This window comes from Dermacentor andersoni, chromosome 2 (genome assembly GCF_023375885.2).
Source record: "Dermacentor andersoni chromosome 2, qqDerAnde1_hic_scaffold, whole genome shotgun sequence".
Classification (NCBI taxonomy): domain Eukaryota; kingdom Metazoa; phylum Arthropoda; class Arachnida; order Ixodida; family Ixodidae; genus Dermacentor; species Dermacentor andersoni.
This window is the reverse complement of record NC_092815.1, coordinates 128,240,828-128,385,006: the sequence shown is the minus strand read 5'-3', so window position 1 is coordinate 128,385,006 and position 144,179 is coordinate 128,240,828. Positions and strand designations below refer to the sequence as shown.

Sequence of the window (144,179 nt, the reverse complement as noted above, 5' to 3'; positions counted from 1 at the left end):
GTAAAGCAATGCACCAAAGGGAACTACGCGAGGCATCCGCGGATTACCATACGTGCGCAAGCGACGACAAACACGGTGTTGGCTTTTCTGGCACTTTCCTGACTTGCCACGTTCATTTCCCTGCCGCTTCTTACTTTTATTCCCTACTCCTCCCTTGTGCAAGCGATGACGAACAAAGAAAATCGGTTTATCGCTTTCGAGCCCGGGGGTAATCGTGTGCCCACATTTAGGTTCTTTTTGCGTTCCCAACGCAATGCATTTTGCAACTATGCCAGGTGCCTGCGTGCTGTTTACGTTCGCGTTCCACGTTAAAAGAGCACAAGAAGAAACAGTTTGGGACGCCGAATGGTGAATGCTGAATGCGCCTGCAGTACCAGTATAGCTTCAATTCATTATCGCCTCAGGCCCCGCTCTTCCAACTTTCGCTTCGCAGCGGAGACTACAGTGCAGGGAGCAATGCCGTGTGCAACGTCGTTTTCACACAGAGCAAACAAGCAACATCAGCAGAAGCAGTCGGCAATGCCACGTTCCTCTCACAACGGAGCATTATGGTTGTAGCTCGCTGGTTTCCATAGCGACCGATCTCACTTAGGATGCAGTCCTCAGGCTCGCGTGTTTTGCTAAGCCAGTATTTTCTTTTTCCAACTTCACAACATACCCGCGCCTCCGTGTCCCCGTCGTCCTACCGCAGTAACTGCCCTTTGCTTCACAGAGCTGCGTAAAGCGCGCGTGTTTGCCTGCTGGACGGCAACGGAATTTCGTCAGTCGTCACGCGAGGAACTCTGAAGTCACGTCTGCATTCCGTGCAACATGCACCTGCTACAGCCACCTAGTACGGGTGCGTTGTCTATCCTCTTCTATGCACTCAACGCGTGTTTACAAAGCCTGCAAGAAAAAAAAATCCACATGATGAAATATGCAGGGTATGCACTATTGGTGCACTTGTTGTTCGAACGACGGTTGGACGCTTACAGAGCAGTCGAAATAACCCCCCAGCAACGTTTCAGGTTCAAGGCTTTCTTGAAAGAGGAAAAGAATATTGTACATAGGAGAAAGAGGTGGGTGAAGGAACCCTTATTCCCATTCTATGGTAGTCTTTTGTTTGTACGGATGCAAGATAAAACAATCATCGCAAAAATTAATAACAATAGAAAACACATTCCTAGATAGGCAAACAGGATGTATTAAAAGTCATGGAGGCTAACGAGAGATGTCTCCGATTGGGGAGGACTGAAGGCATAAAACTAATGAGAGCAGGAATGCAAATGACGTTGAGCTCGTTATTCAGACATTACACAGAGCGTTCTCAAAGTCTATCATGCGCGTTGAGGGGCTGATCTTCGCAACTATTGTTTCTATGGAGATTGCGGCTCTTTTTCAGTAGGTAGCTTTAATGAAAGTATAAGTTTATTAAAGGGAAAGCTTCAAGTGACTCGTGGCAATAGCTCATACCCCAAAAAACCAGTGTCTAGTGCAGTGAAGCACGAAATATCATCATCAGGAAGGGTTCATACCCCCGTAAGCAAGCAAAGATGCAATGGCTGAATATGAAGAAAGAAAGAAAGAAAGAAAGAAAGAAAGAAAGAAAGAAAGAAAGAAAGAAATTGGAAGTAATGCAATAGGTGCTCGTAGGTGTCGCAGAGGAGATCGACCTATCGCGCCATACGTTTACTTCGCACTGCGGCACGTTATGCCTTGCAAGAAGTCTCAGCCTTCCGATCGTATAACCTAATGCATTACCACGTGCGCAGCAGGCTTTCGCCTTCATGTGTTACAGGAGTGTAACATGCTGCCGAACTTTTTTTGCCGTGCACATTTGTCCGCACTGTATTGAAACTCGGCCGCTCTGACCAGGTGTCCATGAGTGACATTTCATCCGCGAATGTAGCGCGTGTTGCGGGTGGTATAGGTGAAGAGCGAATGCGTCAGTGCTACCAGTGTAAACCTATCTAATACGTTTTCTACAAATCATCATCTTGAATCACATGTTTGCACAACTGTGACTGTTTGTTCCCTCACCCAAACGTATATCTAAATCTCGAGTATTATTATTACACCTACATACCATATGTTGAACCGTTTGTGGCTCGGCGTCTTAATTTCAGCTAATTACGAATTCCTCGATAAAACAGCGTGCTGCTCCGCCTGAACCTCACACGAGAACTTGAGTGAGCAGACACGGGTCTTCTCAAGCTATGCTGCCACAAGAGTGTGAAAACTGGTTGACCGACAGGACGAGGTGTTCAGTTTCAGAGGAGAAGGTGTCAAGTCGGTTCTCATGTCTATATGACACTCCTTCGTAGCATAAGTAGAGAACATGGACAGGCGGTGTTCTTCATGTGCCCATGGCAAGCATCGACGCTTCGGCTCTTCAATGCTAGCGCAAAGAAAGCCGCGTCCCGCCTCTGAAGGCACTGGTTTCCACGTTTAGATTTTCTGACCACGTTTGTCGCGTTCAGATACTTCGTGATATTTCATGTTTTCTGGTTCTCCCTGCCGCAGAAAGTGTATTGTAAAGCTATAATTGTTCTACACGCTAACTTTTCATACAGTATCCTGACCTCTTTTTATTTTTACCTCCTTTCACATAGGTATTTCCGTTCAGCGTGGCATGTTATAATTAAAACCTTTTGCAATAAAGTTGAACATCATGGTCCTCATTTTTTCATGTCACGTTGGGCACATCATCCGAAATAGTGTAAGATTTGCTGCTATATTCGAGTCTTTCTGTCAGAAAAGAAAGAAGCCGTACGGACGTGGACAGCTCAAACAACTTCCGGACACACCAGGTAAACAAAGATGCAATGACTGTTATAGACAGAGTTAGAAAACACGAATTCTATGCTGCTGTTTTCAGCGAGAACAAAGGAACGGTAAGCGCAATATCTTCTTTCGAAGTCGCTGGAAGAAAAACGCAGGTATCTCTACATTTGTATTGTCAACGTTAGCCTGTTTTTGTAAGCTTAGAGCGCTAACAAAAACAGCGAAATAACACAGCTAATTCGTCATGAAGAAGAAGAGCTGAGCCTTTACGGTTGCTCAAAATTTAATGAATTCGAAAACGGGGATTGTTTTCGCGCCAGTGTGCGCAGGTTTTTTTTTTTTTAAGCAAGACAATGCCTTGTTGCCCGTTTAAGCACAAACGCCTGTCCAGCAGATCTCTGGTACAGATACACAGTTGCTGCAAGTTGTGTAGAAGCGAAAGTATTCTATTCACTGGCGTAATGAAGTTAAGGCTCTTAAAGCTTAGCCGAGGCGCGCGCAGGTTGGCACAGACGCCCAATAAATAATGCAGCCTGACTGCTTTCTCTGCTCCATAAAGCTGAAGGCTCTCAACTTTTCTGTGTTTATGTTTATTGTTGCGCGCATGCAGTCAACGCACGGAAAAAAAAAAAAAGAAAAGAAACTGACTTTTCGTCGGCGAAAGTTCGTGACTCATCGGTTCTGCTTTCTTTGTTTCTTTTTATTTTTGTCTTGCTTGTCTCCACTGTCTTCGCTTCGTTTTTTGATCGCTCACCCTTAAACTTCCAGTGAGAGTACGCTTGAGAGATAAGGCATTCCACGTTTTCTTTTTTTTTTTTGTCCCATCTTTATTCGTTGAAGTGGTAGACTTTTTTTTATTTTGCTCGCTTATGTGAGCTAGAGCAAAGTGCAGCAGTTTTACTCCTTTCTTTCGCAGATTTAGAATTCTTTGGAGTATCCGTCTGGTATGCATGCAATTTCAAGAATACAAACGATCTAAACCAGCAAGGTTTAATTGAGCTAGCAGGCATTTTAAATGTGCGGCTCAGGAGAAGCCAAGAGAAAAAAAAGAATAATGCAATTCTTGACACACTTCACCTTACACTGCGACCGAGTTGTTATTGTGTCATTATATCATCATTATTATTTATTTTTTTGCCGAGGAGAAGGCAGCAGTCGTAATTTGCTGCCACGGTGACCGCGTTCCTACAGAGGCAGAATCCAAAACGTGTGGTATTATTTCTGGATTCACCTTAGGAACTATACCCAGGTGGTCAGAATTGATCAGTGGTGCTCCAAATTAATGTATTCTCGGGGCAGTTACTGCTCTATGAGAAGTTAATTCCCATCTGCTGTACGCATGTTCACGTGCTTTCACTTTTACAACAGTGTAAGGAACCACCTGCTGGTGCGATTGCTACGAGTGTGACAAAATATGGTTAGCGTGTAAATTTCTTCACAAAATGGCTTTCACGTGACACGAACAGGCGTAATTAATAAAAATGCAGCTAATTCATTTTACTCGCTTGAAAGCTACAAGTACACCCATACCATGACCAAACTATGACCCCACTATGACCAAACTGAGGGAATAAAAGATGGATGCGTTTCAACAAATACAAAGATAGCAGTATGAAACACTCACCAACGGTCGAGCGCAGCTTCGCAGTGTAGAGCTCCGCTATTGTACAAACTTCTCCTTGTTAGGATGTAAATATGAAGCAGAAATGGCAGTTGTAACAGGTAATAATTGCGGCACCTCTGTCCCTAGGATTGTATCCAAGCAATTTGCGAACATTACAGCTACGTGACACTTTTGTTTTACTTTTATCCATAACACAGCTCCGATTGCAAGTGTACGAGATTCACATAATTTTATGTCGACATGTATGTGTGGTCAAACGGAGGCTGGAATAGTGATGCATCTTGTGAACGCCGGCATGAAAAAGAAGCATGTACCCTTAACGGTTCAAACGGTTGCAACCAGCTGACACAACCAAATAAGTCTCAAACACGTACTTGAAGGTATCTTTAGTTAGCAGCGCGACGACCTACGTACGCAGAGAGAGAGATATGGGGGGGAGGGACAGGAAAGAGCGCGCTTTCCTGTCCCTTCTCTCACTTCCTCCACCGGTCGTCGCGCTGCTAACCAAAGGGGCCACATGATAAACATGCCCATTCTTACACCCTAGCTTGGAGATGGTACTTCAATGCTCGACTTGAATAAGCCTGTAAGCTACCGCGGCAAAGAAGAAAGAGACAAGCCATAAGGGAAAGGCAGCAAGGCTAACCAGACGGAGCCAGACTGAGCCAGGCTAAGCCAGGTAGGCCACCCTGCACTGACGAAAGAGGTTTGAAAGATCAGTAGTCTCAGCAACCAATGTGATTACCCGGTGAGACAAAACAATTGTGAGCTCCAGTGAGAGATATTTGCAGAATGCTGAAACGATGGTCGACTACTGGTGAATGATACTCCCATGTGCTGCATGTGAATATAAATATGGTGTTGTAAAAAAAAAACTCATCAGATTAAGGCCGCAGAGCCATGACGTATGATATTTACTAAGCAAATGCTGAAATTTAAATTTGTACAGAAATATACCAAAAAGATATTGAACTGACTTTGTGAACGTTCCAGGTGTAGGATTTAGAACGCTGCTATACCAAGTTCTCCGAAGGCTTGCATTCTCTGAGTGCCTTCTCTTACTGTCTTCGTAGAGCTGCCGCACTATTGCTAAAAATTTCTGAATTTTCGTTTCCTTTCGGAGTCATTCAATCCATTAGAAAAAGGTTGCGATAATGTGGATTTTGGTGCTGGTAAGTGATATAGCATGCTTCTCAAGGCTTTAAAATGCGCTTTGCTGGAAGGAATCTGCTGTAGAGGATGTGAATTTAATTGAAAATAAGAAAAACAAAACTATTCAAGCAAATTTAGGACATCGACGGCCCCAAACTTGACCAAGAGCTCGCGGAAAGTCGCATATGTGATAAAGAATGTGAAATATTATTATGTAGGTGAGAGACAAAAGTATGCGAAGTGGGCCTGCTGTGACCTTACTACAACTGTAAATTTTGTTCTCGAAACCAAATGTCTGTGTAGAGATCTGTCTCGCTTCTTTTAGTTAAACGCTAACTATACATTTAAACACGGGAAGAATGTCGCTGTGTAAATGCTTGCTGACATGTCTGGGCAGTGCTTAGTACGATCATTTAGAAGCGTTTCAATCTGCGTGCGCACGGAATCGTGCATTTATTAATTGGTAGTGGTGAAAACATATTGTAGCTAGAAGATTTTAAAAAGAAACGACAAAAAAAAAACAGTTGCAACGATATCAGACAGCTGTCACAGTAGCTTTTGCAATTGTTTGATGCTTGACGAAGGCCAGTACATATGGAGAATCAACAGTAAGAAAAAGACGCAAGGAAAGGTTGAACAGTGTCTCAGCAGCAGTGTTATTCGGACTTGAACAGTGTCTCAGCAGCTGTGTTATTCGGACAAGAATCAGTGTTCCGGCAGCACAGGGTTGAAACGTGCGAGTTCGCGAAGGGACTCACATTCAAGGTATGTAGAGCAGTGCAGAGGCCTTGATATAAGAAATGGTGTTTTGAAGAGCCAGAGCTGCCTCTCAGAGCTCTTAGATTGACAAACGTATGCATTCACGATAAAAGCGACGTACCATCCAACGTATGCATTCACCTGCGAGACAGCGCTGGCACACGAGACAAGTAATGCGCATACGCGACCGTTTCTCCTTCGTCCCAGCTGAAGAAAAAAAATAAAGGGCATAACATAAGAGAAGATAATAAAGCTGCATTAGAGAGTCGAAAGTGTGCGCGTAAGTCTGTTGTCTCTACCGGCCCCCGACTATTTTTCATTGCTGCCAGGGTTCCGGTGTTTTTCCTGTTGTCTCACTCCCATACGTCTACGTGCCGCTTCTTAGTCTGACTTTATCTGTTGTCGGCGAGCACGTGTCACCGTACGCGATGCCGCCAGCTAATGGGCAATAATTGTCGAGCGACCAACAACTGTTTCCCGCGCAAAAGTAAGGCTCCGATCGATGGCCAAGATTCCACCGTCTCATTGATCAATGCAGCTTAGAACGCCCTTACCTGGCTGGGTACGCGCAGTACACACAGAGAAGAAAGTCGCTTTGTGATTGGCCGTTCGCATCCAATAATCTATAATGGCACGCACGGTGAAATCGCATTTCCTTTAACGTGCGTCTGTGGACCTCCCGGCCAGTCGACCGGCTAATCATTAGCGAAGAGACCAGTTTCATGCTTAGCTCGCGTACGTCACGTATAAACTCTTATAAGGAAGAGGCTACACAGTGAACTCATTCGTTTGAACAGTTCCTTTTACATAATGTAATCGCGACAAACCAGTTCTGTAGAAATCGGCAAGGTGCAAGAAGTTGCATCAAAGAAAAAAATAGCCATCCGCCCCGCCGCAGCAATCAGTCTTTCTTCAACTGTGCGCCTTCTTTTTCATGGTACCCGCACGGGTCTTCTTTGTAGCTCCACGCTACTGTCAATAAGTGAATGGTAATATTTTCCTTTCGTGAAGTTTCTACCATTTCACGAATTTTCCGCGGAGCTCATTGCCTATATTCAGTGTCCGTGTGCTTCGTGTTGCTAATATATTTCAACATTGGTCTCGACCTGCTGGCGTTCTGCTAGTGTACCGGTTAGCATGGATGGGAATATTTTCTTCAACAGACAACACTTCATGCGAAACCCGCATTCATTTCGTTTGTTATTTCGTGCTGCATTCGAGTGGTTGATATCTTCGCCCCCACCCTTTCAAGAGTATTCCAATGTTCCCACTCCATTCGAGTTCCACAGTTCAAACTTGAACTCGGCAGCTGCAGCGTTCTACTGCTAGTCACGAGGTGGCGGGCTCGATTCCCAGCCGTAGCGGCTGCATATCGATGCGGGTTAAATGCAGTAAACCTCAGATACTTCAATGAACATGTCTTTTAAAGGAACACAAACAGTCAAAATTAATCAGAAGCCCACGACTACCGAGTCTCTCACAGCCCGAAGATTGCTTTGGGAAGTTAACACCCACGATTCAATCAGTTTCATTGCATCAGATGAATTCAATGACAACGGTATCTTCTAAAGCCTCGGATTATCATTCTATCACAAAAACAATGGGGGCTGGTCTAGTGATATCAGCACTTTTCGTTTTGTTCCTATATTCACAAAATTTAACTGTGCAGACGCAATGACGTTGCAGATGGGTTTCCTTTTCTTTTTGTTTAATTTTGTTGTTTATTTCGCAGTAGCATCATGTTGCTCGAGGCATAACGCAAAGTTCTCCAGCCCGTACTAACTCATCGCCTGTCGGAACTTGTGTCGCATTTTCTCCCTATCTAAGTGAATGCTTTTTTAGCTCAGTGCAGGCAGACTGCGTAGGCAGACTGCGCAATGTGATTGCGCAATATGGCGTGCGCGTTTTCAGTGAGCTACCGCGTAGTGAGCTAACTTTCTTAATGGACAAGGCCGCTCGTTTTTAGCGCTGACCTTTTACACGAGATGTCAGAGCAGTATCATTACCATTTCAGCTGCTCTACGTGGCCCTTGTGTAACGCCATGACATTTAGCAGAAACCCCGAGCTCGTTGGAAAGTGAAATACCATTTCACTCGCCGCGGTCGCGAAGTGACAATGACATTCTGCAGCTAAACATGCAGTTGAAGGTTGCATTTTTGGCCCCAAATGGCCGTGTTCTATTGGACACTGCATACAATAAAGGCCGGTCGTAATATGGTGCACATTAGACAACCGTGTTGCTCATAAATATTGTAGAGCCTTCCACAACGATATATATCCTTGTAGCCCCTACGGTGTCATCAGCAAGCCTGAAAACCAGCTAGCCAGCATGCTCGTCATGAAGCCCGCTCTTGCGAGCTTGATGGCGACTATGCCTTCGATTTCCGCTGCAGAGTTTCTATAGAAATATTCTTCCAGGATTTGAACTTCTACCTCAATCTACATTTGTTGAATATGGTGGAAATCTGCTCACGCAAAGAAAAGAATTGTGCATTGGATCTTTAGTTGAATTTGATGAGCGAAATTTTCTTACATTGAGTCAATAGAGATTTGGTTGCAGGCCTTGATGGTACGGTGAAAAAAGTTTTTCATTATGTTGAGAATATTTTTTATTTTTTGCAAGAGTGTAGCAGAAACAGGGCGAATATCTTAAAAGTGTCTTGAAATTGTGAGATTGGTTTGGAATTCACTACTGAATTGGTTACATGAACGACAAATGCGGTTTTTCAGTCTTACGCTAGAGTTTGGCCGTCACATGCGTACTGGCGATACCATACCCGATAACTGAAGCCATGGTTTAACTATGCATTGAGTTTAACTTTACATAGCTAATTAAACAACGCATTGCGTTTTCACATATTTGCTCGGCGCTTTAGAAATGGTGTAGTGATGGCATGTAGTGCGCCTGTGAAGAGCATTCGCTAAGGTGGCACGAGGCAGGCTTTGAACATATTTCACTGGAAGGCCTGGTAAAAGAATGATAGGGTCTGTGAAATACAAGAACTTAGGCGATGGTGGGCAACAGTCGGCGAAGCCAAAAGAATTCGCTATCATTTCTTATGAGCACAAATTTTTCCGCGCCTAAAAAATGCTGGACGCAGCTATGTTATGCTAGGTTATGTTATCTTCCCTAAATACGCTGACAGGTATGTACACAATGCTCAAAAGAAGACTAAGGAACTTTGCCAGGGTTGCAAAGGCGGAGTGCGGTGTGCTCCACGTAATTTAGTTTCTTGCGGGTAAAACCAGCATTGTTTATGAATGGCCACTACCGTACGGAAGAACGTTCATGCGCCATAGCAAAAGATCTCTATCTGCTTCCAATCTTTCCCATCTCGCCGCGAACTGCCCAATGTGTGGGTGCGCTCCCGTCTTCTGTGACATGACTATTTACCTCATCATGGTTAGCAGATGAACTGCGAGGTCATTGAAGCCTTCCATGCTATAAGGAAATGTGAATAGCAAGTTTGTCAAGCGTCGATTGCTCTCAGTAATATTTCAATATCCCGCTAGCACTTGCTGTTATCTTCACAGCTGAATTTCTTTTGTGCGAAAGCTACACATTATATGAAATTCGATTCCAGATTTTAAAATTTTTTTACTGTTAAAATTTTATAAAGGAATGGTGAATTTATTGTCATAGATACGTGAGTGATTCACCATTGTACAACGTGTACAAATTTTTTGTAAGTATTCGCGCACTCACCCTGTATGCCATGTAAATGGGGTCTCGAAGCTTCTCAAGTCGATAGACCCACTTTCTTTCGAACCCTCGTCGGCCACAAAAGAACACATTGTGGACAGAATAAAGTTTTGATTTGATTTCATTCGTGTAGCATGAGTTTAACAGTTATGTTTACAGCGCCGCCACTATCATGATCCCTTCATAATTTTCCCTTAACCATTTTAATTTGCATAAGTGCTAGCGTTTTTTCTAAAATAAAGGTTAGGATACAGTTCAGCACTTGACCTACTGAAATTTTCTTCAGTCCTTGTTCCACGAGTGAAGCGATAAACATTATTAAGGCGAAAGCTTTAAGTGGCGCGTTGCAATGGCTCATACCTGAAAAACTCCTAGTACAGTTGGGTGGTACAAAAGTACCATCATCAGCAATAGCTCACACCCCCGTAAGCAATGAATCGTACCCCCGTTTCATTGAAATCACCCCAACAACACACAGAACAGCACACTTTTCAATAAGCGCAAGCTCAAGACATGCACCCGAACCATAAAGCATTGCATGCCCCCCTCGGGACTACTCAACGGCCGAGGACGCTCGCCAAGCGAGAAATGAAGTGCCCCGTAAGAAGCGCCGGGAGCAAGGCGTTCGACCGCAAGTGCTGCTTTCCCCTGCTGAGAGTATGCAGCGCAAAGCCGAAGAGAAACCATGCTGGCCTGTGTCTACACCCCGCAATAGGAACGCGCCAAGCCGCAACTAAGCGTCGAAAAGAGCCGAGGAAACCCAACTGTTAAAGCAGCAACGCTATAATGTGAGACGGCAACGTAGAGAGGACGCCGCAGCTCGCAGACAACGGCTTGCCGCTCGTGTACTTCACACTGCGGCTCGTTATGTCTTGCAAGAAGTTCAACCCCTCCGATCGTATAACCTGATGCATTACTGAGTGTGCAGCCGGCTTTCGCCTTCACGTGTTACAGGAGCGTAACATGCGGCCCAACTTTTTATAGTTGACGGGCATGTTATTGTTTATAAAACAATTTGGATACTGTTTATTATTGTTCATTCTCTAACTTGTTCTTAACAACAAACAAATGATAGTCTTCTTGAAACTATTTACATGCGAAAGCAAGAAAACACATCAATACGAACATCGACAAAACGTATTAGCTGCTAGAATAAAAATTTGTTCATCAATGTTACTCAACAACCCTGAACAACCCCCCTGAATTTCAAAAACAGTATTCTCGCCTATGTTTGCGCTTCATTAGACCATTAAAGCACTACTTGAAAAAATTTGGCAAATGGCTGCCACCATAGAGAAGGATATAGACTAGCAAAAAAAGATTCTTGATATTTATAACTATTTCATTTCTGAACCAAGGTATGTTACCGTGAAAGTTGCATCCACTGTTTGCCGTAAGGACAGTGAAATTTGAGACAAATAGGATTGCAATTACACGCTTAAAGAAATTTGCACACTTTGGGGGCTTATCTTGTCGCTCAACGACCGTCGTCATCTATCTTGCACGCGTTTCCTTTCTTTAACGCTGCACCGCCGGTACTTCCAGGTCACGAACGGCATGCGCCTTATTAGCGTGACATAGCATTATCGACAGGAAAGTAGCGAGCGCATTACTTTCAAGAAAGGTAACGCAAGCAAAGCAGATTACGATTATTGTTGTGGGACAAGATAAGCCCTAAAAAGGTCAGACTTTTGACTTTGCCAAGAGTGTATAACGGCACTGAAATGTGTATTACCCATGTCGGAAGAGTGCATTTCGGCCCATCTCGACAAGACACTCGCAAGAGATTTTGGTGACAAACGCAGTCTGCAACCGGCAGCACAGGGGACGGAGAAACGTGACACACCACTGTCACCGACTACAGCCTCTAAATCTTCGGGTGCCTAAAGGTCTCGCAAGACAACAGGTGTGCCTGAAAGTGCTCGTTGGTGTTCGGCGATGAACGCACCTATCAAATCGGTTGCATGAGAGCAAGCACCCTTAGCGGAGAAATAGCGAGCACAAAAACGGGCAACGGCGCCAACGAAAAGTGTTCGGTTTACAAAGGAATAAAGAGCGAGAAAAATTATCAATTCGGTTTATTAACAAACGATGCGCTCGACGGCACATATTTGTTGCAGTGAGATAGCCTTTTATGCTTCGCTGTGTAATTCCATGAACAATAGAGGCGATGTCGGGTGCATCTGTAGCGCTAATGCAGAAGACTATTCGTATAGGCAGACTCGGTATTTGAGTGCTGCTCAGTGTTAAACCAGTGTTGGGCGATGATTGTGGTACTGAAGTCAGCGGGAAACACTGAGAAAAACCGCGTCAGCAGTAAAACTGATTTGAGGCGTCCGAGCGCTGACGCAAGTTTTTAGGGGAGTACACATGCTGGCGTATGCTCCGTGAAGCAACAGCGACCCAAGGCAATGGCAAGTGCGTGTCGTTTTCGGCGACACGGCTCAAATGGTGCCGTTATCTCTGCAATAGAACGGTGGTGCCATCTATATTCAGTGAAATGGTACAGACCCCATCAAGCTTCGTGCGGCTTTTTAGTCTATAGTCCCAGAAATTTGAGCTACAAATGTATCAGAATGCGGAAATAAAAATAAATGTGAATGCGAATCTGTCATCATGCGCGGTGTTTTATCGTAGCGGTTACAGATAGCGCCACCATTCCCTTGCAGTGACATCGTGAACTTCTGCGGCCAAATGCTAGTGTTTAATCCCATAATATCCAGACCCGATCTCAACACCCCCGAGAGAGATCCAGAACATCGCTCCCACGAAAGCCTAGCGAAAGTCTACAACACTATTCCCTTCCAGGGAAGATGGCAAATAGGTTTTGAATGGCAACCCATTCGGTTTGAAGTGGTTTGGCCGAATGTCTGACATGTCAGGTGAGGGTGTAATTTTCTCTTGTATCGTTGAAATATAATTCTATAGGGAACCTCGAACAAAACCGCTTCAAGCATAGAAATGATTCAACTGCGTAAGCATTTCTATACCTACAAAACGAGGAAGCCCCTTCATCAGTCCGTTACGTGCGACGATCGCTTTCAAGATAAGGCCCAGAGCAGCGAGCAAATTGACCTTCGTGCTGCTTCTCGCTTCAACGCGAACTAAGCGGCGAGAACACAGAGTACGCGAAGCGATTAGTACTTATCGCATTGTGTCCCCAGGGCAAATTGCTGTCAAGATAAGGCGCATAGTCTTCCTGTGGAAACGCTGCGTGATAAGTCCTGGTGCTTGTGTGAAAAGATTATTTGATATGTAACCTTGAACCCTGAATGATGTATGACGGAACCACCCAAGAGGTAAGGAGTAGCCGGCGCCTTAAATTGCGCGCCAACATCTCCTTATATCATATCAATAAAAAAAGAAAGGCGCGTGTGTCTCGCTGCAACGCGAACTAAGCGGCGAGAACACAGCGCACATGAAGCTATCAGCACTCGGCGCACTCTGCGTCCTTCGCAGATCGCTTTTAAGATAGGACGTGCGTGGTCGCGCCATAGGGAGCCGCTGTCGAAGTTCGTTTGATCACGATCGGTAATGGCTCGGCGTGGATGGATAAGGCGCTAAAGAACGGTAATGGCTGATAAATATGGGAACGTCATCAGCGCACCTGGCGCCGCTACATACAGTAGTTTGCTTGCTTCATCAGTTCACATTTCGCCGCCATCCGCAGCAGTTTGTGTCACCACAGAGCTGTTGTTTATAGCGGTCGGATCAAGTTTTATAATACTGATAATGACACCGGGCTGCGTTGTGATAAGCAGACAAAATGCTCGGGCATACTTAGACGACTCCTAGAGGAGCTTCTGCATGATTGTCTTTTTTTAAATTTTAGCGAAGGAAATATAAGCTTAATGCCAATTGTACCGAAATGCCGAAACTTGATTCACTGCACCTGCATTCGGAGCGTGGTTACGCTTTCTCGCAGCTCAGTGATTGGTTTCGCTTGTTGTTCATGTTTGAAGCGAAACGTTTCATATATAGGGAGTTCCAGAAAACGCATTTGAATTTTTTCTAAACACAGGGAAAGCCTTATAAGCGATTTTCTCGAGGCTGTGGCACCAGCAGTAATAATTGCCTTACTCGGGCTTCAGTTCAATACATGTGGTGTGCGGTATGCCTTGCTATGTAGATGTATTCTTCAGAAGGTTGACTTGAAATCCTCTGAAACCTCTGTCTTTAGCAATACTATTTTCTAGGTTTCTGATAAGGTGACGACCTTCGCGTTAATTAAGAGACGAATAAATAGTTTAGTTACTTGTATAAGCCACATTTCCTAGGTTGTTATTTGCACGATAGCGCTCAGAAAGCAAATATTAGGCCCATAATTTACCTTCAGATTAGCGTCCATGACGCTTCACCTTAATATCCACGTCGCACTGAATATTTTGCAAAAGTTTGGTCGTTCCCGCAAAACGTTTGAGCATTTTTTTTTTTTAATGCGGCGATAAATGCCTCAGGGCATACTAGGGTATGTGATGGGGGTGAATAAGGATGATTAAATGAATGAAAAAAGATTTGCTGACTTAATGAAGTCCAAGAGGGATCGATAATGCGGTCCCTGCGTCCAAGCAGTGTAATGGCTCAGATTATGCGGCGAGAGTCGCGCTGCTGCGAGGTGCCGCAGCCTCGTCGGTTTCAGTGCAGGGCAAACCCACAGCAGGTGGTGGATGTCGGCTTCAACATTTCGCGACTTGCAGAGTGGACACTCAGGACGAGGATATAGCAGACGAAAGTGCGGCCACTTCCTAGTCACGGCAGGAGTGAGGGCTACCCCGACCCGGATCCTCCGAAGCGCAACCTCCTCTGCACGGGTAAGACCGCGGGGGAGGTTTACCGCACGCGGAGGTATGAGAGCACGTGTGCGGCGCCGGAGGGGCTCCTTTCTTGTTAAAAGGAGGGTGGCATCATCTAGGTGAAAGAGTTGAGGTTTGAGCAGTTCGAAGTAGTAAACAGCCTATTTAGGTGATCCCATTTCTCCCTCTTTATGTGCTTAGCTAAATGTCGGCGATAAGTTTTCTTTCGGTAATTTTTAATACTTTTCTCAGGGAGGAGGAGGAAAAGAAGGAAACAGAGAAGGCTGCGATGTTAACCAGAAATGCCTCTGGTTGGCTAGCTTACTCTGTGGAAGAGGAAACAGGGAATATAAAGATGAGACAGAGAGAGAAGGAAAGACGCGGTGAGCTCGCGCACGTGCGCCTAGGATCTGAGCAAGTCGAAGGCGTTCACATAGGCCAGTCGCTTTCAAGAAAGACAAAAGTACCTTCACAGCTTTGTGGGCCGACGAGCGATCGAGACGGCTTCAAGTAGCACTTGCATGGACAACGGCCGATCGTCCAGTCGTCGCAATGCGATAGATAATGTTTGTCTTTCCGACTGAAATTGATGACATCGGCACAATAAATGTTCGACGTTCTCTTCGCCGAAACGGACATCGCACGCAGCACTGCCGGTCCTTCCAATAAAAGTAGTGTACGCTTACGCGAAAGCCGCTCCCAACCACAGCCAGTATAGAAGCGATGCCTCAGGTCGGTGAAGCCCAGGTGGGGGTCGGAGTTGGAGCGAAGGGTTCATTTCGTACAACCTGGTGCGTTTTGTATTTGGGGTGTTCCATTCTATTAAAGAGAGTTTGCATGCCAGGTGACGAAGCTGTCTTGCTGCGTCTGTCCTGAAAAGAGGAATGGGAATGCTGTGTTGTTCTTGATGTGGTTCTCGGACTCCTTTGTCTGCTTGGTCAATTCAACTGACCCGCAATGGCCAAGTAGCCACTGGAAAATAATTTCGTGGCCTTTCTTTTTGACGTCGGGGTGAAGTGGGGCACTTTTGTACGTTAGCTGTTCGTGAGCTACACGTCGTAGGACTGATTGCATGCTGTGTAAAGCCAGTCTTGACTCGGAAAATACGGCCCATGTACCAGGACTCTGTGTCAATAAATTGAAGCTCACTGCGCAGAGCCGTGAGCTCTGCAGCCATGGACGTCGTGAGATGTGATGTCTTGAATCGCACTGTTATTCCTCTACACGGTACAAACACAGCGCCGCCAGAACTTGTCGATGTAGTCGGTCCGTCAGTATAGATGTGTGCGTGGCTACTGTATCTCTCGTACAACAGGACTAAGCTCAATTGTTTTAGTGCAAACGATGGCAGACCTCACTTTTTCTGAAGTCCTGCAATACTGAGTTGTACTTCAGGATGGCGCAAACACCCTGAAGGAGACACCTGGTACACACCTGGCTGCAAGTGTGCACCCTGATGTAAGCGACGCACCATATTTAGGTGAAACATATCTTGTTGGATGAAACATAACGTTTTGAATATGGGCGGAAATTTACTCAGAATGCGTCATATTCTAAGTACCTTACTGTATACGAGTATGTGCGTTTATTTGGGCCTGTATTTTATCATATAAATGCTTTTTTGCCACATGATATTTTGAGTACACGTGTGCGTCAAGTGTTGAACTTGACACAAGAACAAAGTCAGCACTGTAAACACCTTGACGCACGAGGGCCTAAAAGGCAAGAGGAATACACCACTAACTAGAACGGGGAACTGGCATGCTGACCACGACAAGCAACCATCGTTACCGACCAACGCTGGTACAACATTCAGCACTGACCGATAGTAACATGCGCTAGCATACGCACTACAATGTACTAATATTCTATGTGAAGCCTACTCAAAAAAAAAAAAAAAATTCGTTTTTACCTTGTGCAGAAAACCTAGATTAGGGAGTGAAAGCGCATCAGTCGGCCGTATCACAGGAATGGCGCTGGAAGTAACATAACACTAACCCACAAACTTACGAAGGCAGATGAGCAGAAAGCAATCGTGCGAGGCAAATGTGCCTATATCACTCCATTAATTTTTTTTGCTGCACGGATGCTGCCGTTGCGGTTTCTATGTGATGTGCACCCCTCTAAACAGGCCCTTATATAGGCGGTAGGCAGGCAGGCAGCATTAAAAGGGAATCATCTCTATCCTAGCTGTTCTGCCGTCAGGCTTGACTAATTATGCTCTCATAAAAATCTTTCTTAGTAGCTGACTCTCTAGGAGCAGGCAAGCACGGTCCGTTAATTAGTAACCTTGCTCAACGCTAATGGAAATAACTGAGTGTGAAGGGGGTCGGGTAATGCACTAATACACAACCGAAGCCGGCTGGGGATCCATCCATACAGGCAGTAGAACTCACAAAAGAAGAAACCTGACGCGGTGAACAAGCAAGAAGAAAAACAAGTTAGGTCTAATCTTTATCGTAGGAGCTTGCTTCTACCTCTCTCCCCTCTGTCGCCAAGTACGGTTTACCAGAGCTGGTTTTTCGTTCTGGTTAACCTCCGTGGCCTTTCTCCGTTTTTTCTTCTTGTATTTTTTTTAATCTCTCCTTGAGCTCTTTCTCCAATAACCGCCCATCGCTCAACAAAGAGCTTCCTCGAAAATATTTCAATAACACTGGGTACAATATAAATACAATTTTTGCTACTTGTACTATTTTAAGAAACCAATGATTGAACTTGACAAGTTTCGACAAATGTTGCGTCGCCACGTCAGTCTATAAAAAAAAGTACCTTGAAATTTGTGAGGTCTCACCGATGTACAGGTGCTGCAGTTACTGCGTCAAAATCATTGAAATGAACGTTTACCTTCATTCTCTCCTCAAGTAACCAACGCCTTTCTGCAAATGTAAGATAAGAAGTTTTCGCAGCACACTATATGCGATCAGTGTTTCTTTGAAGCGTTATCTGCGAGCACCAGGGTGCATTTCATATCCGCCTAAGTTGCCCGTGTTCGGTGGACGAAGAACAAGATGAGAAAAGCATAGCGATTACTGCATTACGTTCAATAATAGTTGGAGTGCAAGGGCGTAGATAGCAAAGTGTTAGTTTTCTTGTAAAGGTCGCACTGCTATTGCAGATAATATGCCTGCAGGCCCTATCACAGAGCCTAAAGGCTCGCAATGGAGTGTTCTGCACATTTATTATAACTCACGACAAGGCGCATACACTGTGCAAGTGATTATTAGTCAGTAGTAGTCAAATTCTTAAATAAACTACTTGGAAATTTCATATACAATCCCATAATTTCTCACATTAAGACGAATAGATTACTTCTGAAAAATCAACACGCGTTTCAGAAAATTCAATCCTATAACGCACAGCTGTCTGAGCTAGTTACCAATTTACGCAAGTACATCAATGGGTCATTTTTCTTCGATGAAATATCTTTTGATTTCTCTAAATCATTTGATCGCATCTCTCACGAACTCTGCTAACAAGACTATGTAACCTTCGGTTAGATGACGAAACAGTTGTGGGGATTAAGGGCTTTCTAAGTGATATACTTCAGACTGCTGAAATCGATCACTGCGTATCTCTGCAGCCGCGAGTGAAGTCGGGAGTTCCAAAAAATAAGTTTTCACACCACTGTTTTTTTATACTCATATAAGTCATATATCAACTGACGTACCTAGCGCCAAAAGTAGCCTCAACTTCGGTGAGGAAACGCTCGGCGTCCCTGCAAAAGGAGCGGGCCGAAAAAATCAAAGGCGCGATTGCAAAAAGGTGCAATCGACTCGAGACATCCGGAAAGGATGATGCAGAAGCCAAGTAAGGAGCACAAGAAGTCCGGGCGGATACCACCGTAATTTACCAATGGAACTGCCGCGGGATTCGCAACAGCGAAGCGGAACTAATATTACACATTGATGGGCAAGAAACAAGCCGGATGTAATTGCTCTACAGGAAACAAACTCCCGGGGCACGTCACTTAGACAGACCCCACGGAGAACGGAACGGTGGTGCGCGTCCGGCGCAGGGCGGGTGTGAGCACACGCTGGTCGAAATTTATGCGAGAGAAATTGGCAGCTCGGGGAATTTATTTGTAATGAGTGCGTAGTGCCGGCCGTCACAACGGCAGTACGAATTTGACCCCATCCTGAGCCAAGCGAGAGGGTTGTCGGGGACCAGGCCGCTCCTAATACTCGGCGACTTTAACGCCCCTCACAAAACGTGGGGTTATAAGTTCCAGTCCAAGAGAGGAAAAGCATTGGCCAAGGCAATGGAGGATCACGAGATGGCCCTCTTGAGCGAGCCGGACGTAACCAGCGGAAGAGGCAACAGTGCCGCGTGGGCCACCACGGCAGACCTGTCGTGGTTATCGGACACACTAGGCGTCTCCCGGAGAAGCGATGAAGTGAATCTGGGGTCTGACCACAGCGTGATCGGCATCACGATCCGAGGCTCCCGATATCGGGCTGTGCTGGGGACGGCGCGGATCAGAGATTGGGACAAGATGAGAAAGTTTACCCAAGAACAACAAGAGGTGTCCGAGGAATAATCGAGACAAGCGGAAACACAACAGACCTACACCGAATGGGTGAAGGACCAGAAGAACGCCCTCCAAAAATTTACCCAAGAAATCGCAACAACGTCGCAGACACCGTACGTGAAGTACACATCAAGGCGGCCCTTCCGGAAGGCTGGAAGATGACCATTCAGACCAAACCCCTTCCCCGGAACATGACGCCGGGCAAGGACGACGAGAGGCGCACCACGCGGGTGAAAGCCATAGCCCGGAAGCTGGAAGAGAACCCCAGGGTCCTCTACGCGGACGCCTTGCTCCGAAAACTCAGTGACTGTGCAGCGGTGGTGGTTACGTCAAAAGACAGGCTGATCGTCAGTGCATCCCCGAAGACAAGAGACCCCGCAGTTGCCGACGTGGCCGTGGCCCTCGCATTCGCACAGCCGAGTGTGGTCGCCGTGGTCACCGACTCAAAGACAGCCTACGGAAGCTTCCACAAGGGGGTAATCTCCTCCGCGGCCCGAGCCATTCTATTCAAGCGCAAGCCTCCGGGAAGAGCCATAGAGCTCGTGTGGGTCCCAGCTCACTCGCAGGTTGCAGGCAACACCATCGCCGACTGCCAGGCCCGAGAAATGTCAATCCGGGCCGAGCATGAGCCGGAAGAGCTACCGCACTCGGTTACCAGCTTTCGGGACATTACCCGGATGTATCGAGAGGAAACGTGCAGTCTGTCAGAACCACACCCCAAATTCACCAGGCAACAACAGACGATCCTGCGTCGAGCGCAGGCGGGATCGCTTGCGCATCCCGTACTGATGAACCGCATGCACACTGCGGAACACGATAACCTCTGTCCTTTTTGCAAAAGAGAAAAGGGCACCCTGCCACACGTCTTGGCAGAGTGCACAGAGCTCATGACGCTTCCCGCTCCTCCCCTTCCCAGCAACACTCCCAATCCCCAACCCCTTGAGCGATGGGAGACCTTGTTATCCAGCCCCACCCTACCCATTCAGCTTGCACTGGCGGACAGGGGCCAGGAGTTGCTGGGAACATTAGGGTCCCGTAACTAGAGAACCACCCCGTCTAGTGCCTGCGTGCACCACCGATTTATTTCGGTCCTAATAAATGTTGATTCATCATCATCAGTCTTCCATACGTCTTTTCGTGCAACTCATTGCGTAATACATAAAGAAATAACAAGCAAGGACTACACTTTAACCACCCAATGCGACTTGACGACCCTTTCAGAACGATGCAGCAAATGGCACACGAAAATTTACATCGAGGAAACCAAACACGCTAAAATTTGTCCTGATCTCAAATAATTGCCTAACAAATACACAATTATCAATTCTGCTGTTGGAACAGTTTCGTCGATTAAATACTTAGGAGTTCTGTTCAAATATAATTTAATATTGAATGATAATGTAGGATTAATCACCAGCGAAGCATATAGAAAGCTTGGCGTTCTCGAACGTCACATATGCCTTTTTAATTCAGACACTAAACTTCAGGCATTCAACTCGATAATTAAACTATTAATAAAGTACGCTTCTAACATATGTCAGCCTCATCAAGCATACCCTACTAACATGCTGGAGTCAATTCAAAGTAAAGCTGCTAGATTCAGCTCGTCCTCTTGTTCTCGTTATCACAGTGCGCCATCCATAAAGAGAACACTTGGCTGTGTACCTCCCATAATAAGCAGAAAATATTCACAATTAACCATTTTTGAAAGTCTCATTTTAGTGAGAGACTCTTCTCACAGAAATTCATTCATTCAGCACCCCACACCTGCGCCGGTATCGACCACGAACACGCTCGAACTAAACAAATATTTACACTCACCTTTAGCCTTATAAAATGAGTGGAACACCCTGACTTAATCCATCTCCAACATTAAGTGATAATCTTCTTTTCAATTGGCACTTCCAAACCACCTTAATGTGGATAGCAGCTAATTCTCTCTAACAACCATTTGTCTTGATAGTAGTCTGCTGGGCCAGTTAGTGCAATTTATCCTAAAAGTATGCGCGCTTAACGGCCGAGTGAAAAGACGTGACAGGACAGACTCTCTGTCCTGTCACATCTTCTTCATGTCTGCTGCCAAACCGCTCCTACTTTTATGAAACCATATGTCTGTTTATCCTGTTTGAGCGCCTGACGAAATGACGTTATCGCATTGACGGCGTGGTCGGCATTCACGTCATCGATGCTTTCGGTGTTTTCACCATTTTTCACCAACCTCGTGAATCTAGGTGCATCTTATGTTGTAGATGTGCTGCCATATTTCAGGCGGATCATTATCACCATAATCTACAGCTTCTTATTGCCGGCTACGCTGTTTTCACGGCCATAACAACGAATAATTGCACGCCAACGCACCACGTAATGTTTTTCTCGCCCACTGTAACATTGCTCGTTCTGGCCTCGAATATCGATGACCAGACTCCACTGCTCTCATAGTCCATGCGGAGCGCTAAGCCTTTCAGCGACTGCCTAGCGCTGTTGTTCCGTGACAGCGCAGTAGTGAGCAAACACGACTCCAAAATGCACGTTGCTGCAGTAAAGATGGGTTCGAAGTCGAGTGGGTACGGTTGTGGATTGAGGTCTGCATTCACAAAAACGTTTTGATGCCAAAAATCTCGATAAAATTGGATGCCAGCCAAACCTGAAGGTGTACATATACAATATTGCCACCAACAAAGCCGCGTGACTGGTCGCTTAACACACTTTGCTTGTATTCGCGGGCTTCTTTCACGCTCGGAAAAAACACTTATGTAGCACGTATTCATCAACAGAAAGCTTTATCGGAAGTTTGTCACGTTGTTCTACAGTTTTCACAATGAGGCTTGTTATCTAATTATAGTATTGGAGAAGGTGATTAATTAATTATGACAATTTATGTAATTGGGAGGAATACAAAAATAATCTGAGTCTCTACAAGTGATGGAAAACAACATTACCTTGGTTCAGTCCAGCTACGTGGCATTTGCACATAAAAAAAATAGTGCGTGATAGTTGGGACATCCTGTGTATAGATATCTATAGGTATTCCGTGCAATAGTGCAGACAATTTACGAGCAAAAGCTTCGTGCATTCGACCGCGGTTTTCGACCCCAAGGGCCGATGAAGAAAATTGTTGTCAAGCCACCTCATGATGTCTAAGGTTTTCGGGACAACCATCCACGTCAGAGTAACGGAAATGATGAAGGAACCAGCTGACTAGGCAAACCTAACTTTAAGCCCCTAACTGCTGTCGAAGGAATATAAAGTAGATTTTTACGAAACACGTCACTGATCTTGATCCGTACTCACAAAAAGCTCTTATACCAAGAATTGATTGTAAGAAAATTATATCCAGCAAACTTAATGCTAGATATATTATTAACGAAGGTGACCGTGCAATGGACGTGGAAACTTAAAAACGAACACATTTAGGAATGCGGGCCCTGCTCGTTAGTTGTCATGCTTCGCCTCAATAAGACTGTGTATGCAGCTGTGCACGCTTTACAGGCGTAAGTTTAGTACGATACTTCGAAAGACAGGTTCATGGTAGTCGTCGGCTGACATCACTACTTTAAAAAAAAAACAAAAAAAACACACACATGCGATATGGGACTTGCACGTTACATAAGGTATTATCTAATGTCGACAAGGTGCGCGTGTTCTCGTGTCATTGCCACCACACGTCCACGCGAAATTTGACGTACTATTTCTCCCCCCCCCCCCAACTCGTTCTCGCTTTATTACTACAATGCTTGTTCCCGCCGAGTTTCCAAGCGTTGTCTCCTAGTGCGTCCATTGCACAGCCATTGCACAGCGGTCCGACGCAGGACTCAGAGCCGGACGCCAGGCTGTGCGATAACTTTCTTTTCGAGAACGTGTCTTGCTTCTCTCGTCTAGGGTAGTAGACAGACGACGTCATTCTCATCCTTTCTGCCGGCGACCTCGGGTGATCGCAAAGTTGTTGGACTCAAGCCACTAGCTGTAATTAGGGAAGCACGAGGAGAAATAGGTTGCTCTTATTTTATGAGTAAATTGTTGCTAAGCGAAGCAACACATGAGTGAACCACGTCAATTTGTTGGCATGCATGAGGAAAATACTTGTACGGTTGGTGTTCTGTCGAGTTATGCAAGCGTATTTGGTCTAATGGCCACTTAATTCGGTTACTACACCGGATACCCTGATTTACATGCTGTCATCGGGCATGTAACGCACTTTTGGTTTTGTATATCTGATGATACCTAGCAAGAACTAGAACATACGAACAAAAATTGATGTCATATGACATGATTCACAGTAAAGTGTAGTCCTGGTCTACATTTAATAACACATAAACAAATAAAGATGCCATGCTTATAAAATGCAAAAGAAAAACGAAAATATGCTCTGGCTATTTCATATGTGAAATAAGATGGTCAAAAATAGCATTATGGAAAATAGTGAGGAGTTCAATCTCAGTGGTATAAATTTGCAAAAACAAGCTACTATATGCAGAATATGTAAACATGCCCTTTCTGGCATATAAATGAGAGAACAAAAAAGGCACACCATTCAAGAAGTAGCAGTGAGCGTTCGGCAAGGACGGAATTATTCAAATTGGATTGCAAAATTTGACGAAATGCAAAAGCACTCATGCACTTAGAGTTAGGTGTACCTTAAGAACTACAGTTGGTTAAAATTAAACTTGAGTCCGGCGTGAAATAAGTCCACATTTAGTTACCGAAGCCGGAAACACGCAATTTTGTCAAATTTGTCAAATGGCTCACTGAGCGGAAAATCCGGCGTCTGTAGCAGCGAAAAGGCGCCTAAATTTTAATTGGCTCCGGCGACGCCACGTCACGTGCGCGCCTCGACTGAGCAGAGTGGGCGAACGGGAACTCCTGCTGACGCGCTGACACGCCTGCTAATGCGTGAGGGGAGAGGGCATCGTCGCGATGCCGCTCTAGCTCTCGGAAGCCTGTGTTACCCGCTCGTTCTTTGGCCGCGCAAGCTCTCGCCTGTGTTATATCTTCGCCCTGGCTATTGCTAAAAAGAAACTAACGTATATACACATAAAACGCAAAGTTCGATAGAAAAACTTTGGCGGTAGTAAGTTCCGAACCTAGAACCCCGCACCCAGAATGGGAGTGTTTGCACACCGGGCTAAACCAGCGCTTCCTAACTAGCAGACATGTGCCCTCTGTTTTATGACATTATGCTACTTGAGCGGAAATTCCCATTGCCACGCCTGATGTAACCTAAGCGGTGACGTCAAAATCACCGCGGCTTACTCGGGAGCGTCCATATTAGATCCTGTGGCAGTCGGGCAAAGTAGCATGACCTCACGGATCGATGTGCACCGGCCCGGTGCTATCCAGGGGGCGTTGGCAAATCGTCTCAACGTGCTCGCTTTCCTGCCCGGAGTTCATTACTAGAAGGGCCATTCAATGGCGTTGAGGTGGACATAAATGCTTCCGCACTTACGACTATAAGAAGTACTTAGATGTCCTCGGATTTAAAAAAAAACGGCCGTGGCTTAGCTTGGTTAAGCCTGGTGATTGCGAAGCAATAGTGTGTTATTCTCGGATCAGCTGGTAGTAATTGAGTAAATATACTCAGTAATGCCTGAGAGGAGCGGGAGTTAGGCCGCCGTTGGTGGCTACCACCTCGCCTCGCGACGGCGTGAGATGGGGCCCCGTTTTTACACAGCTGCTCTGACGTCACACCGACCGTAGCGCCCCTGGTGAGAGGAGCGGGAGTTACGCCGCCGTTGGTGGCTACCGCTTCGCCTCGCGACGGCGTGAGATGGGGCCCCGTTTCTACACAGCTGGTGTGACGTCACTCTAGGTGACGTGGTGTGACGTCACGCAGCGAGGTCACGCTAAAGGTCAATGGTGCCTACCACCGCCAAGCCACGGAACGGGCTGAAGTGCAACCTAAAGTAGTATTGCTTCGCAATAAAATAATTATAGCGATTGGTGTAACAATTACGAAGAGCGTCGTTAAAGAATTAAGTGCTTTGTATCTGTGAGTAGTGTGGATCGAAGTGCAAATTATTTCGACCTTGACTTCCTTCGTCCGCTATTTGCCCAGGATGAAACTGCGCACAGGGATAGTTGCGGGCTTCCTAGGTAGTGCCTCAGAATCTTTTTTGTTCACCTTGAAAGCCCCACGCATTTATTTAACACGTCTGTCACTCACCAAGTGAGCGATAACATCCACGCGAAATGCAGCCGATAAATAGCTTTGGCTTGCATTAGGCAATTCTAGCAGACCAACGGCTGCTTCTTGGCGATTGCTACGCACACTATTCTCTCCATTGTTACTATTTTCGACTGTACCCTAATTCTTATTCTATTAGCGAGTGAAGAAATCAAAGTGCACTGTGCGAACGCCGCTGGACACTCTCAATATACAGTATCACTATCGATTAACTTTCCGTACTTCATTATCCAAGCTGCTCTTTCTGCTTCCCACAACCCACTAAGACGCTGCGCATGAGCGACTTACAAAAAGTGCGAGGGTAACATACAAAAAAGTCGCCGCCCAAGACAGATACAAGGCGGAATGTATTGCAAGAGGTAGGAAAATTAAAAATGTAAACTCTGGTTTAGAGTAATCAGAAAATCGGGTCAGGTGGTTTCGGGATATTGAAACGCGGGGAAGTAGCCACGTATCCACTTATCTTAGGATTGAAAGGTCGACGGACTCCAAGTTAGCCGGCGTCACTCAATGTATCGACTGGCCAATGTTGAAATCAACTGTCGAAGGCGAATGTCATGACGACTTGGCCTCAAGCCTAGAAGCCATCATAAAGGGTGCCCTAGAGGCTGCTACGCATTCGCTCTAGAGAACCACTACACGCACTGAATACGACATTGAGCTGGAGAAGCTTCGTGCAATTCGTCACCGCGTAGAGCGAAGACACAGACGTACAAAGTTTGTACATGACTTGATGTTGGCCAGAAGAAATCATAAGAAAATTCAGCGTCAGATCGACAAACTTGCACCGCAAAGATGGATGTCATTCTGCGAGTCTTTGGATCCACAAAAACCTTTGTCTCGCATGTGGAGAACTGTTCGTGGTCTCCGTGTAACCCCTCAGCAGCGCCACCCTTTACAAGTCTTTAGCCCTTCAGCAACAACTCAGAGAAATTGACGTCGCTGAAGATTTCTAGAGAAGGATTGCTGGCGAAACTAGTTCCGCTGGAACATCAACGCTCGACCACGCATGGATTTCATACTACCCCCGTATGGACAGTCCTTTCTCGATGGACGAACTAGAAGCTACACTTCTCTTGTGCAAGCGTTCATGTTCACCAGGTTCCGACGGTATAACCAAACGTCCCGTATGTAATCTTGGTGAAGAGGCTCGGAAATTCTTTCTGCTCTTGTGGAAGAGCTCTTGGCAGAGTGGTACGCTTCCCCAGGAATGAAAGACCAGTCGCCTAATTCCACTGCTCAAGCCTGACTAGTAGCCTGTGGACATCCCATCATACGGACCAATTGCGCTTGCCAGTTGCATTGGAAAACTAATGGAAAGGCCGGTTATAGTACGGCTAGAATGGTACCTCGAACATCACCGGGTATATCCAGACGCAATGGCCGGTTTCAGGCGTGGCTGTTCTTACGTAGACAACATTATCGACTTGGTGACGTACGTCGAGCCCCGGAATCCTGCAAAAGATTATCAGCTGCCCTGTTTCTGGGTGTTAAGGGAACATACGGTAACGTAACGCACGAATCGATTTTCAACGCATTAGAGGCAGTAGGGCTTGGCGGCAAGATCTTTTTCTGGATTAGTAGCTATCTACATAAGAGATCCTTTTTCATACTAACCGAGGATGACCCGACCTCCCGGCATTACAGTAACCATGGGGTGCCTCAGGGCGGAGTAGTGAGCCCAACGCTCTTCAATCTAACACTCACTGGACTCGCCGACACCCCTCCAAACACCGTTAGGCTCTTCAGCTGTGCCGACGACATATGTATTTGGACGTCAGGTATGACGCACTGCAGCTTCGCGTGCGGCTTCAGAAGGCAGCCACTTTAACATCATCCTACCTTCGATAACAAGGGCTTCAAATATCATGTGAAAAGTGTGCAGTGGGGGGTGTACCAGGAAATTGATCTCTCCATGCGTGATATCTGTCGACGGACAGGTGATCTCGTACAGCACAAGTCAGATATGTTTGGGAGTGGTCATTGACAGGCATCTCTCCTGGACCCCTCATGTGAGTTGTGTGAGAAAACGCCTGACATTAATTTGCCATATGTTTAAGCTTCTAGCAGGAAAGACTAGGGAGTGTCAATACACTCTATGTTGGAACTTTACAGGGTCCTCTTTATTGGATTCCTGCGGTACAGCCTACCGATCATCTCCAACATCTGCACAAGTAACCTGAATACAATCCAAAGCCTTCAAGCCCAAGCCCTCAAGATATGCCTTGGTCTACCGCGTAGTGCGTCAACGACTGAAATTATTGCTATTGCTCAAAGTTACACTATTAGAACGCACATTACCATTGAAACAATACGTGTGCACATAAGACACTTCACCTGGACCCCTACCCACCACATCGCAAGTCTCCCAGTAGAAAGGCCCCGCACGACATTAAGTGCAACTGTCTTCGCCCACCATGCCTTTCTCAGGTCAGGTTACGCACCTGCGGCAAGACCTTCCTTTCCTCCATGGTGTGTGCGCCGTACTGAAGTAAACCTTACAATCCCAGGACTTTAGAAAAAGTCGGACCTGCCTTCATCAGCGCTCAAGGAACTTACTTTGCTCCTCTTCTACGAGAAATACAGCGACTCCGTACACATCTATACTGATGGCTCAACTGCATCAACTAGTTCCGGTGGCGCTGTAGGTATACTAACAATATGAATAACCCAACGGTTCCAGACTTCCCACATCACTACACCTACAGCTGCAGAGCTCGCAGCTTTCCCCCATGCGCTCCATCTGATCAACACAGAGAGACCTGAAAAATTCGCAGTCTTCTGCCATTCAAGGCCTGCCATACAATGTGTGCAGTAGTTTTTCCGACATGGAACTTACGATAAGCTTACGCGTTAAATCGCGGAAGTTGTCCACCCCTTGAGACAAAAAGGCCATGATATCTTAATACAATGGATACCAGGTCATTGCGGTATCGTTGGAAATGATGACGCAGATAAGGCAGCTCGGACGTCAAACAAAGACCGCTGCGTCCCCATTCCTCTATCCAGCACCGACGCTGCGAGACAACTTCGCAATATAGCACACACGCTCTCCTTAGCAAAGTGGAATACCGCACATACAAGGCGCACTAACCTGCACAGACTAAACCCTTCACTTTAACGCAGACCTCAGGGGTCGGACTGCACCGACGCGAAGAATCTCTTCTGTGTCGGTTGTGGCTGGGATTTGCCTTCACGAAAGCTTACTCAGCACTAAGCGGAATGGCTGATAGTCGTGCATGTGATGTTTGCGGATGCGAGGACAACACTGACCACTTATTGTGCCACTGTCCTCAATTTGAAGCACAAAGACAATCTTTGTCCAACACATTCAGGAAACTAGATGATCGTCCTCTGAGTGAACAGACAGTAGCAGAGCACAGTATCCACCGATAACCTGCTCAGAAGGCAGGGAAGGCACTTTTGTGGATTCTGAGAACGTCTGGTTTGCAAGAGCGGCTTTGACTCAATGACGGCCTGTGCACGTCCCTACACCCTCTCTCCCTTCTCTCTTCCACTTCTCCCTTGCCTCAGCGTAGGGTAGCCAACAAGACTCTTTACGGGTTAACATCCCTGCCTTCCCTATATGTTTCTGTCTCTCTCTCGCGCGCGCGCAAGCCGGCGTGTTGAAACGCTTGGCGTGTTTCCATTGGGACTTACAGGGGCGCAGTCAGAATGCAGGTGAGCGCTTGCGGGGGCAGAAAGGCGCGCAGAAGCGCGTCAGGCGCTGCGCATTCTCACGCAGCGCCTGTCGCGCTTCTGCGGCATCGGGGGAGGGGAGGGGGGGGGGTATTATGTAAGAGTCCACCAAGTTGACTGTCCACTTCGACCGCTGCTCATTGGATACAGCTGCACGAGCTAGGAGGAGACGAGTGGGGCCAGCCAAGCAGCAGTGGCCCAAATGGACAGCCCACTAAGGGAAATCTTACAGAATACCTCCCCTGGTGTTCTCTTTCGACCGCTATGCTCCGTCGAGGCGCGCTCGTGCCGGCGTTCCGGCTCAATCCGCCTTTTTCACGGCGCAACGGCGCATGCGCCTTGCGCTAGCGGATTAGCCGCGAAACATTTTGGAAGGATCGCGCATGCGTCCGCGCGGCTAGATATCGGGGAAAAAATGCGCATGGGCACTAATTGCAGCGAACACTTGTGCCGTGTGCCGCATCTGTACTCTACTGGCCTATAGCTCTACGTCGTTGCGGGGCCGAAAATGTGCGTAGCGTGAGACTGCAACTCCGCTTTAGAACAGAAAAGTGTGATGGATTTTGCTGGACTTCACCGTGAACTATGTAGTTGCCGCCTTGCATTGACGGCTATCAAATTTATCGATAAAGACCTCCGTTACACTTGGGCAACACTTCAAAAACATAACGTTGATGACGCAGTCTTCTTGCAGTGTCCCCCCACGCTTGCTGGCGGTGGCAGCGCGTGCCTGTCTTCCCGTAGTCGCTTAAGGTGCGGCAACACTGATGGCTACAAGATCGACAAGACACATAATCCAACGATTGGCCGCCTATTCAGCACTGTGTTGCTGAGACCATTTGATCATAATAGACCGACCACGGCGGCCGCATTTCGATGGAGGCGAAGTGCGAAAAGACTCCTGCTCTTAGATTTAGGAGCACGTTAAAGAACCTCAGTTGGTAAAAATTTCCAGAGTCCCCCAATACGGAGGCTTTCATAATCAGGTCGTGGTTTTGTCACGTAAAACCCTATAATTTTTTTTTTCATAATTACCGAGTTCTCGTAGCACGACGGACTTTCCTGTTGATGGCATCGACAAAATCAGTGGGCTGGCCATGATCACTCGACCGAATCCTGCGCGATCAGCCGTCGAACCGACAACATGGTATCCGCATCCTATTCACTAGTTATTCGCGCTAAAAGTGCGTCGACATGCCTTCAAAGTTCAAATGCACAAGCTTCAGTCCTCTCAAGCCATGCACATGAAGTTTGAGCGAATGTTGATCCGGTTAGCGAATGTTGGGTTACGTATGGCCTCGTCGAGTTCATGCAGCCGCTACCGATGGACATGAACCTAAAAAAATAAGCAGTCAGGACGAACGGATCAGCTCTTATATTTCAGTGGTGGCCCTATAGCGGTTTGATATCAACTACTCTTCACTTCGCACTGCACGTACACAATAAGCGGCAAGCGGCGACACAGCGCTGTGCCAACATCTGGTACCTTGGTCTCCGTTCCCGAGCGCTGCAGGTCGCATTCGCTACGTAGGTTGCAGGTCTGTACGTGTTGTTATGCTGACGCAATGCTTAATTCTAGAGAAGCACTGTTTACCTCGGCGTCAAACGGAAAAGAAGAGACAGTGCATTCGATACAGCAGCATAAATTCGCTCAGTTACCAAAGGTGTCGGTGGTGGCATCCGCATTTTCACGAGAGAATTACACGGTCTATAAGTAAGGGCTTATGTCGAGCACAGTTTCCTCCGATAATACTTTATGGCACGCGCAAACTGTAAGTATGATGAAGTTAAACAAAAGTGAGAATCAGTAATAACAGCCCATATTTAAGTGTCTCGATCGCAACTGCAGTTGTTCAAGTGGCTGGGCCGCTCATACTGACTCGTGTCAAGGCGCAACAACGCCGATAAATAAGCGCGCATATGTATGCTTTGCTAGGTTTTGAGATTTCATATCAGCGATGCGCCATTTCCACAATATCCAAAGCTAACAGCGATCTGAAGCTGTAGGTGTAGATGCAAACAAATGCACCGCTTTGGCAAATCCGGCGTGGAGGCTGAGCTCGAAGGCTTTTTGAATATGCGAAATGTTTCGCGAATGTGTAAAAGAAATACAAAGAGTGATGCGCAGGCGCAGACATCAGCGACAACGAACTCCAAGGCAGCCGCGCCGGCAGACGAAATTCAGCATGCTTTTATCGGTCGCACTGTTAGCATAACGGCGCACTCAGGCCTGTTTACCCAGTATAGTCGATGAGTGAACGACATGCTGCCGCGGAGAAACTATTAATACTTAATCGCTATCCACGAAACCCACAACCGGCGCACACTCAACATGGGCGCAGATACAAAAATCAACCGGTGAAATCCTCGGCACCCTTCCAAAATGTTTCCAGCGGCAGGCGTCGAGGGCAGCACAGCAACATGAAAAAGGCCAATCGGTACAATTTCTATGAAAGGGCCGGATGCGGCGAGAAAATTTGAACATTCTCTACTGAAGCCTAAGCAGGCTTTGCCACCGGAAAGGCCATGGGTAGACACGCATCAGCTAGGAAAAGCAAGTCAGCAAAACTGAGCAAAAACGAAGACATGTTTGCGCCAAAGAATGTTTACGCATTAGTAGACAATTCCCAGAATTTCTGTAGCTTTTTCTTCGGACGTCGGCAGGCGTCTTTTAAAGGGATGTGGAATATTTCAGCATGTCGGTGGCAAATGCAGTGCAACAGAAGAGACCACTCTTGATCACATGCTGTTTTGATGATTGCTGTCCAATTGCTCTACAACACACGGTGGGTATTCTCGACAAGCCGCAACAGTGGCCGTTTCGAGCACAAGCTGGATACTTAGATCTCCGATCGATCCTGGGTATCCATACCTCCTTCTCTTCTTACTGGTTAAAGACGACGCCAGAAACCTCTGCGTGGATAGTGTTTCGTAAGAGCGCTTGCTGTAATAGCGAGGCAAACAGTGCCGCGTTCTGTGCTATTTATTACATTCTAAATGATTAGCAGGTTCATTTCGGCCTTATACATTCGATTTTAAATCCCTTAATATACAACTCAGTTAAAGATGACGGTAGGCTTCTTATGTAAACAAGAGGTCCGACAGAAGCCATTTCACGATTACCGTAACGACATTAGCATTGAAACAATGTAGCGACCACACCGTATGGTCAAAGCCTTAACGCGTACTATATGAGACGTGTATGCAACCGGGTTCCTCTCCCCTCCCTTTCTCTAGGCACGCTGCACCATCTAGCACCGCCGCCGCAAAGTCCGCGCGTAGCACGTGTCTGACTATATATTGATCCACGATTGTCTGTGTGTGTGTGAACTGGGTTCGGTTCGCCGAGCACCAGATTCCTTTAATTATTTTTATTTATTTGGAAATACTGTTACTCCCACTTGAGGGTCCTTACAGGGAGGGAGAACATTCTGCATACATAAGTTTACACATACGCACACACTTACATACATATATGTATAAAATAATAATACAACCAAACAACAAGACCATAGCTGACGCTCAAACTAGTCATCAGAATTAATGACATAAATACACATTAAGTAAACGCATGAATTCAGAAACATCATTTGTATTGACCACATCTTTCGGAAGGCCGTTCCATGCCTCAATTGCATCAGGAAAAAAAGAATATCGAAACGCATTCGTTCGAGCGAAATAAGGCTGAAGCATTCGCGTATGATTCGCCCTCTGACGTTCCCCAGGCAACAGTACGAAGTCATTTTTCTTAATACTAAAATCGTCTTTCATCCATCGAAAAAGAAGCTTAGTTCTACTTTTAAACCTGCGTTGGTTTAGCAATTCTAAATCACACAATTTTAACATCGTTGTAACTGAGTCGTGCTTTGTGTACTTTGAACATATAAAACGGGAGGCAAGGCGTTGTATTCTTTCTAGCTTGTTTTACCCTACATAATAATAAAATGTTTAATATTTTGTCATCGAAGAGCGGCCCATATGCAGTGACCCTAGCTGACGTGAAAGAGTTTCGATGAAATGGGGCACGCCCCTGCGGCACACACCCAGTGACCCAAGTTGGCGTGAATGCGGTTCATTGAAGAGTAGCACGTACCTTGTGCTACTCTTCAATTCATTCTACTCTTCACATACTCATTGACCCCCCTTGTTCCAACGATTCGTTTTGAACAAGGTTTCCTCGGCACACCAGCGCCGTGCTTTCCCTGTTAGGCCGTACAGTATACCCAGTGACCCATGCGAGTTGGCGGGAAAACGATTAGAACAAAGAAACAAAGAAACTGCAAAAGTGCGGGAAGTATGCTTAGTATGCTTATTAAGCTAAGCACATTGAAAAACAGGTAAAGCTACTATGTCGTAGCCTCTTGAGAACACCAAAAATAAATCTGACAGTGGGCGGCGATATCATCCGTTACCGCCGCAGCTTTGGAAGTTCGCAGTTATCCTTACACGAATTCATTTTAATGCCGCATTTTGGGGAAAACTAACCCCTCCTCGATGGTCAGGTTACCCTTATGATAACTGTGTAAATTTTTACCGCAAGTATGTCGGTGCCTATTCAACTCGTACGTTGTGGATGCTTGTCCCGCTCCATATTCGACCATCACTCCAAATAGTGTCTCTCGCTACGCTGTCTTCACTGCCACGTCGCTACACGTGACAACCAACTCATGGCGTGCAGCTCATTCTAGCTGGTCGTGTCCACTCTCTTATGTACTAGCTTTGACCTATTTCTCCTTCCCATCCGAGCCTCGTACGCGACGAGCAGCGACCTTGACGTGAACGCGGTAGCGGTGCAGAGGCAACGCCAATCGTGGCGCGAACCGGCCACCATCATCGATCTCGGCGACGCCCAACGCGGCAATGAGCGTAACGCCTGGCCACCTACTCGCTCGTTTTTAAAAGATTCACCCCGTGCCACAGTCTGAAATAAACACAGAGCCCACGCCTCGATCGACTCTCTTGTGTTTCACCTTGTCGTCCAAGATAGGTTCGCATGACTGGTCGGTATCGCGGATGAAATAGATCTGTCTTCTGTGGGGTTTTTTTTTCTTTTCGCGATATGTTTCGTTTCTGCCAGGAAAAAATTAGCCATGGCTCTATTGTACCTGAATAGGGAAGTACAAATCTGCCTTACAAAAATTTTGATTAAGTTTGACTTTATCTGGAGCCAGTGAGTATAGTTGGTTATTTTGCATTCGGGAGTCAAGCGTGTTTTATTGGACATGTCGCAGCTTGCTGTTGCTATGTAGTATATGAAACCTAATAGTTGCATAATTTGCTCGTGCAGAAGTTATCACTCAACATGAGTTTTCTGAGAACGTCTTCGTCTAATGAAACTCTGACTGAAATGTTAGTACAAGAGATTATCAGTAAACAAAATTTAAAGAAATGCTCAAATAAGGTACGCATTTAGATATTGAAGAAGGCGTAAGGAATGAGTATTGGCTTCACACGTCTTGATTCGGCTTGCTATAGTTATACTCATGTCGTCGTGAAGTATACGCTGTAAACATGTTTACACCTCTAAGGGTGTTTTCCTGTCGCACTGGTAGACTCTTAGGCAAAGTTAGACCCTTTGGGGTGTATCTCTGCCACACAACAATAATCATCATCTGGCTTGCTTGCGTTTCCTTTCTTGAAAACGCCGCGCCGGCTACTTTCCTGTCGGGAATGCTATGTCATGCTGATAACGCACGTGCCTTTCGTTACAGGGAAGTACCGGGCTCGCCGCGTTAAAGAAAGGAAATGCGGACAAGACAGATGACGATTATCATTGTGTGACAAAAGGGTGTAATTTTGCTAAAGAGTGTAGCACCTTATCTTTAGGGCATTAGAACAATTTATAGAGGACGACAGCGGAGCTCTAACTGGATGTGCGATGACAAGAGACGCAGTTGAAAACTATGTACATATTCTGACAGCCTTGGGCCCACAGAAATATTCGACAGGCGAGTTCCATACATCTCTTTGTGAAAGCCTCTTTACAGTTATACGCATGTCGTCGTGAAGTATACGCTGTTAAAGTGCTTACACCTTTCATCGTGTTTTCTTGTCGCACTGGTAACACCCGTACCTTTAGGGCCTTACAATAATTTATAGAAGACGACAGCGGAGCTCTAACTGGACGTGAGATGGCAAAAGACGTAGTTGAAAACTATGTAATCATTCTGACAGCCTTCGACCCAAAGAAATATCCGAGACGAGAATTTCACAGAGAGATATATAGAACTCCTCTGTTGGATATTTCTGTGCGTCCAAGGCTGTCAGAATGATTACATATCTTTTAACTACGTCTTTTGTCACCGCACGTCTAATTACAGTCCTATTGTCGCCCTCTATAAATTTTTGTAAAGCCCTTACTGTAAGGATGGTACCAACGCGACAATAAAACACCCTTAAGGCCGTAAATATTTTTACAGCGTATAATGTAACGTTCCGCGGTGAATGGAAAAATTGAAGCGCTCAAGCACACAGAAGTGGCATACAAACGTGGCTTCTGTCCTTTCCTCTTCAATGTCCTTCTTCTTCCGTCCTCCTGCTTCAGATCTTGTTCAGTTCGTCTTCTACGTAACACCGAACTCGTAAGCGCAAGCTTGAAAAAGCAATCCGGAGCGAAGAACTCGCTCCCCAACTCTGGGCCGTCCAGCAGGTCTACGACGCCGCCAGGAAACTCAACCTCCCGGTTCCGTCGTGGGAGACGCCCACTCCATGAGAGCCCAAAGCTCTCGTGGCCTATAGAACCTGAATAAAGTTGATTTCCTTCCTTCCTTCCTGCTTCATATCGCTCCATCCATATAAGCACAGTTGCGGTCCGTCAGAAAGATGACACAAATTCGTTACGCGTTACGAGTCATTGGTTAGCGTAATCGAATACTGTTTACATCGCGACCGCTGATTGCGATTCACGCGGCCCGTGCGTTCGTGAGCGTGTGGTCTGGAAGAATCAATAGAATAAGTAATAAGGGTATCCGACCATAGACTAGTATGATGGCATGACGTACCGGTTCTCCAGCGGATGCGAAACGTCTTCATTTTATTTTTTTGTAGGCGTCCCTTACTATTTATTTCAGAGTGCTTAAATGTAGGTATGACATAAGCGAAGAGACTTATTTTTATATAACTACACCGGAACCATTCACATTTCTTTTCGGGAAAGCACGACATATCCAGTTCAACTTCTTAGAGATACGGTGGATCCGTAAGGAGAGCTTCTGCAAAGCCAGATCCTACCAAGTTTCATACTACCTTTAGAGTACAGCGGTTAGGACGCGTGCATAGGACGCGTGCAATGGACGCATGCCTTGACGTCATTCACATGTGCTAAGTGGGGATTCTCCGTATACAAAAGGGAGAATCTACGCGCAGCAGCTCACTTCGATGACAACTATAGTGCCAGGGTGACTGACGGTTCGCTTTCTCTCATGAAAGGGGCGGTTCGAAGTTGCTCTAGGCGTTAAGCGTGTTATACGTATTAGAGTACAATTTACGTAATGCTCACAAATGTTTGCCTTCGGAAACGCGGTAATGAACAAACATTAAAAGGCTGAAACCTCAGCTGCTTTGGAATCAGTGGTTAATAATGCAAGTACACAAGCCCCTTCACGCAGCTCTCTAGCACTTGTTATAAGCATCGCAATAAATTTAAACGAATGAATGTTGACTACAGGCAATAGAGAAGACGCACTGCTTGATGCCATCTCGCCCTGGTCAGATGTGAGTGACGAAACAAGATTTATTTGTTTTAAACGCTCTGCCAAACTTCTACGCTAAAAACGAGCTACTCGCAGTCACTTCTGTACTCGTAATATTAACAACTGTCTTCAAACTGCTGAATTTCGCTTTGCGTGATTTTGGTAATTTTGGCGTTTCTGAAGGCCCATGTTCAAGAAACTTACTCGCATTTCACCGCAACCTCCTATGTATAACGTACTGAACGCCTACAGCGACTTTTTAAAGCCTGTTTTGTTATAAGCTCCAATCATGATCCGCGTTGGCAATGACTGCGATGGATGGGAGCCACGGCGCGTCGATTCTCAATCATGTTTGCGCTGAATAAATCCTACAATATTTACATATGTCAGATACAAGAAGCATGAAAGCAAATGGTGGTACAGACACTGCCGGCTACGGTTTAAACATATCATACAACGCTGTATACGTACGCTGGCATTTTCAAAGCCTTTATTACTGGTCTACATAGTGGTATAATCTAGATAGGGGTATGGAAGCAGTCTTTCGAAGAAGTGTCAAGAAGCAACTACTTGTGAACGTCAAAGCAAAGGGTGCGACGAGGGTAGCTCTCACTTGTTCGGGAGCGAGAGCTGAAGATGACTTGGAAGAGTGGTCAACGGAGCTAACTATTTAGTGAAGATTTGCGCTTCGTGGCTTGTGGAGTGCAGTTTCAACTGTGGCATGTTCCTTGTATATATTTTTTTAAATTAGGGAGTATTGCATGCCGAAGGCATGTTATGAATATGAGGCGTGATGTTCATATAATGGCAAAACATCGAACAACAGCTTTAACACGGATGCATTTTTTTTACCTATAGCTCAAGAGCCACGGTAGCGGAGCTCAATTGTGTTATAGGTCGTGAACCACACGTTGTCAAAGAATTGCGTGTAGAGGTACCGAAAGGAATGCGTTTTCCTTTCTGTGATCTACACTTTGATCTTAGCCAAAAGGCCAAGAAGCGATTTCTGTGAATACGCCCATTAACGCTAGTCAAACAGACGTGGCAGTGGTTACAGCAGTGATAGGCGCGCCATTATGCACTGACTGCGCTCCCTCAGGCGTGTTCCACCGCAATACATGCAGCAAGAACGTTGACGCGAGGGAAGCGTATATTTAGTTGTTCTGCCTGCTTGCACCCATTGTATTTTAACGAGAAACATGTCAAAATGAACGAGATATGTTGGACGTACGCCCATAGAACAGCAACCAAAACCGGCTCACGCACCTGTAAAAAAGTTGAAGTCATCTGTCTCACGTACCTTTAGCAAGAGCGTACTTATTTCCTGTACTAACCTGTATATTCCGAGCTACTGGGCTTCGAGTTCTCGCCACAACAACAAAAACAAAAAGAGAAAAGATAAAAACAACGCACTATACGCACGTAGAAAGTTAGACAGGTCTTGTACCAGCTCAAACTGAGCCTTCGTGTCCGTCAGTTAAAGGTAAATTAAAGACAAATGTGAGATCACGCAGAAGCGACACAGTAGTGCTTCAAAACGCCTAAGGCGTCAGTGTTATTCAGAACAGGTATTTAGTGAGCGAACAATTGAGGTAAACGTAGGAGACGATTTGAGACTCTGTCAAGGCTTTCAGTGCTAGCCCGATGACGTCGTAAATTCGTCCCTTGTACTCAACCAGTGATAATAAAAAGACAATTGCTTTATATTATAGGATGGAATGAAATGCGACTTGTCCACTTGTACTTGAGTCTTAGAAGCCGTTGTTGTAATACAACAACCCTTGACAACGACGTGCGTAGTTAAAAGGTCCTGTTCTTGCTCGACGTCACGCCACTCGCGCCCTCACGTTTCTTGTAGTTTCGGTATCGTGCCATCGCAAACCTCATACTGACAAGTAGCAGAAAATACCGCCTTCGCGTGATATCTTACGATGTATTTGAGTGATTATCCATTCTGTCAGTTTGGTCTTGGCTCGGTTTTTTGCCGCACTGTCGCATTTCGCGAGAAAAATAAAAAAAATCAGTGCCGGTTCTCGGGTGCCGTTATACTCACCCACGGCCATAAAGAGTGAGTGTTATGATGACGTATGCAGCGTCACATCTCTCTAGTGGTAGGTCATTTCAAAATCGCTACAGCAATTCGGCTCCTTTAAATCGTAATTTTCTGCGGAACTAAGCTTTTTGTTCGGCATGAAACAAGCGCTGCGAGGTTTCTGGAATGTCCCGGAGCGTCTACGTGCCATCACTGGGAGGGTGATACTGCATCAGTCGCGTAGCGTGCACGATATCACTGGACTGGGAAGCAGATGGGGCGTCAGAGGCGATCTCGTAGGTGACGGGAGTCATGGCACGAAGCACTCGGTACGGGCCCGTGTAACGAGATAGCAGTTTTTCTGACAAGCCGACCTGACGCGACGGAGACAATAGAAGCACCAAAGAATAAGGAGGGAAGAGCACATCTCAGTGGCGCCGGTAGTACAAACACCTTTGACTTTCTTGGGATTTCAGAAGGCGGTCACGGGCAATTTCCCTTGCGTGGGCACAGTGGGCGATGGCGTCAAGTGCATATTCACTAACCGGTGCCGCGTGAACAGGGAGGGTTGTGTCCAGTGCTGGTTCTCGGCCGAACAGAAGGAAAAATGGGGAATAAGCGGATGTGTCGTGGTGCGAGGAATTATATGCAAATATGAGAAACGGTAGAGCGAGGTCCCAGTCATCATCATCATCAGCCCTGTTTACGCCCACTGCAGGGCAAAGGCCTCTCCCATACTTCTCCAACAACCCCGGTCAGTACTAATTGTGGCCATATCGTCCCTGCAAACTTCTTAATCTCATCCGCCCACCTAACTTTCTACCGCCCCCTGCTACGCTTCCCTTCCTTTGGAATCCAGTCCGTAACCCTTAATGACCATCAGTTATCTTCCCACCTCATTACATGTCCTGCCCATGCCCATCTCTTTTTCTTGATTTCAACTAAGATGTCATTAACTCGCGTTTGTTCCCTCACCCAATCTGCTCTTTTCTTATCCCTTAACGTTACACCCATCATTCTTCTTTCCATAGCTCGTTTCGTCGTCCTCAATTTAAGTAGAACCCTTTTCGTAAGCCTCCAGGTTTCTGCCCCGTAGGTGAGCACTGTTAAGACACAGCTATTATACACTTTTCTCTTGAGGGATAATGGCAACCTGCTGTTCATGATCTGAGAATGCCTGCCAAACGCACCCCAGCCCATCCTTATTCTTCTGATCATTTCCGTCTCATGATCCGGATCCGCCGTAACTACCTGCCCTAACTAGATGTATTCCCTTACCACTTGTAGTGCCTCGCTACCTATTGTAAATTGCTGTTCTCTTCCGAGACTGTTAAACATTAGTTTAGTTTTCTGCAGATTAATTTTTAGACCCACTCTTCTGCTTTGCCTCTCCCGGTCAGTGAGCATGCATTGCAATTGGTCCCCTGGGTTACTAAGCATGGCAATATCATCAGCGAATCGCAAGTTACTAAGGTATTCTCCATTAACTTTTATCCCCAATTCTTCCCGATTGAGGTCTCTGAATACCTTCTGTAAACACGCTGTGAATAGCATTGGAGAGATCGTATCTCCCTGCCTGACGCCTTTCTTTATTGGTATTTTGTTGCTTTCTTTATGGAGGACTACGGTGGCTGTGGAGCCGCTATAGATATCTTTCAGTATTTTTACATACGGCTCGTCTACACTCTGATTCCATAATGCCTCCATGACTGCTGAGGTTTCGACAGAATCAAACGCTTTCTCGTAATCAATGCAAGCTATATATAAGAGTTGGTTATATTCTGCACATTTCTCTATCACCTGATTGATAGTGTGAATATGGTCTATTGTTGAGTAGCCTTTACGGAATCCTGCCTGGTCCTTTGCTTGACAGAAGTCTAAGGTGTTCCTGATTCTGTTTGCGATTACCTTAGTAAATAGTTTGTAGGCAACTGACAGTAAACTGATCGGTCTATAATTTTTCAAGTCTTTGGCGTCCCCTTTCTTATGGATTAGGATTATGTTAGCGTTCTTCCAACATTCCGCTACGCTCGAGGTCATGAGGCATTGCGTATACAGGGTGGCCAGTTTCTCTAGAACAATCTGGCCACCATCCTTCAACAAATCTGCTGTTACCTGATCGCCACACTGACCTGTTACCTGCTGTTACCACACTGACTGGGACCTGTTACCAGGTCCCAGTCAGTGTGGTCTGAAGAGACATATTTCGCGATCATGTCTGCGACATTGCGATTGAGACACTCCGTGAGGCCATTTGTTTGCGGATGGTATGACGTGGATAGCTTGTGCCTCGTGGCACAGGACTACACGATGTCCGCGATAACTTTTGATAGGAAAGTCCTGCCATGGTCTGTGAGAAGGTGTTGCAGAGCTCCACGTAATAATATCACAACGTGTAGAAGAAAATCGGCGACGTCTGTGGCGCCGATTGGAGGAAGCGCTCAGGTGATGGCGTAGCACGTGGCGTAATCCGTGGCCACAGCGATCCACCTGTTCCCAGAGGTAGAAAGAGGAAAAGGGCCGAGTAAAACCAAACCAACCAGAAAGAATGGTTCCGCGGGAATATCGACTGGCTGAAGGTACCCAGCAGAGAGCGTCGATGGTGTCTTGCGTCGCTGGCATTTCTCACACGCAGCTATGTATCTTCGAACGGAGTGAGCAAGCCCTGGCCAAAAGAAGCGTAGGCGGATCCGGTCGTAGGTACGTGACGCACCCAGGTGACCGGCAGAGGGGAGATCGTAAAGTTCGTGGAGAACAGCCGAGCGAAGGTGTTTAGGGATCACAACGAGTAATGCAGGGCCGTCGGAGTGAACGTTATGGCGGTAGAGTACGCCATTTTGAAGATAGCAATAGGGGCTTGTTGGTACGGCATATCTTATTTTGAAGTGTGAATAAGCGAAGGAAACTGTCCGCAAGTGACGATTCCAGACGGTGAATGATGGTACGCAAGGACGGGTCGCGGCGCTGCTCGTCGGCGACATGGAGCAGTGGAAAAACAGAGCACAGGCGTCGCTGTCAGTATCAGACGTAGAGGTCGCGTCTTCGACTGGGTAGCGAGAGTGGCAATCTGCGTCCTGGTGTTGGCGTCTCGACTTGTAAGTGACTGTTTAGGGATACTCTTATAGTCGGAGGGCCCAACGGCCGAGCCAGCCAGTAGGATCCTTGAGCAACGAAAGCCAACAGAGCGCATGATGGTCTGTGATTACTGAGAAGGGCTTGCCATATAAACATTGGTGGAACATTGAAACAGCCCAGACGAGAGGAAGGCATTGACTGATTGATTGATTGATTGATTGATTGATTGATTTTAATGTCGCAAACAAAGAATGACCTTTTTGTTTTCTTTCGTTCTATTTTATTTTACTGAGAAAATTGTAAAGTCTGTGAAGGATGATCGAAGCCCGACCAAGCAGTGTGCTGGCACGTCATCATTCCTTAGGTGTTATTATACATATACCATGCATATTACGAAAAGTTTAAAGCTGCCTGCTCATTCGTTGCAGAACAGAGATGTATGAAAACACTTACTTCATTGCATTTATGTGATTCAAGTTTTCCGTCTGCATTTTATGAAGACCAGGGCAATAGAACGCTTAGGCACGGCATCTAAATTGCCTTTAAGGGCACCGAGTACGCTTTCAAACTGCTATTTTAGGATAGTGCAACCTGTACGACAAACCTACAAGGAAAAAACAGCAAACAAGCGCAAGTCAGAAAGGTAACATTGCTGTTAGTAATATACTTATCGACTACCTTAAACTGCGAAAGCTAATAATGTTGTTCAGCCTTCCTGAGCTAAGCCATCGCTGTGAAAGACATCATCGCTCAGGTCTCCGGTATCATTTCTATGAATTGGACTTCCTTGACATTTCTTAAAACCTCGGCACAGCAGCAGGCAAACATCTTTAATTTCTTCAGAAATTAGTAAGGCAGCCGCGGCAGAGAATGGAGTACGTGACCTCACCCAGCTTCAAAGCACTGTCGCTACTACAATTAGTACCCTCTAAATTAAAGCTATTGTCTTGTGCATTCAGACTTTGAAATATGGGATTGGTGCAAGGATAGAAAATGTCTTCGGTACAAAAACAACCTACATTTTCCCGTAACGTAATAATATCTGAAACTGTAAATATCCACAGACAAGAGAAAGGTGCATGTTTGAAATAAAATTTGCTGGATTTCCAAGCACACACACATCATCATCATCATCATCAGCAGCAGCAGCAGCAGCAGCAGCAGCAGCAGCAGCCTGTTTTATGTCCACTGCAGGACGAAGGACTCTTCCTGCGATCTCCAATTACCACCGACCTGCGCGAACCGATTCCAAATAGCGCGCGCAAAATTCCTAATTTCATCGTTCCAGGTAGTCTTCTGTCATCGTCGATTGCGTTTCCCTCCTCTTGATACCCATTCTGTTACCCTAATGGTCCAACGGTTATCCAACGTGTGCATTACATGACCTGCCCAGCTCCATTTCTCTTTCTTGATGTGAATTAGAATATCATCTATACCCGTTTGCTCTCTGATCCAAACTGCTTTCTTTCTGTCTCTTAACGCTATGCCTAGCGATCTTCGTTCCATTGCTCATTGCGCGGTACTTGTTCTCAAGCTTCTTTGTCAGTCTCTAAGTCTCTGCCCATATGTCAGCACTGGTAAAATGCACTGATTGTACGCCTTCCTTTTCAATGATAATGGTAAGCTTCCAGTCAGGAGCTGGCAATGTCTGCCGTATGCAATCCACATCATTCTTATTTTTCTGCGAATTTCCTTCTCATAATCAGGGTTCCCTGTTATTGATTTAGGTAAATGTACTCACATATAGGAAAAAAATTACAAGGAATATATTTTTCTCTATCCAAGCAACGTAGTTAATAATCAAGCAGATTTATTATTATTTCATGGCTTCCCTGTCTTGATCGAGACGCCATCGTTCGCGTTGATAAAATCAAGAGCCGAAGCACGCACCGCAGAATCGCTGTTCTGCGCTCTGTTCCACAATGAACAGTGGAACTATTATTGGCTGATACATGTGGTGCAGTTTCTATTTCTCGCTTGTTTACCACCTCTAAATTTTGCATGCTCAGAGCAAGCAGTGCCTGCTAGAAGACACACTTCAATGAACGTGTGCGTTGAGTGAGGGAGAACTTCAGAGCTGTATAGAAAAGCAAATTGAGAAAGCTGTATAATGTCGTGGTCCTTTCACTGTGTTCAATCATGCACTTGTACACTGTGTTCAGTCGTGCACTTGGGTTGCAATCATGAACTTGTAAATACATTTTCACAGGTACAAACATGAATCTCTCAAAGAAGTACCTGTATTCGCGCGCACACCCGCACAAATCGCCCACAGACACACATGTCCAAATGCGCACACAGAGGCACGCACACTTCCACACTTCCACACTTCCACACACACACACACACACACACACACACACACACACACACACACACACACACACACACACACACACACACACACACACACACACACACGTACGCACGCACACAGGTACACAGGTACACATGTATACACCATTTGTCAGATGCTATAACATGTTGGGGAAAAGATGAACAAGGTAAGCCTATTTTTGATTATCCGTGCAACTTCTTTCGGGCGATTGAAAAATCTACTATCAAAACGCACTAAGATCCTTCTTCAGCTGCCGGAGACTGTGATTCCTCAAAGCTGAAATATATTATGTTGCGCATATAACGCGATGGAAGGTATAGAACGATCACGAGGGTTCAGCTATAAAATTGTGTTGCTTCGAATGGAATATCAGATTGTCGATGTTTACGAGACCGGGGCATGACATATTTAGTGCTTGTACTATACGTGGTACAAAACCACGCGTCACAGTTGCGTAACTGAAGCCAACACCACTTCGTTAAGAACACAATTGCTGCTGAAGTTTCCATTCTTATACTTGGATTGTAACACGCCCACTATTTCGACTAAGCGCTTCCTGGCAGTCTAGCAGCAGCCATTCAGTGTTGGGCTTTACCTCGACCTGATGGTTTTTCGATATTCTGTTTTACACCGGAGCTGTCTTTGCTCAGTTTCCAGCATTTCGTGATTTGCGTGGGCAAAAACGATGGCGGCGTATATAGAGCTAAAATAGCTCAGGCATAATGAAAAATCATATCAGCGCATGTGTCCCGGCTGCGTTTAGGACCAGATGTGTCAAAACCGGTGATGGATGATGGATAATAGTTTCATACGTTGCGATCTACGCAAACAACGACAACGCTACCGTTCGCGCCCTGTGCCTTGGCGACGACGGGCGACAGCCTTGCCAAGGACTCTGCCGACGCGTGCGCCGTACAGATTCGGGACGGAATCATTTTGCCACCTTATGTGTTCATCCCGGAACGTCAGAGGGACCTTGAAGACTTTGTGACTAGCACATTTGGGTGGATTTTCGCGGTGGACTCCACTCCCATTGTCATTGTGGGTGACATTAGGGTCGACGTGTCTCGTTGCAACGGGAAATAGCTCTTGGCATTTCTCTTGAAAAGGTTCGGCCTTCAATGCTACACCAAGGCCAAATTCTCGACGACACGTCATCGGTCGTGCATACACGTGCACCCAACGTTCGCTAACATCTCCATTGTCGTTACACAGCACATGGCCGTCTATCAAAGCGACCATAAAGCCATAGTTACTGCGATCACGAGATAAAAATAAATACAAATAAACATAACAGCGTGCATATCTGCGTTATATTGTTTTATTTTCATTATATTTATATGCAGCTTCGCTGGTCATCCACGGTCACAGAGTGGAATGGCAATGAATTTTCTTTTTGTTGCTACTGCTTGCCGCCCAAGTTTTGATACTAGCACTTGTTGCAAGAACAAAAGCAACTGTGTTTAAGGCATGAGGTAGCTGGTTAGTCTCCCCATTGAATTCCTTTCTTTGTGCTACGTTGACAGGGGCGTTTTATTGTTATACCTTACTTTTGCGCGTACGTGTGCCTTACTGTGGCGTATTTTTCCAGTAAGCTGTTCCGTAGGAAGTAATTAGCAGAAAAGGAACAAAGAATAGAAAGGACTGGTGAGGATGTACTATAAAGTCACAGCCGCTCAGAGAAACAACATAAATCTGCGCATACAACCGTTTCAATACTGTGAATGAGTACATGGCAGGCACTTTTTTTTTTGGTTGCCCTCTTTTGATGGCTAATTCCACTAATGATTGAGATCACTTAAAAACAATTGAATTCATTCCTTCGGCTGAGCAAGCATCTATTTGACAGAGCAGTAGACGAGAGGCTCCCAGAAAATGACTTCCAGAAATTAAAAAAATTCGCTCTAGTTTTGATATGCTTTACTTCTAAAATGTTCTTTTCTGGCATATTGAAACCGGCGCTATTGCAGTTGTTGCTAGGTTCCAGACGTAGTGTTTTCACTGAAAAGTGATAATAATAAAAAAAAAGAGAGGAATACGATTGTGGACTAGTGGTTGGAACATAGTGCTGCTGTGCTCGAAAGCGGAGAGTCGATTCCAATGTCGGTCGTGCATTTTTATTACAGAGGTCTAAGAGTCGTTTGAGAAAATAGACTTTCCGACTTTCCTACCTACCTTCCAGCCGCAAATTGTCTGGAACAAGGCAAAAAATGCGTCGCGAATAATATTATCTATTGTCTCATCTTCTGCACAATGGACAGACCAGGGAAGGAGCCAGGCCATCTATGTGCTTATAAAAGCTTAAGAAAAGTACTGGACAATGTAAGTGCGTGAAAGTTACCTGATTTTTTGTGTTTAACCGACATTTCTACGCCAAGAGAATAGTAGGTGTCGGTACTCTATAAAATTAATTATAGCTGGGCTCAAAAAGTCAATCATGATATTGTGTGTCCTGAATCTATCTGCAGTTATGCATGCTTACGGTGGAAGTGCCGAGAGAACTGCGCGCTAAAGCCCACTCTCACCAGGCTATCTGCAATTTCTTTCATAAGTAATTCCTTATATGTAGATCTAGAGCCTAGATGCTAGTGGCACATACCCACTCTGGGGGATTGGCCAAGAACCGGGTAGTTCAATGGGGCCTTGCCACCCGTTCTTCATTTTCTTCGAGTTGATGATGGCTCTTGCCTAAGAGGCCTGAACAAGAAGAAGAAATCTTTAGCAGAGGTAGCGGTAGACTCAGCAACAAACAGTGATCATCTTCCTGTGTCATTCAAAATTATTTTTCCAATAACATCTTTAGAATACCAGGCATGCACTTTAGTGAACCATACAAAATTTAAGACTTCCTTGAGTTCCGCCGTTTCGAGACTCGCCTATGCCAATGATAAAGAAATCGCTTCAACCATTTGCTCAATTCTAGAGGGTTCCCGGAAGCAAGCTGAATTTGGCATCCCTTCGGCTAAAGGCACTGCTTGTCGTTGGTGGAATGATGAGTCTTGGCGGGACTGTAGAAAAAGAAAAGCCGCTTGTAAAAGGTTTCTGCATAATCAGTGCCCGACAAATGGTAAACACTATCAGTTTCACTCTGGTGTATTTAAGCGTACTGTTAATTGAGCCAAAGATGAATATGCTATTAGAAATTACGATTATCTATCAAATTAAAAACATAAGCGTCCTTTATTCGCATTTCTTCGTGCTAGGAAGGTCTCAATCGTTTTGATCCCGCAAGAATTGAGCGTCTCCCTAGAAGAGATTGCCAGAGGCATAGAAAATCGATTTACGGCCCGGCTTCCGGCTATTCATTCTGCATTAGATCCTTCAGATGTCTTTCATTTCTTTATATGAACTAAATGAGACTGCACTATGCTTGCCGAATACAGCCCCTGACCCTGACGGTGTGACAAATGCAATGTTAAAAATATTGTTACAGGATTCGGCTGACATTCTTTTAGACCTGGTAAATTATTCAAATAAATATGCTTGGATTCCGTTGCAATGGAAGCTTACCAAAGTAATATTGATGCTTAAGAAAGAAGAAGGAAGTTATGTATCGTAGAGCATTAGGCCCACTGCGCTTACATCAAACCTAGTAAAATTCATTGAGAGGCTTCTTCACCTTCGTATGATGAACTTTATTTATGATAATTCCATTCTTAGTCCGTGTCAGATTGGTTTCAGGCACGGCTGCTCTCCATCTTGCATGCTCACGTCGAATTAGAAAGCCGAATACAACTCGCTCGACTTCGTAAGCAATACGCTGCCTTAGTGTCGCCCGATATCGCTAAAGCATACGACACTGTGGAGCACACTGTATGTATAGATCGCTTACCATCCTGTGGTGTTCCTGGGTATATAGTAGCGTGGATTCAGTCATTTTAAGGTGAAAGAGAATTCTATTGCTACGAAAGCGGCTTTTCTTCTTCTAAGTACATACAAACGAGAGGCGTACCGCAAGGCTCAATCCTTTCCCCGGTGCTTCCTAATATTCTCTTGAGCACACTACCTTGTCATCAAGAAGTAAATACTTATGTTTATGGAGATGATATTACATTTTTCGCACCTGCAAACGACATCCACACTTATACCAATGACTGCAAACTTATATTTGTGTTCTGGAGAGGTGGTTATATGTTAATCACTTTATGCTCAACGCCAGCAAATGTGCTATTCTCGTTTTTCAATACATGACACAGTGCACATCTCATTGTCATACCACCTTCAAGACATACCACAAGTCAAATCTGCTAAATACTTCGGAATTTTTTAAACGGCTCTCTCAATTGGCGCCCACACATAGATCATGCGAATCGAAAAGGTACGCGGGCCATTGGAATATTGCGTAGGCTGAGCAGTCGTCGAATAGGATTTAGAAGAGATACACTCCTAATGATATAACGTATGTACATTCGCACTGTATTAAAATTTGGTTGCATGCTCTTCTCTGAAGCTAAATCCTACATGTCCCGTCCTCTAATCCTCTTAGAAAGAGAAGCATTACGTTTGTGTTTAGGTCTTCCTAAATATGTAGCAAATTTTATTTTTTATCTAGAATCTCGTGTTCCTCCTCCTTCGTGCAGGTTCCGGCTTTCGACAGTACAGACGTTCTTAAGGATTTATGAATCACTGCTGCGACATCCCCGTACAATTCTTATTTCAGAACCTGCATTGTTTTTTGGTATCAACTGGCCGCGATTACATACTCCGCAAATTACATTCGTGCAAAAATTACTTGACTCTTTGGACGTGCGCATATGTGATGTACTTCATATTCCTGACAGAGCTGTTGCAACAGATATTCAATTCGATGACATTTTTCCTAATGATGCAAAATTACTTCCACGTCGAATTCTAGACGGTATATTACAAGATCATCTGAAGAACCTTCAAACTAAGATTGTAATTGCGAGAGATGCTTCACAATCTAAAGAAAAGTCAGGTGTAGGAATATTTTTCCCGGTTCTTGATTGGACATTTTCTCTACAGTTGCCAGATTTCATACCAATCTTTCTAGCCGAATTCTCGGCAGTGGTACTGGCATTACGCAAATTAGGATGATCAATTACGTCAGCCGTGATAATCACTGGTTCGTTATCACTGTGCTAATCCCTTACTGCTTCTCTGATGCTCGCGGGATGAGGACGTTTCATTTATTGGTACATAGGTAATTGAGAAGTGCGCGTTTGATTTGGGCGCCTGGCCATAAAGGACTAATTATAAATGAAACTTCAGGCTCTCTAGTTAAGGCATCGATAAGCGGCCCGATTCCCCCTTATTGCCCTTTGACTGCTCATGTGACTGCTGCTAGATTTCTTAGGAGTGCCATTATGCAGGCAGTACCAGGCTCCGAAATTAGCAACTCGGTGGATTACCGACATCTCCTATACCCTTCGCACAGAGATTTTACCAAACACGAAAAATTAAAGTGTCCATCACGAGGCTGCGCTGCCGTATACCTGCGTTGAACTTCTGTCTCCACAGGGCTGGTTTGGCGCCCTCACCATTATGCTCATTCTGAGGCGAAGCGGAGACATTAGGCCATTTCTTGCTGTCTTGCAGGCGTTTTTCTATTATAAGAAAACGACTACTCGAAATCCCGCTTCGCAATATTGGCCTAAATTTATCAGTGGCCATGCTCCTATCTTTAGGCGCCTCCATTATTGGGTTCGGTCACAGAAATGTTTGCTTGGCAATCAGAAATTACGTCATTGAAACCAATTGATTACCATGCTAGACTGATCGTTCTCCCTCCCCACCATTGCTTTCTTTTATTTCTTATCTATTATTAGATATTTTTATACATGGTTTCCTTCTGATTATTATTTTTTTTCTCCACACACAAAACGTTTACTTTTTAATGTCCAACGTTCAAATTGTTAACTCGCTTGTTTTTATACACCTAATTTAACCACCCGATTCATGGCCAATCCCCCGCTGTGGGTATATGTGCCACGGCCCCTTAGGACAACAAGAACCACAACCTTCAAATAAACACTTGCTGATCCTCGTCCTACACGAAGCTCAATAGGAAGCCCCAAAAATCAAGCACAACTCATCTGCGATGACTATCTAAGTAAGGGAATAGCCGAAACACGTGATATATGAGGCGTGCAATGCATGCGGGCTCAATGTTTGCGCTTCTTTGTGGGCATGCTGTGCCTCCTAGCATCGCCCCCATGAAACCTGGGCATGCCCAATGGCCCCAGGTGCCCATGCGCAAGTTGGAGTTGAACAAGTTCATTAAACAGTGGCACCTACCCAACGTCATCTACCCCACATAAACGGCCCAGATCTTAGACTGCACTGTCTTTGGAATTTACCAACGTTCCAAACATCGCTCCATGTTCGGGATGAGCTCACATTTTTGGTGGGATAGCTAGACAGCTTCATAGTCGAAAAAGAAAACTGCTCTGACTGTGCCAAGAACCCCATTCGCACTAAAGAAGTGAGTACCTGTTATGGAAAACAAGCATGCTTCCATAAATGCAAATGAACAACCACACGGGTGAACGCTCGAGATGCCCTGATACGCCCGCGACAAGCTTTCGATATTCGCCTGCTATAGCTTACACGGTATACGGTGAATGTGACCCCGTTCACCGTTAAAAGATGCCTTCCCGTACGCCAGAGGGCGTGCAGGCTGCACACACAGCACTAATCTCCTAGATATATTATAGGCAGATATATTATAGGCGCCAGATGCGGATATCAAATAGTAACAACTGACACACACTCATGGACAACGGTGCCGCCACGCGGACAAAGTATAACGAAAGGCACCAGCTGACGATGTTGTTTTTGTTTTTATATTTCAGCTTGCTTGAGCTGCGCCCCTTTATCCGCACTTTCTATTTTGCTGTCTCCCTCTTGTATCGCTGCCGCTATTCCGAGTCGGCTAGCCCTCCTGTCGTCTTACCCTCCCCACGCCGCCACGACAAGCCTTCGAATTGACAGGAGCTCGCAAGTGCATGCAAGCGCGTGGAAAAGAAGGTCCGCGTCGAAAGTATGATGCGTGATGAGGGCTGGCCGGAATTGTGTATGGCCTATATGAGTAAGCTTGCTCGCGTGTTAGTGGTGCCGCGCTATCCTGCACTCCATTGTATGACGCGACATATCCCTTCGTTTTCTTTTGGCGCCTAGAGATCTTTTCGTGCCAGCTTCATGTCTTGTGGGGTTTCGTTTGCTCCGCCATCTTCATGATGCGCTCGAGGCTTCCCGCCACTGTCACATTGTTCGCGTTGCGCGGCAGCTGCACAGGAAGCTCAATTTCTGGCTGCCAAGGGCAGATAAAGGACACGAGAGACGGTTCTTTTTGTTTAGTATTCTTATTACATGTGCAGTCATATGCGATATCAGCTGGAACACGGTGCCAGTGGTTGAACGGGCCCCAAGACTGCACGCCGGCACCGGCATACGCAAAATGGGTGAACTAAACACCATTCCGATTACTGGTATTTATGAGAGCAATCTTTAGTATATGGACGCTGCCGTGTAGCCATGGGGCACCTTCGACATAGGTAACCATGTTGCATCTCATATTGCGCATGACTGCACGTATGTAAGATCATGTCGCCTCGCAGAGCTGCAGGCTACTCCTTTCTACCAAAGGGCGATAGAAAGTGAGACACTTTGTTAAGAATAAAACCACCGCGTTACGGAAACCACTTAATCACAAGTTATTGCTATTGCGGATAGTCCACAATAATGAGGTAGCTACCATGCCAGAACATAAATATAACGCAGCGTTTGTGAAAAAGAAAGAAAAAAGAAAGCGTAGAGAACATCACAATACGGCTATGCCACATACGGCCACATTGCATGCATCATCGGCACTTTCATTTTTCTGACGTTCTCGTTTCTTGAAGAACTTGTACTAATGAACACAAAGACTCTATTTGAGATGTTTCTGTTGCCATGCATCAAAGAATTTCCCAACGAACGCGGTCTTCTATGCAGTGTCTGCAGTTTTCTGTGACATTGACGCAAATATTCAGCTTGCCGCCAAAAACAGGCAAGCAGACTTTAGGTGCGGCTCTTCGTTGTGGCTTGGAAGGCAGTTGTTACATGTGACGCTGAAAGCAAACAGCAATCTGCGGACACCTCATTTAAATATAATAATAGAAGAAAAAAATGGGCCCAGAAACTTAAGACTGCTTACGTGTGGGAATGCGAAAGCAGTATTGTCCGTTTGGCGAACTAGGCCATACCTTCAGTCCCCAAGATGACTTCGACGTGACGTGTGCGATGACGCACGCACTGGGCTCAAATTTAGTCAGCTAGAACCGCGGTGTAGCCGTAGCGTCGCGGAAGCGTTCCCTTAATCAGCCGCATGGCTGCGACGCTACGTACGCAGTGATGTACGCGCTAGCCACACCTGTAAGTCAACGGGAACCTAGGAGCTGCCGTGGGGCCGGGGAGGCGTGCCCGTGTTCGATTCCCACCCAGACCGAAATTTACCAATTTTTTTATTCAAAGGCAACAATTTACTTTGTTTACAGGAACCTCCCTGAGAAACTTGACATCAGTGCGAGCATTTTCGAGGTTTTATTGCTCTTTACACTGTCAGACATCTTTGCCCCCCCCCCCCCCCCTAAATTTAAGTGGCATACCTCCCCCCTGCACACGCCACCACTCCTCACACAGATTCCTAAAGCGCCGCCAAAACAAGCTTGAGACATGACAGCTATTCGGCGGTCAACATTTTGCTGCCTCTTTCACTCCTTTCGGATGGTACTAGTTATCGGCATCTCCTGGGTGTGAAGGCCAGTTTTCTCATCAATTCGGTGCCCGCGTGGTTAACTCGATATGCGTTCAGTTGTCAACATCTATTGGAACGGTCACGCGCACCGCTGTTCCTTCGTTAGCTCAACCTTCTTTGCTTAGACTCATCCAGGTACCAGGAAAAGAATTCGGTTCGCAGTAAGCTGGTCTGTATGCTCTTGGAACGAGTTGCGGCCGGAGAAAGCGCCAGTTGCGTTTAACTTTTCCTTTTGCCTCATTACTTCCTCGAGTGACGGCTCGCCGCAACGCTGGCAGATCCTTGGAACCATATACCCATGATATGGGTTAGATAAGGTGGAAAATACGATCATGCGAAACAGCGTCCTGCACCAAACCTTGCAATAAGCGTTAAACCCATAAGCAATATGAATTTCACAGGTTACCTCGTCTGGTTTTTCCCTAACTGTACAGCACTTTTCGCACAAATTGGCAACTGGAAACAAGAGTCGCATGGAGTTGAGAAATTACGTGATCTTCTAAGGGAGAGAGCCAAGGCAACAGGCAAACAGGAAGGAAAAGCGAAAATTAACAAATTTAACCGCTGTTTGTGAAAGTATTTATGGATCAACATCTTTTCATTTAAAAAGTAACTAGAGGAAACGCCGCCAGAAGCGGATAATGATTCCGTATGTTTTGAATGCTGCTTCTACAGTTACCGGTCAAGCCGCCTCACGTAGCCGCTTCTCTGCTGTGCTTATGTGGGTGTTTTTTTTAACCTTCCGTGGTGGGGGCAGTACGTCTAGAACCGTAGCGTACGGCGCTCTACTCGGTTGTGCGGGACGGACGGCCACTCATCGTTACGTAACTTCCCAAGTAACAATACTAGTCGGTTTTCGCACTTGGTAGAGCAGTGGGCGAGGGATTCGAAAGAACTGTTATTGTTCCGCAAATATATATTTACCTATGATTCTTCCAGACCTTGTTCAAAAAGCGCTATTAGATATCTTCATTTTAGACTTTCGCTTGTTTACTTGTTCGTTGCAGTGTTCTTACTGCTCTTCTTTCCTTCCGTGAGTCCGTGTGATGTGGTTCTTTGTTTGTCAAGCAATTTAGAGGTGCATACCAGAGGCGTACCTGTGTGATACACCTTATTTCATTTCTCTTTTGCGGTTTTACGCACCTTTATGGCGAACCGTAGGCAATATTCACGATTGTACTACTAAATGCACCCCCCCCCCTCCCCACTCATTTTCATAGAGAAGTTACCTTGGGTACAAAAGTACAAAACAAGTTACCGTGGCTACATGCACTGTACAAAAGGAAAAAAAAGAGGCAGATTATCATTTGGGGCTCTTTTCTTTAAAAAAAACGGACAGATTATTCTAATTATTCAGTGCACATTGTACTCGCTGCGCTTACAGCACCCGTCAAGGAGGAGGAAGTTAGCTCCCGGCCGCCTAGCGTGTGCAGCACGATATAAAAATAAAAAGAACAGTTAAAAACCCGACGCTGCCGTATAGTTGTTTCCTCCTCACATTAGCTCCGACAAATTAAAGAAGTCACAGGCCTGCGCTGCAGACGCAGCACAGTCACAGCGTAAGCTGTAGGAGCGGCTCGACAGAAGCTCCATTTTGGGCAGCACGCACTAGGGGGCTTTTGCGACGAAGTCTCTTTGCTTCGTTTTCGCGAAAACGATCTGAACTGTTCGTCCTGCGTCGACGGCGAGCTGCGGCTTGTGCGGCTCTCTGCACGGCGGTCGGCTAGGCCCGCCGGTGCCTGCTTGCAGCCGTTCACGTGGCTCTACGATTCTCTCCTTCAGCAGCGGTTCGTACCTCGCAAGGAGGCGCCATAACGTGTACCGAAGAGTTAACGCGGGTATCAGTACGCAGCGCACATGCCGCATCCCGTGACAAGGTATGATGCTGTCGATTATAATGATCGTTTATTGGCTGTGCCTTTGAACGGGGTGTTGACAAATAGTCTCCTAGCCTGCTTGAGGTAATCAGGTCCAGGCACATGCAGCATGCAACTGCTATATGCAACTGCAACGTGTCCGGAAACCTGGTGGAATACTACGAAACTGCAATGCAAAATTTGCAACTGCTATATGCAACTGGTGGAATATTACGGTGGAATATTACGGAACTGCAATGCAAAATTTGCACGTATCGACGCTAGGCGGCGCGCATGTCACATCGCGTGACGAAGTGGCGCGATTTGGTGCTGATGATGCTGCTGCTGATGAAGATAATTTATTGCCTTCCCCTTTGAGACGAGGCGGGGACAGTCACCTAGCCTGCTTGATTTAATCAGGTAGGCTATACACGTTTTTCATTTCCATCTAGCATTTTTCTATACACCTCCTTAATAATTGTCTTCCTTAATACAAGCTATCCATTTCTTTGCCAATCCCCCTTACTGGGTAGGAGCCGCATACATGGTAGGAAATACAAACTACCTTGTACCGCTCCCTATACAAGTTCAACATGGCGTCCTACCTGGTCTATTAACATGCTATGCTCCAATGCAAGGTGCGCGCGTATCGACGTTACGCGGTGCGCATCTCGCATCGCGTGACGAGTGGCACGATACGAAAATAATAACTATAAAATTTTACCTGCCAAAACTACGATCTTATTATGTGGCACGCCGTAGTGCGGGACTCCGGAATGATTGTGACCCCCTGGGGTTCTTTATTGTGCACCTAAATTGAAGTACGTAGGTGATTTTGCATTTAGCTGCCAAAGAAACGCTGCCACCGAGGCCAGGATTTGATCCCACTACCTCGTGCTTAGCAGCACAATACGAAAGCCACGAAGCAACCACGGCGGTTGGCAAGATACGATTCTCATGATTATGAGGATAATGAATTTAATGATTTGTGGGATCCCCGTGAAACCATACACATTTTTTCATTCCAGCATTTTTTACACATCTTAATCTTTTTTTCTCTCTTACTCAAGATATTCATTTCTTGGTCAATACCCTATGGTGGGTGGGAGCCTGTCGATACCTACGAAGGACACCGGCGGCGGTGGCGGCGGACATCATTAACCGAAACGGCAGTTGAAATGAACCTATTACAGATTACGCTGTAAAACTGACGAAACCGTACAAGCATGTAGTTCCACGCATTTAATAGAGTTTCCACAGATCAGTCGTCCGCAGATAACAAAGAAGTGCTTTCTCTGCTTAGATATGATCTAACACATGACTATGAAATTATAAATGTGGGATACAAGGCTATCCCGGTCTCAGCTAGCTTGAGGGGACGAGAAGGTTTCGCTTTGAGCAGATTAAGTGACTCCGAATGCCTAGGTTCTCTGCTGGTGAACTACAACGAACTCGGTAATGAAAGAACGAATCCATGGTTAAAAAATTAAAATGACCCTGAACACCGCGATTGCAACAGCTTACTGCTCGCGATGAAGACTGCAACGAAGCAATGATGATGCTATAGCAAAGCCTGCGTTTGAAATACACCCCAGCGAGTGATGGTCAGTAAACACGGCACATGTGCCGCAGTCTGTAAAATTTTTGCAGCTATAACCCGTTGGCAGCCCAGACGGAAAGAAGGCCTTGAATAAGATATTCTCAGGCGAGAACTGAAATGACCACTGTATAAAAGAAAGAAGATGATTTCATGCAGCCGCTCAGATGAATCGCAAAGTCCCTACTGCATGCTCATGGTATAACTTAGAAAATGGAAGTTTTTTTGAGAAAGAGGAACATGAATGCCAACAGCTCATTCATCTGGTCAGACACCTCAGTTACAATATACTCGTCTGTTTGCTGTTTCATCATTTTAAGTTCATCTCCCTTTGTATTAACTTTGAATACAAGCACCGATTTCTTGCCAACCTCGCATTGCGGGTACATGGCGTATTTCAAAGGCGCCTGATCGTCATCTACTTCAACTGAAGAAGAGGCGAACTAATACCGAAAGTAATCCGTGCGGGGGGATGCAGCAGGGATCAAAGCAAGCGGAACTAATTCAGAGTCTGATTCTAAGCGCGAGACTCAATCCTGCCTGATGAAAACCTGTTTTGACGTGAGCATTGGCGCAATTAGGTGACTTCGAAAGTAGGTTGGTAAAAAGATTCTTTTGAAGTCTGATAGATGAATTATCTCGTGCGTGGTCATTTCTAACGTTCCGCCAAGTTCTACTACATGGTCGCTATTGTAAACACCTTACTGGCACTTTCAAAGGTAGCGTAAATAATTACTGACGCTTTTTGCTCGTGACGTCGCGGTCTAAGCGGTCTAACCGCCGTTTCCCCTGCTGTGTAATTGTGCTAACTGCGTTTTACGATAACCACGGTTACATTAACCAAGGTTAAGGCAGCTCGGGTAACAAAGGTATAAATTGAACAAACGAAGAACACGGAGTAGCAAAGGCCATATCGTGGAAAAGATGGTTTGAATAATGAGAGAACGGCAGCAGGTCTGAAGCCGGTGCGCAAATAACAAGAGTTAAAATGTCGGTGCGGACCCTAAATTTTTTTTCTTTCTATTTTGGTACGGTAACATGATTACGATTCCTGCAGCAGTTGGTGACTAAAATGCAATAAAGGGTGCTTAATTACTGCGAAATGTCACTCTCAGAGCCTTTTTTATCATGAAGTCACACAAAATAGAAATTGTATATACGTGTTCCGGACATGCTGTGTGCACTGGCCAAAACTAATGAAATTATTGAAGGGACCCTGAAACGAATATGATGACTTTCTCCAAACGTACTGATTCGTTAGCGTAGGTCCTTATGATCAATATGTGACACACTTACGTGCTCCGCGTAAAGCCTGTCTTTTATTATACGGTTTTAAAAATGTGCGTGGCTACCGTTCGCAGTGGCGCCCACTCCCCTGAGTTTTCGTCGCCTCACCCCAATCGACGCGTGTCGCCCATCTGACATCACTTGAGCGAGCTATCCGATTGGCTACCCAGGCCGCGTAATCGATAATTTTTCCAACTTGATGATGAGAAAATGTTGTTCGTAATTGTTGGAATGTTGGTTAGTTCGTTTATCTAAAAAATCAGTAACAGAAATAGAATACGTAGCGACAATTTATCACTACACTCAAGCACTTCCGGCACGCCGCAAACGTCCTCTGCTTGTGTTGCAATGTTCTCTATGTTGACGCGAGCTCCACGGCCAGTGTTGGACTCGAGCTTTCTTTTCACGAGCGCCATGTACCGCGTTCACGTTGTGGGCTGCAAATCTAGCGATCGGCGGCATGTCAAGCTGCGACATGGCAACATGTGAGCAAGGTAACATGCGAGCGGAGGAGCTCCAGCGCATCGGGCTGCCGGTATCCGATCCGCGCCAGCATCTTCGAGTTTGAGGCCGCCACGTGACGCGGAAGGATTACTACCACAACAGAGTTTAACGTGTCCCGTATACTGGTAAACGCAAGCGCAAGCGAAGTGAGCGTTTTACGAGTTGAGGCGCAAGCGCAAACGTGAACTGCCTGCACGGTGCAGCCACCGTCCGACACAGAGCTCAACCAAACACAGCGTTAATATACAAGGAACCACGTGTATGTTACTTAGCTGTAATTGTAAATTTTGGCAGCAGCTGATCATGAACACGTTCTCTTTTTAGATGTTGAACATGTTTTACACTTGTTTAGACCAAAATAATCTCTTGTGTTTGGCTAGTTAAGCTCTGCGCCACCAGGTGGCTAAATCGAACAGGCCAATTAGGCCACTCTCGTACGTGTACGCTAAAGCTCCGTGGAGTGCCGGCTCTATCTGGGAACCCCGGAAACGAGGCTGCCGATAAATTGGCCCGAACTTTGATTTCCCGCGTTCAGGACAGCCTCGATCCGATCTTCTCGAAGGAGCGGGCGCACAGCTTTGCGGAGCTCACGCAAGTACCCCGTTTGGACCGTCGGACTTACCCACCTCCCCACCCATCCCTGACCCACTCCAAACAGATCCTCTGGAGACGCTTCCAGACCCCGCTCTCTCCCATCCCCTCCGCTGCTACCCCACCACTGTGGCACCTCCATATACATGCTCCGTATGCGGCGACCCTCATGCCACACTCTCCCACATCTTTTTAACGCGATAGTGTTAAGGAGCTCGTGTCGAAGAAAAGCCGGTGTCGTCGGCCGCGTTGGCTGTGAGCGATCGCTGCGCCGTAGCGCGTCTGGTGGGAAAGCGTCCCCTGCGATATGTGCCGTGCTGGTGGCGAGGAGCCATGCGTCGGCGTGGTGCTCCCAAGGGAGATAGAGGACGATCCCATCGAGGCGTCAGCCCCATGATCGCGTCCGCCTTCATGGCGCGTCACGGCCCGGCTGTCCGTGCCGATTACGGCGTTTGGCTCGCGTAGATTGTTTCTCCCTCCGAGACACCGAGTTCTTTGGTTCGTACCGCTTGCTAAGGCGCACGTTTCGTCTTTGTGTGACTCAAGAGCATGCCGAGCGATTGAGTGGGCGGTGCGAATGGGCTGCGATAACGCTATCGCGTTCCACTCTTGAAGGCGAAGCTTAAGCGTCCTCCAATTTTTTTGGCTGCCCTGCTGATCCTCCTCCGCAGCCGCCCGCCATCTCAAGCTCGGAGGACTGGGAGGTCCTGCTCTCGTCTACGGACCCGACATCACAGCTTGCTGTGGTGGCTCGGGCTGCCGACATCACGAACAAAAGTAACATGAGCGTCTCGACGTAGTGTGGGACCGTGCGGTGGCTCAAGGACCCAGAGAAGTCCAAACACACTTGCTACGAATAAAATTTTTCTGACGGTCTGTCTGGGGAAGAGGGTAACTCGTAGTCGTCTGTAGCTCTCCTAATATGGAACGCTTCACCTAACTTGTGGCGCAAATTTTTTTTACTGTAAGTGTACCCTACCCGCTATAGAATATTTGTCCGAACCGTTTCAGGTACTCTTTAAGTCGATCTTCCGCAAACAAGCTCAAGCCCTGCTAATCTAGTGTTATGCTTTCGCAAAAAGAAAGAAAGAGAAAAAAAAAGTACGCCACCTGTTTTTCTTGTAAAAGAAAAGGCACTTACAGCGAGGCACAAACAACGAAGAAATAGAACAATCTCGTGGTAGTATCTCAAGAAAATACGAGTATATCTCACCGGTCAGAAAGAAAATTAACAAATGCGCTGTAGCACAAATATTGTTGTGCCATTACCACCAGCCCGGATTCCGAATCTACAAGATGCAGAATTTATCCTGCGAGCGCCCTTTGGACAAACCCGGGGCTGCGCCGAAAGGCACAGCGCCCTAATTCTCCCTTGACAAGTCAAGATGCTGAGCCGTCAGGCAGCGGTGTCCTGCGAAGAAGTGTCGGCGAGCGACATGTCCAAACGTGCAACCAAGTGCCAGACAGCCCGGCGCCGTACCTCCCTTTGCCGGGAGGTCACCGCGCCCGCCAACTTTGAACGGGGTGGCCAGCGCGATCACTGGTTGGGCCTCTCGGACGACCGTCGAGTGCTGGCTTTGTATTGGGCCGTTTTAGTGACAATGGTTTCTCGGGCCATTATAAGCTGCGACGCGGCCGCCTGGAAAACCGGATCCGCCGACCCATCGGCAGCAGAGTGCCGCTCTCGAGTGGGGTGAGATGTGTCACGCGTTTTCGCCGGACGTCGCCGTGCGGGAACAGTCGCGTTTGCTGTGAGCTCTCGGCCCCAGTGCCGATCCGATCTTGTCCTGTATAATGACCTGTATATAATGTATAAAGTCCCTTTCGTTATTTTCGCCGACGCCTGACTCGGAGTCTTCGCTACCAACGCTCTGTCACGAAACGGGTGAAGAGCGCTACGGGACCACCTCAAAGTCGTAATAGGGGTGGCAGCGGTGCAAAGTCGTAACAGTGGTGGCAGCGGTGAGATGTCGTAACAGTGGATGGCAGCTACGGGATTGACCGGCATCGGCTACCTCGGCGCGGTGAGTGCCTGAAGTTTACCTCAAACACCAGACTTTCTCTGACACAGGTTATAGTAGCTTAGGGAAGGATTTGGTGTTGCATTGTGTAAACCTTGTGTGTTTCAAGCCTATTGAGAGTGTTTTGAAAACCAGGGGATGCTGAGGGGGTAAACAGGGCAGTGTGTGAAATACTTGCATATGTCTTACTAGTAGCATTATAGTAGCGTACGGCAGGTATATTCAAAAAGGGTAAACAGCAGGAGGACAGTGTGAACGATGGAGAAGTACAAGGTCAAGGAACTTCTCCAAATTTGTGAGGAGTTGGGCATTGAGTTGGGCTCAACCAAAAGAAAGAATGCGATCCTTCAGGTCATGAGGACTGGGGACGTAACGGCTGAGGAAGCCGAAGAGGCCTGGGCGGATATCAAGGAACGTCGCGAGGAGGAAAAGAGGGAGAGGGAACGTTGCGAGGAGGAAAGGAAAGAAAAGGAACATCGGGAGTGGCAGGCAGAAAAGGAACGTCGCGAGCACGAGCTTAAAATGAAAGAGTTGGAGACCCGAAATAGCTCGCCGGCGCCTAGTCTCACTTCTAACGGTCCAAGAATACGCGATCAACTTCCACCCTTTGTCGTCGGAGAGGATATGGCCAAATACCTCGCGAAATTTGAGCACGTGTGCGAACGGAATAGCATTGAGCGATCCCTCTGGGCACGGAATCTGTTAGCCTTGCTTCCTGGGGAGGCATCAGACGTAATAACTTGCTTATCGAAAGAGGCTTTTGAGAGCTACAGTGATGTGAAGGAAGCGCTACTGCGGAAGTACAAATTGTCGCCCGAAGCTTTCCGGCAGAGGTTCCGGTATGCAAAAAAGGGCAAGTAGTCGAATGTTGACTTCGCGTTTCGTCTAAAAGCCGACCTGGTGGAATGGCTGAAGGGCGAAGAGGTTTACGACGACCGCGACAAAATCGTCGAATGCATCGCGTTGGAGCAGTTCTACCGTTGCATTGATGAGGATGTCAGGCTCTGGCTGCAAGATAGGCTAATGGAGGTTAAGCTAAACAAGGCAGCAGAGTTAGCGGAAGAGTATTACACCCGCCGCAGCTTGCACAGAAAGGCAGTGCGCGTAGAAAAAGCAGATAGGAGAGATGGGTTTTCCGGGAAGGCCGACGAACGGAAGCAAATCACGCGTCGCGAGTTTCGGAAAGACGAGTCCCTTACCAAAGAATCTGTAAGGGAAGGACAGAATGCATCTCAGAATGATAGCGATGGTCCCACACAGCGAAACGATACGACGCGTTCTTTTGAAAAACGGAAGCCGTTAACTTGCTACAATTGCAAAAAGCAAGGGCACATCGCTGCGAGCTGCCCAGAGAAAATTGCTTTTGCAATGATACAGGAAACTCACAACAACATACGACTATTGGAGCCATATGTGCAGGAAATTAAGGTAAACGGTAAGAAGTGCCGTGCACTTCGGGACTCTGCAGCAACTATGGACGTTGTCCACCCGTCTTTAATCTCCTCGAGTGATTTTACGGGAGAGTGCGCTAGGATACGGCAAGTGGTCGAGGAGGAAAGTGTCTGTTTACCGATCGCAACGGTTATCATTGAAGGACAGTTTGGGAAACTTAACACCGAAGCCGCTGTGTCTGCCGCCCTCCCGGAGCACTTTTCCTACCTCTTCGCAAATAGCTCGGAGCAGCTGCTGAAGGATCAGGGCAAATCATTCTTTGCCGACGTGGCGTACATGGCCCTCACGCGATCCAAAGCGCGCCCGCTGTTGAGGGAACTTTACTTTGCGTCGGTGAGCGAACAGCGGTGCGGTACACGGACCGATCAAGGTAACTTAAGTGGAGAGCAGGCACGGGAGAGGCAGAGCTCGGAGGCCGGCCTGGGCGAGCGTGTCCTGGAAGTGAGTGGGAGTGACGCGTGCAGTGCTAGCCGCGATATGGACGCGACGCCGCAGTTAGGTGACGCGGGCTCCACACTCGCTCCGGTTTCCGCCAGCTGGCAGGAGCAGGCTGCAGTTGAAAGGGAAACTCTGATTCGCGAGCAACAGGAAGACTGTTCACTAGCCGATCTGAGGAAGAGCGTGAAACGGGGAGTGAAAAAAAAGAGGGTTTCATTTTACGAGGACTCTGGCTTATTGTACCACCGCTACACGAATAAGCAGGGTCGCAAATATAAGCAGATTCTGATTCCTCGAAAATATCACCGGGAAAAATGAATGACCTCACTTGCTTCCTCAGTAGTATGTTTTCGGTCCAAGTGATTTCAAGGGGACCACTCTATTTGTCATTATTATTGCTGATTATTAATTGTTCCTGATATTTTGGTGTGTTGTTAATTTGAAAACTGGTTGTTTGAGCCTTGTGTACCAGATCATCCACCTGCCTCTTGTTGCAGCGGGAGCAAAAAGGGGGATAGCAATTCAGTTAGGTTGATTTGGATTATGGCCTTGTCTGGTGTTTGACGGGAGACAGAGGGCACTTGTTCGTGTTGGGTGTTGCCTTTTGCCGGTCGGTTTTGCAAGCTGCAGACCGACCAACCGGGACCAGTGGCGAGAAGCAAGGGCTTAGGAACGACCCGAGCGGAGCTGGTTGAGGTGCCTTGGCGACAACGCGGTGAGCAGAGCTCCTGTCCTGGCGAGTGGGACCTGGGCACGTGCAGTTACCTGGCGTCCAGACACTGGACGTGAACTTGGACGAGCCTGACGAACGTGCGCGCCTGGCATCCGAGCCGCGTGGAGGCAGCTCGTCTTCCCGGCGCCTTATCTGAGGGCGGGGATGCTGTGGTGTCATTACCACCAGCCCGGATTCCGAATCTATAAGATGCAGAATTTATCCTGCGAGCGCCCTTTGGACAAACCCGGGGCTGCGCCGAAAGGCACTGCGCCCTAATTCTCCCTTGACAAGTCAAGATGCTGAGCCGTCAGGCAGCGCTGTCCTGCGGAGAAGTGTCGGCGAGCGACATGTCCAAACGTGCAACAAAGTGCCAGACAGCCCGGCGCCGTACCTCCCTTTGCCGGGAGGTCACCGCGCCCGCCAACTTTGAACGGGGTGGCCAGCGCGGTCGCTGGTTGGACCTCTCGGACGACCGTCGAGTGCTGGCTTTGTACTGGGCCGTTTGAGTGACAATGGTTTCTCGGGCCATTGTAAGCTGCGACGCGGCCGCCTGGAAAACCGGATCCGCCGACCCGCCGGCAGCAGAGTGCCGCTCTCGAGTGGGGTGAGATGTCTCACGCGTTTTCGCCGGACGTCGCCGTGCGGGAACAGTCGCGTTTCCTGTGAGCTCTCGGCCCCAGTGCCGATCCGATCTTGTCCTGTATAATGACCTGCATATAATGTATAAAGTCCCTTTCGTTATTCTCGCCGACGCCTGACTCGGAGTCTTCGCTACCAACGCTCTGTCACGAAACGGGTGACGAGCGCTACGGGACCACCTCAAGGTCGTAATAGGGGTGGCAGCGGTGCAAAGTCGTAACAATATCTAACTTGTGCAAGGCGAGCAGACAAAGAAAAAACAATTACGTTTTACCTAATTATGACATCGTGTTACATAAGCCTATAGGGTCCGCAGCTCCAGTAAGTGAATTGCTGCTCAGAAAAGAAATCTGGCATTGTTCATGTATGCAGTTGGATAAGTTTGCAATGTTCGAGCTGACAAAAAATAAATGTTTATCTTTTGTGAGGAGATGAGCTACTGAAATTTGTATGCACACTTGGCAAGTCTTGTGAATTTACGCGCGCTCACGAGTGCAAGTCCAATCCTCTATATATGATTGGTCCAAGGGCTCATCTGCATAACTTTTCGTAGATTATATAATAAGACACTTTACGGAAGATGCTATATCATATTTCTGAAGTGCGCCGTCTTGTCGTTTCTATAAAGGTTCCTGTGATTGTCTGTCAATAGCGGCCATGTATTTTGCTTTCGGATGGGCCTGCATGAATACATGGATTACTCAGTAATTTGGTATTAATGTCCACGTTTGAGTACAGAAAATTACTTTCAATTTTCAAGGTTTGTAAATCACGTCAGCTATATATTCCCTTAACTTCGGTAATTATCTAGGCTAAGGGAATATGTACAGAGTATCGGTCAAGCACGGTGAAGCTAATCATAGGCGACATAGTAGTTTATAATTGTCGACAGAAGACAGAAGGGTTTGCTATGCGTTGTCAGAGCTTCAGTTTCTGATGTTGCAAGACCTGTTATAGGCTGTCTAACAACTGAATCTATTTCGTCGGTGACGTGCGCTACTCGATTACTTCAAAAGATATATACTTAACTCTTGTTTTCTGTGCATTGAGCGAAATTATTACGAAATTTCAAGCCTATCAAGGTGCTTTCCAGAATAAACATAAGTGCATGAACATGAACTAAACAAAATTGAAAATTACTCGCGTAGTGCAAAGTATTCAGGAATGGCGAGAGAGCGAGACAAAGGAAATGAGAAAGTTGTAAACTTATCCAGATGAAACAATTTATGTTTGCTACGCTAAATTGGGTGACGGGGAGAGGGTGGTAAAAAGATAAGAAGGAAATAATGTGATGGAAGCAACGGCACGTAGTAGTAGTTGCTTCAGAGACTTCTGATTCATCTGATCTGAGGCCAGTTCACGTGGTGACATCTACGTAACTTAGCTAGCTGTCGTCAGAGCGATGCACGCGGCAAAGTAGCAAGTCGCTTCATTTCGCCTCCTCCCTTCCTGCCCACCTACCCCTACCTCTTTGTCATCGTCACCACGTGCCTTCTTTGTCACCATCATTCTAACTTCGCCTGGTATCGTCTGGCTCATTCATCCGGGGCCCGCACAGTCCCACTTAGCCGGCTGCTCAGAAGCAATTATGCCGCCACGACGCACACTGACGAGACACGAACCGCTACGTCGACGTTATGCAGCCCTCGCTTAGGCGAGTGCAGACATGGGTCTCCCAAGACCGCGAGAATGTAAGGCAGTAAGCTCGAGCGGCAAAGCGGCGACGCTCAATCCCCACTAATCGCTAAAGGCCAAGGGACTGCGAGTGGCCCTCGGGATAGGTATCGGCTTGCTTCAGCCCTGTCGAGGTGGCTCAGGAAAGACTCGGACTACGCAGTAATGGCTGCCTCTCTGGCGCTTAATGAACCTCAATACGTTAGCTGAATGAAGGCTAAACGAGGCAGCAGTGGGAGAAAGTCGTGTGTGCAAGAGTCGATAAGGGAAGGGGCCGTATAATATATCCGCAAGTTCCTGCCCCCCAGCATCTCTGAAGGGCACAACTCTTTGTGTCGGCGTTGGCGCTTCTTCTGTCTTCTTCCAGACGATTGTTCGCCTAAACTAGATTTATACGCCTCTAACGCAGCACTCTATTGCCTGTTGAACTGAAGTATTTGTCTCCTGGTTTCTTAGTTACGCCCAGTGGAAGTAGGAGCTTCTGGTTATCCGTGCCGTGCTCCTCCAGTTCGTAACTGCCCCTTGAGCACACGGAGACTCGAAAGGGATTACCTTGCGCCGTAACAATTCCAGAAACTCGGTATTACGTTCTGCCTCAGAATGGGCATTCAGGAGCCGCCATTCGGAGTTCGTTGCACCGAGGTGCGCCCATCTGGCCATAAAGTGAGACAGCTACATGCACGCCCATACCTCCCTTCTCCTGCGCACAGAGATTCTCTAAAAACGAGTGGCGCTTAGTTCGTTCAGTGAGCTCTGCTACAGGGAGTCTGCATAATAAAGGCTTTCCTCGTAATGGTTGAAGACACTTTCACGACACACTTATGCGTGGGCGCAGCAAATTGTATTTCGCTCTGGCGCCTTAGCCCTTGCAATGGCAGCCAGAAGTGTTTAGCGGGACTAATTCGCAACTCTTTAATATTGTGTTGCCGGGGAACAATTAGTGTGTTCATTATAGCCAGTTGACGCAACTTCAATTCTAAATATACTACATATTAGTACCTACCATGAACACGTCGAGTGCCAGTACACGGCTGAAGGATAAATCATTAAGAGTAGACTTTTGTAGCAAGCCAAAGAAGAAAGCAAAAAATGCAGATTCACTGAACTCATGGGGTCTCCGCTCTCTCTAATATATGATTTCTTTTTGTGGGCTATCAATTGTTTCTATATTACACCTTACCCATCCGCGAGATGTACACTTGTAGCCTTGTTTGAAAACCGAACTATGTTCACTTTTCGCGGCAAGCGGACTTAAGCGCAGAAATAGCGCATGGCGAATGGCAAGGGATCAGCTTTAAATATATTTTTTGTTTGTTCACGATGACAAAGTTTACTTTGAAATTACTTATCCGTTATTCCTTTTTCTTTTATTTTCTGTAGGCCAAAGCATATAAAACACAAGCACGAAAACTCAAAGTTTGGTGAATGTGCCTGCGACACGCAATACTTAGACTATAGAGGAATGGTCCTTAGTTTATCAAGCTTGCTTCCCATCATTCAGCAAGTATCAAAGCCAAGTTCTTTTTTTTTTCTTAGCCTTAGCTACAATAAAATGGCGCTTCAAAGGGATACGAAATACTAGCAATGAGTCGTGCCGGCGATTAGCGCACTATGCAAAACAAGGGACAAAATACAAAGATGGTAACTACGACACTTGCCCTTTGTCTTACGAATCGCGCTGGCAGCCATCATGACTCAACTGTTCCAAGTCGTCGAAATCACCACTATGATTAACAATGAGTTAGCTGAACCTGAGAAAGTACACTTTTAGGAGTTCTCTCTTCATTCTACCTGAGGCCAAAAAGCTTGGCCATTACTAGAATATGGAACGTCAAGGATCTGAAACATTTCTTTTGGTATTTCGGTAGTTCTTGAATAGAAAACTCCCTAGAGGGTATTTTAAGTTTAGTCAGTCGTTCCTTTTGGGATATGACGAATATTTTTTTGTTTAGCTGGTAAACAATGAACTATTGTTGAGCAAGCGCTTTAAAAATGCGCGACTTGACAACGAACTCATGCGGGCACTGCAGGACAGCCTCGCCACACATCAGTAGTTTTATAACATTGTCTGGTTTTCTGTGCTTCCTCTCACAGAGAAGTGACAGCTTTGCCATTGCAGCAGTACAATTGAATGTCACAACATAACTCATAATATTTAGTCAAATTACATGGGAGATCAACAGTTCAAATTTTGAGGTAAGTGTCACATCAATATCATTGTCTACACTTCTGTTTCTTCGAACGCCAACTATGCACAAAAATAAGCCTTTCTTATTTCGCTTGGTTAAGTCAGACCAAGTTCTAGCCAATTACATTAACGAAAGTTCTGACAAGACCAACCCTTTCAGTCACTAATTTGGAGGAACTGCTTATAAATGCTTCAAAGCATAATGTTCACTTTAACACGTTGCAGACTCCATTATGAAAATTACTTATGTTAGGCTGATGTTAGGTTAGGCTAGCTTTGTGTATTTTCTGGTGATCCTTCAAGATTACACAGTAATGAAATATTTACTTATTGTGCAGTAAGACATATTCCATCCTGTTATTAATATAGAGTGTATCAGTTAAATGACTGGGCCAAGGCACATCCACAATTTAATTACTGGCTCTCGATGTTACGAGTTACTAAATGCTCTTATTTCGCAATTGCAACCTAACATGGCAATTTGAATATTTCTTCATGCAGTACCTTCGTCAAAGTAACTGTGTGTATAGGTATTGTCTGCGCGGCTGAAGTGAACTAGAGCCGCATTGAGTATGCAGTGGACTAGATCAACCCAAAAAGAAATGTCCCTTTCCTTGATAGCGCTTTCGAAAACAATTCGCATGCACAAATGCAAGCCGTAGCGGAAGAGGCTAATTGCAGAAATATTGCACAAGAGATGAACGCTCATCACTGCGGCTATTAGTATGCTTTCCCTATAAGAGCGAATAGCTTACTTGACGCTAATTGTAGGCAAGTCGACGGGAGAAGCTTAAGAAGATAAACGCGAGCCCCCTCACAGAACCCCCCGCCGAAAGGTTAACGCTATAATTCGTGTGTCGCGTGACATTGACGTTTTGCCGTCGTCGATCACAAATTAGGGAGGTGTGTAAGGGAACGTAATATATACACGGGCTAATGACGGTGATATGTTTCTAGGCCATTAGTCCATGGTAACGCCCTTCGGAAACCGGTAATAAGCTAAGTCGCGCCATTAAAGAAGTGCAGCCGTAGCTAGTATTTATGTAAAATTGCATAGCATTTAAACTGTCAGAATTTTCGCGCACTCATATTGTAGTTACCATGAGAAGGGGGAGAGTGGACTTGAATAAAGAGCGAATGCAAGGGAAGTCGTTTTATGCGATCGCTGAATTATACCTATTAGCTCGGGGAAGTTCCTTCTCTTTTCGATGAATAACAACTCGAGAACAACTGTGGCCTATAATGAGCCTTTTAATGCCCGTGATTGCAGTCATTCTGCCCAGTGCTTATGGAATGGTGACCTCCAGAGCGAGCACATGCATGCTTCGAAGGTATTATGGCAATGTTAAGAAATTATAAGGTGAAATGAAGAATACGCTCGTGAGACACCAAGTTACGCCCTTCTTCTGCACGGTTATCAGTGTCCTTACTGTCGGTTTGTTCTTATTAACTGAAACATACTTTATAAGCCCTTGCACTTCTTAACTTAAGGAAGGGGGAACCTGCTTTTTTAAGTTTGGTGTGTAATTTATGAGTTTTCCAACAACAACAACAACAACGTACACGTCTCCACCATCCACTCTGTTTCTTTCCCGATTCATGTGGCAAATGAATTGCGACTATTCCTTATACAGTGGTCTACCTTTGCAAGCGGCCGAGGTTTACGTAGAAGACGGTCAAGGTCCAGGCCATCTAAGCGCGAGTAACCAAGCGAACTGCAATTAAGTACGATGACCGAGCGCCGGCGCTAGCCTACACTTCAGCATTGCATGGTTGTGTTCGTGCATTGCAGATTCATGACTAAAAAGTCAAAAAGAAAATAATTAGAACCTGATCACGTTAGCTGTTAGGTATCGAAGGGATAAGCTTCTTACACTTGAAGCTAAGCTAGTCGGGCAGCCCAGGCACGAGGCTCACTCTCTTAATCTTGCAACCTTTAAGAAAGTTGCACATTAAAAAGAATTGTGCCCTTCAAAAATATAGGCAATAAACATCGCAACTTCTGGTATTGGCCCACGATAATTAGTGGTTGCTATGAGATAATTCCTGAAGAAGGGATGCACGGTGCTTGTTTGGTATGCTTCTAATTGCAAATATAGTTCTTTATTTACAAGAGGAGATCGTGGGATTGTACTATTAACATTACCGGGGTTAGTCGCCTATGAGTTCAAGTGAGTGACTGGCAGTCTATTAGCCATAAATAATTACTGCCAAGCTGGTTCAATGTGCAGGGTATGTATGAAAAACAAAGCGAACTTTCATGTCTACAGAAAAAAAGAATGACGCTGACCAAAATCTTTGCTTAATCGGCGTTGTTTCATTTCTTCTGGGATAAATTTACTACACCGACTAAAAGAATGTCGTCAAGCCAGCGATTAAAAAAAATAAGAGCTTCTCGTGAAAGGAAGGCTTATTTCTGTGAAGAATGGCATAAACAGGCAGTTGAAGCAGTCCAGCTGTTTCAAAGTACTAAAAACTGCGTAAACATCTAGAAAATCGCACCTGATGTCACAAACTGGCTTCACAAGACTTACCATACCATTTACCTCGAACGATTTTTCAGTGAAAATAGTACGTAAGCGCACCAGTGCGTTGACGAGCGATGTTCAGTTTCCACCTTTTTATTCATGTAATCCAGTGCTTGATAATGGTACTGATGTTCTTCAATCACTTAAATAGTATATTTTTATTGTTCTGAACGTATAGTATGCAAGAACATCTTGTTTTATTTGTGCGTTCACTGATCAACTCGTTCGTCTTATTAGGGTTTTTATACGGAAGCTATCGGTGTTCAATGGCTCGTAGATGCTGAACCGATTGAAGCTAACTGCCCGTGAGACATACAGACGTGTTAAGATGCCATGGAGGCTGCACCATTACCTTTTGTTAGTAATAAGTTTAATTTTGTATAACGCCAAGAAACCGATTGGCAGACTGTACAATTGGTTGAAATAGATCCGATGCCACTTTTGAGCAACACTGAGCACTCCTGTATTCTGATTGGTATCATGATGTTATCTGCGCAAGAATACGTTCAAAGACCATGTAACAAACAAAATTGCCAGCGCTACCAGTTCCGCAGAATTTTGATGCATAGTCTCGTCTTTTGGAGTGCGCACTTAAATAAATACTACAAATCGACACTCTTAAAATCAGAGTCAGCAGCCCAAGGTTTGATTACTTCAGCATGATCTACGAGGCTAGTACTACAAAGCACTAGGACATGAGCAACGACCGCAGAGCTGTGTATAAATGAAGGCTTATTTAAAGCATCTAACCTTTCCATACAGAGGCAAGGAGAAACAGGAAGCTAGAGATAAAGACCAAGTTAAGAAAACGCGAAAGCAGATGCCATGTCGTACACGGGCAGTTATGAATAAACCCGGCCAGGCCATCCCATTCCTTGCTAGGGCGATAGATGGCTAGCTTAAGCATGCTCCAACGTGCCTTTGGCATGAGAAGCCCGCTTAAATTCTGTCGAGATTGCTGATTACCGGATTTTGTCCCTGCGCATTTAATATAAAGAAGCACGTACATCAGCACGCCCTGGATGATTGCGGAAGCTTTACGTATTCAAAGGCACGCCAAATCACCAATCTGTCGCCATAACAAGCGCGATTTGGTTTTCCTCAAATATGCATAAGCGCCCAATTCTGATAGCACACCTGGCTCTCTACAAATCAGTGGACTTTCCTCGTTTTCCCCCGTTTTCGTGTTTTCTGCGGCATGACGTCGTCACATGCCTAAAATAAGCCTTAACTTGAAAGGCACTGCTATGCATAACTTTCTTTTTCCTGCCTGAGTCATATTGGTGGTGCTATTATCGCCAGTGTATTACGACTTGCCCATTCCATCATACTCGTTGCCAATAAAGAATTACCGCTGGATGCACGTCTCTACAGCCTTCATAGTGCAATATGTACACTGAGCATTAAAAGGCCTATCGAAGGGCATTTCCCCATAAGCGGCAACTTTACTGCAGTCGAGTAAGCTTCGCGAGGTGCCCTTCCCCAGATGTAACACAAGAACACAAAATATATACATCAGGGTTTCATAGCGCACGTAATTAGGCCATCGAATTTTTCTTTATACTATATTTAGGAGACGCGCAATCTTTAAGTTGCGCCGGTTCCCTCTTTTTTTTTTCGTCTCGGATGAAAAGAATTGATATTAAAAATATTAGAACCAGGGAGCACTGAACAACTCAAAGATGACCATAATAAAGAATTCACAGTTTAATTAATTAGGGTGTGCCGACCTAACGGCTGTTGACAGCACACGCCGCAAGTAACACACTGAAACGTAAAGTCAGCTCAGATGGACGCGCCACGGACAGTACAAACCCAAGCCGGTTTGCTGCTGGCAGGCTGGACTGCACAGTCCTATGTAATGCCCTGCTCTGCACACTATTCGGGCGGTTAACGTGAAGGTATATTGACGAATGCGCATCATATGAAAGGAACATGAAATTTCAGTGACATTACTGTCACTCAAAGACAGCGCGACCGCCTGGGTGTCTTCTCTGTTGCAACTAATAAAATATAAACTTTATGCTTGAACGCCACCAATATTATTAGGAAAACTCTTCTATTTCCTCACTTAAATTTCTGCGGCATTGAACTACTCATTTGCGAAGCTATATTTCACCTGTGCGGTGACCCTCCTTCCTTACAAAAGAAACAAAAGCGGCATTACGTGTCACACAAGCGCGCGCCATTTACCGGCTTTTGTTTTTGCCCCTCTCGCAAAAGCTGCTCTCTTCCGCCTATGCTCCAGAGCCTTGTCGCTTCGCATTTTCGCTAAAACCTATTCGACCGGCCCCACTGAGAGAAGAGCCACAGCTTTGCTATCGCATTAAAAACACAGCTTGGTTTGCCTTTAAGTTCCTGTGGCGATTTAACAGGACTAGTAAAGAACTTCGAGCTAGGCAAAAGGCTTCGATGAATAACGTCTCTGTTCACGAGTAGAGGTGCGCGATTCGTAAATTTTTAATTCTTTAGACCCAAGCAAATAGGGATCCAAAAGTAGCGGTAAATAACAGAATGGAGCATCGAATACTTTCCGAACAATTTCAGAAATCAAGAATATCTGGCGCGTCCAATAAGGAACAATGGTGCTCAAGCTAGATTCACAACGTTAGCAAGTTCTCCCTGTTACACTACATGTTGTAAAGCGGTGCATATTAAAAGTACAAGAAGAAGTCGTTCAAATAAACAGTTTACATGCCGATAACTCTTATGAAATTGCGATTGATCGTAGTACGTAAGGACGTCATGCTTCCTCATTGACGTAGCATGCGTCCTTGCATAACTTAACGTGCTTATTGTATATATATATATATATATATATATATATATATATATATATATATATATATATATATATATATATATATATATATATATATATATATATATTGTGGTCGTGGGAATGAGCTGTAACACATTTTACTCAAATTTTATCTTTCTTCGCTCAGACTTGATAACTGGAATCATGCGAAAGATATTTGAGAATTGTCGCATTTACGAACCGTGACTATTCGATTCGGTTGTCGAAGTGAACAAGGCAATAATATATTCGTTATTCGTAAGTCTCTAATATTCGCGCATCCCCTATTCGTGAGCTTCGTCGCTCGCTTTCAATGGATGACCTTATTGAAAAAGCGGGGCCTGCAAAAAACAATTTTAACTAAATCACTGGTTTCATTCATCCACTTCCGCCTGCACGGGCCATATCAAGCCAGAATTTTCGTAGTTGCTTCAGCGTTTTAGACGAGTACGCGACGCAGCGTGTTGTAGTAGTCTGCCTTTTGGCTTAGCAACGACAACACAACCGCCGCAGCTAAGCCTCGAACGTAAACTATAACGCAGCCTTAGGAATTCCTCCTGACTTCGCGAGCGAAACTGCTCGGCCTGGCGTTCTCGACTCCTCGCCTTCTTTGCCTGCCCTTTCATCTCTTTTTGCCCGGATGAAGCCAGGCAGGAATAAATAAATGAATAAATATATGCAGATGCCACGCGGTTCTGCGTAGCAATGGTAACGGATGGATATTGCAGCGTCCCGTCTAGTTCGTGTTTACTTTCTGGGCCAAGTGGGAAGAAAACGCGGTGGAAGCGGCTGTGAACGACTACGGAGGGAAGGATGCGGCTGGCTAGTGGAGGCCGAGAAAACAAATGGTGGTCAGCATTCTCGGAGCCGTTCTGCGTTTTGAAGTAGCCTGCTTCGGGGGAGAGGCCTGTGGAGGCTCCAGTGAGGCAATATATTGCATACATTTATGTAGGCGTACGAATTCGAGGATAAAAGCGCCAACCCACTTGCTTCGTTTCTCATTTCGCGGGCCATTTGCCGTGGCGCCAGCTTTCTTTCGCGGCCCTGTTGCACTTTGCTTCTCACAGCATTCTTTTCTTGCTTCGTCACCGGCGCGTTGTCACTTGATGGCTTGGTGAAACCGCGCCAGTGCTATCGTTGAATATGTGCAAATGGTCGAGCGTCTACTAGAGTGACTCGTTTCCTCTGTGAGAACGCCCTATGCGTTTTCTGCGTGAATACTTCTCCTAAATTAGCATACAGCCTGTTTTTAGTTTCTATTTGTTTCTGACAAGGGATGCAAAATGTTGTGGCGTGAGAACAATGCGGTTCCAGTTAGAGTATTTCCATTACACAGTTCGTCTTTATAGTATGGAAATCTAATATAAAAGAAACGGCACTGCGTTTCGCCTCACATTTCGGACCCTTATTTCCCGAAGCTTGCGGGAGGCACAAAATTTACTGCGAAAGGCTCCGTTACGAACACTGGCTGATATCAATTCTGCAGTTACAGTTCATCCCTATAGACATTATTTAAAGAGGTAATGAGTAGTATTTTTCTAGCTTTTTCATTTTATTGGTGATTATCGCGCGAATTTTCTTGTTCGAGACTATTTCTCAGTAAATATGGTCATTTGTCCTTCAATGTCATTTACCAGTCACAGTTGGCACAAAAATGATGTCTATACCGAGGACATAAAGTTGGAACTTCCCACGTAAAACAGTAGTAACTGTGGTGACGAAGCTGGTTTTCAATATGCAACACGAAAATTATTAGCGCATAAAGCTGAGTAGTGTCTTAAATTGCCAAAAATAAGCATGCACATGCTTTCATCTCTAAATATATACAAATGTAAATGCAAATGTAGAAACGTTTTTACAGATGACTTAGAGCTGGCGCGGAGTCACTAATTCAGTCAACAATTTTTCGTCGTGGGGTGGCCGACATTGGATTTGTAACCAACGTTTGCACTGTCATAATACATTGGGTGTCACAGCGAACGTTAGTCAAGCTGCTCAAATATGAAAATGGTTTAAGAAACAGGGTGCAACATAATGTTGAGCAAATCGAGAACAAGGTGAAAGCAGGAGCCAACGTTTCGACAAGTGGAATTCTTCAAGGCAACATTTGCTTTCCTCGCCACAGTATATATAGGTGGGGTTTTTCTAAAGGGGAGAGGGCGTGAGGTGGGTGGGTATGGAAACGAGTGAAGGTGTGATAGCGGCGAGGGGAGGAAACGGAAAACTGAGAGCGACACTTTACCGGAAGCCTACCGATAAGCAGCAATATTTCGACTACAACAGTCATCACCCGCGACATTGCAAGGAAGGAATTTTTGTCGGACAAGCAAAACGAATAAGAAAAATCTGAAGCGAACACCAGGATTATATCCACCACCTAAATTACCTTAAAACAAGGCTAGCAGAAAGAGACTATCCACAAGTTGCTCTCGATAGAGTTTCTGATGTTGCGTCAAGATTAGAGAGACAGTCGGAATTAGCGAAGAAACAGCCTACACCAGAATCTGACAGACCGCCGGCCTTTATAACAAAATAGTCTAATGCACTCGAAAACATAAACAGCATCCTCCGAAAATACCACCCAATATTATCAAGCAACGACCGTCTGAGAAAAGCGTTTCCCGATATACCAAGGGTTGCTTATCGCCGCAACAGGAACTTTAAAGACATGTTAGTGCACTCAAAAGTCAGCCAGCAGCATTCCTCCGTAATGAAAGCATGTTGTCGCCCCAGGTGCGAAGCCTGCAGACACCTTCAAAGTGACATTGAAATTAAAATCACCGCAAATAGTTATACACTGGAAGTCAAATCTAGCTTCACTTGTACAAGTTCGGATGTTATTTATATGCTTGAATGTTCCTTCTGTAAGAAACAATATATCGGTGAAACGGGACAATCAATGAACGTCAGATTAAACGGACATCGCGCGGACACAGCTAAATAGCTTCCCAATGCCGTCGCCGAACATTTCAACCAACCAGGTCATAACTTTGATGAACTTAAACTCTATATCTTACAGGAAAATTTCTGTTCTAAACGAAAAAGAAAGTACAGAGAATCATATCTTATCCCTAAGTTCAATACATTGCAACCAATAGGCATAAACGTTTCAAAGGGACATGTTCCTATGGGTGGGCAGTGCAACCTGGACGAAGGACGAGAGGCAGAACACAACACGAGCGCAGACTTACTTAATTTCAGACGTCTTAATTTCAAAGGGAGCTTTACAATCTATTCGCTATGCTAAATTTCAAGCTATAGGCAACAACATTTAGTTTGGTTTCTTAGCATTCCTTTTTTTCTTTCTTTTTTTCTTCTTCTTTCAGTTTTTTTCCCCTCTTATTTATGTATTTATACAATTTCAGTATTTTCTTTTCTTTTCTTTTTTTTCAAGAGCACCTGTTTCTCCCGCTCCTTGTATTATATCTTTCAGAGACACGATAGTCACGACCACCAGCAAAACAGGTAATAGAGGGCTGCTGTGCATGCCGTTGACACGCCGGCTATACATGGGCGTTGACACGTGGTTGACAAACGGCCGTGTCCCTGTCCTTGTGCACAGCACTCCTTTATTCTCAATTCGACACCCTCGCCGCTAACACACCTTCACTCGTTTCAACACCCATCCACATTACGCCCCCTCCCCTTTAGAAGAACCCCACCTATATATACTGTGGCGAGGAAAGTATATGTCGTCTTGAATAACAAGTCCACTTGTCGAAACGTTGGCTCCTGCTTTCACCTTATTCCCGTTTTGCTCATCGTCTAGAATTTCTATCTCCCGCCTTCTCCGTATTTCCGCGGTGCAACATAGCATTTTAAGACCTAAGGTGTTCAATTGTCGGAACGCTGTCGGCCAAACACTGTTGTACTTATAATTGTATCTCCCACTGTATTTTTCAAATGGTAAGATTCTTTGTCGTTGAGCAGCTTGCCTAACGTTAGCTATGACACGAGGTGCAAAGCAATCGCTCGATTAGTCACGTGTAGAGCAAAGAATGAGTGAGGCCGACGAAAGCAACCTGTCTCCAATATCGCTATAACTTGTAAGCGAATGTGAAAAAGAAATGTATACTCAAACTCACAATCGTCCATAACGACACCTCAAAAATAGTTTAAGAAAGACTAGGAGGCTCAACTTCATAATACTTTGGTGGCTATACCGACATTGGGTTCAGAGCTTCAGCAAAGCCGAGAGGTTAACGTGCCGCAACAGTATGATCTGCCCCATTATACAGGACAACACATAAAACTTCTGCACGCCGTTTCACCAACTCGGTGCATTGTAAATATAGCTGGGTCTGGCGTGAGCCCATCGGTAACGAAAGCAGGCAGCATGCTCCACAAAACAGAGCAATCCTCTCCCATTGTGCGCTATTGTAATCTTTCTGTGAAACTTCCATACAGCCAGTGCTCATAGATGGACAATGGAAGGCACTTTCATCTAGCATCGTTTCGTGTTTGCCGGACGCCACCATGGTTTGCTACCACTACACTGCAAGTATTCGGTTAGATGGCGCATATACGACTGCACGCAAGAGTAGAACGGCCACAAAACTGGCGCAAAGATCGAAGAAAGAAACAAATAATAGGTGAAAGAGGTAGGGAGGGAGGTAAGTTAACAGAAAAGTAACAATAGGAAAAGGCACGGCCACAACGCAACAAAGCGAAAGAAAAGAAATGACCATCGAAGAACACGTGAGTTGGCCTGCCTGTGCAGCAATAGAGTTTCTAAGCTGTAGTGTACTTGGTTTCATTCAAACCTTCAGCTAGGAGAGTAATGTTATACTGAAATGAAAGAGGCGATAACCTCGACAATGTGTTTGTTCCCACGCCACCAGTATCCATTACATTTGCGCGCACGTACTGTACCTATGTATAGTTCTCAAATTATATGTACAAAAATCATGAATATCACGCAGAATCATTTCACAGTTTTGGTCGAAGGGTATGCTGATAGAAGAGAATGACCTGTTCATGTTGTGTTGTTGGTGGTGGTGATAGTAAACGGTATTAAGGATTTCCGCGACGCTCGGTAAAGGTCGAGTAACAAACAAAACAGTATTGCCAGCCCAAAATCTGTGTGTTCGCTTCATTAGTACTAATGGCTAGGAAAAGGAACTTTGTCAGCCACTCGACTGTAGCGCGAAGCTACTAAGGGAATCCATATGCGTTTCTCAGAAAGAATGATTCGCGTTTGACAAAAAAGTGTTTGTTCTGGTCCGGGGATCAAACCCCCGGCCAACGCCTTTCCTTGGCGGTCTGGCTTCCACCTGAGTTAGCTAACTGAGGACGAAATAATCAGCAACCCTAGGCACGGGCGCACTGAGTTTGACATATCAGCTATGCGGAAAGCCGCATGGTGGAAGAACGTTCATGAAATAATAATTGTCGTCTACCTGGCTGTGGACAGCCATGCATGAGGCATGAATTCAATGCGAGTACTTTTTACGTGTGACGCAAAAGAACAGAACTGAGAAAGAGAAAAAAAGGAAGAAAGAGAGGGACAGAATGAGCTAACGATAAACTCTTGGGAACAAGGTCTAAAGATGGCGATGACGACCAAGGACAGCAGCCTGAAGAGAGGGTACACTCGAGTGTGGCCATTTGTCCGATTAGCGATCTGGGAACTTCAATGCGGTGAAATTGTAATCAGGCCTCCGTCTGGGGCCTAATGAAGTGCTTTGTATATATATATATATATATATATATATATATATATATATATATATAGGACGATTAAAATTTTATCAGAAAAGGCCGTGTACAGCACCACTGCAAGGAGGACGACAGCAATATCGAACCAATAAAAGCAACACTAAAAAAGGAACAGCGCGATGCGACAAAAGCGTAATAGCAAGCGGCTCGAGACAATAGACTGCGGAGTCCTAAATCCCGGTGGTCTTCCATGTAAAAGAAAGTACTCAACATGGTAGACAACACTCGAAGTACGCAGGGCGGTGCTTTGTTGAATTGTACTGTCTACATAAATAATAGATCTGAGAGAGTGAAAGTTAGTGTGCAGAGAACAGTAAGCATTGTCGTGGAGAGTTCGCTGTTGGATTGGCGAGCACATGATCCTGAGAACAAAAAACAGACCAAGAAAAAGGACAAGGAAGAGCGTTAGGCACGATTCTTGTCCCGTTTCTCGTGCTGTTTTCTTTTTTTTTTTACTTTACCGTGGTCGCGGAGAAGAAAGCAAGTGAACTGAACGACAATGGGGAGCGCCATATCAATTACGTGATATATGCGAGGGTGTGTGTGGGTGTGTGCGAGTGGATTCCCTGTAATGAAGCCGAACATTCTAGATAAATTTTTGTCAGAAGGTAAGGCAAAAAAAAAGAATGGCACGCTTTTAAAAGCCTTCTGGCAAACGTTGCCATTGAAATGAATGGGCACCGAAGAAGTGCGAAGTAGATGAACGCAAAGTCGCTTTTAAGCATATAAGGTTATTCATAGGTAAGTAAACAAGTGGGATATTTCTTCCAGGCTTCTGGAGTTCACACAGTCTAGCTTGTCCACACATACGTTTCCTTGGTTTGAGGAGGAGGAAGAGCAAAGAGGGAAAGCAGGGAGAGATGGGCATGTGGCTGCCGCTAAGCGTAGAAAATTCGCATCCATGGCACGGTTGCGGCATTTTTCTCAGGACCACATAGGCGGGGATACGAAGAATTCTCCTACTGATATAATGGCTGTTAAATGTCTTTGCTTTAAACTAACTCTTTTTTTTTATTTGTATGGCAATAGGAGCTGCAGCTCGAAAATGGCTTTGCTTTGTCCGTCTGCCCGTCTTATTCGCGCATGCTTTCCTTAAACGATCTTCACCGCGCCTTCATCGTCGGACCACCTTCTAATCCTGAGCTTTACCTTCCCAATAAAAAAGAAAAAACACGAATATGCGGAAACCATATACAATGATTACCAACGTAAGCGAATAGTCTAAAGTTTCTGTAAAGCTATTCGCTTTATTCAAGCAGTTAAACACTTGAAGACATATATTTGCCACAGTGAGGATATGAGGTAGAGCATGGCGTAATTACCTGGAGAACAGAGCCGTTAACCAGTGCATCTGCAGCGGTAGAATGAAGTTTAGTGTTTGACGGAAGCCCATCTGGTCGGCATGAAACATGGTTAAAAGGTAAACAAAAACCCGGGGCACTACGCCGTCCAAATAAAGATTTAAAAGAAAAAAAGACGTTTCGGCTCCCACACGGGAACAAGGCTTCCGTGTGGGAGCCGAAACGTCCTCTTTTCTTATAAATCTTTATTTGGTCGGCGTAGTGCCCCGGGTTTTTGTTTACCTTTTAACCACGTAGCGGTAGAATGTAATACGAGGCTGTATATATACATACAAGCCGATTCGTAAATAGGTGTGTTCTGTCCAGCGCTGCGAGCGCCGGCGCGGAAGGATAGCCACTGCTCCCGCAGTCACCACAGAGGGAGAGGGCGGCGCGATAAGGGGAAGGTCGTCCGTCCCGAACTGGCCACCACAGCATGTCAACCCTCGGACGCCCCAAAAGCTCTTGCGTAACAGCAAGTGGTTCACAGAGAGATATAATAGTAGGCTTTCGCGGGCCGAGCGTGCCCCGCAGATCGGTCGCACGAAACCACGCACGCTTTGCATCGGCGGCTTTGTATCGCCGGTGAAAGCCTCATCCCCCCCCCAGTCCCCCGACCAACGACCGCCAACCACCACGAAGACGAGCGAAAGAGCCCGAAAAAGCAATTCTCTTTAAAATAAAAATGTCCCGCTGCGACCAATCAAGCTCATGCCTCGTGCGCAAATGAACAGTGGTTATTCAGGGCTGCTAAGCACTGAGCTATGTGGAAGCATTTGTGATTGCGAATTTTTCCCGGTGTTTGTACAGTATAGTGACTCAGACGACGATCGCGCCTAGGCACGTATATCGGAGGCCGAAGGGGCCAATCCTGTGGCTGACAAAAACGACGTTGTGCCCATCGCGTTGAACTTTTTGAGAACATTGTGGTATGCGCCGTAACTAATAGCCCGTTGCTCTTATTAGAAAAAATATTGCAAGAGCCCGTGAAATTACTAAGGTCGACTCCCCCCCATCACCCCTTTTTCTTTTTTGCGCTATTGTGTGCACAAACTCCTCGGTAACATTTTCTTTCTTTCGTCCAATGGTACTCTATTGGGAACATTCACTCTACAATGTTGTTGCTTTCATGCTTTGATCTTATGAAACAAAATACCAGCCTTGTCACGTGCATGATAAACATACATACATTAAGTTTCAACAGAACTATTTGGTGTTCTAGTTGGTGTTTGCTGAAGGAAATATTTTTCGCCGAAAACTGTCACATACAGAAGAAAGACACATACATGACACCGGTGGCCGCCTCTGCCGTCGTCTATGTTTCCTCCTTGTGTCTTAATTTGTAGAAAATAAAATAAAAAACTTTAAGCAAACTGGAATGCTTCTTTGGGGCACATAATTTTTACGAGCCCGTTACATAGGATAAAACTCGGCAAGGCATCGTCACGGAGTATGGGAATTTACGTGCCTCCAATGAAAGATGGGAGGCTGATCCTGCTCAGCGTTCGGGCAAGAATAAATCTAAATGTTCTCGGTTTAGTAGACAGGCCGTAAGGATTGCAAAGCGAGAGAAAGAGAGCTCATCTGGTCAGCGGCAGCGTAAATGTGCGATGCCGGCTGGGAAATCTCCGCCGTTGTCGTCTGGCGGCGAGCCCGCCCTCCATGCAATCAAAGTTTCGGTGGCTCACCTTGTTAGTGGCATCTGTTCGCACGTCGTGTTTCGCTGTCTCGTGCGCCAGATTTGCATGCCAAGGAGGTTTTCCAGCTGAAGCTCGCGTCTGTTTTGTAAACCACAATATGATATAAGCACCAAATAAAATCAATAAAATACGGCATGCAGGAGCGCTACGATGAATTCACAGTAAGATTGCACAAAAAAGTTGTGGTATAACACTGAAAGCAACGCAGTCAAAGTGTGGCGACATAGTGAGGCTCAAAGCTTCCAAGGGGAGGGCGCAGCTCAGGGTCTAGGCGCAGGGTGCGCGCCTGGCCTACAATCTCGTAGCACCGAGCGGCGCTCCGGAGCAAAACCCATTCTGGCGCGAGTCTTTTGTTCGAGGCTGGACAAAGGGTTATGTGGTTTACATATAGAAACGAATAGGCGTGCCCAACCCGAGACTGGCTGCAATAGGGTGGCAGGTGCGTTATCCTAGTATTTCGCACGGACGCGCACTTCTGTCTTCCGCGAACACTGGCGCGCCAAAACAAAAGGAAATGTATTGTTGAACTGCTTGTGCGAGATGACACAACTTGTACAACTAACCGATGGGCGTGTACCTACGGTATTTCCATGTTCTCTAAAGCTTTATACAAAAAGAAAGTTTCATTTCTCTTTTGACTTCATTTGTTTCTTCCTTAAGGTCCAAGAGGTAATACGAAAAAGGAAGGGGGGAAGGAGGGCGGGCATAGAGGCGTAAACACTAGCTAATTAGAGAATAGAAAATATGACTGAAATATGTGATCAAACAGCTATGAGAAAATGGAATATAAAGCATATTTAAGAAAGTAAATTTAGGTTCCAGTTAAATACAGGAGGTAAAACAGCAGTAAATGGTTAATATTACGGGTAGGAAATGCATGTCATATCACAAAGAAGAAAAAAATAATTATTATAGAAAGATGAATAAACAATATGGTAAAACGATAACAAGGAATATCGTCAGGAATGTATGCATTAGACCTAGTTACAAGTTTTGTGTGACGTATCTGTTCATGAGTGGGGCGTTGGTTTATGCGAAGTGAACAGAGAGCGTATCGCGATTCTTCTTCTTTTTCGATTCATGCGCGAAACTATGCCATCGGAGAGGGAATTACACAGCACTACGGCGGTGAGGAAAACAAGAAAAAGCTCATACATTGCGCGTGAGCGTTTACACGAGCTTTTGTCAGGCTATAGTTAGAGCCAGAGGATACCCGAGATGGTGGTCTCACCAGCACATGGCGCGATTCAAGGTCATAGTGAAAAGAATGAAGCAAGGAGAGGCCGCAGAGGCACGACATGCCACGTCGCGACGCCAACGAACGCAGGCCGAGTGATTGTTTTAGTGTCGCAATGCTGACGTAAGTCGAGTATTGAGAACGGTTGAAGTGAGTGCCTTGGTTTTAGATTGATTCTGTAGGTGCGCGATTAGATGATACCATCATGCGTGCCAAATGAAACGCATAATTTTCGACAGCCCTATCTTTAGTGGTCACCCTTAAATACTTTTACACTGTCTTTCTCGGCGTGTTGCTGAAACTGTTTGATGGAAGTTTGCCATGTCCACAGAGAAGAGGTATAGGTGACCAATCTAAATCCTGGAATGTGTGGAGAAAGCTTGCGTTTGCCTCAGTGGTATTCAAGTTTACGACGGTGCTTTAAAGGTAAACCGCCAGATAATTTGAAATATTTGCTAGTACCAAGTGTATGTAAACATTCTTGCCAACGTTTCTGTTTTCAGAAAATGTTTACGCGATGACGACCACGAAAGACGGTTTAGGAGTTATTCGTAAACCAAGGCTCCTATACGTCAAGTTCTCACAGAAGAGCTGCGAACGTTGGCGCAAGTAAGCCAAGCGGTATGGCAATCACTGTTTGCAAGACTGCATAGCCAGCTGTGTGATGCTCTACCAACTGAGCTACCACGGCGCCGTTCGCCCGTCCGCTTTCTTGGGTGTTTATGTTTTAGTACTAGAACTAAGCCCGGGAGTGTTAGCCAGCGCCAGCACTCACAAACTTTGGCGGCGGGTGTGGAGCATTCTTTCTGCCGCAGGTGTCGCGAGTACGTGATTTTTTTTTTAGCGAACGCAACTGGTCAGTAAACCCACATATGCTACCTGATGGCATTTATGTTGCCGGATTCAAGACCCTCGTTATGTAATGAACGAGAAGAAACCCAAGAAAGCGGATGCGGAAACGGCGCCGCGGTAGCTCAATTTCTAGCGTACTGCGAAGACGTGGGATGGTTCGCCACCTGCGGCAAGTTGTTTTTTTCATCCACTTTTATTGCCATTAACTTCGCATTTCTTTAAGTCAGTAAGTACAAGTAATTTCGCCTGTGTTGGTGTTGGTGTCATTGTTTGTCGGCTGCTTATGATATAAGGCATAATAATTGGGCCCCTCGATTAACCGCCTTTCCTCTCGGTCAGACATATGTATTGCGTTGCGCTTGTAAGGAACCTCTTTATTCCAGCCGAGCTCGTGCTACTGCCACGAGGATCAAACTGTGTGGCTGCCGATGAAATATGGAGATGAAGAAGATGTACAATGAATGATATATATAGATGCAGCTGACAGTCAGGCATGTGTTGCGCTCACACCATACTATATATATATATACACACACATATACTCAGTGTCGGCTCAAAGATGTCTCTAAGTACACCACCCTGTTAATGAAATTACAGATTAAATTTTAGAAGATTCTCTAATTCACGCCATCTTCACTGATTTAACCCTTCGGTATGTGCTACTGTGTGTGTGCCCATTCTTGGACAACAATCAAGAATGAGTCTCTGTCCTACGAGACGTAGGGGATCCTTCAGTGTTGCTTGATGCTTCCCGAGCTTTACCGCGCATGTACCTGCGATCCCCGTTCTCGCCTCGACAAGCACCGTAAATTGTCTTCGTCCTCGTGACGTCACTGCGCACACGTCTCACACTGTGTATGCGCCTGACTTGGAGTTGGTATTTTGGCATCACTTCTGAACGGCGTAAAAAAAAAACCTGCACGAGAATAGAACTCTGATTTTTGTGATGGATGAGCATAACCATTGCAGGGGTGCATAGGACGAAAGAAAACTGTGCGCATGGGGGTTAGCTGCAATGCATTTAAATAACCACTTCACTGCAGCTGTACTTCAGAAATATTCGAAAATGTGTGGTTCATCTGCAAAATTATTATTATTATTGTTATTATTAGTATTATTAATCCTACTTTAAGTGCACTGTTATATATTGGGCAGTTAATAGAGGTAACACGCACAAAGCCGTCCTTGCGCGGACCATTATGTAATAAAGATTTTACACGCGCAGAGCTGGCGCCAAGAGGGTCAACAGGGAAGAAACCAATGCACATGTTAGACAGCAGTAAAGAAGGCAGGGGCAAACAAGTATCAGAATTCTCGAGAACAAGAAAACTGTTTTATAGCTGAGTAAGCATAGCGCGCAAACACTTGTCAACAAAGGCGCGAAATCGAGCGAGCGCGCGTGCGGCCGCAGGCTGGTTCGCGAGGCGGCGCGGATTTGTAGCGTGCGCGTCAAAAGTCTCGCGTGCTCAGGAAAACAAAGCAAAGCAGCAGGGCTTACAGTGGCCAAGCAACAGATGAATAAGAGAGAGAGATAGAGAGAAAGGGAGAGGGTAAGCGAAAGAAATCTCCGTGCAGTGTCGCTCACGAGCGGAATTCAATTCGGCGCCACGATTCAGTTTTCCGGAAAGCTGAAGAGATCGACCGTGGCCGCCGGCCTTCCCGGATGCTACTATATACACGCAAGTCGCCGAGGCACTTCCGTGGCCAAACACTATGCGCACTCCGTCCTGTAGTTATTCATTTATTTTTGTCCAATTTTAGTTTTTCTTGCCGGACAGTTTCGGCGAATACATTTTTTTATCCTTTATTGATTATTTCCCGCACGCTGCTGTTTTGTCTTCTTTGTCTTGTTTTTTACGATTGCCTGGTTTTCCTCGAGTAAAAGCTGGCGCGCGCGCGCTTTTTGTATGCTTGACCGGCATCGACAGCTGCAAGCCCAACAATGGAGATGAGAAAACGGAATTTGACGTCGATTCAAGGAAAAGGACGAGAAGAAAAACACACAGGAAATTAAAGACAAAGCAAAGTAAAGAACCTTGCTAAGAGGGTAAAGAAGAATTCATTATTACGACATCTGGACGCGCTTTTTTGCTGGCTGGTGATGATGAGGAACAAACTTTATTGAAGCGCACCCCCGATTCACGTACATTACACGAAGGGGTATAGGTCAATCGCAGGTTACAAAGTGGTAGCGGTCGTGGGTCCTGCTTGGCAGCAACTGAGGCGAAAAACGCCTGTGAAAATTGAGTACGACGAATAAACAAAATTGGAAAGAAAAAGAAATACTAAGAGTGTTAGAACACGTTTGGCTCAAACGCACTACCGAAACGAATTTTCGAACTGAACCAATCCAAGAAATAAAGAGAATGAAAAGCTATCTGCTTTAAATATAAGACATTATAGAGGATATTTTGGTGTTTCGAAAAAATGAGCATATACGCGGAGAAAAAAACGAAGGTTCAGAAAACTCTATTTTGACTGCTTGTTTCCTTCGGGGCACGCAGCAATATTTAGAAATCTGTTAGACGGAAGATTGTAGAACTGCATGAAACGTGAAAGTTCGCCATGAAGAATGTCTAGTTCCCTTGCAATGAGCTTTTCAAACATGCGTCTTTGTCTAAGGCAGGCATGGAACCCCTTACATTGAGTCATTCGAAAAGATCGCCAACCGCAACCCAAAATAAAATAATGTGCTTGGCCTATTATAAAAAAATTACAATGTTCCCATGTTAGAAGAAAAAATAAAAAAATAAAAGAATAAACCTAGAGTGCGGATCATGCCATGAAGTTGAGGTGTTTGGTTCACCCTGCAGCGGAAGTCGTATATTGTGTCAGAAAAAAAAAAGGAAACAATATGGCAGGAGTTAGTTTCTAAAACGGCGACGAGTGACGCATTGTGTCAACCACCAATTTGTTTATTTATTTTTTTCATTTGTCTCGAATGACTGGGAATATTTTCAAGAAATTCTCATCCTGACTAATTCTCATCTCAGTAGTGCTTTCACCCATATAGAAGTGAAATGCAGTTGCAGAAAGCGGGTGGGGCTTCCAACCTCTTCACGTCATCTCTTAGCTCAGTCCTTCTATTCAAAGAATGAGGCGCTTCGAGAACTACAGACGCTGCACCAGTCAGTGACGCTGCTGTCAAACAGGCGCATCCAAATGAGAAAGCAATTTCCAGAGGCCCTTCGCCACCACCAGCAGAATAAAGTTCCTGCACCATAACAGCCGATATGACAGTGGAGAAGCCGCTGCTTTCTGAGAAGCATCTCCTTATGTTTTGTTATCTGTCATGTCTTCTGTCATTGAGTTTAGGCCTGAAGTTTTTTTTCTTCGGCATAGTTTGTGCTGTTGCCTTAAGTTCGACAAACGCCTTCAAACTTTCGTTCTGAATTCGTGTTGCCGTTTTCATTTTTCGTTTGCAATTCTCATGAAACTTTCGCACGCCTTACTGCTTTGTACTTTTTAAATCAACTAAATGAGACGCTACAGACCTATTGCCAAGTCTCCGCCAGAACAAAGGATCACTCAAATAAAACGGGCTTCCTATGAAATTAAAAGAGAAACGCTGCTTCTTAAGGAACAATTATCGCGCACAATCTCTGCTGCTTCCTTTGCGGCATAAAGAACAAAATGAAGCTCAGAAGAAGGCCCTGGTTCTCTCGTCTTTAGAGAAATGAACCACAGAATGATTATGCGCTTTATTGCTGCTTTCTTATTTTTTTCACATCTCTTATGCCATATTCCTGAATAGTCTCTGTAAGCGCCTCATTCTCAAATAATTTTTTCAGCGCGAGAAGCGAGAAGCACGACAAAGACACTTACACGGGCAGCGTTGTCGGTGAGCGTTTCTTTGTCATGTTTTTCGTTGCTTGCTCTGAAAGAGTTCTTTGAAGATGAATCAATATCCACTAGCCTGACTTTTTCTTTGTGGTAGTACCGTTGCCCATTCTCATGAAATCAAGCGCTCGACCGTAGCAATATGCGCTGGGCATTGTTGATAAGCTATACTTTTTTTTCAATATTCCCTGCTCTTTGTAGAGGTATATAATGAACATCGTCTGTTAGAGTTTAACTAATATCACGTGACGGTGCCTATATTCCGTCAAAGAGCATTCATTCGCATCCCAAGGTGTCCCTCAATTCCACGCAAACGCCAGTTTTCACTAGGTTGGTCGAAAATAAACGCACTGAGTAATAAAGGACACTTATGCAGAGAGAACTTTCGGAAAGGGAGGTTCAAAACCCTTCAGCCCAATAAGTACATTTCTCCTTCTACCCCTTTTTTCCGATGTTAAAGAACTAAGCTAGAAAAAAATAACGTCATCGTCGCGAAGCTGTCTTAAATCTTAGTACGGAGTCTATCTTGCCAAGACCGTAGGAGAAAGCGAAGTGGTCTTCATTTACAATTGTTGTCACGTACCGCAAATAATCCTTTGAGAGGAGCCGTTGAATCATTTTGCAAAGCCCCGAAGCAAGTGATCACTCTAGAAGAGTGATCACTGGCACTGGAAATAGGCTAGTACTCAAGGGAAGAGCGACTTCCCACATCAACGGCATTCAGCGCTAAGTTATCTGGGAGGGCTTTCTTTGGCGAGCACCACGATAGCAAAGTGAACGCGAGTAAAAAAAAGAATATCTTCGAAGAAAAGGGGCTTAACCTGCACCGCCCATGCGGCTTCTTTTCTCCTAGTGCAGTGCAAACACCAGCTAGAATTTAGGGTATAAGTCAATCGACCAGTAGTTTCCGCTGCCACCCTTCCGAGCTTGCTTGTTTGCTTGCTTCCTATACTACGGCGCACAACCACTATGGGGAATTGGCCCCCGACTAAGCCGACTTCCATCCGAAAAAAAAAAAAAAAGTCTTTACTGGTGGTTTTCTTCTTGCCCTCTTTGTAATGCGCACATGCTGCTCCTTTCAATATGCCTACGGCATTCTCGCGTTGCGTCTTCCTTTGATTGCCTTGGAACGTGATGCCTTTTAAAAGGCTGTTTGTCAATTCAGAAATAAGCAGCTGGACGTAGCGCACTGTTATTTCCTCGTTTATATCACCTTTGTTGCGCTGAAACAACACGTATACGTCGTCTCGTCCTCACGAGGATAAAAAAAAAACACACACACATGTGCGAAAACACGCGTAACTGCGTCATATGTGTCACTCAGTGTCACACTTTTTGTTACACGCCACATACAACGGTTGCCAGGGCAACGTAGAGGAGCCCCCCATTGAGGCTTTCCCACAGCTGACTGCAGCGTCAAAACACGAAGCTTGCACACGGCCTATATCTGGCCGGGGGAAACAAAGTGAGAGGGCTGCGACTTTCGTCGCAACTTGCGCTCAGTAATCAGCAGTTTCCGCACGATCTTGGCGCATAAAAAAATTTTCCATTTTTGAACTGCAAGTCAAGATTCTGCGAACAAACGACTTTCCTAAATTAGGTGCTTCTCTTATCCTTCTAATATTAATTCAGTCAGCCGTCGTTGAGCCCATGGGAATGCACACAACCAATGTTTTCATCTTGGCACGAGGTGAAGGAGTTTGCTGATCGTGCATCCTCCTTGGGAATTCTCCACGGTGTTCCGCAACACGCTGGACCCGCCAGAATACAGTTCTTCCCTGTAGAGAATACTTTCCACGGGTGCTTTGGAACGTTTGATGTTTCTACGCACCATTCTCGTCCAATGCCGCAACAAATCTGGTTTTTCATTTCTTGTTCGGTTTGTTGGTAGACCTCCATTTCGACAAAGGTTAATACTAAATTCTACAAAAAGCGCTCGCATAAAATTGCAACTTGTCATGAGGCAGTGCGGCTCGTCAAAAAATTGAACCAGATCCATTCAAGTGGATTGGGCGAGAGAGTGGTGCGGGTAGACCTTTTCCCGCGCATAAATTTGTTACATTGACACCTCGCACGTTCAGACTATAGATACGTGATGTTATATACACGGTGAAAAGTAGGCGAAACTCGCGTGCTTTCGGCAACCGAACTTATTATACATCGCTAGCTCACGTGTGGTCTCATTGCCAGCTGTTTCAGAGTAAATTGGGCTATCATGAAGTAAAGCCTTGGCGATTGAGCTATACAATAACAACGCTGGCAAACAGAGAAGTCAAACACAACGTGTGCTCCCTGCTTACTATTAGACAGCGCTTGCGTTTGTATTGGCAAGCGGTAGCGACACTCACGAACACAGTAGCAGAACTGTTAATGGTGTAACTGGTGTTATTGGGCGAACTTGTGCCCAGAAAAACAGGCCTCACTCAAAGCACAACGATAGCGGCGAGCACAGTAGGCAATCGTCGAAAATCTGAGCTGTGCGGCAAGCGCGTCAGCTTTAATAGATGAGTCATCGAATATTCCAGAATAATCGATAGTGCCCGCGTGTATGTATATATACATATTCTTGGGCCACAGCCCAAAATAAATCAGTTGGAAGTGCCGCCCGTGTTGTCTTGATGTGTCTTCCTTTTGTCAGTGTTCAATTGCGGCAAAAAACATGTCTTTTAGCAAGCACCAACTAGGCCACAAGCAGTTCTGTTCCTCCAGAAACTACTACACTATTCGCGTTGCGCATACGGCCAGATTACGCAAGGTTCGGTGGCAATAGACAAAAGATAGAACTATTGATAACATTCGAGAAACTTCGATAGATGTAGGTGAGTCCTGCGTTCAGCGATAACATTTAACCTTTGTTAGCTTGTGAAATAGGGGTCGCCCGAGAAAGATAAACAAGTTCACAAGTTCACATGTGAGTATGTGCTTGTTTTTTCTTTGATTTTTCATGTTACTTTTAATCTGCAGGAATTATTGAGTGCGAATATAGCGCAATATAAGCCCAGCTTTCCCCGACACAATCACGAATGAAATATATTGATGTATGGTCCTATATTATTGCTTGTCAAGATTCTTAGTGGTAGTAGTCACCGGAAATTATGCCATAATTTCCTATAGGCTCAAGCTAGCTAAATGTGCCGAGTTTATTTATTTTAATTGATCTATTTAAGCACTATAGTTGCAATCAACGAATGAGAGTCGATGAGCGCCCAAGGCAAGTCTACTTAATAGGATTCCCCCAAGTATGAACAGTCTTCAGACATTCGTCCGCAAAATACACAACAAAACATTTGTTTCACGTAGTTTTCCATCACATGGGTTAAAGAAGATTTGTCACCGCATTTGGCTTGTTCTGTTTGTTAGAGATGACAAACGATAGCGGTATAAAAGCGACGTCTGCATCGTTTCAGAGCGATAGCACTGAGCCTTGTTGAGAGAAAAAGCCTGAATTTGTAACTGATAAAAACGAGCATATAATTAAAGGCTCCCAGGATGAAAACGAACGCTACACATCAGTATATAGCATGTGCTGCTGTCATGGGATAGTTTGGCGTTGAGGTTGTTACATATAAACGTACTCTGCACAATGAGGTTCCAACACCCACGACCACCAGGTGTATCCCCTATAAACAAACGCGTTTGATTAGTTAAGGACAGTTTAGCAGTAGCACTACTTTATATATTCGGGTTTTTAGCTTGCCTGTGGAGACATTTGCTAAAAGACAAGTATACGTTATCCTGCTTTTCGTTATGTAAAATTTACCTGGTAACCATTATTTTATTGTTCCAGCAAATATATGAGCGTAGTAGTCGAATAAATGCAAGTCTGTTATTAATATGCTTTCTCATATGAAAAAGCGGGACCGCGAAGCAAGAGCTAACGGTAATGCGTGCTCTTGCAGCACATTCTGTCACGCGCAGGGCGCCAAATGATTTCATTCTTCGCCATTCCCATAATAGCAGGCTATAGGCTCACCGCACCTTAAGAATGCAATAAAGAAGTTACTGCCTCTTTCCCTGTTTTACAGTTGACGGAGTGCCGACAGCAACAACTGATACATATATTTTTTTTCAGCTCAAAACATTGATTGTCCTCAAACTAGTACGTAGTGCTAGTGCACAGTAGCTCTTACCACGTGTCGATAAATTCTTATCATAATCGCATCTTATTACCGCTGTTTTCGCATGTCTTTATGCGTTTCACCACTTTAACACCATGGCTTCTGTTGTGCGCACTCCAACGGAACCAAGTATTGACGTTATGTGAATAAAGTTAACTACACGAAGAAGCTCGGAAAGTATGGCCTCCGGCTCCTCACTACTGAACTGTCTCACGCGTCGGCAATTTCAGTATACTCGAGGCTAGGGAGAAGGCTGTCGGCATAGTCACTGCAAAGTTCATTCCGTGCCCTGAAGAATGAAAAGACCTGCCGCAGAGCTACTTTCCATTAAAGCTCTAGCTCAGCAGGTTCAGGTCGCACTACTTGAAACTGTGCGAAAAGTTTCACCTAGCTTTCCTCGATTTGCGATAAGGTAAAATCAAGTGAGTTTGGTCGGAGAGTGCTCCGGGCTCTCTTTCATGCGATCGGTGCGTTTTGCGATAGAAAACGTTTCTGGAGAACGGAAATTGCGTATTGAGCGCTGAAGAAACGATAGCAGTCGTTGGCCATTAACTGAAAGCGTATCCTTGTTTCGAAATGGCGATCGGAGGAAGTGATCGAAAGTGCACCATTCGCAACTGCGTAGTAGCCAGCTTAGCGTCTTTACGGACGAACCTACTCTGCAGTTTACCGTGTTGTCAACAGTAACCCGGCACTGATTGATGCTTGTCCCAAACAACTTCGTCCTCGCACCTTCTGGCCAAGTTAAATGTTCCAAGCGCGGAATTTATCACGAGAGACACTCGAACTATCAAGGATTGCAGTTCCGAAGCCGTCCTCGTTGATTTTATTATCATAAACGCTAATCTTGCACGTCCATTAAAGCGAAATTGCCACAAAGTACTCCAGCAGTCATCTGTCGAATAAAGTGGCTGACCACTGGCCGTGAAACATTACTGACGTGAGTTGGCCATTGCCACTTCGCCGATGGATTGATCCTGCCCTAATATAAATCGTTTCGGATGCAAGATGGCAGAACTACGCTACAATTTGTCCACTATTTGCCAGACCTTCGCAGGGATATGAAATAAACAATATATATATAGACACAATGAGGAACAAGCTGTCGCTATACAAGGAGACGTACATCCCTCAGAAAGGTAAAGGGAACATGAAGCAGAAAGGTGTCGTATACAAATGCTCACGCACGAACGTTGACGACCACCGTTAACGATAATAACAATAAAAGAAAGTGGCTCCATAACGGGAATCCGCAGTCATAAATGTGTGATAATGATTCTGCGGTACTAGAGCGCGAGAACTGCTGCCATGGGTGTGATATAGCGGTCGTGTTATGTGCCGTTATAAGACCATGTCTGGCGGTTCTTCTTTTTGTATTTGGTGCTATTTTCGGCCAACGCAAATATTATTTCGACCTCGGCACGTGCTTCCTTTCATTATTACTGAACCTGAGTGCTAGAAATGTTGAGAAAGAAGCAGTATACAAAGGGAGGGAATGTTAAATAATAAAACGTTTGCGCAGAGCTACATTACTAGTCTACGGGAATAAGCACTAAAAAAAAAAACTGCCGACAGAAAACATGACTTAAGCTACAAACTCTGATATACGGCCTGACATTTTTATGCGCATTCACTGAGGCAATGACTTAATATAACTTTAATGAGAAAGAGAGAGAGGCAGTTTTGTCATCTCTAGCACCAGTTTAGCTTCTGGCATTACGTTCGCTTCCGTTCAAAGATAAAAATACACATATGTAGTCTTCTAAGGATAGTTTCTCGTCCAAACGACTGAATGCAGTTGGAAGCCCTTTGACTGGGAGAAAACGAAGAGCTAGTATAAATGAAATGCATATGTATTTCACAGCCAGTCCATACGAACGTATATTCACTCTTGGGCACGCGAACTGGGCGAGAAAACTTCCATACAGAGATTACACGAAGGAGAAATTAAACACAAGGCGAAAGCTCGGATAAAAATTCCTCAACGTGTGTGCTTGGTTCCTTCCATTTACGCGCATGGTAGGATATAGCGTTTCGGTGGTACAGCGCACACGGGCAGTACAACGAACCTGCGGCATCAGCGCTCACGCTCAAGGGACACAGTGCAAAGACGCCCGTGGGTTGGTATCCTTCGGGGCACAGGCTGTGTAATGAACGAGGTGCGGCAAAGCTTAGTACTAAGCCTTTCACTCTGCTGACTCCGAATTACCGCAGCGTAGAAAACGCGGGCGTTGAACCCGGCTGAAGCACGCAAAGGCCAGCTTCCCTCTGCGCACGTGTTATTATTAATTTGCGGAACAAGAAGCGCTGACAGTGCAAAGGCTTCGTTGCAGTTTCTAGCGCGGTCAGCTGACTGGATACTGAGAAAGCGCTGGGATACAGGGCACAGTGTCGCTTGCGCTAATGAACAAACGATTTATTCGTTGACGAGCAAGAATGGTCTAAAGAGGAATAGGTGACTGGTAATTCTCTTTTACAACTAGTGTTTCTGAACCAGACTTTAGTGAACTTACCTAAGTGGCAAGTGTACAATGTTTTTTGCTCTTGCTTTGTAGAGGTCTATAACTGGAGTCGTATAAGAAACGCCTTTCGTCTGACTAGCCCGCATTATTTTATTAAGTCCATGCACGTGGAGAAAGAGGCCGAGCTGCAACTTTTTCAGAAAAAGCTCAACAACTAGAAAATTATTCTAATAATAGTGAATTATTGAAGAGTGGATATCAAATATCACAAGAAAAAAAAGGAACCCGAATAACTGCGTTGTGCAACGATGGCGTAGCACTGCAAACACATCACCGGAACTTGGAAGACCAAATGAAGAATTATGCCACGTATTAACGCGAACTACTGCTTTTAGCTGCAGAGAAACGTGCCTTGAGCGAAATTCTTGATGCTCTTAATTTTTACGTAGCAACCTCTTGCTTGAATTCAACATCGCGCGCGCAAGAAATACAAGCAGTCATTTCAGAAGTTGAGCGCAGCCTTCAGCACGGGGCCCGTGCCAAGAGGATACCTTGTACATCAAACATTAAGTGCTGATGATGCGCAAAACGTCTGTGACCACGTAAAGGAAGATGTTCATTTCCTATTAGAATGTATGTGAAACAGTTTTCCGAGGCGACATTTCATACAGAGAGAGGAGGTTAGCCAGACGCACGTCTATAGTCGGGTGCAACTTGAGAAAAAAGGGGGCGTTTACTCCTCCAAGGCGCATGTACACGAGCCTCCACGGGCGGATGCACAGTCGCGGAGGCAATCGGCTGTCGCGCTGCGGTGTAATGGGCGGGGCCTCCCTTTTTAACGCGACAGCGTTAAGGAGCTCGTGTCGCAGAAAAGCCGGTGTCGTCGGCGTCGGCGGCCGTGAGCGATAATTCCCAGGAGGCACTTCATGAATAAAAAACAACTTGCAAGATTGGCAGGTGGGAATCAAACCAGGGTCTCCGGAGTGTGAGACGGAGACGCTACCGCTCAGCCACAAGTTCGATGCTTCAAAGCGGCACAAAAGCGCCCCTAGTGAATGCGGTTTTGCCTTAGAAACGCGCCGTAGAAAGTTATACTGCCGTGTATATCGGTAAATATGAGCATGTAACTTACAGAAGTCGCAGTTACACGAGTAGAGAAGTACGTTTCCGCTACATTTCTTCTGCGCTCTGCGTACACGCAGAGCCATCTTGCGGCAAACACAGAAGACCGCCTCCTCGCAATGTGCGGCGCTGCCCCGACACGTGGCTCGCCACTCTCCCGCTTCACCGCTTCGGGCCGTGCGGGGACCGGTGCGAGGATGCCCCACTACCCTTGAGTTTAATAAGTTTTCTCGATCTCTCTCCTTCCAACTTCACTCGTCACCCGAACCCTCGTGTTTTGGCGACGTGGCTTCTCTTTCCTCATTTCTAGGTGCAGCGTCCGATGCAGGACGCCTCTGACGTGATCGCTGTGCCGTAGCGCGTCTGGTGGGAAAGCGTCCCCTGCGATGTGTGCCGAGCTGCTTCCGAGGAGGCATGCGTCTGTGTGGTGCTCCCAAGCGAGATAGCGGACGGTCCCATCGAGGCGTCAGCCCCATGATCGCGTCGGCCTTCATGGCGCGTCGCGGCCCGGCTGTCCGTGCCGATTACGGCGTTTAGCTCGCGCAGATTGTTTCTCCCTCCGAGACACCGAGTTCTTTGGTTCGTTCCGCTTGCTCAGGCGCACGTTTCATTGCCGGGCCGAACGCTGCGTTGGTCGGCGCTCACCGCGTGATTGGTGGGTGCAAAGTCCGATGCGGAGCGCCTCATAAATGATCGCTGCGCCGTAGCGCAATGTCTTACACCCCTTGGCGGGTCGACGGGAACGCTGTCGCGTTCCACTCTTGAAGGCGAAGCTTAAGCGTCCTCCAATTTTTTTTTTAAAGTTGTACCCGACTATAGATTTCTACCCTTCACTGGTGGAAAGAGATAATGTGTGAAAAATGGGATTAAGGGAAGAGAGAGTTCCAATTTCTCGCACGCTAGAAGGTGCGCGCTAAGTCTGTAAACGGTCGCTGACACCTGTTGACTTCAAGTGCTGTAGCAACGCCCTCGTTGCTTGCTGCTCCATGGCGACGCGCACGGCCAGGGTTCAAGGATCTTTGCATCTGAAAACGATCTTAGGTCTAGCCAGTTTAACGCTATCGGAAGAGGGCGGCGCTAAACGTCACAACGAGAACAAATGTACAGCAGGTGTTCAATAGCTTCTTCGGTCCCGCAAAGGTCGCACATAGGTATGTAAGCCCTGTAAGCCATTCCAATGTTAAGCGAGTAACCTATCGTTGTTGCCACCCCATTGAGAGGCGGAATAACAACGGGGCATTTTAGTGGGAAATTTGCGATGACAGTTACAACTTAAAAAAACGATCCAGGTTATTTAGGCGAAATATTGAAGAACTGACTCCTCGCAGAGGCCGTTACGGATACGGGGAATCGGAACCGCTAATAAGTTACAATATGACATTTTACTAGCGACTGCTGAGTTTGGGAAACATGTAATATTCCCAGCCAACATGCGCAGTGCAAGGTTGAGCTCTAATGGTCGTTAAATAAATTGTTGAATTATTCAACGCTATAGAAGCCATTAGTTATTACAAGCCATGGTGTTGGTATGAATTACATTCTGGATCTATTTTTAATCTGTTTTTCTTAGAAGTTGACTTAATATTTTATTACAACTTGAAATGAAACATCTTTGTTGACTCTGGCTTAATTTGTATTTCCTTTGGTTACTTCGCGTGTCTTTAGTCTACGATTACGACGAAGTGTCTTCTTGGCAGAACACTTGTTTCTGTGCTCTGTGAATTTTTGGTAAAATCTTCGGCTTTCGAGGTGCCTCGCCTCCCCGTCTTGCAGCCATGGACGCGGAGCATGCTAGAGGCCCGCCTGGCCAGACGTCATCACAGCCGTCAACCGCAAGGAAGCGAGTTGGCTCCCCCAGTGACACCGAAGACACCGAGCTGTACTCCATGTCGGACGACTCATCCGACGACGGCTTCATACCCGTCCGGAGTAAGAGGGCGAGAAGAAAAATCGTCAACACAGCGCCGTCAACTCCTGCGAGCACAACGACTATGAAGTCAAGGCCTGCGCGCTGGCCACACGTCATCATCTATATGCCGGAAGAGCCATCAAGCAACCTACGATTGCTGAACAGGCAAGCCCTATCCATTTTTCTGGAACGTGCGGTGCCGGATCAAATTAAAGATATAAGAATAAATCCACGCAAGAATATACTCGCCATAGATGTGTACAACGCGACTGCGCTTGGAAAACTTCAAGCGATCACGGAGCTAGGCGGAATCAAAATGCGCCCCTTTATCCCGATCGACGACACATCCATAGCCGGTGTGATTTACGACATCGACATAGCCATTCCTAATGATGACTTACCTAGCCTCATCAAGCCGGCATACGAAGGCACGATCATTACGCAAGTGCGCCGCCTTGGGAATACGCGCTGCGTAAAAGTAATATTCAAGGGGGATTGTATCCCATCCCACGTTAAAGTCGGACATTTTCGACATCCGGTTCGACCATTCATCCAGAAGCCGCTTCAATGCCATCAGTGTTTCAGGCTAGGACACGTCAAGGGCGTGTGTCCCAACTCGCTACTGTGTCCCCGTTGCGCTGAACCTCATGCAGAACAGACCTGCGGTGCCACGGTCCTGAAGTGTGCCAACTGTAGCGGCCCTCACGCGGCCTCGTCGAAAGACTGTCCCCGCATCAAGAGGGAACGCGCGGTTCTCAAGCAAATGGCCAGGGACAATTCGGCCCACAGGGAGGCAGCCAAAGTAGTCCGGCGTCGGCGTCGACGTCGGCACCATCGTACGTCTTCGAAGAAGACGCATGCGCGAAGTGACAGTACCCACTCCTCTGCGGTGCCAGTTAGCCGCGCCGCGAAAGGGCCCACCACTTCCACGAAGGAAGCAGAAAAGACTCTATCTTTAGAGGAATGGCCTACGCTACCGAGCCGCTCCCTTGCGAAAGAACCTCAGAAGGTCGGGGCCCCACCTGATCCTTCTCCGGCCATGGATGATTCACCCAAAACAGACCGTCAAGTCATCTCGGTGCTACGTTCTCTCATGGAGGCCATTCGAGCGCTTTTAGTGGACATGAGGACACCATCTGCTCGAAGCGCACTTAAAGTGTTGGACGCCTTAAGCCCAGTGCTTGCATCCCTCAACTAGAAAGATGGCTACTCATACCCCATCCTTCCGGAAAGAAGTCAAAGCAGCGTCCGTCATCCAGTGGAACGCCAGAGGGCTAAAATCACGAATTTCAGATTTTCGTCAGTTTGTCTACACCAATGGGTTTCCACTCATCGTCATTTGTGAGCCCAACTTGTCGAAACCAATAAGACTGTCAGGATACGAGTTTATCATGTCATCAACAAACGGTGCATGCAGCAAAATCGTCGTTTTTGTTCGTCGTGAACTCACCTATGTCTTGCAACCAATTGCGCCCCACGACGACAATCAATATATATGCATCACAGTTAAAAAGAACAAACTCTTGTTTACTCTCATAGGCGTGTATATATCGCCTTCCAGCAATTTCGATACCAAAAGACTTGAGGATATCTTGAGTGTTTGTCCCGCCCCATGGGTCATCATAGGAGATTTCAATGCGCACCATCCAGCATGGGGAAGTACAAGGACAAATGCAAGAGGACGAAGATTAGCAAGTATCGCCCACAACTATGGCCTTACTCTCCTGAACGATGGTAGCCCCACCTTTCTTCGAGGCGTGACATACGGCAGCTGCCTCGACCTTGCTTTCGTCTCCAACTCTCTCGCCAGATGTGTGAAGTGGTTTCCAGACATTGAGACACATGGGAGTGACCACATTCCCACCTATCTGAACATCAAAGGCTTGTCGTCTACATCAGGCTCACGGAATACCATTCGGACGATTCAATGGGCCAACTTCAAATCTGAGATGGAAGATGCCTGCCGCGAGGGCCTACCCTCTGGGTTAGAGCAAACGATTAAAATGACGATGCAAAACGCCACTCGCATGATGACGATTTCTTCCACGCGAAATGACTTCGACATAGAATTAGAGCGACTTCGAGCGCTTCGTCGCCGGGCGGAACGTCGATATCGACGTACAAAATCAATCCATGACCTTAGGGCAGCCAGGAGGATGCAAAAGAAGATTCAGCGTCGTATGGATAGATTAGCGTCGGAACGGTGGGCAACGTTTTGCCAGACACTCGACCCTCGCAAGCCACTGTCTCACATTTGGAAAACGGTGCAAGGTCTGCGTTGCCTTCCGGAACGGCGTTTTCCATTCAAGGCGCTAGCGCTTTTCCAAGGGCGGCAAGACATCGATGTCGCAGAAGACTTTTGTGCGCGGATCGCAGACCAAGCGACTCGTCCAGATCCTCCAGCCCGAGCTGACGTCCCCCATTCCCGTGATTGCCGCATGGACCTTCCTTTTACAATGGAGGAGCTCGAAGCGGCACTAGCTCTCTGCAGGCGCTCATCATCTCCGGGTCCAGATGGTATATCATACCGGGCCTTGTGCCATCTCGGAGAGTCCGCACGGATAGAATTGTTGAGCCTTTACAACTCCTCATGGCAGGAGGGAAATGTTCCTGACGAATGGAAAGTAAGCCGCCTGGTGCCACTCTTAAAGCAGGGCAAATCCCCATTAGAACTCACCTCTTACCGCCCAATAGCACTGGCCAGCTGTGTAGGAAAGATAATGGAACGGATGATCCTTGGCCGCCTGGAATGGTACCTTGAATTTTACAAGATTTATCCGCTTTCCATGGCTGGTTTCCGACGTGACCGCTCTTCCATCGACAGTGTAGTTGATCTCGTTTCATATGTCCAGCACGAAAGGTCCCGTAAGCGTTTATCTGCAGCTTTATTCTTAGATGTGAAAGGGGCATATGATAACGTATTACATGAGGCCATTCTCGACGCTCTTGCGACGGTTGGCCTAGGTGGTCGAGTTTTCTTGTGGATTGCAAGTTACCTGTCTGCAAGATCATTCTATGTGTTAACTGACGATGGCCCAACTACGCGACGTTATACCAGCAGGGGCGTTCCTCAAGGCGGTGCTCTCAGCCCGACGCTATTCAACCTCGCTCTTGTTGGACTTGCTGAATGCTTGCCAACTACCATCAAGATTTCAACATACGCTGATGACATCTGTGTCTGGACTTCGGCAGTCACACGTCCTCAGATACGTGCGCGACTTCAAAGAGCGGCCACTTTGACAGCGAACTACTTGTGTAAACAGGGTCTCAGCATTTCACCTGAAAAATGCGCACTAGTCGCATTTACTCGGAAACCGATGACGCCTTATGTCATCTCAATCAATGGGCGGACCATTTCCTATGTCCGAAACCACAGATTCCTTGGCGTCATTATTGACCGAGACCTCTGTTGGAGCCCACACGTGGCCTACATGAAACGGCGCCTGACAGCTACTTCCCAGTTGTTCAAATACTTGACAGGGAAGACGTGGGGGATGTCAGTAGACGCAATGCTTAAACTCTACAGAGCTCTCTTTCTCGGTTTTTTAAGATACAGTCTACCTGTACTGAACAACACCTGCAAGACAAATATTCGTGTTCTGCAGGCAGTACAAGCTCAAGCACTCAGAGTCTGCCTTGGTTTGCCCAGATGTACGTCAACAGAGGCGACTCTTGCGATTGCTCGGGACCATCCAATGCGAACTCACATTACGGTGGAAGCCCTGAGAACGCACATCAGACATTTTGCACGTGCCCCCTATCACCACCTTGCAGCACTACCTTCAGACAGGCACCAATCATCATTCTCTAAAACTATCAACAAGTACAACGACAAACTTCCCTCGGGCTTCACCGCTGCATCTAAACCATCGATACCCCCTTGGTGTCTTATCAGCCCCACAGTACATCTCAGTGTACCAGGAATCGGAAAAAAGTCTGAACTGGGAATCGGAAAAAAGTCTGAACTGTCGTCGCCTGTCCTCAAACAACTGTCTCTGCTTCTTCTGCACGAGAGGTACGCGGACAGTGAACACATTTATACTGATGGTTCCACAAACACCCAGTGTTCGTCCGGTGCTGTGGTTGTCCCAGCAAAAGCTATTACCATCAGCTTCAGGACTGACCACCCGACAACGTCGACATCTGCTGAACTAGCTGCTCTTCGCGCTGCACTCCGTTTCGTCAGTCGGGAGCCACCTCGACAATGGTCCATCTTCAGCGACTCAAAGGCAGCCCTACAATCTGTACTATCAGCTCTGCGTCGCGGGCCATTTGAACAGCTCGTATTCGATATTAGATGCCTACTCCATACATCACAGGAGAAAGGACACCACGTGACGTTTCAGTGGCTGCCAAGTCACTGCGGCGTCACTGGAAACGAAGACGCCGATAATGCCGCTCGGGCAGCTCTTGAAGACGCACAAGAAGAGGCCATACCGCTTTCACGATCCGACGCAGCTAGCAGACTTCGAGTGCTTGCACAGGAGATGACGCTCTCTTCATGGTGCACACCAAACAGCCAGACCAACCAGAGCAACCGTCAATACCACCTGCCCTCTTTGATGCATCTCTATATGCCAACTGGACTCCGCCGAAGCGAGGCGACTCTGCTTTATCGCTTATGGTTAGGGGTGGCTTTCACGAAATCTTACTCATTCCGCATTGGAATGGCCGACAACGCTCTCTGCAATGCCTGTCTTTGCGAGGAGACGCTGCAACACATTCTGTGCGACTGTCCTGAATATAATGTCCAGCGACAGTCCCTGGCATCCGTTCTCGCGCACCTTGACACTAGACCATTGTCCCTCGACACGATTTTCACATGCCGCCGACAGAAGACATCGCAGGTGAAGGCGACGAAGGGACTACTTCAGTTTTTGAAAGAGACGGGATTGGACAAGCGGCTCTGACAGTGTTATCACGTACAATGCCAGATTGATGGACTCTACCGGATGATGTTTGTGTGCTGTGCTATGTGCTCTCTCTCTCTCTTCCCCTTCCCCATCTTTCATCGCCCCCATCCCTCTCCCATGTGTAGGGTAGCAAGCCGGTTACGCTAAACTGGTTAACCTCCCTACCTTTCCTTCTTTACTTTTTCCTTCCTTCCATGTACTATAGTCAACTCACATTGTGAATATGATAGTATACTAGTGACCTCTATTTTAATAATTTAAGCCTCGTGACATATACGTTCAAGGTAATTTTTAATTGACGTAATAGTTCTGCGGGAATTCGCAAGGTGGAGAGGAGAAGTAATTAATAAAGTGAAAATTGCTACGACGTGGTGGGTGTCTGATTTTCCCTTTATTAGTTACTTCTCTCCACTTTGCGGGTTTCCGCAGAACTATTGCGTCAAACTCTTGTCTTTGCTTCGTGTTGTCGACAAATTCGACTTCGCCTTGCCATCTGCTAGTGGCCTGGTTAGCAGAGATGGTAGAGCGGCTGCCCCGGAAAGGCGGTAGTACCGAATTCGAGTCCCGGGTTTGAATCCCGGACCAGGACGAACGTTTCTTCAACTGTGAGGCTTTTCTTTCGAGGAAACCGTATGGGTTTCCTTTGGAGCAATAGCTACGAACTGGTGGATGTCTGATTTTCACTTTATTATGTAATTTTTAATTGTGTGTTTATATTACTTATTATATAGAAGCCAATTTATGTGTGGTAACATCGTCTGAGAATCCTACGTTTCAAAAAAAAAAAATATGATGATACGCGGCATTTTCTAAAGTTAATTGTATCGCCATGTATTGGGCGCATATTTGTGGAGCCTGAATGGGTCATGCTACTCGCGATTATAACGATGCACCGAATGCGACGAGTATATAGATAAAATTGGTTAACTGCCTTGGCAAGCCTTAAAAAATCCATGCCTGCGCTACGAGAAAGCAACCATATTAATGTTGTCTCAAATTATTTCTACTATAGGCCTAGATCATAAATCAACGAGTGTTAATTAACCTAACTTGCTGTGGTTTATTTTCTCGAGCTGTAATGAAAGCGTAAGTGGTTTTAAAAGCACCGTCAAATTAGGCACTTGCTCACAAAGATATTAGTGGCCTCAAACATGCTACCAACGAAGGATTGGGGCTACACACAGATCGAACAGAAGAATGAGAAAGTAAAAAGGAGACGTGATGGCCACCCCTGTCATCAGTGTTGCATCGCCATTGGCCAGTAAAACATTTTCTCCCCTTACGCTATCCAATAGCAAGAACGCGCTGACACAAAATTTAGAATTCTGTGCCACGTATTGTATATCTTTTGTATAAAGTTACTTCATTGTTTCAACAGAAATAAATATGTGGCCAAAAGCAAGAACCAAGTGCCTACTCGTCGATATGTCGCCGTCCATTGCTTAATACCTAATCATGCGTTCAGTATGCCTCCACCATCGATAAGTTGCTGGTAGCATGTCAGAAGGCGCTAATATGGCTGCGCTAAAGCGTCTAATCGTGCAATATTATAAAGCGAATAGCTTTCTTTGCCTGTTCTTTCCATTTTCGTGGTTCGTCGCGGGTCAATCGTCTGTGGTCGAACTCGGTCGTTCGGTGACGTTCGTTCGTTCGTTCGTTCGTTCGTTCGTTCGTTCGTTCGTTCGTTCGTTCGTTCGTTCGTTCGTTCGTTCGTTCGTTCGTTCGTTCGTTCGTTCGTTCGTTCGTTCGTTCGTTCGTTCGTTCGTTCGTTCGTTCGTTCGTTCGTTCGTTCGTTCGTTCGTTCGTTCGTTCGTTCGTTCGTTCGTTCGTTCGTTCGTTCGTTCGTTCGTTCGTTCGTTCGTTCGTTCGTTCGTTCGTTCGTTCGTTCGTTCGTTCGTTCGTTCGTTCGTTCGTTCGTTCGTTCGTTCGTTCGTTCGTTCGTTCGTTCGTTCGTTCGTTCGTTCGTTCGTTCGTTCGTTCGTTCGTTCGTTCGTTCGTTCGTTCGTTCGTTCGTTCGTTCGTTCGTTCGTTCGTTCGTTCGTTCGTTCGTTCGTTCGTTCGTTCGTTCGTTCGTTCGTTCGTTCGTTCGTTCGTTCGTTCGTTCGTTCGTTCGTTCGTTCGTTCGTTCGTTCGTTCGTTCGTTCGTTCGTTCGTTCGTTCGTTCGTTCGTTCGTTCGTTCGTTCGTTCGTTCGTTCGTTCGTTCGTTCGTTCGTTCGTTCGTTCGTTCGTTCGTTCGTTCGTTCGTTCGTTCGTTCGTTCGTTCGTTCGTTCGTTCGTTCGTTCGTTCGTTCGTTCGTTCGTTCGTTCGTTCGTTCGTTCGTTCGTTCGTTCGTTCGTTCGTTCGTTCGTTCGTTCGTTCGTTCGTTCGTTCGTTCGTTCGTTCGTTCGTTCGTTCGTTCGTTCGTTCGTTCGTTCGTTCGTTCGTTCGTTCGTTCGTTCGTTCGTTCGTTCGTTCGTTCGTTCGTTCGTTCGTTCGTTCGTTCGTTCGTTCGTTCGTTCGTTCGTTCGTTCGTTCGTTCGTTCGTTCGTTCGTTCGTTCGTTCGTTCGTTCGTTCGTTCGTTCGTTCGTTCGTTCGTTCGTTCGTTCGTTCGTTCGTTCGTTCGTTCGTTCGTTCGTTCGTTCGTTCGTTCGTTCGTTCGTTCGTTCGTTCGTTCGTTCGTTCGTTCGTTCGTTCGTTCGTTCGTTCGTTCGTTCGTTCGTTCGTTCGTTCGTTCGTTCGTTCGTTCGTTCGTTCGTTCGTTCGTTCGTTCGTTCGTTCGTTCGTTCGTTCGTTCGTTCGTTCGTTCGTTCGTTCGTTCGTTCGTTCGTTCGTTCGTTCGTTCGTTCGTTCGTTCGTTCGTTCGTTCGTTCGTTCGTTCGTTCGTTCGTTCGTTCGTTCGTTCGTTCGTTCGTTCGTTCGTTCGTTCGTTCGTTCGTTCGTTCGTTCGTTCGTTCGTTCGTTCGTTCGTTCGTTCGTTCGTTCGTTCGTTCGTTCGTTCGTTCGTTCGTTCGTTCGTTCGTTCGTTCGTTCGTTCGTTCGTTCGTTCGTTCGTTCGTTCGTTCGTTCGTTCGTTCGTTCGTTCGTTCGTTCGTTCGTTCGTTCGTTCGTTCGTTCGTTCGTTCGTTCGTTCGTTCGTTCGTTCGTTCGTTCGTTCGTTCGTTCGTTCGTTCGTTCGTTCGTTCGTTCGTTCGTTCGTTCGGTCGTTCGTTCGTTCGTTCGGTCGTTCGTTCGTTCGTTCGGTCGTTCGGTCGTTCGGTCGTTCGGTCGTTCGTTCGTTCGTTCGTTCGGTCGTTCGGTCGTTCGTTCGTTCGGTCGTTCGGTCGTTCGGTCGTTCGTTCGTTCGGTCGTTCGTTCGTTCGTTCGGTCGTTCGTTCGTTCGTTCGGTCGTTCGTTCGGTCGTTCGTTCGGTCGTTCGTTCGGTCGTTCGGTCGTTCGTTCGGTCGTTCGGTCGTTCGGTCGGTCGTTCGGTCGGTCGGTCGGTCGGTCGGTCGGTCGGTCGGTCGGTCGGTCGGTCGGTCGGTCGGTCGGTCGGTCGGTCGGTCGGTCGGTCGGTCGGTCGGTCGTTCGGTCGGTCGGTCGGTCGGTCGGTCGTTCGGTCGGTCGGTCGGTCGGTCGGTCGGTCGGTCGGTCGGTCGGTCGGTCGGTCGGTCGGTCGGTCGGTCATTCTATTTGCTTATATTGACAATCATCGTTGGTGGTTTCTGCAAAACTGTTTCGAATGCCGCGCATTCTTGCTTTCATTTATTTAGTTTTTTTTTTTGTAGCCTAGAAAAAAACACAGCAGCTATCTTGTTGGAGAGAAATTATTTGGAAATTTCCCCATAGTTTTTACAACTTCTCCATTGAAATTTCTTTTTTTCGTTTAGAGCAATACTCTAGAAGTTAGTTAATTCATTATTGATAATAATCGACTGAGCTCATAGTAAAAATACGTTGCGCTGTTCAAGACGACAGCAAACAATAGTTGTATTCACGTAATGCATGTAGGCATTTTTTCAAAGCTTCATACGAGTTACATGAAACACCCTGTATATATTGGGCTCATACGAAACACTGTTTGCAGAAAAAAGCTACAGGCAATTCTTCAGCAGAATAATAATCTGGAGAAGTTTTCATTTGCCGTCTCTCACAGTCTACGCTGCCGCAGTGACTTATAAGGAAGTCACCCTTAGTTGAAGCTCGTTCACACAGATTAACATCGAAATTTGAAGTGGCAGGCCTTCATTGCACATGAATAAACATTGGGACGACATCTTCGGCTATCCATATTGCGATGTAGTCAGATATGTTAATGTTCCATATACATAAGCATATGAAGGTGGCCTTTACTATGAAAACAAAACTTTGAATATGTATTTTTTTCCTTCAGCAACTACGTATTTTCCGGTAGTTGCATTGTATACGGGCAGCTTGAACTACGGTACTGTCCTCCTGTCGAGCAAGCACACAAACAATGCGCAGTTACCAAATGCAACCTGCGACTTCCCGTCAGAGCTTCTATCAAAATTTGCTCCAGCGCCTGCTGCACCTTAGACGCAATTTACTAAGCAAGCAATTCTGTATCCGAGGCTTGTTTAAAATAAACGGGCCCGATTCATACTTATTCATTCACAGTTGAATCCTACTCTCAAATAATTGCCATTTGTAGCTTAAAAGTACGCATATGAACGAAGGAACGAAATAAATAGCAGGTATGGGTGATTGAATCAACAGGCAAATGTTGTAGCCATGCTAGAACACAGGTATCATTGGCTAACTGTTATACTAGCACTTTACAATACTGGGCCGTCATTTGCCTTCAAGAAACGAGTGAATGATCGAGGTTCTTTTCCTCAGGCCTACTGGACTACTTTGGTAAAAGACCCGTGCTCGTAGGTACCTGCTTGCAGGAAGAGCAAGTTTTCAATCATTATCATACGATATCGGCTATAGGTGAGGCGGACCTCAGTATAGGAAGAACAAAAGGGCGCAGCAGGGCATCAATATGACGAAAAAGGAAGCAGTGTATTTGCAAATCATTTACGAGTTGGTGATTTCTTTACTCTCTGTGAGTCTCTCAGAGTCCCGAGAGTCTCTGTCATAGTGAACTTTTGCTGCCTTTAATAAGATGCCGTGAGAGGCCCGGAATTAGTGTGCGAATTCTTGTGAGAGGGTCCTTTACACATCCCATGGCACGCTAGGATTCTGTATTCTGATCTAAAGTGCCCAAATTCCTTTCTTAAAGACTCCAGCTGCCAACATTATTTGCCTCCTTAGATGGCATAAATTCACTTCTGCTTGTGCTGTCCCACGCATTATCTGCTGCCATTTACCAAAAGCTCGATGAAGCACTGAGACAAAGTCAGGCTTATCCCATGGCATTTCTACACTCGCGGACAACTTTCTGTGGCAATGAAGGGAAAGCTACGGGGGTGGGCCTTCTGCACATGTGTTACCGCGCCAAGTAGTGCGCCAGCGCTTGACAGTGCTTTTGGTTGCTAGGGACAGACGCTGAATCGACGCAGTTTCCACGAGGGACGGTTTCGCGTTTGCCCAGACGCGGTAGGGAAAAGCCGCAAAATAAGTAAACGTTTACATTCAGTGCTGTGTTTCATCTTATTTAACAGTTGCTAATAAGGTGTTTATATTTTTTGCTTCCCCAGCTTAAACTAACGTAGTTGAAAACACGGCACTCTCTTCAGAAGCGCTCTCACTTGTGCGCGCTTTGTAACCGTCACTTTCCCTTCATTGTGACAAAAAGTTGTCTGCGAGTATACATAAATGCAAAGTATTGCTAAAGAGGTGAGCTCAGCTAGGGCCGTTCCGACCAGAAACTCGTGTACAAACACAGCTTCTCCAAGGCACGAACGTTATTAAGGAGTTGACACTACCCTTCTGAAGTCCGGTGGCCGATCATCGGCGTCTCTGTGCACGTTCCTTCGGCGCTGGGTCTATACAACGTGTCATTCCGTGTGGTACAATTCCGAGAGGAAATGCAGACGCCCCGTTGTTACCTTCTCTCCGCAATCGTTGCTCGGTATTGTGACTCGCGAGCTCTGGGAAAGGAAGTGCCCTGACCCTCTCACACGCGAGGGTTTTCCGCACAAAAAGGAAGCGCAGCAGAATAAGCGCCGTGCCACTGGTTACAGAATAGCCGCAGTACGCATACCCTCCTCCACTGGGAACGCAAGCGTTGGGTCCGTCTCATCGTAGAGACGATTAACTTGTTTTGCGTATAAGAAACTCAAGGAACTACGGCTTCACGAAGCCGAGCATGTTGTCCTGTGGGCAAATAACAATCGGCACTTTGCATGCAGTTGCACACTTTACGAGGTGTTATTTATTTACGGTGTTCTGTATATGGGTGCACAAGAACCCGTGCGTGTTTGCTGACGGATATGTAGTGATCTCATTTTTGGGGGATTTCTAAATTAAGAAACAGCAAAAGATAGATAAGACAAGCCGAAAACGTTCATGCGCGCGTGCTTCATACCGTATCATTATGAGAAACTGACGCGACAGCAATTTATACTGCGTAACGTTACTCTCTTCTCAATTATCCTACATTAATACAAGTAAACAGTTTGGACAAGAACGAACAAACCTGTTGCGGTGCTTTCCTCAATAAACAGATCTGAAGTAGACTCTGCCACTTTGATGTGATGCCAGCTTGTTCTTCCTCCTATATATATATATATATATATATATATATATATATATATATATATATATATATATATATATATATATATATATATATATATATATATATATATATATATATATATAGAGTATTTCGACCGCGTGTACACAGGCGACTACATCCAAGTGTGGAGTGGAGAAATTTCACATAAAAAGGGCAAGCAGCTTACGTCTCCGTGCAGCAGCTTGCACGGAGACGTAGCTGTGATAGTGACTTAGTTATGCTCATAGCGAAGAGCCCCAAGCAACGACGGCATAGTAGACAGAAGCACCAATGAAGTTGCACCAGCCAGGAAATCAATGAAGGAACAATGGTTGCACTGCCGCTTACTAAACCAAGCATATCATTGTATCTACGCCTGTATAGCACCCGCACTTCATTTTCGGATTTTTTACACCTACGCGAGGCAAGCTTGTAGCTTCCTGCTGAAGCCTCGAACTGTGCTCTCGTTGCTATGAAAAAAGAAAAAAAAAATAACGCAGCCACATGCAGCCGACTCTGAACACACCTAATGTCACCAACCGATTCTTCGCACACAGTCAATGCCACGTAAATGTGCGATTAAGCAGCAAAACAATTATTCGCACGTTTAAAAAATGTTTATATTCAAAGTAGATTTTGGAATATATGTGCAGCAAATATTTCGCGAGGTCGTTAATGAAATGCTGTAGATTTGTCCACGTCATATCGGCGTTCTTGGCGAAGAGGAACCTGGCACGCACATGTGCTCTCGCGCAGCAGCGCTACGTAATGTGGCGATTATTAGTGTCTTGAATTGTTTAACTTCTCTTTAATTATTTTAAGTGTGCCGCCCGCTTCTGTGCTGATTCCCCGTCGTCGACATGTGCTCTAGTATGGAAATAATCAACATTAACAACAAGCAATCATCTCAAACAGCACGTGTTATACTACGCCCGAAGTGAAGGCTATATATGTGTGCTCTGATCCCTCAAATAAGCCAGTCGTTGAAAGTCAGTCCTTTGTCTGTCTGTCAGTCAGTCCTTTGTCCTGTGTCGGGGGCACTACGGCTAAACTCTTCAGTATGTCGTACACAACAAACCCAACATGCAACCTTAGTGAATTTGAAAGTATCGTCGTACGGCACTTGCAATGGTGCACTGATAATGATAATGTCATGGCGGATAAGAGCATGGGAGGTTTGCCGTAACAATGGGCTATTTAAGTAATTTTGCGGTTGTGACGAAGGCGTCGGCGAAATGGCAGTGATAATTCGTTGGCCCCTAGTCTAGCACTGAAAGGTAACAGATGGTGGTTTCCAATCGAAGAACCCTTCAGGTACGCGAAGCGTCGTGTCGATAACTGGCGCTGCGGCCGACCACGGAGTGCCATCCTTGATCGTGGTGCGAAGGCAAAGGAGAACCAATGACGCGTGTCAGTTGTGAATTCTGAAACACGCCGACAGGGAAGGTGGCAAATTTCACGCAGGGTATCGGAGGAGCTGCTTGAGGCAGAACCATAATTGAGCGGTTAGGGGGGGGGGGGGGGAGACAATAAAGAACTGACAACTTTCCACGTTCTGGCGTGGGTGGCGAGAGAGAGAGACAAAAGGGAAGGAAAGACAGGGAGGTTAGCCAGTGTAAATGCCGGCTGGCTACCCTGTGCTGGGGAAAGGGGTAAAGGGAATAAAAGAAGAAGGAAGAGAGAAGAAGAAAAAAAAACAAGAAAAATGCACACAGTAACGCAATGTTACGCGCAACAATAGTCAAAGGCGTTCGCACAATTCACATGTCCTTAAGAACTTGAGCAAAGCCCTTAAGGCCTTGAGTGCCGAAACCCGTCTGGACCAGTGTCCTAGAACTTTCTCTTCTGTGAAGGGGCGATTGTCCAGTTTTTCGAGCATGGTCACGAGCACTTTTCTTTGCACATTGTAACGTGGACAGTCACAGAGGAGGTGCGCGATCGTCTCTTCGCAGCCGCAGGTGTCGCTAGCAGGGCTGTCGGCCATACCAATACGGAAGGAATAGGAGTTCGTGAATGCCGCGCCGAGCCAATTGTAAGTGGCGAATTACTAAGTACAATACTAGCGATTGGCCACGGAAAATGTCATGTCTAGCTTGTTGTAGAGTGAGCTCTTTAATAACTGGTTAAAATGAGAGGTTCGTGCCTACATGTGTCACCGCGACTGCTTCTTTGTTTGTGATGTAAACTGCATTCACAAAGTTCCAAACAAAAAGAATTATAAACAAACAGACACAGACACATAAGCGTACACGAAGCGCGCGTACAAAATTTTTAATGTTTACATTATTTGAATGTTCACACAAAACTTATTCGAGAAGAAATGAATAGGATGCAAGTTGTTCGCAACCATGCTATTGACGTGCAGGGCCGACAGCTACGCCATAGGCTTCGACCATAACGGGTGTCGGCGCGTCAGATTCGAAGTATGCAAAACAGTAGTGGTAGCAAGGGCAGAGTGGAAAACGCGTTCAACAGCGTGTCTCCGTAATAATGGCACATAGCGTCGTGGCTTCTTGGAGAGATTGTACGGTGGCTGACAAGATGGAAGCGCAGGGTGAAATTACGACGCAGCAGTAATTGACGAGGGCAAAAAATACAGGTTACCACTCAGTGGTTGACGGACGCGAAAATCCTTTGATGACTTGCATTCAGGAAAAGGGTTTGACACCATGCTAGTCAACTATATGACGGAGAAAGTCGAAGGAATCGATGCCGAAGTCACTTTTTTGGAACTGAACGAGGCCGCAATGACCTGAACGTAGGTATACTGCGCAATGGACATCGTAGGCGGTAAGTTACCAGAAAATACAATAAAAACAGCCAATAGTTATCGATGTAGGGCATCAACGAAACGGGCTACGTTAGCAAACCTTTCCACGCACGGAAATAATTACTTTCCCTACACGCACGCGTAGAAGACAAGATGGCGGTGAAAGTAATTGACAATTGCTTGAGAGCTCGAGTGCACTTGTTTTTTTTTTTAATAAAACAGACTTTCGTGGTTAGTTTCTGGCGCTAATATGTCGCTTTCTATTACAAATGTGACCGGTTAATACAATATGTTCTACAACATCACTACATGCCCGTGGTTGTATTGTGAGGTAGCAATTGGGAGACATGGAAGAGTATGATTCATTATTGCCATTGTTAATATCCATCGATGAAATTCTGATTAGTCTACGAACAACCACGGGCTTCCTATTGTATGCGTTCATATCAAGCATAAGGGTAAAACCTTGCCTGTATACTCCATAGCTTTTGTCAAACGCTCGATAATGGTTGCTGCTATCATAAACGAGCTCGTGGTGCACCCGTCTGCGTCACTCTCCAAGTATCCCTGACAAAAAATCCATCGCATAGATGATTCTTTTTGTGGGTGTGTGAGATCTATTCGACTCGAAGCTCAACAGCACAACTTTGTTAAACAACGCAGGTGGTCGCTATATGATCTCGAATTGGCATAGCGCACACAAAAGATACCTCCCCGGAACTCATCCTTAAATGCTGAACGTTAAGCTCCCTCTTTACCTCCCACCCCCCCCCCCCCCCCCCCATCAGTGTACTGAAGAGAAACAAATAACAAGAAAAATGTATGAGCAAGACGTCGTATGACTCACCCTCTTGGCCCTTCTTCAGGTGGATGCTGCTTGGGTCTCGTAACTTCGCTGAAAAAAAGAACATAAGCGGCAAACTATATGGCAAAAACAACAAACAACATATTACCACCATGGAGCAAAGGTATAAATCCATGGCAGGAAATTTTGATGAGTTGTTGTAGGTCGGCGTCCTGTTCCGCATATATATACGAACGCTGCTAACAGGCACAACTATCGTTGGAGAGATTGATTCACATGAAGCAACTATTCATTATCTTGATCCCCATTGTTTAGCCAACTCAATTCCTGCAGTTTTGTGACTTCTCGGAAGAAGCAGGAAAGTAAGAAAAAATGACGGACGAAGAACGGCGCATCCTGGAAAATATATCATCGCCTGTGCGGCATAGCGACGTTAGATTATGTTCTGCCATGCAGCCATCGCACAACCTATTCCACAAGAATCGGAAAGAGTTCCACAATGGTGGTCGCTTTGGTAGTGAAATAAAAGGCGAAGACGTCCCTTTTCTCCCAGCGAAACAACACTTGGAAGTTTTTCGTTTCGGGCGAGAGTGCCTAATGCCTACTTCAGGTAATTACGAAAGTAGAGAAGACGACTTCATTAGCAAGAGTGGAGGAAGAGGTCAGGAAGATGGGTTTCCTAGTTTCTCATTACAAATGTATAGCCTCTTATTCTTATTCCAGTCTCCCATATGGTCGCATGAGGTGCTTTTTGGTGATATAGGCGCCTCCTTGTCGCTTCCTGGAAGTATTACATTGGCGCCGCCACGGTACCTGCGCATGTGTGTTTCTTTTGAGGCCAGACCGCTATCTCTATTAGCTGTTGCTGCATTGTGGGCGGGAGCGAACTCTTGCGACAATAATAAATGGAAGACGGTGGCGGGGTTCCCCTAACATGCGCCGTTCCGACCGAGGACAATGCGCCGTGCCTGCCACAGCCTCCGGTTCCCCTGCCTGGCGCGCTGCGTGCGATTCCGCCTACGCGATGGCAATGGCGCTGCTCGGCTCGGCCATGCTCTGTCGCTTTTGCAGCCCTTGAAATATCTGGCGCGTGGGTGCTGGAACGAGTGGCGTTTGCGTAATTATGCGAAGAGCCTATACTATCGTTGCACCTTCCTCGTAATGTCTCGCTCGTGTGGGCCTAACAAAATAGAGCGAACAGTGCACGCTTGCTAGCCAACACGACGCTTATTCACAAGTTCTCTGAAGCAATGCGTCACATAGGTCGGGCAAATTGGATGCAATGATATTATGTCGTTTCGTGTCACCTACGCCATTCGCTTATTTTTCTTAGTGCTTTGTATAGAATCAGTCATGTTTGGATTACTGACCTCACAAGCGGTGTTTGGTTTCTGAGAGAAGTAACAAAAGAATCCTACGAAAGTCTCGAAGAGCTCTGCCTCCAAATAAACTTTGCTACATGAAAAGTACAATTGTTACTGAATGAAACGGCTAGTCCTCTTGAAGCGCTAATTTTGTTAATGAACCTAGTTATGACGCGAATCACAAAAGCTACGAGCGATTTTTACTTCCTGCACCATTTGAGCCAATTCGTGATACAGGTGTAATTTTCGGCCCAGCTTGCGGAGATCAATGCATACACCTTTCATTGTGAAGGAATGGGGAGGGAGTTCATTGTGCTCGTTGGTTTTATAAGTAAACATTTAAATGCAGTGCGCCTTGCAACGTATTTATTATTTTTTTATTAAGCGTGTATATAAGAGATGTTAGCAACCTGGGGTGTCTAGGCCAGTTTCTTCATCGATTATGTGCCCGCGCGATGAGCTTGAGACGCGTTCAGGTGTCACCATCTATTCAACGATCACGCGCATCACTGTTGCTTCATTAGTTCAACCGTATTTGTTTAGACTGATCCAGGAACTAGAAAGCAATTCGGTTCGTAGTCAGTCGGTCGGTATGCTCGTGGAACGAGTTGCGGCAGGAGAAATGGCCAGTTGCGTTTAAATTTTCCTTTTGCTTCATTATTTATTCTAGTGACGGCTCGCCGAGATGCTGGCAAATCCTCAGAGCCATGCGTGTACCCGCGATATGGGTTAGATAAGGTGGAAAATAAAACGATGCGAAACAGCGACCATCATCCAACCCTGCGATAACCGTTCAAACCATAAGCAATATGACTGTCACCCATTACGTCGTGTGGTTTTTCCCTAATTGTACAGCGCGTTTCGTGGAAAATTGGCAACTGGAAACAAGCGTCGTATGGAGTTGAGAAATTAAGCAATTTACTAAGGGTGAAAGCCAAGCCAACAGCCAAACAGGAAGGAAAAGCGAAAATTAACAAATTTAAGCGTTGTTTGTGAAAATACTTATGGAGCAACATCGTTATGGATCAACATCAACGGCGCCGTAGCAAACGACGAGGAAAAGACAGCGCTCCCCGTGCTCATGACATTTGCGCCGCGCCCTGTCGAACAGCTTTCGTACGAAAATAAGGAACTACAGAAGCAGACATTCGCAACCACTAATAACTTGGTTTTCTTACCTTCATCAATCAGTGACTACGCTTCCGCTCCAATAGTCGGCACAGCCTACAACGACATGGTCAGCGCAGTCCCTTCCTTTGTAGTGGTAGGAGCAGAGGCCGTCGCCATTATACATCTGCCCCCTAGTCAGCTCTGCCAGGACTGCCCATTTAGCGTCATTTCGTGATATGTCACAACTGAAGAATGGGCAATATACCGCGCGGTCATGATTACAGAACACTTCAAAGCGAAAGCAAAGGTGAGAGTACGAAGAAACGTCTAAAATATTCTGCCCTTCTAGGCACAGGTTCAAAAGTAAAGCGAAGCTCGTCACATATATAGATAACTCAAACTTCTTGTAATTGGAAACGCAAACGGCGATTGCTGCGTAACAATTTTTTTCTAAATTATGCCGTGTTCATGACCATCCAAAGGTGGGTATGTAATAAATACAAAAAAAAAAACGGTCACCGGAATGCTCTCCAGCGTAATCAGTTTACGCAGCAAGCGTTCAAATACCTTCGGCAGATATAAATTATAAGTTTTCCACTCGTGGCGAAAACCAAGAGGAATCGCTAACGCACACCGAAGCGAAATTTCCGTCTGCGCGTCAGCTAACATCAATCGGACCAAGTGACTTCAGTTTCTTCCAACACCGTAAAATAGTACGCCACGCTAAACCAAGAAACATATTCGCTTGAAAACAAGCTCGGAAGATCTTTCGTTTCGTCGTATAGCCGTTTTGATAAGCACAGCGCTTGTTTCTTCATAACGGCTGCCGAAAAAAGTGTTCTTACCTCTCGTCCGCTGGGAAACGGAAAAAGTTCTCCCTTATCACATAGCCGCGCTGCAAGCCTTGTATCCTTTCCTCAGTTTTTCCGGCACTGCCGGAACATTCGAAATCGCAGAAAGTTTTGAACTGCAGAGCACATGAAAAAAACGTGTACCTGCATGGAAAGCGGCAGGAGCAGACGAACAAAATGGCAGCAGAAGCCATAAGAGCGAAGCCGCCGCCCGTTGGCGCGACAAATTAGGCGACAAAATGAAGATACAGGATGTCGAAAAAGAAAATAGCCAATACCACATTTTATCTTTACATATAGTTGCGTCACTTCACTTTATTGTTAGGTTATATAAAGATAAAGCCACTTATGCAAAAGTTCTTGAATTTTCCTTTGGCTACCAGTGCCATGGCGACTCTTTATTACCATTAACGAAACTTGCCCCACTGGCTTCTATTCATTTTTTAAAGCACTGGGACAGCGCTCCTACATACGAGTGCCAAGCAACTATAATGAAAAATATTTGTGTAGCAAGCCGCCGTTAACTACCTATATATATATATATATATATATATATATCCACTTTTCATGAACTTTAATTTCCATTAATTTATCGTTTCTTTATTTCCTTTATTAAGCACAAGTAATTTCCCCTATGGTGGCCTTGGTGTCAGTGTTTTTTGGCTTCTTATGATATGACTAATAAAAATCGGGCCCCTCGGTTAACCCCCTTCTCGTATATATATGTTAACTATCTATTTCTTAAAAGTCGTCGCATTGAAATTTCTAAATTGGGGCTAAAATTGGGGCTACAGTTTAACTAGTCCACAGATATAGTGAGGGGTAGTAAAAAGAAAATAACTTCCTAGCACCATGAATCGTTAATTTTGCTCGCGTGTTTTGAAGGGGATCAACTAAATCTCGCCGATTGCTCAATCAGCCAAAACTCAACGCAAGTGAAAGTTGAACGTTTCTTTTTTTTTTCGCACACTTCGTACTGGAAAAAGAATTACCTCTACGCAGCGCAACAGTGTCTCTCTGCAGAATAAATTTTCATTCACAAGTGAAATTTGTACATAATGAGCAAACTTTCATTCCAGAAGATCCAAACCAATGCGATAATTACCCATTACGGGCTGGTCACAGGGAACTTCGACTATCACGTATGTTATAAAGGTAACACATTTCGTGCCTTACAGAAAGAAAGTAGAGTACAATACATGTATTTCATTTAGAGTATGAGAAGTAAGGACACGCAGAATTTGAAACCGTCTACACGCAAATCCATGAACAGGAAGTAGCGTATAATTGCTGTCAATATTTGTACTACATGCCGAATGAGGAAGCATATTTCTATAGCGCTTGCAAGCGCATATAATCTGCCTGTCGCCATACTTTGTGTCATAATCATACATGCAGAAAAGCACGGCGAGTATTACGACACTATTTTGAAACAACAGCAACGCAAGGAACCAACAATTCTTAAAAAAACTTCATAGCACTCTTCATCGCAAGCAGGATTACCAGTTCGTACTTAATTAGCATTGAAACTCTATACTTGTATTACTCGTATCATTAAATGCATTTTGCCTGCGAAACAGGTAACATTGCGCCTCGTCTATAATACAGGTGCTCAAAAACTTGCACACACCGAAGCTGGGCCTAAAACAAGGTAACTGAGCGTATGGTACCATCTAGATGCCAAAATTCCGATAAAATAGAGAGCTTCGAGCTTTTTAAGTACGATATATGAGTAATGATGCATCGAAACGCAACAAGCAATTATGCTCGTGCATCCTTTCGCCGCCATTGCTCTTGACACTTGATGAAACATCACGGCTGTGCCTTTTTTTCTTTACTTTAGGCTTAGCTGTATGTCTCGACAAAGAGTGCACAAAATGTATTGCCCAACAAACACGTACTCAAGCCCTTCGGTACAAGTATTTCACGTACAGTTGATGGACTGCCGTCACGACGAATAGGTCGAGCGACACTGCTCGTATGTCTGTGCACACAGAATTGCACAAAACTGGTTCACTCATGCGAAATGAATACTTGCTCAGAAAATAGAGTGAAATGCTTGCGCTTACCTGCTGTCATTAGGAAACCTTGAAAACAGCTGAACTGAAATTCGCGGTGTTAGAACGCCACAGAGCCGCGCAACACATGTGATGTCTCGCTTTAGCCATCTTCGTCTAATGGTTGGTTGATCTGGTTTCCTGCATCTTCCGCTCTTCCGTTCGCTGCACGCCGGATCAAGCTTCTCTGTATTATCTTTCCCATCTTCATACTTGTGACGACAACCGAAGCAGATGACCAAGCGCGATCGGACTTGGGATATCGCTGAGCGAGTGGCAAGGGCGAGCGGAGGTAATCGACGAATGCTCGATGACAACCACTTCCCGTGCTTTGCCCTACTTAATATTCACAAAACGAGAAAAAAAAAATAAGTTGGGATGTGTTGCAACCGCTTGGAGCGCGCATGTTCCTTGAAACCAAAAGCAGCACTCTCATTTCCGGGTTTGCTTAAAGCTCCGAAACATTTGTTTCTGTAATGTATCCTCACTGAAGCCAGCGTCCGTCCGGCTGCACTGTTCGCACCGATGGCCTGTTCATACAGCCGTTTCCGGGCTCCGATGTGGGGTGCGTTTCGCTTTAAATAAAAACAAGAATTTGTTGTCGGCTCGCACGCCATGTTTGCGTAGTGTTGGGTATTGGCAGACGCAGCGCGCCCTGCGGTTGCTAAAGACCTCGGCAGTACGCGGCAAAACGCGGACGAAAACGTGTTAACCTGCTCGTCGTCCTCATTGTCCGGGGTGCCGGTAGCTTTCACAGACATAGCTTGTCATGCAGAATATTACAGCGCCGTGCGCCTTTTCAGAACGATAGCTGTACTACTCCAGGTAAAAACCCATAAAACGCATTCTTCCGTAAATCGGACCTTCAAGCTCAACCAAGGACAAACTGGGACTTAGCCTTCCACTACCTGCGGCTGCTACGTACCGGGCGTGGGCGCCCATATCTTGAATGCGATCTGCGATGCGGACAAAGTGCGTCGAGAGATGGTAGCTTCGTATGCGCTGTACTTTCGACGCTTACATCGCGTTGGTGAGAGACGCAGCATGAAGGTCCATTCACTGACTGCTGCGGGGGTATTCTGTAAGAATCCACCTAGTGGACTGTCCATTTCGGCCACTGCTGATTGGCTAGGGCCGCTCCTCTCCTCCTCTCTCGTACTGCTGCATCCAATCAGCAACGGCCGAGATGGACAGTCCACTAGGTGGACTCTTACTGCTGCCGCGCTGAGCAGCATCTGTGCGTTGTCCTGCGATAGCGATTATATGTACTCACCAGGCGCACTTCTGCCGTCGCCTCCTATCGTTCATACTCTTCTCCGTCGGCTAGCGTTCGCGCCTGCTTTACGGTCGTGCGGGGGAGCAGGGGCATTAGGAGTACCCTCTGGGTCACGCCTCACAGCGGAGGTCGGAGCAAGACTGATCGACGCGTGTAGCCTGACCCCTGACAGCCGCAGGGACGAAGCGTCTACCACTTCTCATCGGGAACGGCAGCGGTGCGAACTCAGACGCCCTCGTTACGCATGCAGGCGTAGCTAAACTAGTCGTACAAACTGGGTAGCGTCGCATCGCGCAACTCGCTGAACTAAGGCGCACCAACGGCTCCCATTGGGGAGCGAGTGATTGCAGTGGCATTGAAAACAATAGAGGAGGCGTTGCCCAAAGCAAGCAAAACCGTGCTATCCCTCGACAAGCGTGGTCTAACTGCGTTCAACCACACCATTTTATTGCGATACGAATTTATAACATTACCAGCATCCCATGCAAAATCTTCGAGCACATACTCTTTTCACATATTGTCACTTTCCTTTAATCAAACTAGTTTTTTCAATTTCTCAGCACTGTTTTATGAAGTCCTATTCATGCGAAACACAGCTACTCTTATTCACGCACACACTTCACGCAATTTTAAACGGCCACTCGATCGCCGACTGCATCATTCTAGATTTCGCGAAGGCATTTCATAAGGTCTCCCATCATCTTTTGTTACTAAAGCTGCGCATGGTAGGATTAGACACTGACATTCTAAAATGGCTTGAAGTGTTCCTTACCCATCGTCAGCAATTTGTTGCCGTCAACAGTGTTAATTCCACTGTTCACCCTGTTCTTTCCGGTGTAACCCAAGGCACCGTCTTGGGGCCCCTGCTTTTTCTTATATTTATCAACGACTTACCCAGTAACCTTTCTTCTTCTGTACATCTTTTTGCCGATGACTGCGTCCTTTTTCGGGAAATAACAAATGATAGTGACAAGCACATGATTCAGACTGACCTTAACGTTATCTCAACATGGTGCTAAACTTGGAATATGACTTTAAATGCTGAAAAATGCAAACTTATGCGCATCTCTCGTGTTAATAGTCAATTGCCAGTATATAGTCTTAGTGGTGTGTTACTTGATCCTGTTACAAGATATAAGTAACTCGGAATTCATATTACGTCTAACCTTAGCTGGCATGGGCACATTGAGCATATCACTAACAAAGCTAATCGCATGCTCGGATATCTGAGACGTAACTTTCACGCAGCCCCAACTAGCATCAAACTTCTACTCTATACCACACCAGTACGTTCACAACTAGAATATGCTTCATCAATCTGGGACCCTGGTGTTAAGAGTTTGATCGACCTACTGGAGATGGTACAACACAAATCAGCGCGGTTTATTCTCTCTGACTTTCGGCTTACATCAAGCGTAACCACTATGAAGACTACCCTGGGCCTAACTTCACTTGCATCGCGACGCAAAATTGCACGCCTGTACCTTTTTCACAAAATATTTCATCATTAGTCTATTTGCTACGAGTTACTTGTTCCCCCTTCATATATTTCACACCGCAGGGATCACATACATAAGGTAGGCATTTCTACATGCAAAACTAAAACATTCTGGGATTCTTTTATTCCTCGCACGTCATATGACCGGAACCACCTTCCTTCCTCAATTACCACAATTCCTGACCCTGTATTGTTTCGGACTGCTGTTACGACTTCTATTGAATGATACATTGTATTTATCACTTAATCTAACTTATCTATGTCTTGGTAATTTATTGTTCTCTGCTGTTGTTTGTATTTTCAGTGTTATTATGTATTACCGACTCCCCTCTGTAATGCTTTGCCCTGAGGGTAAAATAAATAAAACAAGAAATGTAATATGGACACCCCAGGCGCATTTCTGACGTCGCCGTGAGCTCCCGTATGAGTGAAAGTGCGTGAGGGTGAGCCGGAGAACGCGGTTCAATCTCGCGTGTGCGAGCGAGGAACGCGGCACGTATGCGTGCCCTCTCCTGTGGCGCGCGAGGCAGTGGTGTCAGGCGCGGGAGGAGGGGCGTTCTTCCCTGGCGGCTGCTATAGGGTGCCTGCATTTCCTCCTCGCCCGCCGCGTCGTACAGAGTGGAGGCAACCGCGACGTCTACTGATGCATTAGCCACGCGAATCGCGGACACCGTAGTGTCCGCGATCCGCGGCGGGAGCATCCCCGTCCCCCTCTGCGATGCCGAAGCCTACTTATGCGAAGGTTGTGGGTTCGGTTCCCACCTGCGACAAATTGTTTTTTTATCCACTTTAATTTCGATTAATTTATCGTTTCTTTCTTTCATTTATTAAGTACAAGTAATTTCCCCTATGTTGACCTTAGGTCAGTGTTGGAAGGCTTCTTATGATATGACTATATATATATATATATATGGTGTTCGGAAAGCTGTTCGGGTCCCAGCCCGCTCCGGAAAAACTCAAACTGTCCGCCTACGGCTACTCCAATTTACTTTCTAATACACGCCGCTGTCTCTTGCAGTGCGCTTAAAAATTCTGATTTCATCACTCTTTGCAGGGTTCTTAACTTCTCAAGGTTTTCTTCACGCCCATGGTTCTGCCCTATATGTAAGTACTGGTATAATGCAATTTTATTCCATAATACCCCTAAAGGCCCCCGAAGGGGTATTACATAGGGGGAACCGATACATGAAAAAATGTGAGCTTGGCGCGTTACGGAAAAAACAACTGAAGTACACAAAAGTTATACAAAATTTTTACAAAAGAAAACACATAGGTTATACAAAAGTACGATATCTAGCAAAATACACAAGTAAAACAATATACGAATTACATTAGCCAAGTGAAACTCAGAAAATACAAAACTGTCTGAGAAAATAATTAAGGGAATTAAATAGGCACAATGTAAAAGAAGTAAAACGGGGTGTTGCTCGAAACTGCGCCAGTTGTCACGTTAACAAATTAATGAGACATGAATACACTTGTACAATGTGCACGCAGAACGATAAGACACATGATCAAAACAATATATACACTGAACAACGTATGAAGAAACAGTCCATGATGGATATTTACACGTGACTATTGCGTAAAACTTCCTGAAAGGTTGCGAAATCGGTTTGAGTAGCAATGTGTGATGGTAGGTTATTCCATGCAACAATTGTTCGGGGAACGAAGGAGTTAGCATAGTTAGCTGAGCGACAACTGATGCGTTTTATCTTGAAGATATGGTCTGTGCGTGGAAAGAAGGCTGTCGCTGGTTCGAAGATACGGTGAAGGTGCGGATGATGATAAAGTTTGTGCAGCAGTGAGAGGCGGGCAGTTCTGCGGCGATGAGATAAGTCGTCAAGCTGAGCGCGAGCTTTTAGTGCTGAAATGCTAGTATAGGGTGAATAATCAGAAAAAATGAAACAGGCCGCGCCGTTTTTGCAGTGATTCGATTTCTTGGGTGATATATGTTTGAAAAGGATCCCAGATAGCTGATGCATACTCGATTTTGGGGCGTATTAATGTGATGTATGCTAGTCTGCGTAGTTTAGCCGGAGCATGCGTTTGAGGATGCGTTTGGAGCATGCGTTTGAGGAGGCCTAAAGAGCGGTTAGCTGATGCCAACACCAAGCGGATGTGATGATGCCACGTTAGATCAGACTGTAAGTGAACACCAAGGTACTTATATGAAGTTGTAAGTTCAATTATGTTGTTAGATATTACATACGATGTTGGAATACGGTGGTTGCGCCTAGTAAATGATAATAACTTCGTTTTAGCTGTATCAAGAGTCATCAACCATGTTGAACACCATGTGTTAATAGCGTTAAGATCGGTTTGAAGAATATCTTTGTCATTGTCGCATGAAATTAATCGATATATTACGCAGTCATCGGCAAAATGTCTGATGTGGGAAGACACACAGTTAGGCAGGTCATTAATATAGATTAAGAAATGTAAATAGCCAAGACTTTTTTTTTCGAGGATATAGGTAAGTTCCGGTCAATAGTAATGCCTATCGAATGCCAATCCAACCGATTTTTATTCGTCTCTGAATTTCGTTCTGATCAGCGTCCCTTGCAAATGATGTAGACAAACGTACTCTTGCACAGATTCTAGATGCTAACGTGAAATATTGAGTTCTTGTTCTCCAACCACGCTATTTCGCTTCTGGATCTTCATCTTCAAGCCTACTGTTTCACTTTCTTGGCTAAAGTTATAAATCAATGTTTGTTATTCGTCCCAGCGTCGCTGAACAGCACAGTCTCATCTGCAAACCCTAAGATATTGAGATATTCGCCATTGATCCTCGATGCTAAGCTTTCCCAGTGTAACAGCTTGAAGGCTTCTAAGAGTGTGTCTCGTACCCTGACCCCTTTCATGATCAGGATTTTTTTCCTTTTTTGCAGCAAGAATTAGGGTAGCTATGGAGTCTTCATAGATATTTGCCAAGATATTCACTTATGTTCTTGTATTCTTTGGTTGCACAAGGGCTCTATAACTGCGGGTATCTCTACATGAATCAAATGACTTTTCGTAATCTATAAAAAGCTATAAAAAGAAATTGGGCTTAATATTTTTGTACTTCGTAACTTCTCAATGACCAGATTGATGACAGGGATGTAATCTATTGTAGAATACTCCTTCCTAAAGTCAGCCTATTCTTCTCGTTGATTGAACTGTTGCCGTGATTCTATTAAAAATTCTCTTAGTTATAATTCTATACGCTAGTGAAAGCAAGCTCATGGGCTTATAATTCCTCAATTCATTAACGCCTCTCTTGTCATTAGTATTATGTTGACATTCTTCCAACTCTCTGGTATACATGAAGTGGTGAGACAATCTGTATAAAAAGTCGCAAGCTCTTTAAGTAAAATATTCCCTCCATGTTTTATTAAATCAAGTGTTGTGCTACCTTCTCATCCCGCTTTTCTTCGGGACAATTTTTGCAAAGCCCTTCTAACCTCATCGCTAGAGACACATGGAGCTTCTGGATCCTGTTCGTCACTACTTACTGTCAAGTTTTGGTGGCCACTTAGGTGCGGAACAGGCCAGTACAGAGTGCACTGCTGCCTTTGCTACATCGTGCAAATTGCTGATGCCATTCCCTTACTTATATTTCACTTCATGCATCTTGATCTTTGCTAGGAAAAGTTTCGTTCGCAATTATTTTATGTTGCTCCCAATTTTACTGCCTCCTCAATCTTTTCAACTTTATAATTTCGACTATCGCTTACTTTCTTTTTGTTTATCAGTTTTGGCAGTTCCGGGGAATCTCAATGATCTCTTCTATTCGTAGAGTTGACGCCGCAAGTGTAAATATAACCGTAAAAACAGAACAAGTGCTTATGTTGAAATACAAAGTGTGCTAACAAGCTAATACAGATGAAGAGCGCATTTCGCGTGCTATCTTGTAGAAACTTGACAGTCGTGACAGGCTGAACGTCCCTCGCCAACCGCGTCTTCCGGGTGTCTAATGACCCCGATCTGAAAACACAAGTTCGCGGAATCCACACGCATATACAATACCACCGCAGTACCAGTTTCTACTCTAAGTGTTCTACAGAAAACTAAAGGATGTTCGCAATGAACAACCCACGCGCGTGGAGGCCTAATATGCGAAGATTTTAAGAAATATTTCAGCTTGTTCGCCCTCTGTTGAGTTTATCGATGATTTTTTTTCCGACAAGACAAAATGTCAACAGATTCCAGATTTCAATGAAGGATGGGCTCCACATTGGGAATATTGACACCAAGCTGAAGTAAGATCTCTTCGGGATAAAGATACAATGAAACCGATGTCCTGGGGATAAAGATAGTCGCGCAACGCTCTTACAGCGTTCCCTCACTTTGCAATGTGAGCTCACGCTGAAAGCACGCAGTCTTTCCTTTATCTAAAGGCTATTGAGCACATATGGCTTGGCAATATGGCTTGGCAATAGCGACACAACAGGTGACCGGAAAGTCAGGCTGTTCGCAAGTATACTGCATCAAAACGGCAAGTTGCGCCAGTTGCTCGGCCAGTTGGAGAGGTGTGTCGTCGTTTTATACCTACTTTTTGTCCGTGTCTTGTGTTGCGCTGTAACGAACCTTGGACTGCTGGTAAGTGCCTGTGCAATGTTGCATTGGTAAAAAAAAACAGCCACTGCACAGCTCAAGATATCACTTCATGCATCAGTATTTCGCTGCAGCATGTCCTTTGTACTGAGAAGCGCGATACTTCCACAATCATCACAATCATCACACATCACACATCACATTGCACATCACAAGAAACTGTTAGTAAAGCCAACTGGTTAAGACTGGATCAAGATGGGATAGGCGGTCGCCACTAGTGCTCGGAAATGTCGGGAAAACTGAGAGTAGCGGTGATAGCACACAGAGGGCGATGCATCTCTTGTCTGTTATCGTCAACCGAGACGAAAGTGTTGAGAGCTTCTTGTAGTCATTATTTCTTTACATTTCTTCGGCGCAATTTATTCGATCGTTCGCCACACTGTTGTTGTTTTTTACCTGATTTGTGAGAGCTCATTTGATATACAGCATGGGAGCTATTTTCGGATACACCAGAGGTTCGGGGTTGGCGTGGTTGTCAAAACCCACTCAATACTAGTTTGAATCGTAGCGTTCACATTGAAAACATGCTAGACGGTGCGCGGACGGATAGGAACAGAACATGCAGTACCTCGCAGGGTCCGCCCGATAGTGTGCGAAAACAAAAACTTTGCGGCTACTACTGTCAGGATTCAAAGAAAAGCAGTTCGACGTCAAGAGGGCTCAATATAAAGTGCACACATTTAGCCATCCTACGCTCCAAAGCGACGATGTACGTCAACAGCAAAGGTCCTCACATTGAAGTTGTTGACAGCTGAGGCCAGGATTGTGGACTTTCCAAGGCGCCAGTGTTTCCTGGGTAAGTCAAGTGCGCTTGTCGGCACTCTTTGGCGCTGTTTAGGGAAAAGTACAAAAAAAAAATGCTGTCACTACACTTCGTACATACTCCTCGATGAACACGACGAGTGCCTGAATTCGCTATTTATATGATGCCAACCGTTCTACTAGGTATCAATTCCCGCCACACAGACCACACTTGGGAGCCAGCGCCTTCCTAAAGAAAAACTAAAAATGACGTCACCACCACTCCCACAACTTTTTCTTTTTGTTTTGATGTTCCTAAATATTACCAGAACGGGGACGCATTTATGGGGGGCGTCTGTAAATACATGCCACGATGAGATGCCTATCAAGTAATTTTATCCGCACTTGCACAAATTATTTTTCTAGTTCCTTGCCAATGTCGTCAGTGTCACCCATGGTTGTCTGGCAATAATACAAACAACGTGAATTGGGAGCATTTTGTCGAACTGCGAATACATGACCCTCTATGTCTAAGTTTCATCATAAACCTCATCTTTACTATATAGTTGTGACAGATCGATTCGCACATTATAGTTACCATTATTCCTAGACAGAATCCAGAATATCAGGATAGCTGCGTCTAAGGCCACAGTTTTGGGAGTCCTTGAAATAGATAGCAGTGTAACTTGATCTGGAGCCACAGGTTTATCGCTATACTTCCGTACATGACCCCTTAACATACCGTCACCGACACTTCGCGTAGATTAGGTACACATAATTCTGGCAGGTGTACTTTGGTCACGTATAATAGGGCAAACTTTGTACTTACGTTGAATTCGGGACCCAATATAAGTTGATTTTGACCTGACGTCAATAGGCACCACCCCTTTAGGGAGTTCTCACTTTGTAATTTCGCACATAGCTGCACCACAAGGAGCTTTTGGAAGTTTTTGTAACAGAGAAATAGTTTTACGTGCACACTTACCTGGCAATGTATTAGTGCACTCAGTTGGCATCGCCAAGCCGACGTGAAAAAAAAAACGGATATTCCGAGCAAGACATTATTTCAAGCAAAAGGTGCAAAGCGGAATTGTGTTGTGCAATATCCGCTTTCTAATGGATGAACGGGCAGCTACAAAGCAGCTACAATATCTATAAAGGAAGCCAACAAACTAATTCTTTCTGGGCTTCATATTATATGGCTAAGAAAGATCGGGCTCCTTGGTTTTCTCTCTTCTTGTTGATTATATATATATATATATATATATATATATATATATATATATATATATATATATATATATATATATATATATATATATATATGTGTGTGTGTGTGTATAGTAGGCAAAGAGGGATTCTTCAGGCTACCTTTCAAACGTAAAGAACTTGAGTGGTGCTACAAGCTGAACAGAACAAGTATTTAATTTCGACAGTTTCGATCGGTGGACCGATCTTCATCAGGGTTTACAAAAAAATGGCAGTTCGGCCCTGGTAGTGAAGACACCAGACCGGGTGCCCGGTCGTTCTTACATACATCAAACCGAGAGGGACAGCTGTGACAGTGATTGATTTTCGGCGCCTTGGCAGATTTACAGCGGCCTTTGGCAGCTATGCAGGGCAAGAGGAAGGCGGAGTCACATGTATGTAGAGCAAGGAGGTCAGTGAGGAAAAAAAGGGAAAAAGAAAGAAAAAGGAAAGAAAAAGAAAAAAAAAAAGAAAAAGCACACAGGAGGAGGGAGACGTGAGTCGGAGAGTGAGGGGGGCGGGAAGTAGCGGCAGCTAGGTTCCCGTGCACCCGAGGCAAGGAGGGAGAAAACGGTCGCTCCGCAGCACCAGTGCGTGGGCTGCCGTTGTAGCGGGAGAGAGGGCAAGTTGAATCGGGTGGCGGGGGGCACAATAGAGAAGGGGCCCAGAAGGAAGACAGAAGAGCGGCAACTTGTGGAAAGAAACACAGTGTCACAGTACACATATACAAGGCACGGCCCGTTCCGGCAACTCTGTGGTCCAGCTACGGTGCGAAAAAAAATATATAGTTCCAAAAAAGTATATAAGCATGGGATTCGCAAAGCAAGTGCGCCCATGGGCTTAGATTTAGGGAGCCGAGTTAAATAGCCTCCTTGTGGTCCAATTTTTGAACGTTTAACAGACAACTGCCATCAAGTCAGCACGTGCGTATTTCAAGAAGGGCAATAGGTCACTCAGAATGACCACTTCAGTGGCAGGGTCCAGGAAACTGAATTTATTCGTTTTACGCTCGCGCCCTTGAGGCACATGCGGAGGGGTGAGCAAGCAGTAAATAGACAGCGTCTCAATTTTTAAGTACAGAACATGTATTCGCGTTTCCCATGCACTTTCACGGCATATCCCGGAGGCACGTCAGCCGCCCCGGACTCTCATTAATTCCTTTAGTGTACGTTCCAAATTTATGGATGAAAAAAGATTCTCTCTGCTCGCGTGCACGGGTGTGTTGGAAACCAGATTGCAAGAGCACAACGCTCACGCGTTCAAAGGAGTGATCTGGCAGCCGAACGTGCCTGGAGAAGGGTAAATTGGGGTAAATATATATATATATGTATATATATATATGTCGACGTTTTGGATTTGTGCTCCATAGAGTTAAAGGGTGCACAATATAGTTGGAGCTGCGTTGTGCCATTATACCGCTAACCTAAAGCTATAGACTGTTCATTAATTACCGCCACGTCTTTCGCACCACGTAGTCTACTCAATCGCGGCTAGCGTCGATAAGGGGGGCAAACACTTGTGTACACCACCTCCTTTACAAGAATGAAACAAACGATCACAGCTAGCCTTCAGTGTAATACGGCTTTTACACCATCAATTGAAGCTGCTTTTGTCGGAGAAATGCACGATTATTTCTGCAAGCCGTGCGCAACACCACAAACTGCACAGTGCATGCTATGGGATGGCATCTTTCTCGAACAACGACGACGGAGAGTGTTGATGACAATACCAGTGTAGAGTTACTGTAGGAGGCAATATACACTAACTCTTTACCCGCGGAGAATCCATCTTATACCTAGTAGCAATGGCTGAATGTTTCCCAAAAACTCGTGGTGACACGGCGACTGCTCCTCAACTAGATCCAGTATTCTTGTTCTCGTGTGGGTATATCCTTCTGGCACTTTGAGCGGTAAAGATAAGTCCACCACCTATCAGGGCACAGCAGAAAAACCAAACTCCTACATGGCCCCCTACGAACCGGTCAAATCACTTTTATACCGCACTCCCCATTTCTTCCCATCGTACCCGTTACGTGCCCTATGAAAAGTACCCTCTAAAAACGCTATGAAAATTATTTCGTGCAAACAAACGTATGCAAAGTATATCATGTTGAAACCGAGTACATCCACCAGCATATGTACAAGAACACACGCGTGCACATGAGAGAAAGTTTAACAATACCTGGGCAGGCTAGCCGAGCGGAAGATTTGAAGTCCTAGGGATAGTTTATTATATCATGTCATTCAAAGAGAGATAGAAAAGAAACTTAAGGATGCATTCCAAGAGAATGAGAGAGAAAAAAGGTAACAACTTAAGGATGTAATTTCCATCTTGCAAACCTACTAATGCAATGAAATGACGTTGAGAGCACCAGAGTTACAAGAAACAAGTAAAGATTGTGTTTTGTGATTACTATAAATATGTAAAATGTCTTTAGATTCTTGACTTCACGTTTCAGCTGATCATACAGCCACACCTAATATACTCGGCCGGAAACACAGGTCCTACTCGTACCTTTCGCGTTGGTTCTGAAGGGGCAAGAACAAGGGATTAAAAAGGAACAACTGAATTCGTAGTCACGTCTGCATCACGCTATCGAACGCATCTTTGTAGTATACACAACGTGGCCGAACTTCCCCATCTTGATATGTAGGAATAGCGGTGTTCTCGCTTTAATTCCGCAAATGTACCTTCTCGCATCCCCACGTGAGGATTTTGAATGTGCTTATTTTAAAGAGTTCACGAGCTTCCGTTAACAATTCGCCACCTCGCTTCCTTTAAATCCAAAAGCACATCTATCTTCCACACCCACGCGGAAAGGAAAACTGTCTCGCGCTGAAAATGGCAAACACAAAAACCACGCAGCATCGTGAATTAAATTCTAGACGGGAGAAGAAAAGGACGAAGCGAGGTTGGAGACGAGAGGCAGGTAGGGGGGGGGGGGATTTTAGAGGAGGCTGGCGTAGAATTGTTTGGCTTCTGTTTTCTGTTTTTCTGCGGCTTCGCACAACATGAGTCACGGAAAGTCGATAGTGTGTGGAGCGGACAATACTGTACAGCAAGTGTGTGTGTGTGTGTGTGTGTGTGAAGCAGAGAATGCTGCTAGGCCGTTAGTCACAGATATTTTAATCAGACAAAATCTGGTACCTGAAAAGAAGTAAAAATTTATACGCACAACACCTTTTTCTTTCGGTGAGATCCCATTCATTTCACAAGAGGTGCAAGAAAAACGAAGGCGTCTATTCACGCCAGCATGGGTCGTACGTTGAAACGTAAGTCGACGCAGAGAAAATAGGAGTGAGAAATTCGAAACGAAACTGCGACCGTGCTATATATAGTTATATATTCGAAGTGGGTACAGGGGACGTCCATTTGCCATTGCAGACATGGTACGGACGTCAATGCAAACACAAATAACAAATAAGTGAATACTAGCAAGCCATGCGCTGTTTTAGTTATTGTTTTTGTTGAGCATGTCATCACTCTTTTTTTCTCCTTTATACTGTACACATTGACACACGTTCGCTAGTGACGCGGCGGCAGAAGAGTTTTTGAAGATAACATTTGCCCCACCCGGCCCTCACACCTGAAGTGCTTCTCATCATGCTGAAGCGTCTTCCATGAGATGCAGGAGGCCTTCAACGAGTAGCCGAATTGAATGGAAAAACACGAGTGACGCCTCTCGTGGTACCGCTAGCAGTTTCGTTTTTTCTTTTTTGGTTAATCATCCTCACTTGTAGACGTTTTCGCATTGCAATTTTGGCATCTTCTTTTTGTTGTGCCGTTCCATTCTTCCTTGGCGCAACCCACTGTCGGTCTTCGATTCATCATGTGATCTGAGTGGGTCTTCGCTACTGTCAAACAGGCAAGTAAATGAAACAGAAGGCTCAAAAGCCTTTGCAATCCGACCACCTACGTCTTCTGTTACTTCTGTTACTTCTGTTACAACAAAGAAAATGAGAACCACTGCAGTAACGAAAGCTCTCTGACAGCAATGGTTGCTCGGCCCCTTTTCGCACGGACCACTTTTCTGAATTAAAGAAAAAAAGATGTGCATACCCACTTTTTGCAGTGTTATACGAAAGTGGGGAAAGCCGACTGAGAATACATTCAAGCGAAGCTCAGTGCAGCATCAATATCGTAACTACCTTGCGGATAGCGGAAGACGTGAGAGAAGTTGTTGGTGAGCGGAGTATGGTATCGATTTCGAGGCTCTGCTTGTGCGACGTAATCGTCACTGTAATGCCCAAGCTTGAATGCTGTATTTTGTTACCTGCGGGTCTAAGAAATTGACCACCCCTTATTGAATATCATGTTGTTGAACTATAGTGTCATTATACGAGATGATGGTGAGCTGCCTGGTGGGATAAAAGAAAAGTGTCAACAGTAGGCACATATTTAAGTAGAGCATCCAACAAACAACTTTACCCGCGATAGTGTCGCCATCTATTTGAGGAGCCATGAGTGGACTAAGAATCTCCGTGCTTGTTTACAGAGTCAATAAGAAAAATAAGAACACTCTTAGTGTCCAAACTAGTAAGTATGGGTTAGCGCAGAATTCAAACATCATGAAATGAACAGCATGAAGAACGTTACCCGAAGCACTTTCTTCCCATTTTCTTGCTCTCTTACTCGTGTTATGAATAACATTTTTTTCCTTTCCTTGCTTTATTCTTCGTGCCGTAATTTTCTACCAAAGCTTCTTAGTCCACGTCATTCCTCTTTTGCGTCGCGACGAATGGGTCCTTCCATTCCAGAAGTAATTTATTGTTGCATTAGGATGTAGGACAAAAGCCTTATTTCTCGGTGTAATTTGTCGTTCAGTTGTCCTACAGCCATAGTACTTCTTGTATCGTTGTTTCACGGTATTTAAACTCACATGAGTCAATTAACACGCCTCTTTCAATTTCTTCCTCAACTCTAGTGCAAATTTACATATACATGAAGGAAAGTTTTTGCAGGCAGCCGATGAGTCTCTCAGTTTAACTAGCGCGGTAAGATAAATCGTCGTCACTAATCTCTTTCAGTTTTCTTGTATCACTCTGTTATCTTACAGTGTTGACCTTATGCAGGGTGGCCGACGCTGCACCAGCACCAACGCTTCCTTTGCGCGGTGTAGTACTATATGAAAACTTGATGCAAAGCGTGCCGAGATGTCCAGCACCTTCATTCATTCCTTACGCAAGGTTGTCAGCCGCTTAGCAGGCATAGATATCGCAAGATTGAAGAGAAAATATAGTGTGAACATGGCAAGTGCTTCAGGATGACGCACGAAGTAGAAGGAACTCGGGATTGACGACCTGTAACGGGACCTATAGCAGCCACGTTTTTCCAAATTTCCTCAACTCCCTGCTGCACCACCGGGCGCTTCCATCGTCGTTTGCGCCATTGTAGTTGCCATTGCGTGCGAATTAAGTTCATGACTTGCCTCTACATGAAAAAAAATAATAAACTGTAGCGACAAAAATGCGAAATGTGAGAGTGAACAAAGTGTTTTTACAGCGTAGACGCCGAATGAAGTAATAAAGACAACAAGTTTGCGTGCCTAATACTCTCTTCTTTTACGCTCGCACGAAGCATTAGTTAGGATGACTTTCGCGATCAATTCCAGTCTGACCCGTTCTCGCTAAAATTTATGCGCATTATAGCTACAGCAACATGACTAGATCACGCCCACTTAAGCATAGTATACGAGGCTATGCCTGCGGTGTGTAATGCTTTATTTCTTCGTTGTTTATTTTCTGCCTTTTTGTGTGTGTTACTTTTCTTTTTAGATTCCTTAGTCGCTGAACTTTATTTATAATACTAGATGTAGCCGGCCCCTCAAAGGCCTACTTTTGCAGAATCTAATCTTTTTCATAACGAACACGGAACACCAAAAACGAAGATATCCTTCGATGGTATAAGCTGCAAAATAACTGGCAACTTTTTTTTTTTTTTTTTTTACAACGCCTAGTTTGCATTAATCCGTGCGGCTCCACCTCGGTCTCAGAGTCATATGGAGGGTGTTGGGACAAGAACGACGAAGAAGGAGACGAAGCGCTCTCGTGCTTTGTGTCAAGCAACAGCAGCTACGCACAAAGTCGGGCTACGGTTTATGCTTAATAAATTCCTTTCTTTATGCATCAGGAGGCTCGATTCTCTACAGGTGTGAATACCTGTACAATAACATTCGGTACGACCTGCAGTCCCTTTCTTTTGGCGGTGGCCATGCGTCGTGACCTTGAGCAAACGTCGTCTGTTTACCCCGAAATTACAAAAAGGTTGTGGCGTTCCATATATGCTGCAGACATTTTAGCCGCAGCGGACATCGTCGAAGACGCGTCGAAGCTTCGGTCAGATGCCACCGAGATATTGACAAGGGCATCTATGAAGTTACACAAGTGTGCGTCGAAAGACCCTCGCGTTCTTGGCACACGATCAACGCAAGTGATGGAGTTACCTCTTGGATCACTGTATGGCGAACTCAAAAGTCCTGGGATTGGTATGGCATCCTGACACCGATGTGCTGTCGTTTAGTCCAGGAAATGGTATGGAGTTTGTTCAACAAAGAATCGATTCCAAGCTGTTTACGTTACACTGTAAAAATGTTTTCACCCTGAAGGATGTTTTCTTGTCGCACTGGTAACTCCCTTACCGTAAGGGCCTTACAAAAATTTATAGAGGCCGATAGCGGAGCTCTAACTAGACGTGCGATGACAAACGACATAGTTTAAAACTATGCAATCAATCTGACAGCCTTGGGCGCACACAAGTCTCTGACAGAAGAGTTTCACATCTCTCGCTGTGAAATTCTCTCGTCGGATATTTCTTTGTGCCCAAGGCTGTCAGAATGATTGCAAAGTTTTCAACTGTGTCATTTGTCATCGTACGTTGTCAGGCCGTTGTCGGCCTCTATAAATTTTGGTAAGGCCCTAACGGTAAGGGTATTAGCAGTGCGACAAGAAAACACCCTTAAAGGTGTAAATACTTTTTACGTGTACAGAGGGCCTCTCGCCTATACGACCCTCTCAGTATGTTGACCCCTTTCACAAGAAGAATGAAGATCTGTAAAAGCTTTGGAAGATAAGTGTTGACTGAGAAGAATAGTTGCCACTGGATGCTCTACACGTATGAAAGAATTCATGCAATGAACTTCAACAGATCTGTGATATTGAAATTCACCTGTTCTACAGAGAGGAAGGGACTTGGCGATCAATACGCACTGCATTTTTTCCCTGACGTCAGTAAGTTGACCTACGGTGTTGTCTGCTACATTTTCACAGCAGAAAATACGACCGACAAATGCTCAACTGCAGTCTTTTGCAAGTCCAGGGTGGCGCCAGTGAAGGAGACAAGCCTTGCCACAATCGAACTGCTAGCCTGTCTCGTCTCAGCCCGAATGTACGAGTACGTGTGCCAGTAGCTAGCCGAGGACATAACATCAATCCAATTTTCGACTTACTCAATGAAAGCACTGTGCTGGATTACCGGGGATTCCAACAGATGGAAAGAATTCATTTGCCATAGGGTGACGGCGATTCAGAGTATAGCGAACATCACATATTGTGGAGGCATTGCCCTGGAAAGCAGAACCTTGATGATTTTTGACAAGAGCAGTTTCGGCCTTTCAACTGACAACAAACTCAGTGTGGTGGACAGCACCCCATTGGCTTAAATGTGAAAAGAATGAATGGACACCCCAACATAGACCGAATTCTACCGATCTTCCACAGAGACTCATGGAGGAACGTCCTCATTGGGCACCATCCTTGCATCCTTGCATCCTTGGCATGCCAAGCGAACCACCAATTACGGACATTCACAAATACTGCTATCTTGCGCGACTACACTGTCTTACAGCTTGGATACTACGATTTGCCTCAATACTAAAGCGAAATAGTGTGTCCCGGGGAGCCCTGAATGCATAAGAAATGCATGTCGTGAACGATACTGAATAAAAAAGGTTCAAAGTTCAGCCTTTTCGCAAGAAAGTGACCGCGTCTATAAAGCAGCTCCGTATATAAAGGATTCAACATTTCGGGACGTGACCTCCTTCCTCGATAATTGGGTTCTTCGAGTCGCAGGACGCCTACAATTCAGCAAGAAATCTTAGGATGAAAAACATCCAATCCTCTCACCAAAGGACCACTACTACTGCCAGCTCGCGCTCGTCGTACAACATCAACAACTTCATGCAGGAGTTCGGAATACACTTGTACAACTAAGGCAAAGATTTTAATATTACGAGGGCAGCAGCTAGTCAAGAACATTATAATAGGATGCATCGTGTACGAACGCTACAACGTCGTACGTTTCTCTGATGTAACTGCACTGTTACCACCTTAAAGAGTGACCGCTTCGGAACCCTTTCAAGTAGCAGGACTAAGTTTGGCCGGTCCCCTCTATGCCAAACATCCAGATGACTACGCCAAAGTGTATATTCGCCTGTTCACGTGCGCCGTGATTCGAGCCGTTCATCTCCAGCTAGTCGAAGATATGATCGCCACAAGCTTTCTCAAAGCTTACCGATGCTGTGTGTTGTGGGGGGGGACTTCCTTTTGTTATATATTCTGACAATGCCTTAACATTTAAGAAGAGCAAGATAGAGCTTTTGAGATTGTGGAAATTGAGAAACGACGAAGCTTGTAACTACATCGCTAACCATCATATAATATGGAAAGTTATTGCCGATCATGCACCATGGTGAAGTGGTTTTAAGAGAGATTTATCAGGTCTGTCAAGCTGACATTGAAGAAGTGCATCGGAAAGGGATCTCGCACGGAGAAACACCTACAAGCAACCTTTACAGAAGTAGAAGCTGTCATCAATTCCCCACCAATCACAAGTGTTTATAGGTACTGTCGAAATCTGGAGCCTTTCTCACTTGATCATTGGAAGCGGATGTCTGAACTTCCCTACCTAACACTTGGCCAGATCACAGTAGATAGTCGCCATATGCTACTCATGTGGGAACAGCGAGAAAAGCGCAAAAACTTTCTGGGACCGTCGGTCCAAATAATACTTTTAGGAGTTAAGAACAATGCCCAGCCACAAAGCAGCGACCTCTTTTGACAGAAATAAGAAAGGCGACCTCGTCCTTCTACAAGAGTTCAGCAAGCCGTGGCAACTACGAAACATCGTTCAATAAGAGGAGTTCCATAGAGGAAAGGGCGGAACGACAAGATCCTGTACCTTGAAACTACTGGATGGATCTACCGTTAAACGGACCGTTTCACACCTGTACCCACTAGAATCAAACTTTTTGTGAACTTTTGCGCGCGGGGTGGTTTGTTGGAACAAGAACTACAAAGAAGGAGACGAAACGCTGTCGTGTTTCGGATCACGCCCATCAGCAGCTACCCATGGAGCCAGGATACGGTTTACGCTGAATAAACGCCTTTTTCCATGTATCAGGAGGCTTGATTCTCCGCAGAGGGGTCATGGCGTACTTCATTCTTATGTGCGCCACAATGCCGGCTTGTCCACAAAAGATAGTCGGTTTCTTTTTGCCAGCAACAGAACGATTATGTGTCAGAACCGAAACGCCACAAGGTATTACATCTCAGGACTGTACGTCTTTCTTTAGACTTCTTGAGCGCACATGCAATTTTTATTGTTCGATTGGCTTCCTCAGTTTGCCTTTTTAGCCTTAGGTACCTGTTCTGAGTCCCTGTCCCAGCAATGCAGTCATGTTATGCAAGAAACATGCTCTGAAGGTAAGGCTTCTCGAATAAGCCTGCGTTTTAAATAGCAGCGAATGGAAGCAACTTAAATCTCGTGACTTTCGCAGGTGCCCTGTACGAACTTGAGACCGCCATGCATATTGCTGACGGACAATGACTGCAGCCTCGTTGCATTCAGCTTTCCCAGCCGCAGCTTGATTGCATCTAGTCTTCCCAGTCATCACCCTCGTCCACAGACTGTTCTACAGGTAAATTATCTCCTGTGTTGAGGCTAGAATGCGTGCCCCATGACTTTTAAGAGGAGGGTAGACTCTCATTATGCGCATATAGCCATTAAAGATCTACCGAGATGATGACACGGGCCAAAGTAAAAAAAAAAAACTTATTTTCTTCTTTTCGCAGAAATGCCTGTGGTGTCAGAGCCAATTGACAAAACCGGAAGAGTGCACTTGAGCAAGGCTGGCAGCACGCACTTGCTTGGTGGCGAAAGTTGACCATGGAGCAAACCGAATGTGGACGAGTCACTTACATCTGGCCTTTGCTCGCTTCCTTCCCAGAGCTATACATTTCCAAGAAACAAGAGTAACACGTTCTGCCAGCGGGATTGGTATGAAAAATTCGCGCGGTTATCATAAGGCAATGAAAGCGGTGTAGTGCTTTGCCACGAGTGCGTTAAATTTTCCAAGGGAAAGGGTTGCAGGCTTGGAGCGGAAGAACGAGCTTTTGTGAAGGCTTGTCTTAATAACAGGAGATATAGAGAGTTTCCGGTGGCATGAAAGCCATTTCTACTTATATTCTTTGAAGCATAAACTGTCAAGGTGGAATGGTGTCTGTGTAGCACAGATCATAACACAGCAATGTAGTAGGGTGTACTAGATAAGGGGAGTGGGCCCGGCGCAGTCTCACCGCTGAGGTTGTTTTTGTTATTGAAAAGTTGGTGGCGCTACCGTCGTCTTGACCCGAACCAGACCCGCGCGCCGGCTTGACGCATGTCGTGCCAACGACCCTGCAGCAGCTGCATGGAGCTTTGGCAGGCTCTGCTGCATCTAGTTTTGATACTTGGTGGCGGAAACAGCGATTTTATTCCCCACCGATCTGTACAAAATAAAATGCAGAAAGCGGGAAGGAAAAAGTGCAAACGAGGAAACAACGATGGTGCGTCGAGCAGACAACATCAACTCAGCCCGTGAACTCGCCTCAGTCGAAGGGCGCTGTCGAAACAGCGCCCTTCGAGATATAAGGCGAAGGCAGCGCCGCCGCAATTTCAGCGTCTTTTGCATCACCCTCGATGCTTTTCAAGGCGTCCACTGGCCCCATTCGCCTATTCTAGTACACTCTAAGTGTAGCAAGCAGCAGAAGGAAGCCAGCGCGGCACTACGTGTCATTGTAAGCTCCGTCGCTACCTCTGTCGCACTGGCTAAGCTCTAATTGGGCACACTAAATACGATATAAATCTACTCAATTTCCCTGATGAAGGTCAGGGGAGGTTCCAGCGTTGAGGGAGTGGAAAAATAGAAAAGCAGTGACGTTCGAGACCAGTTAATTGAGATCATAGCCCACACGGCACAGCGGGAAATCATTACAGGCGCTATTTGTAGCCCGTTCAACGGCATAATAGCTGACGGAACAACTGAGGTGACAAGTGAAGAGCAGTTTGCCATTTACGTGCGTTGGGCTGACTCAAGATGCACGAAAACTGTATTGGCCTGTACAACGCGCCAGGTAGCAGGACTGACACGCTATACATTGCCATTATAAACATACGACTTTGCGCCTTGACATTTTTTTCTGCAACATTTGTGGCCACGGCGTTGAAGAGGCAGCTAACATTTCAAACCGTTTTGCAGGAGTCCAAAAAAAATATGAGCGATTCTGAGCCAAGATTTCTGTAGGGACGTTGTAGTAATGATTGCTTACATCTTGTATCCCTGGAAACTAGTAACAGCTGGAAACCCATTGGCGATGCTTTGAATACCATAAAAAAATTTCCAATGTCATTCTTGAATAAAAAATTATGCAGAAATTCCATTGGAGTTCTCTAAGTATGCGTAAGAATACTCCCAAATTTAAGTTTGCCACCCCCAAATTTTAAGTTGGCCCACCTCGAAATTTCATTTGGCCTACCCCAAATATAAGTTGGCCTACCTCAAAATTTCCATTTGCCCACATCCAAATTTCAAGTTGGCCCAGCACCAAACTTTATTTGGGCCACCCCTGAATTTAAAATTTGCGGACCCCCAAACTTCAGTTGGCCCACACCAAAATTTCAAGTTGGCCCACCCCCATTTTCGGCTTCCTCATGCATTTTTATGGAGCCCTATGTATCCCTTTGGGTATGCATGAACCTGATCACATGGGTGTTCTCTCTGATCAATTTTATTTCTTCTTGGTTTCAATAGGCCATTATAAAAGAACGTTTGAAGCTTTATCAACTTACAAAGCTTCCAATGATCTCCATTTAAATTATTTTAACAAATAAATGTCCTCACTTCGCAAATCACGCATTTTTGTGCAGATACAAGATGCTACACTTGTTGCGTGACGGACAGAATTTGTTGGGGTACTCGGCAAAGAATGCTTACGCATCAAAAGCGCGAAAGTGTTTATTTATGTTTTGTTCTTCTATCAGTAGGGGACTCATCGGATGAGCCGGAGTCAATGCCAAGTAGCTTTCTGTCACTGTGCCAGACGAGGTGGACAGTCAGGGTAGAGTCTATGAAAAGGTTCACCGAGAATGCTATGGTAAAAGAAACACTGAGTGAGATTCTTCAAGAAACAGGTTCGATGGCAGACAACAGCAAAGCTGTTTTGAAGGGATACCAAACAATCCTAGGAATGTTTGAAAGCTTTTGGGGAGAAGTTCAGAGTCTCTTATGTTACCCGTAAGACGAGTTGAAGGCGAAAGCCCAAGTGCCGATGCATCAAATACGCACATATGACGTACACAACCGATTTAATTTTCTTAGTCTACTTCGCTGAGTCATCCTCTTATTTCGCTGACTCATCTGCTTAATTCGCTGAGTCATCGTCCTAATTCGCTTATTCAGCCGCTTGATTCGCTTAATCATCAATCTTAACTCTGTTACCTTTAACTCGCCTAAGTCATCCACTTAATTCACTTAGCCATCCATCTTAATTCGCTTATTTATCCACTTAATGTGCTTTATCATCCTTAATCCGCTTAATCATCGATCTCGATCACCCATCTTGTTTGCTTACGGGGGTACGAGCCATTGACGATGATGATAGGGTTTGCACCTTTCGTGTCGGCGGAGCGTTTTCGCTCAAGGACTTTGAAGGTCGACAGAACGATGAGACATTTAAGGCTTTCACCTTAATAAATGTCCACCGGCCGTGGTTGCTCAGTGGCTATGGTGTTGGGCTGCTGAGCACGAGGTCGCGGGATCGAATCGCGTCCATGGCGGCCGCATTTCGATGGAGGCGAAATGCGAGAACACCCGTGTACTTAGATTTAGGTGCACGTTAAAGATCCCAGGTGGTCGAAATTTCCGGAGTCCTCCACTACGGCGTGCCTCATAATCAGAAAGTGGTTTTGGCACGTAAAACCCCATAATTTAATTTTTTTGTTTTGATTAATGTCTGCTTAGCTTTGTCTGGTCTATGTGAGGAACTAGCAAGACTCCTGCAACCCTCAACGTCTCGCGCTGCAGATGCGAAAGAAGCTGGACATACTGTACGGGACAATGTCCCGCCTACTGTGGGAAACCACGTTTATGTTGCGGCACCGCACTAGCAGTGCTACATATAAGCTTGGTCTGAGGGAGCCTTACGTGGACGGCATACAAAGCCGCCGAGGAGGTTCGAGTTGTCCGGCCCGCCTCTAAGGCCAGCTGTGCTTGATCCCAAAGCAGCATTAGGCAAAGATAGTCTGAGGCGATAGACCGTACCACAAGCGAAATGCCGCGGCGCTTTGATCAGCCTGGCATGGAGCAGCCAGTTCAAGTAGAAGGAACGTTAATTGACGACGCCAAATAAGACAATTATCGGCTGACGACCTAAACGCGGAATTAACTATGCACGCAGCTGATTTTGACCTAACCTGTCTCTGGGCGCAGTTCTTTTATTTTCCTCCTATTTGGTCCAATGTCGAGTCTTGATCAACTGAAAGCATTTCGAAGAGCCTGCAGGCAAAATCTGGACAAGTCTATGAGCTACTAGACAAAATCGTCAAATGGAAGCAACTTGTTTCTGTAACTGCATGTGAAGTTTCGGCAGAGCGCGGATTCAGCGCTTTAGGCCTAATTAAAATTTACTTGCGGAACCGCATGACGCAGAGGAGGCTAACACATCTCACTGTCAGTTACTGTCGCTGTCGCAGCGCTGTCACTTACAGCAGTGACAGCACTGCGAACACTGCCCTAAGCATCGTTTTCCGCCCACAGCATGGGCCAGATCTGTCCCAGGCACGTGTATTCGACGGCGACGCACAACTGACAATGACGGGAAGCAGTGCGCGTACGGATTCGTCATCGTACTACCGACGAGAACGCCAGCGAGCGGCCGATGTCTGCACACGTGGTCACCTTCAGCGCGTACGAAGCCAACAGGACCCTGGAGCCTCGCTACTGGCAGCAGTGACAGCACTGCGAACACTGCCCTAAGCATCATTTTCCGTACGCTGCCGCTTAGTGCTACGCAAACATTTTAGAACATTTCAATCGATATCTTATTCTTATCGCTGCTGCTGCTGCCCAGTGTCTGTTGTTTGACGTTTTACTTTTGATTCGTGAGATGAGTAAGGAAGTACCGAAACTAATACTAGAACTCAAAGATGAACTGAAGGTCGATATGAGGCTTTTCAAGGATTCCTTGGAGCGAAACATCCGCCTTGACGAGATAAACCTTCGTACCGAAATAGACGAAATAAGTAAGGGCATGGATCTCATGAGGAAATGTCTTGATGAAGAAACAGCCGCTCTGAAGGCACAGCCAGAGAAAACAAAGTACTGAAAAATGAAGCCGAAGAGGTTCGGCAGAAGGTTTTCACATTAGAGAAAGATTTGACTACAATCCAGGATGAGCTGTTGAAGTCTGAGCAATACACGAGGAACAAAAACGTAGAAATCAAAGGCATCTAGCAGGAACCGAACGAGATCCTTGCGGATATACTTCGAAAAATAGGCGAGGCCATTGGTGAAGCTATATCGCCTAGAGATGTCGACGTGTGTCGCAGAGTATGGACGAATGAAGATACCAAAACGAATACTGTTGTCCAGTTTAAGCACCGAAGAAAACGGGACCATTTCCTTGAAAAAGCGCGTAAGAAGAGGCTAAAGAACGATTTGCTCGGCTCCCAGTGTAATGACCCGATCTACATAAATTAGCATCTTTGCCCTGCAATGAGAAAGCTTCTTGGGATGGCTAGTACGCGCAAGCGCGAACATGAGTGGAAGATTGTCTGGGTCAAGAACGCCATCATTTTCGCCCGACGAACCGAGAAATCGCAGATAATACGCCTCAGCCGCTGAAGTGATGTTGACAAAATCTGCCCTACGGACTAGCGTAATGCGCACACGAAAAAAGGACAAGCGCAACCATACGTTGATCTTTTGTAATGACTATAGTGATTACGTTCTTCCCCAAGATATTGGCAAAGTCGGTGCGACCCAAATATTACACAATGCCTTAAACTACTACACTTAAATACCCGATTACTAGCACCAAAGCGAGATGATATCTCTACAAACTAACTTCCTGCAAACTCAAATTTTATATAGTAATGCTTACTGACACATGGTACAATAACGTCTCCGAATGTTATGTACCAGATGGACTTACATATTTCTATTTGAACCGCGCAGAAAGTAGAGGGGCTGGTGCTTCTGTTCTGACGGCGATGTCTGTCTTTGAAATGATGCAGTGTTTTAGTCAAATAACCGATGATTACGAAGTATTGTGTGTTAGGCAGCGCGAAAAAGTTTTTGGAGTACATCCTAGAGAGACTAGACATAGGTTACCACACACAGCACGGTGTCAAGGTGGACATCCCGAGAGAGACGAAGGAAACAATGGTAATACCCCCAATACCAAAGAATATGCACCCAGAACACAATAAGGACAGATGAGAGAACAGAGCGAAGCAGATACAAAAGAAATTCGGCAGCGACAAGGACGCAGTCTTCGTAGACGCGGCTCGATACAGTCGCAGACGGGGGTTTACGGCAGCCGTAATCGATGGCGAGAAACAGTGTAAGACGTGCGCGACGATACGCATCACAAGTAACGAGACCGCGGAAGAAGTAGCCATAGCGCTCGCAGTAGCTCAGACGAACGCAACCGTGATAGTCAGCGACTCTCAGACGGCTATAAGAAACTTAGCCAACGGCCGAATCTCCCCGGAGGCACTACGCATTCTTCTTGAAGGAGGTCAAAATTTCAAAAGAAAGATGTACTTCACATGGACACCCGATCACACTCTCGCGGAGGACGGCAACAACGAGACGGCACACGACGCGGCTCGAGGGCTTACGGACCGAGCTGCAGTCGCAAGTGACGCCCCGACACCCTCCGGACGTGACGATGCAGTAAATGAGTGGGAGTGGGAGGACGGAATGACAACATATAATGACATTACAAAACACTATAGGTTACAGAGGGCCATATTCCCACGACCTCACCCAAAATTGACAAAAAAGCAGTCTGTCGCATGGCGGCAGTTACAAACTAGGACGTATCCGAATCCGGCGCTCTTGCACATCATATATCCGGATATACATCAAACGGACAAATGCAACATATGCGAATCCAGAGCCACTCTGGAGCATATATTATGGGAATGCCGAGGGATACATAAAGATAACGGGAACGCTGCCTCTAGCAAACCTTCGCACGCTCTGGGAAGCCGCGCTGCTCATCGCCGCCCTCGAGGATCAACTATGGGCCTTCCAGCGGGCCGAGGATGCCGCCAGGACCCACGAACTCCTGGCC

At 45.8% G+C, this 144,179-nt stretch overlaps 1 long non-coding RNA gene across 1 annotated transcript; it reads right to left on the bottom strand.

The window, feature by feature from the left end:
- Positions 1 to 82,138: 82,138 nt before the first annotated feature.
- LOC129387333 (uncharacterized) lies at positions 82,139 to 118,525 on the bottom strand. Its single transcript, XR_008614600.1, has 5 exons — positions 118,214 to 118,525; positions 116,139 to 116,260; positions 115,362 to 115,538; positions 112,862 to 112,909; positions 82,139 to 82,223 (listed from the first exon to the last, which is right to left on the bottom strand). It is a non-coding gene; the product is annotated as an uncharacterized lncRNA (long non-coding RNA).
- Positions 118,526 to 144,179: the final 25,654 nt, after the last annotated feature.